Source organism: Natator depressus, chromosome 6 (assembly GCF_965152275.1).
Source record: "Natator depressus isolate rNatDep1 chromosome 6, rNatDep2.hap1, whole genome shotgun sequence".
Classification (NCBI taxonomy): domain Eukaryota; kingdom Metazoa; phylum Chordata; order Testudines; family Cheloniidae; genus Natator; species Natator depressus.
In genome coordinates, this window is record NC_134239.1 from 33,248,406 (window position 1) to 33,392,584 (window position 144,179).

The window sequence follows — 144,179 nt, forward strand, 5'->3', positions numbered from 1 at the left end:
GCTATGGTCCAGATCCTTCGCTGGTGTAAAGCAGCACGTAGGTCTTTGGAGCCATAGTGATTTACACCCGCTTAAGTCCTGGGAAGACAGAGAATGGGAGAGACAGCGTGAGAAAACTGGATTATTCATGGGTTGTATTGCACCTTTTAGGCACTCCCTGGTGTTGGAGAAGGTGCAGAGCCACACTTGCCACAGCATAGGCTCTGGGAGGTGAGTAGCGTATGCTCTTCTACAAAGCCAACCATTGCTACTTGCCAACACAGAGTGGGCCCAAAAACATGACTTTGCCTCCTTCCTGTCTCCTTTGGGGTGGCCATCTTTTATTGCCTACATTTTACAGCACTGCACTGTGCATAACCATTCACATAGAGCTGTATATCACCTCGCTGCACTGCGTGCTCAAGGAGTGAGCCATCGAGAACACATGCATGCTGCCATTTACAGCAGACATCATAAACGGCACCAGTTCAATCAGAAAGTCCTTTTAGGCCTCGTCTACACTGGGGAAATTTATCAAACAATTCAAACTGTTTCTACAAGGGGAGCGTCAGAGAGTGGAGGTAAAGCTGCAGGCACAGCTGACGGTGGAAGACAGGGGACGGACTGTCAACGTTTGGGGATACTTTGCCTTGGATGAGCATTAGGCCTTATGATGTTATAGTAAATGGACAGCTTACATGAAGGAATTTATCCATGACCTTGTCTGAAGGAGACTGGCCAAGGACAGGGCCAGAGACAAAATGGATGCAAATCACGAACATCTACCAAAAGGGTGCCCTTAGTCCGGCACCTGGGATCTGGACTCCATGCTCCACCAACAGGGAAGGCCAGTCAGGCAGATGCCAGCAGGTGAATGCACCTGTGGCCCAGAGGTAGAATAGACAGACCTCCTTGTCTGGCCCCTAACCTGTATCCCTTCCCACTTATTTAAAGTCACCTGTGCAGGCGACACAATTAAAACAGATGGCACAGGATTGAAGATGAGCAAATGAAAGTTTCATAAAATAATAGCATGAGACAAAACCAGCACAAAAATCTGAGTGAACCACAGCAGGGTACTCCAGACAAATCAGAGAGGAAAGATTTAGTGTCAGATTATATATGTGATGTATATCCCTAACAAGGGATGGAGAAAAGTAACCCTTTCAAACAGAAGACTCAATGTGGAGCAGCTGCTCCACTGCAACTGCTTCAGCCTAAGGTTTGTAGTAGCAACTGGAGCTCCAGTATATTCCTTATGTGGGGCATGGTGTCTATCCCTGCTACCCTTCCCCTGCCCATACGCTCATCATCGTCATGATACTGAGCAAAGAAGCATCACTGAACAAAGCACTGTGGCATGGAAGGGGAACAGAGTGCCACTGCAAATTCCGTCCATGCTCTTCCACGAGCATTGATCCTTCCCTTCCCTCCCTGAGAAAACTGGTCAAAATGGCTTCTGCTGATCTTCCTGATCACGTGAGGCAGGCTTTGCCAGTCAGAGAAGGAAGAAATATCATAAGACTTTAGCCCTGCTGTCATGGAAGCCAGGCAACCAACCGAGCTCAAAACTCAAAAATGCACTGTGAAAAGTTGTTGCACTGAAGTTTTTGCAGATGTCCAACAGATGAAATGCTTGCTGCCATGGTATTTCATTGGAAGGGTGAAAATGTGGAGTGATTCTGGTTTTGTCAAGAATATTTTTCAAAGCTCCGATAAAGATTCTAGTACTGAAACCCAAATTCAGAAGTATTTTTATTTATTCATTTACTGTAAATGTCTTACACAATGGACCTGTGCAAGATTCACAGTTCTTTTTCAGCAGAATCTCACATAACATTTTTGCTGTTTCAATTCATTTGACTTTGCACAATTTCACTTTAGTCATTTAATTGAAATGTGTATATCAAAAACATCAATGTTCTCCACTTTCACTCAAATGGGCCCATCTAGACAGGATAACAAGCACATCTTGATCACAAAATTAGTGACCATTAGCCTCTTTTTTGACAACATGCAACCACAATCACCCCCCAAAAAACCCTTAAAAGGCACGTAGCTTTGGATCTTGACTATTATGTGCAGCTGTGTTATAGGCCATAGGATCTGTAGATCAAAATCCGCCATTTATAAGAAATGTCATTCTTGAGCTAGAAATAAACTCTGTTAGTTAGCGTTTCCCAATTTAAACAGCCCACTCGTTTTGCCTTGTGTTTGAGATGGCACTGGGATTCATTGTGCTGTCAGGTGGGGTTCCAGTGCATTGCAGATGTCACCCTTTAGGACCCCCTACTGACAGTGATGAGCAGCTGGTCACAGCAATAGTACCATTCACTCCAAGGGGATGACTCAGGTGAGCAGCTGCTCAGCAATGTGACTCTTTGGGTATACAAAGGGATGTGGTGGTAGCGGTGCACTTTTGGCTCGGGCTGGGGGCAGGAGGGTAACAGAGATGCACCTTCTGCACAGTGACTCACACCATGACATTAAAAGATGAAGAAAAGTCTAATTAATTCAAGTGTCCCAGGTATTCAGGAAAAGGTTTTATTGACTGACAGTAAGACAATGTTTGCATAATTGCCCAAACATGTAGCCTTTGAATAATAATAACAACATCACTGTTCTGAGAGATACACTATTTATTTTCAGAAGTGACCTGATAACCGCAGAAGCAAAACACTCAATTTCAAAGTTACATTGAAACAAAAATAATTACAGAATGCACGCAGAAATTAAAATCTATTACAGGTAATTTGTATTAGGAAACTGAAGCATTTCCTAAAGCTAGAAAGTATCAACCACTTTATTGTGGTTTTGTAGTGACTTGTACCCCCAGGGTACAAGGGCTATACTTCACATTTGACCCAATCCCATTCTTTTGCAGTCTGTCATTTCGTTAGTTAGAAATACTCCAACTATTGGACAAAGAGGATGTTCAACTTTCTGACACGCTCCAAGTCTGTAATTAAAATACACTAGTAGTGTATTGTCTTCCATCCTGGGCAGTATGAGGATATACAAAGTAGATCCTAAGAATTTATAAACAATACATATACTCGCCTATGGGCCGGATCTAAAGTCTACTGAAGTCAACCAGAGTCTTTCCACTGACTTCAGTGAACTTTGGATCAGCCTGATAAAGCGTTCATTAGAACAACTCTTAAAGATCACAAAGAGGTAACACTCTGTTTTTATTATAACTACACAATCCTGGGAACACTGGGGAACATACCCACCAGCCTTCACTATTTCCCCTCTGTACTTAGACCAATAAATAGGAGTCTCCACATTCTTTCAAACTATACTACAGACTATCCATCAGACTATCATAATGGATGAGAAGTTGTGATTGAGCCAGACTTTTGGATCTCATTTTCATAGGCTTCCTAGGTTCTTTTAATTCATCCTCTAAACTTTACTTAGGGCCTCAATCTGCTCCAGTTAAGTCAATGGGAGTTTTGCCACTGATGTCAAAAGGTGCAAGTCTCACTACTTTTGGTGCTTTGTCCTGTGTCACTGGATTATAATTCTTCAAAAGAAAGTGCCCCACGGAACAAAATAGTCTCAGTTCTGGCACCCAACATGGGGAGATCATCATACTATTGAAAGACACCAATGTGTTGCATCTCCCCTCCTCCTCCTCCTCCTCTCTTAACAAACGGCTAATACACCAAGATTCACAGTTCCATCAAGAATTAAAGATCTTGGAGCAGGTAGCACTGGCTGATTTCCATCCAAACTATCTGCCAGCCAGCTGTGAAGATGGTTGAAGACTTTGACACGAATTAGAATTAAAGGGATGGGTGGTGGGAGAGAACATCTAGCTCAAGCACTGAACCCATCATGGAAGAGATCTATTGTCACTAGTGACACTACAGATAGACACTCTTGGTCAAGTTCTGCCCTAGTTACACTGGTGCAGCTCCACTGCAGTCAATTGCTACTGGAAAACAGAATTTGGGCCTTCTCTTTTTTTATGAAATAACTGTAGGGGAGCTTGTCCTCACCCCCCAGTTAGCAAAGACAATCTATGCCACCAACATCCCATTTGTGGACAGTTGTTCTAGGTGCGTGGTCCTGCTAAACACAAAACACATTACATGTCAGTTGTTTGACTTGGTTGGGTTGAGAAAAGAATCAATTTTGGCAGTGGGGAGAGAGAGAAGCTGTAACTGCAGGTAGAACTAGCATTTTTTAGTCTTCACTGAACTTTTTTCCCCCATTCGATAGCTTTGTTGCCCAATGCTGGTGAGAAGGAGGAAAAAACACTTGGTGCAACACCAAATAGTCACTCGTGGTTAATTCCCAGTCCATACTTTTCCAGATACCAGGTGGCTTGATTTTCTCCAATACATCATTACTTATAGGTACCCAGTGGTTCCTCTCCTGGCAGGTTGGATATTTAAATACCTGACCATTTCTATTTATAAGTATTCATATCTGCGGTTTCAGATGGAATTATGCCAGTCATGTAGGCCATCTCACTAAATTCACTGTTAGGAAGCCACAAATAAGGATGACATGGTGTCACTTAATGGAAAGCATGGACATTTCATCCATAGTTTATTACAAGCCTCTGGTTCCAACTGAAGTGAGTGTTTGGTGTCAGCTCAGTTTTTAGTGAACAAACTGTTTCTGTCACTGTAACATATCCATATGCTGCAGACAACTGGCAATTTTTATAGGCCAAACACTGTGGTCCTTAACCTAGCAAAACTTCCATTGACTTCATTACGAGATTCACCTTCACACACCTGAATCTAGAAAGGACCATAAAAATTCACTTTACAAACCACACCATACATGGAGCGAGGACAGAATCCTGGTCCAAAATGGCTTCTCCTACCAGAGCTAAAGGAAAACGCCCTTTGCTAATAGCAGTAGTACATCACATATCCACTCTGTGCTATGCCTCTACAGAGCTACATTAGTGACACACACAGTATATTCCACTACCTCATGGCAAAAAAGAGCTATTTTGGTTCAGATAAATGCTCAGAGCTGCTGTAACAGTCTGATTTGTTCATTTCTCCTGGAAAATATATACTACCTCTGGTCTCCAAAAATGGATGCACCTTTGTGGCCAAAGCCATGGTTTCCAAGGGAAGAAAAAACTGCCTGAGGATTTATTAGTATAATTTGAAGATCCATCTCTTCTCTGCACTAGTCTTAGTCTCTGTGTGTATGTCTCTCACAGCTACCAATTCACTGTCTACTGGTCTCTGAGACCTTCCAGTATGCTCCACTGAAAGCTGCAACTGGATTATGCTGGTTCTTCTGTATGTGAAGTCAGCTGAGAGAACAGAAGAGGAGAATCCAGGCTCATGTTGGAGAAACATGGAAAAGACCTACAATATAGATTTCAGTGATGGCATGTGATCCACATGTAACCCCTGGGTCACCTAGTGAAATCTGGGGGCTTGGTTAGCGTTCAAAGTAGAGCACATCCCTGGGTGTGCCTGTGTGTGTCTAGCTGACACTGTAACAGCTGGTAGTACAACCAGCCTGAGGGTCATCTGGAAAATTCAGTGGTCTCTTAACCTTCATAAACAAATAAGCAGCAACATCCAATAATTAAAAACTAATAAGCTGAAAGTAACATGGATAACAGCTGATTGAGTCTGGAAGTAAAAACAAACAGCACATGTAAAACAAAATAATCAGGACACCATTAAAGTGAGACAAAATCCACATGAATTGATAGCTGCTACAGTCATGATCATACATCTGAGAATGTTACAAAAAAATAGTGTCCCTTTAAAGGAGATGAAAATATCCACTCACCTCAAGAACAAACATATTTTAAAGTAGAATAGTCCTGTAAGACTTTTTAACACTTGTTCATTGATTATATTAATGCCAGAATATATTAAAGAAGGGCAATATAAATTTGATTTTAATTGTTTTGTACACACGCCAGTGAAAAGGAACTGATTGGATACAGTTCACAGGCAGTATGTTAATACGTTATTTTCATATGATGATAGCTTTGCATAATCTTTCTTTTTCCAAGATTTAGAAGAACCTGTTGTTAACCAAAGCACAGGAGAGAGGAAGAATACAATTTACATAAAATCGGCTACCCTACACATTAATTAGTTATGTGGCTGAGCGGAAGGTGTGCTCACTTAGTAGAAAGTACACTTTATAATTTATACACCAGCTGTTTCAGTGCTTTCTAGTCCATTTTCCTCCCTGCCTGCCTCTAATGAAATCGTGTTACTGGAGAATTGACTGGGGTGAATTGAGATTTTAATCCCATTGACGCTCCTCTATGGAAAGGCACACTGGTGGGAACTTTTAATGGAAGGTCTGTAATCAGAAGACACTTGTATTCAGTCCCCCACTATAATGACTCTCATCAAATGTTAAAGCCCAGGCAGTGTGCAGAAGGCTAGAATTTCAAGGTTTTTGACCAACCCCATTTGAGGCATTCCTCTGGGAGTGTGTGATTACTCAAGTTTAGCAGTTTATTGCCTCATCTTTCAATATCCAGTGAAGCACAAAATTCTCATCTCGGTTGCTCTTTTTACTTAAAGAACAGGCCAAAATAGACTGCAGAGCTACTAGCACTGTCATTGAGGTTAATTCTTGCTTTTCTGTTAACAGGAGAGCAATGGAAAAGCTTTAAAATACTGGAAAACAAATGCTGCTTAGCCTCTACTAAAAGTGATCAGTATATTCAGTAAAAAAATTTGGTTCAGAACACCGCTTTCCAAAAATATATATACTTTTTTTTTTTTTTTACACTAAGCGTTCCTTTAAGGCTTAATAGTGGCATTAATTGAAAGGTGGTGCTGTTCCGCAAAGTGGAATGAGTTAGTGGGATGTAAACGTGTATTAAAATCCAGCAGAACGAACAGTTTTCCTATTCCCCAAACTTTGCAGTCAAGAAAAGTACAGTCATTAAGAGAGAGGTGGTCAAAAAGCAAGCTGAATTGGGAGTTAATGGGACTCATTACATCGACTGTATGTTAGTAAGGTCTCCCTTCTCTAGCAGAAAAACACACAGAAATAGACCTAGAAAAGCAAAATCCACTTAAACAAATGCCTGTTAAAAATCCTGTGAAAAGAATGCATTTGCTGTGAACAGACACATCAATTAATACAATAGAAGCCACTTAAACAAATATGTTAAAGAAATAAAATGAAGGAATTTCTTCTGACAAAAGATGCCAAGTGCTGTTAAAAGGAATAAATCTATTTAAAAGACAACATTTTTTCAAATGCACCCAGTCAAAATAGATGGAAGAATAGAAAGAAAGCCTCTTAAGAATAAATGCTAAACAAAAACGAATAAATAAATAAATTAATAAATCAAGATGAGAATCCCCCCCCCAATGTATGAACATTTCTCGGGTGACCATTTAACAAATATTTGTTTAAATGACTTTCCTTATCCTCTATTCTTTTCGCATTGCATTTATCAGACAAAGGGCTAATTTGGCAGTGTTTTGCCTAAGGGAGTTCTTTCTCTCTGCAACTTCTCTCAGAGCAAGCAAGGGTTCAAGATTATTCCCAACCTATGAAATTCAATCCAGTGTTCCTTTTTGTATTTTATTTACTTAGAACACTCTTATGGGATCCACTTGTCATTGGCGGTCATCTTATTGTGGCTTCCAGCTTGAATAGGCACTTACCTATTCAAGCTGGAAGCCATATAATTTACCTACATATTTTTTATATATTACACTAAATCTATGCATATATAGTTCACCTACTGAAGGTTGCAAAAAATTGTACAGCATAGTATGTGTGTGTATTTTAGGTGTAAATGACATATTCATGTAATATGCATGTTTGTTTATATTCAGTACATAATGTATTAAAGATGGACCTTGTTTCAGATTTCTACCCGTCCAAGTTTTGGTTAAAACAGAACAGCCACATCTCAGATTTCTGGAAAGCTCTCTGTCCCCCTTTTTCCTCACTGATGTCCCTTCACTGCATCAACCTTACAATATCCATCTTCAGTTCCACATTTCTCCTACGCAAGAGACTCTGGCTCACTTTTTCCACCATGCCATCCGCTTTTTGGATGCCTCCTTCAGCATCTGTCTTGACAACTCAATGTCTTTCCCCAACAAGCTCTCTGTCAGTGTCCCACAAGAGGTTATTTATGTGACCCCCACTCTGAATGCCTCACAAACATTAATTAATCTATCTTCTTAACACCTGTAAAGTTGGGAAGAGATATTATCCCAATCCCACAGAGCTGAGGCACTGAGAGATAAGTGACTTGCCCAAGGTCACACAAAAAGGCTGTGGCAGAGCCAGGAATTTAACCTAGATGTACTGAATCCTAGTCCAGTGCTTTCCTTATCAATACAAAATAATCACAGGTCCAGTTTCTATTGATTAGTGCCACATAAATACTAACACTAATATACATGTATAAGGAGTAGAATGCACAAATGTATGTGATCGATCTCTACCACTTGAGCTAAAAGATAAGCCTCTTTAGCAACTAGAAGGTGAGGCCATTACAAACTGATAAAACTTGAGCAAACCTGGCAGATTCTAACCATAAAGAGCAAGGAGACTCATGCACACAGGCCATCACCACAATAAATAATACCCACCCTCCTGGGCTCATTTTTACAGTACATGGACACTGTGATGGTCAGATAACTATACTGGGCCAGATTCACTTTGGGCTTTGCTCACATTAAGTACAATCTCATTCCATGAGTAAACCCATTCATTGCAATGGTACCAGTCAGGGAGCAAGGCATTATACCATATGAGTAAGGATGGCAGAATCTGGTCCACGTGAGGTATCAATACAGAAAATAGCAAACGAGTATATCCGATCATTCTGCTGTTCACAATACCTCTTTTCTAGAATGTTTAAATGACTTCTTCCCCTTAACTATTCAAAGTGGCATGTAATAGTTATAGGCCTTTTGCATCCAATGACACTAAAACATTGAAGAGAGGAAATTAATTTGTTTTCTTATTAGAAACAATTATAGACAACTCTTGATTTCCACTATACCTACAGTGCCTTCTACATAATTAAATCACAGATTCATTTGACCCTGCATTGAATTTGATCAAAACATCTGGAACCAAATCATTTGGATTAAAAATAACATATCTTCTATATTTTGTTTTGATCTGTTTTTATTTCTTCAGGCAAGTATTACTGGAAAATGCCATCAAGACCTATAGGAAGGAAGTTGTCACTGTAATAAAGAATGCCAAATTTCAGAATGAGACTGGAGGAGGGCAGAGGAAGAGGAGGAAAGGCAAAATGGGATTTACATGATAAAAAGTGATTGAACCTAAAAGTTGAGCTGTTCTGACTGTTATTGACATAAATACTCTTATATTCTGTGAAAGCTGTGAAATTAAGCCGGGGGGGGGGGGGTCAGAAGAATAAGACCACCAGTGGCTTATTTCAATCAGTGATAAGAATTAGCTTGATTTCTATAACAAAAAGAAACCATATGCATTTTAAAATGTAGTTTAAAAAAACCAATGGAGGTTAGTTACACCCAAATCAATGTATACATTGATGCATGATATGTATATGCAAACATAATCCCTACCATACATATAAACTGACGTGGTCTAAATTAGTGGTTACCACTCAAGAAAGACATCTTGCAGTTATTGTGGATAGTTCTCTGAAAATATCTGCTCAAGGTGCAGCAGCAATCAAAAAAGCTAACAGAATGTTAGGAACCAACAGGAAAATATCATAATGCCACTATATAAATCTGTGGGAATCGCACACCTTGAATACAACATGCAGTTCTGTTCACCCCACCTCAAAAAAGATGTTAGAATTGGAAAAAGTACAGAGAAGGGCAACAAAAATGAGTAGGGATATGGAACAGCTCCATATTAGGAGAGATTAAAAAGACTGGGACTGTTCAATCTAGAAAAAAGACAACTAAGGGGAGGATATGATAGAAGTCTATAAAATCATGAATGGTGTGGAGAAAGTGACTAAGGAAGAATTACTTATGCCTTCACATAACAAAAGAACCAGGGGTCACCCAATGAAATTAACAGGCAGCAGGTTTAAAACAAACAAAAAGTAGTACTTCTTCACACAACACAAACTCAGCCTGCAGACCTCATTGCCAGGAGATGTTGTGAAGGCCAAAAATATAACTGGGTTCAAAAAAGAACTAGATAAATTCATGGAGGACAATGGCTTTTAGCCAAGACAGGAAGGGATGCAAAGCCTATGCTCTGGGTGTCCCTAAGGATAGAAGTGAAATCAAAGATGTAGCATAAGGCAGATGGAGCATGCCTGCTGTGGTTTATCTGTTCAGTGCCACCCTTTTCTTTCTGCATTGAGAGAGAAAGGAAATGATCGTGACTATGTTTTGGCCACTGTAACAAAGCAAACACTTACTGAGGTCCCCCTGCAGCAACCTCCCTCTGTTCTCCATCTTCAAAGTACTTGATAAGCTCTATACAGTTTCTCTTATGAATAGTACATGTACCACCCTCCATTTGAGGCTGATTTGATGACCACAAAGAGTTTCACATTATGTCTTCATGTTCCATATTCCATATAATGTCTAAAAAAAAAGTTTAGCATGCAACCCAAGAGTTCACACTTGTATCAGTTCTTCTGCTGCCCACCCGGAGCTCTTCTCTTACCGGCATCTGTCTTTCACAGGGCCACCACTGCTAACCATTTCTATCTGGAGCTCAGCCATCCAGCTCTAGGTTTCTTCTCCTACCAGTATCTTCCCTGCTCTGGGAGAAAAGGTTATATTCTGTCTTCCTCCAGAGAGCTCATCTCAATTGGCTAGAGGAGAGGGGAGCCCCACCCCACCCTACACTACATGATTCCTGGTCCCGAGGCTTAAAAAGACAGTGTCCTGTTTTTCCCCCCACATCCAACTACTGGTTCCCTGGGACACTTTCTCTTTTCCGCTCCATGGCCATTTCCTGGGCCTTTGTTCATTCCAACTCTCGGGAGTCTTCTGGCCCCCTTTGCTCTTTAAAGGCCAGTGTACCGCATTACATCCACCTATAAATAATTATGCAAAATTCTGAAGGCCGAAAGTGGAAGTCCCATCACTATGGACACTGGACTAATATATTTAGAAAAGTGTAAACCCATCCATACTCACTGTAGTGGTACCATTGTTATGGGGGTACTTTTGTTCTGTGAAACTTTTTGTTCTGTAAAAAGTCAAATTAAGTATTGAAAAATGTACTGTGGGAAACAATTCTGCATAAACCCCAAGGGATGGGCCAGCTAGTCTAATTTAAGGCTATGATTTTGGCACAGCCATTTTTAGTAAATTGCATGGCAGAGGTGTGGGGGGGAGGGGGAAGAAAAGTCACGGAAAGGATACCAAATTATGTAGTTTTTGCTACATCAACATACGCAACCACTTTTAAGCAGTAAAAGCATCTGTTATTAACACGATGATCAATGCTAATTTATGTAGAGCCCACAGTTCTTCACAAGGAAAAGCTATACTTTTCCCCACTTTTAAACAAATTGAATCAAATTTATCAAAAATTACATGTAAATCCTTGCTACTACTGTGAAATACTTTCCCACAAAAATCATTTAAATAGTAACTTTTGCTGTTGGTAGGATATTTGGTTATAAAAATATAAAAAAAGAATTGACACCAAAAAAGTGTACTGTTGGGCGGGGTAAATAGAAGAGTGGATTATAATAGTGGGGGTGCTGAAAAGTGAGGCCCGGGGCAAAGGAGTGTTGGAGAGAGAGCCCACCACGCACTTGCCCTGCAGCAGTAGCTCTTGTCCTATGGGGCTGGGCCCAGCTTCCCATTTCAGGCACTGTGATCCCGCACACAGGGCCACAGCACCACTCTTGTTTGTCACCCCCACCCCTCAGTCACCATCTTGGTCACAACTTCCAGAGCGGGGAGCCAGGCCTTCGCACTCTGAGGACTGAAAAAGGGTGGCGGGGGCAAGCCTCTCCATACCACCAGCCTGATCCTTCCGGAGCCCTATCTTCTGGCCCCCCCCTTCCCCACTCCTTACCTTACCGGCTGGCAAGCCTGTGGCCCTCGAGGGACAGGTCCACCTCGCTTCCTGGACCCAGCTGCTCCCCAGCAGTGAGAGGAGCTGCCACTGCAGTTTAGGCATCTGGCAGGGGAGGGCCCAGCTGCTGGCATGTGACACGATACTACACAGGACCTGGCTAGCACACTACATGACACAGAGTGGGATCCAGGTGCTGGCCAGCCCAGGTCAGGTCACACTGCCTCCCAGCCAGGTATTAAAAAGTGTGAGGCATGGCCCTCCCCATTTAAAAAAGTTGGAGGGCAATGGCTCTTCCCCACCCCACCACTCTCTACCACCTATGGAGCTAGGCCCAGCCCCACAGCACGGGAGCTGCTGCTGCAGGGTGACTTTGTCACGGACTTTATTCAAATTCATGATTGCCATGAACATCATGACATCTGTGGCAAATCACAGCCTTACTAATAATGTATGTCTTTTCCATGTCCAACCTAAGGATAGATGCTCCATGGAAGGAGCATGAGCTTGTCCAGCCATTGCTCATACGTAGCAGCTGTACTCTGTTTTAACGCAGCACAGTTCTCCTTCTGGATAAAAGAGTTCCCCCCTATAAAATGGTCCAGAGAAAAATCAACATTTCCTGTCTGTATTCAGACATAACTGAAAAGACAGCTCAGCAAACACAGAGTGAAAGTGAAATGTTGTTGTGTTACATCACTCAAATGAGATTATAAGCGCCTATAAGGTACTGATTTTTGTTTCCTAGGAAGACTCCATTTAAATGAAAAAAGGTACAGTAAGTGGGTGTATACCTAAAAGGAACAAAGTGCTGCATACTGCTTGTGGGCATTATTTAACACTAAGCGTTATTTTCCATATAAAGATTCAGTTGTATGCCAGTAACTTCATGAGCATAACTTTGTTACATTCACAGGGTATAACAAGGCCATGCAAGTCATACCTCTCTAATTTGCAGCAAGTTCTTCTGGAAATTACTATGACCCTACTTAAAAAACCCCACATTTGTAAATGTGTATCTTCTGTGGATTGATTTAACTTCCCTTAATATTTTATGACCACTGCATGTTTAACAGGGACAATACATTTGGTGACACTGGTTTGTCTTCTGTTCTCTGTAATTACATGGTAATTATCCAATATGCAGTTCCCATAATATTCACTAGAAACTTAAGTGGCTATTTCTGTCTTTAGAAACAATCAGTATGATATACTTAATGTAAACATTATACTGTATGGTAATTTTATATCATCATTCACATCTATAAACTTCAGGGCATGTAATTACTATATCAGTACATAAAAAGAAAAGGAGGACTTGTGGCACCTTAGAGACTAACAAATTTATTTGAGCATAAGCTTTCGTGAGCTACAGCTCATTTCATCGGATGCATTCAGTGGAAAATACAGTGGGGAGATTTATATACACAGAGAACATGAAACAATGGGTGTTACCATACACACTGTAACGAGAGTGATCTTTTAAGGTGAGCTATTACCAGCAGGAGAGCTGGGGGGGTGGGGGTGGGGAACCTTTTGTAGTGATAATCAAGGTGGGCCATTTCCAGCAGTTGACAAGAACGTCTGAGGAACAGTGGAGGGTAGGAGGGGGGAATAAACATGGGGAAATAGTTTTACTTTGTGTAATGACCCATCCACTCCCAGTCTCTATTCAAGCCTAAGTTAATTGTATCCAGTTTGCAAATTAATTCCAATTCAGCAGTCTCTCCTTGGAGTCTGTTTTTGAAGTTTTTTTGTTGAACAATTGCCACTTTTAGGTCTGTAATCGAGTGACCAAAGAGATTGAAGTGTTCTCCAACTGGTTTTTGAATGTTATAATTCTTGACGTCTGATTCGAGCAGTCCCAGCTATCTTCAAGACACCACTGACTTCCTGAGGAAACTATAATCCATCGGTGATCTTCCTGAAAACACCATCCTAGCCACGATGGATGTAGAAGCCCTCTACACCAACATTCCACACAAAGATGGACTACAAGCCATCAGGAACAGTATCCCCGATAATGTCACGGCAAATCTGGTGGCTGAACTTTGTGACTTTGTCCTCACCCATAACTATTTCACATTTGGGGACAATGTATACCTTCAAATCAGCAGCACTGCTATGGGTACCCGCATGGCCCCACAGTATGCCAACATTTTTATGGCTGACTTAGAACAACGCTTCCTCAGCTCTCGTCCCCTAATGCCCCTACTCTACTTGCGCTACATTGATGACATCTTCATCATCTGGACCCATGGAAAAGAAGCCCTTGAGGAATTCCACCATGATTTCTACAATTTCCATCCCACCATCAACCTCAGCCAGGACCAGTCCACACAAGAGATCTACTTCCTGGACACTACGGTGCTAATAAGCGATGGTCACATAAACACCACCCTATACTGGAAACCTACTGACCGTTATTCCTACCTACATGCCTCCAGCTTTCATCCAGACCACACCACATGATCCATCGTCTACAGCCAAGCGCTACGATACAACCGCATTTGCTCCAACGCCTCAGACAGAGACAAACACCTATAAGATCTCTATCAAGCATTTTTACAACTACAATACCCACCTGCTGAAGTGAAGAAACGGATTGACAGAGCCAGAAGAGTACCCAGAAGTCACCTACTACAGGACAGGCCCAACAAAGAAAATAACAGAACACCACTAGCCATCACCTTCAGCCACCAAATAAAACCTCTCCAACGTATCATCAAGGATCTACAACCTATCCTGAAGGATGACCCATCACTCTCACAGATCTTGGGAGACAGGCCAGTCCATGTTTACAGACAGCCCCCCAACCTGGGAGACAGGCCAGTCCTTGCTTACAGACAGCCCCCCAACCTGAAGCAAATACTCACCAGCAACCACACACCACACAACAGAACCACTAACCCAGGAACCTATCCTTGCAACAAAGCCCGTTGCCAACTGTGTCCACATATCTATTCAGGGGACACCATCATAGGGCCTAATCACATCAGCCACATTATCAGAGGCTCGTTCACCTGCACATCTACCAATGTGATATATGCCATTATGTGCCAGCAATGCCCCTCTGCCATTGGTCAAACTGGACAGTGTCTCTGTAAAAAAATAAATGGACACAAATCAGACGTCAAGAATTATAACATTCAAAAACCAGTTGGAGAACACTTCAATCTCTTTGGTCACTCGATTACAGACCTAAAAGTGGCAATTGTTCAACAAAAAAACTTCAAAAACAGACTCCAAGGAGAGACTGCTGAATTGGAATTAATTTGCAAACTGGATACAATTAACTTAGGCTTGAATAGAGACTGGGAGTGGATGGGTCATTACACAAAGTAAAACTATTTCCCCATGTTTATTCCCCCCTCCTACCCTCCACTGTTCCTCAGACATTCTTGTCAACTGCTGGAAATGGCCCACCTTGATTATCACTACAAAAGGTTCCCCACCCCCACCCCCCCAGCTCTCCTGCTGGTAATAGCTCACCTTAAAAGATCACTCTCGTTACAGTGTGTATGGTAACACCCATTGTTTCATGTTCTCTATGTATATAAATCTCCCCACTGTATTTTCCACTGAATGCATCCGATGAAATGAGCTGTAGCTCATGAAAGCTTATGCTCAAATAAATTGGTTAGTCTCTAAGGTGCCACAAGTACTCCTTTTCTTTTTGCAAATACAGACTAACACGGCTGCTACTCTGAAATAGATCAGTACATGGTCATTATAGTGGTAGTTACAGATATTGAATGAAGCAATGGAATGGTTTATTCATGCCCTATATATGGCTGAAAAATAGACAGCATATAGAAAGAACAGTGATCGTTGTATTTTCAATTAATACATCTGTACAATGTAATTCAAAGGTAGAAGCCCTCTACTGTATACTTTCATGCAGCATGCATACATACAGCATACTGTAGCCTCTGTATAAAGCTCTCTGCCATTATGTTTAGCTGAATACTTGATTTCTCTATCCACTGCAGTATAGTGAGTTATCCTTACAAACTACCTTTTATAGCAGATTCACAGCCTTAAAATATCCCTTTTCTTCACTAGCTTCAGTCAACAGCCTCATGGAGTGGTCTGTTGTCTGTTCCAGGTAACCACTTAACTTAGCAGGCCACCCAAAGAAGTAAAAGATTCCAGTGTTTTTATTTTCTACATGAATCACCAAAATGGCATCTCAATTTTCAAGGGGGGGGGAACTCTATAGGATTGATGTAAATCTGGCAACAATCATCATCTTCACAGTCGTGATCTCTGCAAATTTGCATCTCTTCATGAATTTCTAAGTTCCAGTGACAACCCTCATTGAATATAAAACAGCTGGGAAGTCACAGCTCCATCTCCTTGTTTGGCAAAGAGATATGAATTTGCAAAGAACTGGTGTACAGCTCTTCTGTGGATAAATATTAACAATGGGAGAAATATCTGATGGCTAATGTTTTGGGCCTAATGATCTACTACCAAGAATTCAGATTATGAATTTCTCTGGAGATTTTCGCTACACTAAACTGATTGACTTCAAGGACAAAGAGCTTGATGAAAGGTGTACTCTAACCATACCCTTCACCCCCCCAAAAAGAGTTTTGTACTGCATAAGATGTAGAATTGGTCCATTTAAGAAAAATAGATATGGGGACACTTTGGATAACTTCAGACCACTAAAACTGCTGTTAAGTGGAACTCTCTCCTCACTCCCCAATAAGAAATGAAAATTGAATTAAGAGATATGTACCTTTGAATCCAAAAGTATTATACATAGTGACTGTTCTAAGAAACAGATGCATAGACAGGTTTCAGAGTAGCAGCTGTGTTAGTCTGTATTCGCAAAAAGAAAAGGAGTGCTAGTGGCACCTTAGAGACTAACCAATTTATTTGAGCATAAGCTTTCGTGAGCTACAGCTCACTTCATCGGATGCATTCAGTGGAAAATACAGTGAGGAGATTTATATACACACAGAACATGAAAAAATGGGTGTTATCATACACACTGTAAGGAGAGGGATCACTTAAGGTGAGCTATTACCAGCAGGAGTGGCTCCGATCATCATCTGGTATAAACACACTTCACCACTTCATTTCAGCCAAGGATCTGGTCCAATAGTCACAGTGGCTTTGGGATTTAGGCCACAGTGTAATACCTGACATACTAATGTCCACGTAAAGAATGGGTGCCGCAGTATGTGGTGAGAAATCTGCATATGTTGTGGCTGTGAACAGTCTGCATCTCAGATATGGCCGTCTGGTGCTCTGGGGGAATACGCCTAAGCTGACTGACAAGAAGCAACAGCAGCTCAGCTTCAGTGGGAAAGATTTTTGTGCCCAGAGACCTCTGCTGTAGCTCAATCCCTCTTATTGTCCCAGTTTTCTCCCTTCTCAAACAAGTGATCAGCTAGGAGTGCCTACTCCCGTGAGACAACAGAAAAGGAGGGCAAAAAGTGGCCACACTGTGGGGGTCCATTCAAGTCAGTGACAGCAGGCTCCATCTGTCTACTGCATACTGAATCTACTACTCACCCTTTAGGGGGATGTGGCACAGACTGGTGCTGGGACAGCTCCCCTCTCACTTGTATGGGCTATGCAAGGGTAGGCCTGAAGATACTCAAGAAGGCTCCCCTATGGCTTGTACTGCTGCATTCTCAGTAGTAGCATAAGCTGAGTTGTTGTAGGAATTTCAGAGTGTCAAAAACCTTGCATATTTTTAGTGCTGCTTCCTGCAAATTGACTCAGGCAGAGTGCAGCTGTCAGTCCTTGATTGTGATACTGAGTGGGCAGGGTCACAGTCCTCCAGAAAGACGAGCTCTCAGGCCCCAATTCAGCAAAGCACTTAAGGCACATGCATTAAAGTCATTTGCTGAATGTGGATGGACTTAACCTGGGCTTTAAGTTATGCTCCTGCCCTAATGCATAATGTGTTTCTGTGGGCTCAGCAAGGTCGAAGGTACTGCACAATGAGAAGAAAGTCTGGCCAATAAACAGCACCCACTGCTCTGTTAATCAAACAAGGACTTCACCGCAGCCCTACTGGGAACAAGTTGTAGCAAAGGATCTTGGGACCAATTCTCTCCCACCTTACTCCAGTTTCACACTGGTGCAACTCTATTCTCAGTAGAAGTGCACTGGCATAAAACTGGAGTTAAACACACTGGAGAATCAAGTCACTTATTTACACATAACTAAATAAAAGAACGTGAACACACTACTCATTGTCAGCTTGGCTCAGGCATGTGTGAAATAACTAAAGTGTGTGTAGGGGGCAATCTGCACAAGTAATGCAGAATATTTTCTGCACATGCTTGCTCAGTTTTTTAAATGAACTTGCTTTGGCCAAGCTTCCTCTCCTTTTAAATTTACTTTCTGTGAACACTCAAGTGATCAAGTTTTACTAACACAGGAGTGAGCGTGGGCAAGACACTTCATCTTGCTGTGTCTCTATTTCCTTTTTTGTCTATCTTATCTATTCGGATTGTAAACTGTGGGGAAGGGACTGCCTCTCACTTTGGGCATGTACTTAGTACAAAGGGGCCCCAATCCTGGTTGGGACCAGTAGGCACAACTATAATACAAATGCTGGCAATAACAAATTGTACAAAGTGAATTTCCAAAGTCACATAAGTGGTGAGCATCAATGGGAAGCACATTTTAAATTCACATATGATTATTATTAGACGTGCTTGCTTGTTTGCTCATCCGCTAAGGAATTCGTCTGACCAATCATAACTAAGCCACACAGCTCAAATTTTGACTATTGAGTGTCGGATACTCATTTAGAATTGCTTGTCCATGAAGTTAAAAGTAAAATCATAAAAAACGCTGTTGAGTGAATTTGAAGAGCCAATAAGGGGTGGAAATTTAGATCTGTTCAGGGAAATTCCAGACAGAGAGTTAACTAATAAGACTAAGTCCTGCCCTCTGTGCTTTTTAAGAGTGAGGAGAGTGAGTATACAGAGCCTCTCCCTTCTTCCCACCCCCAGCAACAGGACATGATCTGTTCAAGTGGGTCTCAGTAGTCAGCTTTGGAGAAATACTTGGCAAATATGCCAGCCTGTGCACTATGTACTGGAGGCAACCAGGTCTATGGGCCAGGGTGTGTCATATGTATCTCGCCCCCTCCCCGCACCTGATTTGCACATGCACTGCAGTCACAACTAGCTCAGGGTGTACTTCAATCCCCTCTCAGAGCACCAACAATTTGTACTCCATAGCTCATCTCTGGCCTCCTCTAGGGAATCCTGCCCAGGCTCTCAGGAATTCTTTTGCAGAGGATGCACTGGGTAGTGACGAGGGCAAGATCCGTCCTACAATATATGGGTTAATATGCCCCAAATCTTCAAAGAGAGCAAAGCCAATACCTCCAATATCTCTTCCTCAGCAAAGAACAAACAAACAACCCAGCACTTGAAAAAAACATATGGAACAGAAAAGTATCTTAAGCCTCACTCTGAACGATGCTAAAGATGTGCTCTGGAGTATCTCAAGGGGAAGAGCATTCCTGAGCTTCATCCTCCGAACAGAGAAGCCCCCACCATTGCAAATGTATTCCTGGTGAGAGTCAGCAACTCCTGCCTTCCAACCTCACTAATCTCAGTTGCTGAGATGGAACAAGCTCCCTCAGGAAAGCTGATCTTATATTATTTAAGCCCTTAAATACGGAGGGCTCGATCCTTGGCTGCTGTAAATCAGCACAGCTTCAGTGAATTCAGTGGAGCAATGCCAATTTACACCATCTGAGGATCTGGTTCAGACAATATAATCTCCAAGTGCATTCGCTGAATAATGGAAAAGAAAAAGAGAATAATATACTCCATTCTTGGGGAAACTGGGCTTGTATTTCTGGGGTTTTTTTGTTTTGTTTTTTTGCCTTCTCACCTAGGAGATCTTGAGATGTAGCTAGGAGGTGATGCAAAAGAATACATTAATAAATGGAGGTTGCCAAATGAAACATTTGTTTCTGTGGACGGAGAAATCTAAATCTAATATTCAAGTTACTTCAACTTCTTCCATCGCTCAAGACAAAATTGTTGCCAAAATCAAAAAACCCTGACATTGCATAAAGTGTTCATGTGCAGTTATCTGTACTATCCAAATGTAAAGAAATGGATCCAAATTTCCAACACAGAAAATATGGCCAAAGGTTTCATTATGGGTTGGGGGGATGGCGGGGAAGGAAACACTCTGTCTGGACTTCAGCTGCAACACAACCTTAAAACTTCTCTCAGGGTTTCCCTGTGTAGTCGTGTATTTTTCCGACATTCCTTCCTGGAGGCTTCATGCCACATCAAACTCAACAAGAAAGATGTTGCCTTGCCATACACCCCCTGAGGTCAAAGAGATTGCAAGGGATGTCAGTGCAGGATTTGACCCATTGCACTAAATTTATAATTGGTATAACTCCCCTGACTTCAGAGAGTTAAGCCAGGAGTGAACAGGGCTCAGTATATCACAAACTAAACATCTTGTGTTCTGAGCTTTCCCTTTTACTCACTTCCTCTCTTACTAACACCACTGCTACGAGAGACTGCTGAATTGGAATTAATTTGCAAACTGGACACCATTACATTAGGCTTGAATAAAGACTGGAAGTGGATGTGTCATTACACAAAGTAAAACTATTTCCCCACGTTTATCCCCCCCCCCCACCCCACCACGGTTCCTCACATATTCTTGTCAACTGCTGGAAATGGCCCACCTTGAGTATCACTACAAAAGGTTTTTTTCTCTCCTGCTGGTAATAGCTCACCTTACCTGATCACCCCTCTACAGTGTGTTTGGTAACACCCATTGTTTCATGTTCTCTATGTATATAAAATCTCCCCACTGTATTTTCCACTGCATGCATCCGATGAAGTGAGCTGTAGCTCATGAAAGCTTATGCTCAAATAAATTTGTTAGTCTCTAAGGTGCCACAAGTCCTCCTTTTCTTTTTGCGGATACAGACTAACACAGCTGCTACTCTAAAACCTGCTCTGGTTTTGACTCCTCTCCTTCCTTCTCCCCTCATTTCCAGACTTTTCCAAGATCCTACTGCTTGTTCCTACACTCTCTCTCTAAATTTTTCCCCTTCTTCACTATCAGCAAAACACTAGCCAGTGCCCTAGAGAGCTCCCATCTTCATAACATATATCTCTGCCTGTGCCTTCCACACTAGCATTGAGCGAGCACTGCTCTAGTCTTTAAAAAAACAAATACCATCACCACGATGGTATTTGCTTGTCTCTTGGGCCTCTTACTCTCCTATCTTACTGAATTTTATTTGATCCAAAGAGTAACAGAAAAATCCCTGTCCCTCCACTCTGATCAGGTCTCTGCCCCTTTCTTATATTTCTACACTGGTTTCCTCTTACCTTCTGCACCAAGCTCTCTTCTTCCCATTCAAGGCCCTTCACTGGTGCATACACCTCAGACCTCCTCTCTGCTTACAAAAACTCTGCACTATTCATACTCACGAGTTTTTTCTTGGCAATTTAAGTCATGCCCTGGTCTACACTATGGGGTTAGGTCGAATTTAGCCACGTTAGGTCGATTTTAAAATGAATGAGTCTACACAACCAGCCCCGTTCCATCGACCTAAAGGGATCTTAAAATCGACTTCTGTACTGCTCCCCAGCGAGGGGAGTAGCGCTAAAATCAACCTTGCTGGGTCGAATTTGGGGCAGTGCAGACGCAAATCAACGGTACTGGCCTCTGGGAGCTATCCCAGAGTGCTCCAATGTGACCGCTCTGGACAGTACTTTGAACTCTGATGCACTAGCCAGGTACACAGGAAAAGCCCCAGGAAATTTTGAATTTCATTTCCTGTTTGGTCAGCGTGGCGAGCTCAGCAGCATAGGTGATCATGCAGTCCCCCCAGAATCGCAAACGAGCTCCAGCATGGACTGAAAGGGAGACACTGGATCTGATTGCTGTATGGGGAGAAGCATCTGTGCAGGCAGAACTCCGATCAAAAAGAAGAAATGCCAATATATTTGCCAAAATCGCACAGGGCATGGTGGAGAGAGGCTACAACAGGGTCACACAGCAGTACCATATGAAAGTCAAGCCTACCAAAAGACAAAGGAGGCAAACGGTCGCTCCGGGTCAGAGCCCCATGCATGCCGCTTCTATGATCAGCTGCATGGGATTCTGGGTGGGGGGGATCCTACCACTACCCCACAACTGTCCGTGGATACCTACAAGGGGGGAGTCTCATGCAACAGGGAGGAGGATTTTGTGGATGAGGCAGGAGGAGGAGAATGCGCAGCAGGCAAGCGGTGAATCCATTCTCCCCGGCAGCCAGGAGCCAATATCCTCCCAAGGCGGGATCCCCGAACCTGAAGCCAGAGAAGGCAGCTCTGGTGAGTGCACATTTGTAACTACAGTACAGGGTTTAAAAGCAATAGTGTTTAATGTTTGATTTGCCCTGAAGAATTGGGATGCATTCGCAGCCAGTGCAGCTACTGGAAAAGTCTGTTAACGTGTCTGGAGATGGAGCAGGAATCCTCCAGGGACATCTCCATGAAGCTCTCCTGGAGGTACTCTGAAAGCCTTTGCAGAAGGTTTCTGGGGAGGGCTGCCTTATTTCGTCCTCCACGGTAGGACACTTTACCACACCAAGCCAGTAGCAAGTATTCTGGAATCATTGCAGCACAAAGCATGGCAGAGAAAGGTCCTGGGTTTTGGTCGCATTCAAGCAACATTCGGTCTTTATCTTTCTGTGTTAGCCTCAGGAGAGTGATATCATTCATGGTCACCTGGTTGAAATAGGGGAATTTTTGTAAGGGAACAGTAAAAGGACCCCGTTCATGCTGCGTTGTTTGCACTTGGCTAAAAGAATAGCCACGCGGCGGAGTGGGGGGAGGGGTGAAGGGATCATCCCAGAGAATAGCCACGCAGTGGGGTGGGGGGAGGTGTGTGCTGCACATCCACCAGAAAACCGCAGCCCCTCCTTTTAAATGTGAAACCCAACCGGCATTGCTTGCTATGGGAAAGGATGGCACTGCAGTTTGAAACCATTCCCACATGTTATGAAGGCGTACGAAGCCAACCCCACATACCAAAAGGCTTACCATGGCTGCCTGGAAACTGAATTCTGTTGCCCAGCCGTTTGTGATGTGTCACCGTACCAGCAGGCACTCAATATAAAAGGCAAAATGTGACCTTGTACCTAAAGCACATGTGCTGTTTGCCGTGAATTGCTTGATTCACTGTGAAAGAGTCTCCCTTTTGTACTCAGAAATGTATCATCTTAAATTTTACTCTCCCTTTTTACCTCCCCCCAGGTACAAATGTTTCTATGCTCCCCCTATCATCTCCGTCCCTGAGGTTATCGCAGATTAGAAGGCGGAAAAAAAGCACTCGTGATAACATGTTTTCCAAGCTCATGCAGTCCTCCCACACTGATAGGGCACAGCTTAATGCATGGAGGCATTCAATGTTAGAGGCCAGGAAAGCATTAAGTGAGCGTGAAGAGCAGAGGCAGGAGGTGATGCTGAGGCTAATGGGGGAGCAAACGGACATGATGAAGCATCTGTTGGAGCTGCAGGAAAGCCAACAGGAGCACAGACTTCCGCTGCATCCATTGTATAACCGCCTGTCCTCTTCCCCAAGTTCCATATCCTCCTCACCCAGACGCCCAAGAACGAGGGTAGGGGGAGGCTCCGGGCACCCAGCCACTCCACTCCAGAGGATGGGCCAAGCAACAGAAGGCTGTCATTCAAACAGTTTGGATTTGTAGTGTGGCTACAATAAGCAATGTGGCCTTGTCCTTCCCTCCTCCCGCACCGCACCCCACCCAGGCTACCTTTTCAGTTATCTCACTTTTTTTTAATTAATAAAGAAGGAATGCATGGTTTCAAAACAATAGTTACTTTATTTCCTTTTCCAGCTGTGATCGAAGGGTGGAGGGTGGTAGGCTTACAGGGAATTAAAATCAACAAAGGGGGTGGGTTTGCAGCAAGGAGAAACACACACAACTGTCACACCAAAGCCTGGCCAGTCATGAAACTGGTTTTCAAAGCCTTGCTGTGCTCTTGCTGTGCTCTTCTAATCGCTCTGGTGTCTGGCTGCTCAAAATCGGCCTCCAGGCGATTTGCCTCAACCTCCCACCCTGCCATAATCGTCTCCCCCTTACTCTCACAGATATTATGGAGCACACAGCAAGCAGCAATAACAATGGGAACATTGGCTTTGCTTAGGTCTAACCGAGTCAGTAAACTGCGCCAGCGTGCTTTTAAATGTCCAAATGCACATTCTACCACCATTCTGCACTTGCTCAGCCTATAGTTGAACTTCTCCTGACTACTGTCCAGGCTGCCTGTGTATGGCTTCATGAGCCATGGGAGCAAGGGATAGGCTGGGTCCCCAAGGATAACTATTGGCATTTCAACATCCCCAACAGTTATTTTCTGGTCTAGGAAGTAAGTCCCTTCTTGCAACTGGTCAAACAGCCCGGAGTTCCTAAAGATGCGAGCATCATGCACCTTTCCCGGCCATCCCACTTTGATGTAGATGAAATGTCCCTTGTGATCCACCAGTGCTTACAGCACCATTGAGAAGTACCCCTTGTGGTTTATGTACTGGTTGGCAAGGTGGTCCAGTGCCAAGATAGGGATATGCGTTCCGTCTATTTCCCCACCACAGTTAGGGAACCCCATTGCAGCAAAGCCATCCAGTATGACTTGCACATTTCCCAGAGTCACTACCCTTGACAGCAGAATGTTTGTGATTGCACTGGCTACTTGGATCACAGCAGTCCCCATAGTAGACTTGCCCACTCCAAATTGATTCTCGACCGACCGGTAGCAGTTAGGCGTTGCAAGCTTCCACAGGGCTATCGCCACTCACTTCTCAACTGTGAGGGCAGCTCTCATCTTGGTATTCTTGCGCTTCAAGGCGGGGGAAAGCAACTCACAAAGTTCAAGGAAAGTGCCCTTACGCATGCGAAGGTTTCGCAGCCACTGTGAATCATCCCATACCTGCAACACTATGCGGTCCCACCAGTCTGTGCTTGTTTGCCAGGCCCAGAATCGGCGTTCCACTGTATCAACCAGCTGCACTGCCGCCATGATGTCCCAATTGCCATAGCCCGCGCTTTCAGGAACGTCTGTGTCCATGTCCTCATCACAATTATCCTCGTGCTGGCATCTCTGAGCCCGGTTCTGCATATACTCCAGGATAATGCGCGAGGTGTTTACAATGCTCACAACAGCAGCGGTGACGGTGAGCTGAGCGGGCTCCATGCTTGCCGTGGTATGGTGTCTGCACGGGTAATCCAGGAAAAAAGGCGTGAAACAATGGTCTGCCATTGCTTTCACAGAGGGAGGGAAGGAGGAAGGGTTGACTGATGACGTGTACCCCAAACCATCCTCCACAATGTTTTTGCCCCATCAGGCATTGGCAGCTTAACCCAGAATTCCAATGGGCAGCGGAAACTGCAGGAACTGTGGGAGAACCGCTCCATAAGTCGATGCTAGCCACGGTATTGAGGACATACTCTGCCGACTTAATGCGCTTAGTGGGGACATACACAATCGACTGTATAAAATCGATTTCTAAAAATCGACTTCTATAAAATCGACCTAATTTCGTAGTGTAGACATACCCTAGAGTTTAAGGCTAGAAGGGACTAACAGGCCATCTATTCTAGTCTCACCTTCTGTATATCACAGGCCACTAAATACCATATAGCCAGCCTCCTTCCCCCACTGCACATAGCCCAACAGCCAGAATCAGAGTAAAGTGTTACCGCCCGCAACTAATATTGTTACTTAAAAATTGTGACAAGACAATTCTCAGAGAATCTGGCTGCCCCAGGTGTTTTTGACCCTTGTCAGTTTGAGGACAAACCTAAATAAGTCACAAAGATTGCACTGGTAAGTGATCTGCTCCTGGCGATAGATGGAAATCAGTCACCCATGCTGATATTGTTATATCTGTAAGTCAGTGGCTCTCAACCTTTCCAGACTACTGTACCCCTTTCAGGAGGCTGCTTTGTCTGGCATACCCCAAGTTTCACCTCACTTAAAAACTACTTGCTTACAAAATCAGACATAAAAATACAAAAGTCACAGCACACTATCACTGAAAAATTGCTTACTTTCTCATTTTTACCACAAAATTATAAATCAATTGGAATATAAATATTGTACTAACATTTCAGTGACTAGTATATAGAGCAGTATAAACAAGTCATCATCTGTATGAAATTTTAGTTTGTACTGACTTCGCTAGTGCTTTTTATGTAGCCTGCTGTAAAACTAGGCAAATATCTAGATGAGCTGATGTACCCCCGGAAGACCTCTGTGTTCTACCAGGGGTACACGTAACCCTGGTTGAGAACCACTGCTGTAGTTACCTTTGGAGGATGGGGGGAGGTTTCTTTAGGGTTTCATCTCCCTCCCACCCGCTTGATCAATGTGCATATGGGGCTGTTTGGAGGATTAGTGAGGGTGGAAGGGCTTCAGTATTTTCAGTACGCTGACAACAACCAGCTGTATTTCTTAATCTCTTTTGATCCTTGTAATGCTGTTGAATACCTTCTGCAGTGTTAGGTACACATGGGTAAGGGCTAGCTGGCTGAAGCTCAGTCCACAGAAGACGGAGGTGCTGTTAATAGGTTGTGGAGAAGCATCCAGGAGCTGTGGTGAAGGTATCTCCCTCTTGCATTGACGGTGAGAGACCATCCTTTGTCACTAGTGTTTGCACGCTGACCATATCCCAGCAGTTGGAAGGAAGGGTTTTTAATCTTTGTTTGGAAATTGTGATAGCTTCTTTTGGGATGCAACTCTTGCTACTATAGCCTACTGCAATGCACTCTATATGAGACTACATCATGAACCAGCTTAGAAGATAAAGAGGGTGCAAAACACAGAGGTTCACTTCCTTAACATTATAACTTGCCTGGAGCACATGATAGGAATGCACCGAGATATGCACCACATGGAGTTTAAGGTCATGGGTTCGACCTAAAAAGCTCTATGCGGCTTGGAACTCGTCTATCTGAGAGATGGTCTCTACCTCCATGTCATACTGTAGAGCTGTGATCAGCATCATCACTTAAATTGGATCTTTTCAGACGATGGCTAGACTTAAAACGTGACAGTGGCACCGCTTCAGTGTAAACACTCACTTCAGTGATGGGAGCATTGCTGTAGGTAGTCCCCCTCCTCAAGAGGCAGCAGCTAGGTCAACAGCAGAATTCTTCTGTCGACTGAGCGCTGTCTACACCACAACTTAGGTTGGCTTAACTACGTTTCTCGGGGGGGTGGGAGTGGCTTTTTCACACACATAGCTATGCGGGTGTCAGCCATTAGCTTGGGAATGCACTCCTCACTTTAATCAGAAATGGCATAAATCTGTTGACCCTCAGGGCATGTCGCAAAGGCCATCTCTTTACCCCTTACTCTTTGCGGAGGGGAGCAACAAGGACTAGCATTTGTTGTCAGGATGCAGGACTCGTATGATTTGACTGTTGCCTATTGTTGGCTATATCCTAATTTGGGGGGAAGCTACTGGGTTTTTTTATATTGCCATATTTTTAAAATTATGTAAGAAGTGCCTGGAACCCTGAGCTTTCTTTTTTATGTTTATTGTGACTCTAAATAAATAATCACACATCACCTCTCCAACGGGATGAGCCCAAATTAACATAAGCAAATCTCCCCCATTCTCCTCTCTGCACCGTTTGATAACACATTCGAGGTCTGGCCATGCACAGCCATATCTCCCTGTTGGATTGGTCTCTCTTCTCCTGAAGTGTACCGTTGTGCCTGTATGTAAGCCCCTTGGGCTGAGCTCTTTCACTTTACAGTACTATATAGAACCTGGAAATTTTGATCCCTTTTCATTATTTTTCCACTAGCATATTACTAAGATACTACATTTTATTTATGTCTGTGGGCTTTTGCTAGGTGGTGTCACAAACTAACCTGTATTTTAACAGAGTGAAGTATTTGGGGCTGCTCAGGAAAAGAAATAAGCAGAGTCAGGGAGTGCCACAGTGCAATGCTCACAGTTTCAGCATATTCCCACTCTATAGTGTCATCAATTTAGGCTGAAGTTGAGCATTGACATTACTAACATTTGGCTTGTGTGTAATGGGGAAGGCAGTCTATTCTTTGGTGGTAAGCAAGGTTGCCCCTCTGGGAAATATAATGTGGAGCCAGGAACAGTATTAAAGCTAAAGGTACTGATCTCTACATTGATTATTCAAGAGCATAGACAGTACCATGCTAACAAAAGTAGAGAAAGGGAAGCCATTGCCGTTTTTCCCAATAGCACATTTTTTGCACTAATGCCGTTAGTGAAATGCTATCCTTAAAAAAACCCCAAATAGATGGAAGAAACAGACAAGGGGAAATAAAAAGAGAGAGAGAGAACAAGACAAATAGGGATTGTAGAAATGTACAGGAATGGTGGAATTAAGAACAACATTCTGCCTTTTTTCAATGTAAGCAATGAAAATACTGTAAAAATTAGCATTCCATGCCTGTGTCTTCATTGTCCCATTTACAATCCTTGACAACACCTTCCACAACACTAAGGGCTCTGAGTTCATGGGATACAGTAGCACTAGATCTTTCAAACTGGCCGGCTACTGAATGACTTTGTAAAAGTTTTGTGGTGTTTGTATTGGCAAAGAATTATAGGGATACCTTTCCAAAGCTTAGCAGTAGCTCATTCATTGTCCACTGATGCAGCGAAAGGGAGGCAGAGAACCTAAGTAGTACTTTAAAACTTTTTTTGGAGGGCAAGCGGGGGGAGGGTGGGCAGTTTCAAATGAACAGCCCCACTTTATAATATGAAATGATAAAGGAAAATGATTTAAAAGCTACTTGATCAGTATTGTCTCCATTCAAAAAGAATCTAAACTGATTTATTGTTCCTCAAATGGCTGAAACACTACTTTGCTGGATGTCATTAAAAATCTAAGATCGGCACCCGGCCTTAATAAAAGTATGGAGAACATTGTAGTAACCTAACTGGAGAGGGAAAATGAAGCTGTCATTTTTCAATATAATTAAACTTGGTTTCAAAAATCCAAAAGGTCTGTAATATGAATTACACTAATTACTCTGTGTGGTTTAAACATTGATTTCAATGTTAAATTTAATGGACTTAATGGATGTTGCTTTTCGCATCAGACTAGTGGCTGGTGTTTGTCTTGTTTCTTGACCACTTATAGATTTCTGCTGACCCTTTAAACATATTACAATCAGCAGCCTGCTCATTTTTGTGCATGAGACTATTACTGTTTTACATGGATAATCCTGACTTCCATACAACATGTCTCAGAGTTATTTTTGGCAGACAAAAGCAAACAGGGGCCAGAAAAAAAAATTGGACTAGATTTTCAAAATGTGCAGGCAATTAATTTTGCCTGGGCAGTATTTGAAATCCAGACAAATGTTATGGAACTAGCAAAACATGTGTTAAACTTCATAGGCCAGTCACACTGTTTACTGCATGCCCTCTGCTTTCCTGAATTTGTACATTAGCATCGCACATGTAAATTATAAAATCTATAGAGCAGGGATTCAAGGCCTAATTCTGATATTTCCTCCTTTGCTGTAAATCCGAAACCAATGGTGTTACACTCACATAAAACATGTTGGAGATGCGAATCAGGCGCCTGGATTTCTTGCCTGTCTATAACACACCAAGTACAGTACTGGTGTTGTACAAATAAGAAATAGATGATAAAACAATATATCTTGGGCTCACTGTTGATGTTAGTGACAAAACTCCCATTGATTTCAGTGAGAGAAGGATCAGACCCAATGTGTGAGGTCCAGAAAAATGATCATTTCTGAATTTGACTTTGAATCCATGAGATATTACCTTCTGATTCTAAATGCTTGACTTATCATACACAACACTCCCATTTAAATCAATAGGAGTTTTATCCTGGCTGGACAAGATAGGTCTCACTGCTACAAAAAGCCCTCTAGAGCAGGAATCATGTCTTTGTGCAACATCTAGCACCAAGGGACCGTAATCCTGATGCTCCTAATGAAATCAGTGGGAGCGGGTGGGTGCTTAGCACTTTTGAAAATCAGGCCACTTATATATAGGTGCCTAAATATAAACGGCAATGCTGTAAATCTTGTTCTATGCCTATGCCACTGTTGGTGGAGGTGCTGTAGGCTAAGGTTAAAACAACAGTTTAAAGACTGTTTTCCCACCAAACTGTTTTTACATTTGTTGTCCAGTGACAAGGGAACATTGATACCACAGAAAATCAATACCTTGAGATATTTGTGCCATCTCTTTTTCTGCAGCAGGAATGCTAGATGCTGGACAGAAGGATAATTGCTAGGGATGGAGGAGAAGCCTGCAAATATTTATTAATTCAGTCTATCAGGGAATCTGCAATTCTCCTGAAGTCAAATGGGAAAGGGCTCACTGTGACTGCAAGGCTGTCAGGGATGGCTCCAAGAGTAATTCTGGTAAATTGCATTATTATAGCAATGGAGGACATGTCACAGTGGTGGTAGTAAGTTGGAGTTGTCATTTAGCAAAATGGTTTACCTCTTCATCTGGGTTTGTGATATCTTCCTGGGAACACTTATGCTGCAGTATATGTCACTGGCTGCTGCTAAAACAGTTACTGGTATGACCTTTAAAAGAATAATGTTACGACAGAAGAGTCTGCCAGCACCAAATTGACTCTTTCTGTCCAGGGCCTAAAACAGCTGTGAACGCATTAAAAATATATATCATCCATACACTGATTGAATGATTTAACAGAAAGAGTCAAACACACAGTGCTGGAAAGGTCTTTTAAATAGGAAGGGCCAAATCACCAGCTGATGTAAATCAGCACAACTCCATTGACTTCAGAGGACCTATACTGATTTCCACCAGTGGAGCATCAGCTCCTCAAGTGAGCTGTAGCTCACGAAAGCTTATGCTCAAATAAATTGGTTAGTCTCTAAGGTGCCACAAGTACTCCTTTTCTTTTTGCGAATACAGACTAACACGGCTGTTACTCTGAAACCAGCCCTTAAGAAGTATGTTTTCCTCAGTGTATGGAAGTTCAAACAGCACAGGATTCATAAGTGCCACTGTGCTTCTCAAAGAAGAGCACAAAAGATTTGGAAAGGAAAGGCTATTCTTTCAGTTTGGAAATGTCAGTCAAATTGGAGACTAGGGAAGTGGTGTGGATCGCTGTATTAGGGTCCTGTTTCAGGGGGAAATATCCCTAAAATGGTGGGATTTGGTCGGTCAGCAGGCCTAGTGGTCTGGGCCTCTAACCTCAGTCTTGCTTTCAGTTCAATATGTCCCAGACCCTCTGGATAAGGTTCCTTTTGGCCTGGCTCTTTTGCCATACCCCTTCCTCCTTCCCTTCTTGGAACCAGGAGTTGTCTGGGGTAGGGTGGGAGGACCCAAGCCCTCCTGTTCCACCAGGTCCTGACCCGGAGTCCTGAAAGTATAGTGACATGGAATGGCCTGGATTAATCCAGCCCCCTGCTCACTTTCCTTTGGGCACTTCCTACCACACCCAGTGTCTCAGTTTGGAATGTGGCCACAGTTGTGTTAAAGTGCTTGCTTTAAACTCCTACAGTCTAGGGCCTATGTTTATGACCCTCTGGTGCTCTCGCCCCTACTTCTATCTCCCTCAGGGGCGGGGGCAAGACCCCCCTTGGTAACAGTTTCTCCTCCTGCTGCTGCTGCCGAGCAGTGGTCATCCAGGAAATAGCTCCTCTCTTCTCTCCCTGCTGGGGCTGTTGGAGCTACCTTTATACTGTGGTTTTCCCCAGGAGCATGCTCGGCAGTGCCTGAGGGACAGAGCCATCTGGTCCTAGTACTGCTCCAGCCCTTCCCCTATCTCGGCCTTAGTGTGGAATCTGGCACCCCATCACAATCCCATGGGTAGTTTCCAGTACTGTTGTGGTTTTTTAAACCACTGTATGATCTGTCGCTGGCTGATACCTAACAGACTGTGGTGAACACATGCTGCATGGGCCAATGTGAATGCAGGGTTTATTTGCATAGAAAGTTCTGGTGGAGATGGACTTGCATGTAAGGGTCTTACGTAAATTTTGCATTTTGAAAATTATGTAAATACTTAAAGTTCACATCTACCCACACCTTTCTAGGCTAGGTAACTGTGAACTTTCATGACCGTACTATAGTACAAAGGATTAAGCTGTGAAGGTGACATGTATTCATAAATATGTATCCTTGGAAAAGGAAACATTTTAGTGAGAATTGTTAGGCAATGAAAGAAGTTGGGAACTCAGCATCACTAGCTATATTCAAAACCAGACTAGATGCCCAAACAGTAACAATTACATCAATTATGCCATGGTACCGGGTGGAGTGGGAAGGCTAGACTAGATAACCCACTAGTCTAATCTTCCCTTTAGTCTCTCTCTCCCCCTTCCTTCTCTCAGCCATCGTAGTCCATTCTGGTGATATGTCTCTTTGCACATTTTCCAGGATCCAGCCACCAGTCCAGAGACTGAAATACTGCTGCAGGTACACAAGTTAGCATGTCCAGAGAATGCCTGGATGATTGAAACACCAAATGGAGCCAGGCCTGAAGATGGCAAAGATGAAGTCTGATGTGCAGAATTCTGTACATGCACAAGGCCATGTGGCCCAAAAGCTGTAGACAGGAATGCACTGTTGTGGTTGGGTTGGACTTCAGGAGTTCAGACAGAGTGACTATGGACTGAAACCTATCTATTGGAAGGTAGGCTATCGCTGTTGGGGCGTCGAGGTCTGCTCCTATTAATGTTATTTGCTGCATCAGCTGTAACTTTGATTTGTCTAAAACTTAGGCTCAGGTCCACAAGAGAACAGTTGATTATGATGATGCTGTTCTGGACATGGACATTTGAGGCTCTGCTCACTAGCTAATCATCCAGGTAAGGGAAAATTTGGATGCCTATGCAGTGCAAGTGGGCCACTACCACCACCATTAATTTTGTGCAGACACGTGCAGCTGACAACAAGCCAAAGGGATGCTGGTAGTGGGTGTCTCCTGTTCTGAAGTGAAGGTACTTCTGGTGGCCTGGATGTATTTCCATGAGGAAGTAGGCATCTTGCAATTGAGGGCAGCAATCTCTACTCTCCAGGGAAGTGACAGCAGAAGTTAGGATAACCATCTTGAACTTGATTTTCTTGATGAAGCATTTCAACCTCCTGAGGTCTAAAATGGGACAAAGGCCACCAGATTTCTTGGGAATTAGGAAATAATGGCAACAGAATCCTCTCCCTCTGTGATGGCAAGGAACCTCCTCTATCGCTCCCAATTCTAGAAGGGACCATTCTTCTTGAAGTAATATGGCCTCATGAGATGGGTCCATGACAAGAGATGGGGAAGATGGCTTGAGGAAAGGGCAGCAGGTGAACTGGATAACATAGTTCTCCTTTACAGAGCCGAGCACCTATTTGTCTGATGTTATGTCCTTCCAAGAGCTGTAAAAGAATGGTCATTATATGGCATAGGTGCTGAGATTGGTATGCTGTTCTTGAGCAAGCAGTCAAAATGATGCTTAGCAGCTGTCAATGTCTGGTAAGAAAGGCCTGATGCAGAGGAAGCTGTCTGGCAACATCAAGAAGGGCTGGACCATCTCTTAGCAGAGTCCTGGAATTTCTGTTGGAGATATGATCTGTAGTAAGGCTGAAGTCTAAACTGTTTCCTCTTTGTGCTTGGGGTATAAACCCCTAGTGATAGCAAAGTCGCCTGGAAGTTTTTCAAAGTATGCATAGCATCAGCAGTCCTTTGAGAGAACAGCATAGACCCCTCAAACAACAAGTCCTCGATTGTATTCTGCTGCTCCTCCAGAATTCCAGACATCTGGAGCCAAGAGAAACATCCCATGGCAATGGCAACAGCCATGGATCATGAGGCTGTATCAGCTCCATCAATAGCTGCCTGGATTGATGTTTTTGCTGTGAGGTGCCCCTGGAAAACAAGAGCCATAAACTGTTCCCTATACTTGTATGGCAGATTCTCTGCAAACTTGGCTCTTGTTGAAAAAGGAATAAATCTATGTTTGGACAAGAGTGCATTTGAAGAGTGGCTGTGGAGTAAACTTTCCTGCCATGTATATCTAGTCTCTTGAGCCCCCTGTCTTTAGGAGTAGCTTTGGAATGAAACTGGTGGGAGCATTCAGTGGCAGCCTTGAGCACCAATGAGTTGGGGACCTGGAGAGTGAAGAAATAATCCAAGTCCTTCAGAGGGACTTGATATCTGTCTGCTCTTGTGGCTATAGGTGGTACAGAGTCCTGGGTCTGCCGGAGGGTTTTTGCCAGTTCTGGCAGGGCTTCGTTAACGGGAAGGACAACCCTTCCTGGAGCAGGAGGTTGTAAAATATTGAGAAGACAGTGCAGATTTTTGTGAATGAGCTCCACCTGTACTCCTATAGAAGTGGTCACTGGTCTCATTAAGTTCTGGAAAAAAGTGCAGATTTTTGTGAATGAGCTCCACCTGTACTCCTATAGAAGTGGTCACTGGTCTCATTAAGTTCTGGAAAAAACTAACTCCTCTGGAGATAGAGAAGTGGACTGTGGGGTGACAGCCTCATCTGGAGGTAATAAAGGCATATGGGCAGGGACATCCAGAGGTTCCTCCATTATCTCACCCTTGTCAGTAGGGTCCAAAGCAGTGGGAGGAGGGATGGTGGGAGGAACCTGCTCAGAGGTTTCTTGGACTGGAGAAGGGGACCTCCTTCGAGTGAGAGAATCTGATGAGGGTCTTGGAACAGGCCATGACCAGTATGGCCTAAGGGAGTGGGAGGACTCCACAGGTGAAGTCACACATGATAGAGAGCACCACATAAGGCCTTCATTCTAGGAAGACCATTCTTAGAACCTGTGTCCCTTTCACAGTATCTAAGTGATCTGAAAAATTGGGATGGTTATATGCGCCTCTCCAGTTCAGCGTGTGAGGAAAAAACAGAGGATTCCTCAGGAAATGGTGGGGCTGTCCCTATTGGAGGTCACAGTTGTCATGATATCGCAGGCACACAGTAGATAATACGGGACGAGATGGTCACAATGCCAATGAGATCCTCGGTGCTGGCGTGAGAGAATGGTAATAAGAAAGGGGTGGCAAAGGGGAGCTGTGAAGAGTGGCAGAAAGCCTGAATTAGTCAGGTGTGGAGACAGATGCTAGAAGAAGGGAAACATATGAAGTCGATTACATTGATGACCCCAGCGGTGCTGACTGTGCTAGCAGAGCTGACCGGATCGGCAGTGTCAGTGGTGCTGACCGCACTGGTAGCATTGATTGCATCGATGATGACCATGAGCACAGATTGTACTGACCGAGCTAGTGTCGCAAATGGTGCTGGACGTGCTGAGAGTGGTGGTAGTGCTGGGGCCAAAGGCACCTTAGATGTCATTGCCAGACCCAAGTGCTGCAATAATGGAGAGTCTGGTAAAGAAAACACAGATGATCCCTCACAGACAGGAGTAGAAGGCACCAAGACAGGTAGGTGCTCTATCATCCATGCTTCCAATCAAGTGGGATGCATCACCTCTTTTATCAAGTGAACGTATAGGCGGAAGTCCCTCTGTCTAATGGGGAAGGAGCTACAAACTGGACATTTGTCCCTCACATGTTCTTCATCTAGGTAGATCTAAGCAGCTTTTGTGCTTGTTTGTGACCAGGCTAATGGCCCTGCAGGTGGCAAACTGCTTGAAACCTGCGGATTTTTTCATATCATCTTTTACTGGACTAACTTCTGTTTGTGAAAGAGACACGCTTTCAAGCTATGCAGAGCTCTCCTGCAGGTTTGTAAAGCATTTTGGGGATACAGCTCTTATAAAAGACAAATTACAAAAATAAGGCCATGATTCAGGAAACTACTTATGCATGTACTAAATTCCACCTCTACTATGGGCAACACATAAGTGCTGTCCTGAATAGGGATGTTTTCCTGACCAGGGACTAACGTTATACTACGCTGGAAGCCACTGGGGAAGCAGTGGCAACAGAATGGATTGTATGAAATGCAGCTTAGCTGGGACACCCGTTTCTTTAAATGGGAATCCCCAACAGGGAAATAATGATTAAGAATACAATTTTGTTCAGTAAAATTTGAAGAAAAAAAAAATCCTGGGCTCCTTTGGATGAATTAGCCCATAGAGTCAGAAATGCCAAAAAAAAAAAACCCAAACCCTCAAGACAGCCACGATCCACACTTAGCTGAGCTTTGACATCTCTTCCATTAGGTAATTTTCTAGTCATGTTGATTTAGCCATTCCAGTTTCATTCAAAAGAGTCTAAACAACGTTAGAAGTTAAAGTCTTCATTTCAGGTTTGCTTTGCAATTCACTGTAGCTCTTTCTACTCCAAGACTGGTCCCAAATAACCAGTTATATATTTCTTATTAAAAAATGTACAATGTTTCAGAAAATTGAAATAGTTTCTAAAATTGTCCCCCACTGGTAATTCTGCATTTGATTGTCAAAAATGTTAATCTTTTCTCAGGCCTGAAATTATGATCCAGCTTTATTGGTCAAAGGCCATAATAATTTGAGGTCTTATTTTATAAACTCATTTCTGCAGAGTGATATCCTGATAGGAGCAAGAATAATAAATCACAAACATGTCCCCCAAGATTGCATTGTAAATGTCAAACTAGACAGGAAATTGTAATTAAAGGAAGGAAATTGCTACAAAGAAGCACTTGATTTTAAAATGAGCTAAGCATAGAATTTTCTAAGCATTTAATTATAGACCAATTTCAACTGACTGCTTTGCTTTTGCAGTCATATTTCTTATTATAACTTCTTCTACATAATAACCAAATCTCTCTGCTTACACTGGTCAGAAGTATTACTACATAACACTGCATAAGCAGAAGGATTACTAACTTTACAGGAACTATAATCATGTTTTAGTGTAATGGATAGAGATATCCAAATTTTACATCAGTGATTATCTAATTTAAAATCAGTGATTGAGCATATACCTGCTCTGAACACTACCTGCACCTTTTCTAAACTGGCTCTTAAACAAGTGCAAAGTGGTATTTATTGGTGCACCATTTCTGAAACATTTGATCTGATCACCAACACCTGGGCTAAGTCAATAATTCTGTGCCAGTCAGCTATGAAAATTCAGGACCGTATCCTCAGACACCCAAGGGGATCCCTTTGCACCACTCTGGTGGGACAGAGTGCTGCCTTATGAGGACTGCTGAACCTCCCTTTGATGTAAGGGAATCACTGGGTGGTACACAGCTGGCTCTATACCACTCGCTCTCCCCCTGAGGCATAACGAGTAGAGAGGGAGTGAGTTAGAGAATGGTGTGCTCTGGTAATCCTCTGCCAGCACAGTAATCACATAGGAGGTTGCTCTAGATAGAGTAATTCAAATAGTCCCTACAGTCCTCTGGGCCCTTTTGCCCTTAGCATCTCCAGAATCAAGAAATATTAAGAACCACCTTCCTCCCTACTCCACAGGTCCTGCTATGAGCACACCTCAGCCAGACCCAAGTATCAGGCTTTCAAATTGCCCTAACAGCTTTTTAAAATGTCTTACTTGTAGTGAGGTGATGGAGATGTTTGTGATTGGACTAAAATGGGAAGGAAAACTCCTAAAGAGGTTTTTTTACATAGCCTAAAAAGTTCACTCGGCATAAAAGAATACCCTGTATGCTCTATGTTCTTAATATATCAAGAAACAGAAACAGAAACACTTTTCTACATCAATACTGAAGCCAGAGCTAATCAAGTTGTACCAAGTATTCATCAGGTTATAGCAAAATTCACTGGATTTGTCACAGGGTATACCTCCAACCAGCAGAGAACAAATCAAGCTGCAGATATAATCCTTTGCACCCATGATCTGACTACAACCGAAACATTATGCTGCTGTAGGCACTGCATGGAAAGGGATAAAGTCTAGTCAATTGGCAGGTACTTTCCAACCAAGATATTGATCTGTTACCTTGCAAATCAATATATCAATTTTAAATTCCACCACTCAAACATTTGGATGAGATAAATTAATAGAAGTATCCAGATCTTTCACTCATGCTTACATCAGTAGCAGGAAGGAAGAGTTGATACAGTACTGCTAATTAAGTTATTTGGGTATAACTTGTGGGTAGAAGAGAAGAGCTATGGAGAGAGTTAGAGAAGAATGGAGTGGAAGATCATATAGAAAGTAGAATATTGGTATTTAAAGGGGAGTGGGCTAAGAGGTGGTGAATGGTAATAAGAAAGGGGTGGCAAAGGGGAGCTGTGAAGAGTGGCAGAAAGCCTGAATTAGTCAGGTGTGGAGACAGATGCTAGAAGAAGGGAAACATATAAAGGGGGCTTGAGAAGGGTGAAGGAGAACGAGTCAGGTGCAATTTGAGATGATCCTACATTGATAGGAATATTGAGGAGAAGAGCAAAGAAGCTGAGTAAGATGTCGGGTTTTTGAGAGAGAAATTTCACAGATGAGGGACAAGGAAGTGGAAGGGAAAAGGCACATAGCAATAGTGGAGTCTGGGGTCAACAGAAGATGCCTGGGAGAGAACAGGAGAATAGGCCTAACTCTGAGGGTAGCACCAGAATAAATTGCCTAGGGAGGTTGTGGCATTTCCGTCACTGGAGGTTTTTAAGAACCGGTCAGACAAACATCTGTCAGGAATGGTCTAGTTATTACGTAGTCCTGCCTTGAGTGCAAGAGACTGGACTAGATGACCTCTCAAGGTCCCTTCCAGTGCTACACTTCTGTGATTCTATGTCTAACTACAGCCCCATCCAGCATGGCTGAGGAGCTCCAGATAAAACTGCATGATCAACAAGGGTAGTGGCTCAAGCTGAACTGAAATAAAGAATAATGGAGATGGGATCGCTGAATAGGTATTTAGCACATGACAGTCATCATGTCTAATACAGCAGACACTTTTTCAATGCTCCTAAAAGGTTTTTCTTTAAACAATCTTCTTGTTATCTCTCTGACTCTTTCCTTCATGGTTGTGTGTTCACTTCAGAGTTCACTTGACTTACCTACACTTGAGTTGGTTGGCTGGAGTGGGTCTTTTACTCAGTGGTCCTAATCCAGTCATTCTGCATGGTATTCTGATCCCTGTGCAGCTCGACTGATATTTCGCAGTGTGCCTCCTTCCTCTCACTTGAGAGACATTAACTCAAGTTGAAAGCATTATCCCACATGAGTTAAGGGGATGTGTGTGTGTGGACATGACTCGAGTTAACTGTGCAGTGAGGACAAGGCCCATGTCTTTCAAAGGCTCTTTCCAACACCTTTGTTTCCTCATCTGTCATGGTTTCATTTTTTGCATCTTTGTTTCCCTCCTGTCCTCCAACAATTGCTCATTTGCTGCTGGGTTACAATACGTAAGTCGATTTAAATTCTGTTATAATTCCTCCAGTGGTAATTTTTGCCAATGCTTTATTCAAGCATTGAATGCACGAGTTTACTCGTGTCCTCTACTACTGGTTAAAAAGTAGACCAAGTTTCTGTAAGCGTAAAGTAGAGTCAGGTTGTTCACATGGCTTTTAGAGAGGCAGGTTGGCCTTGTGGTCAAGTCACTAGCTAAGGAGCCAGGCAATCCAAGTTATGTTCCTGGCTTTGCAACAGACTTCCCCTATGGTCTTGGGAAAGCCATTTAATCTCTGAGCGGCCTCAGTTACTAACCTATAAAATGGAGATAATAATCCTTCTTGTCTCTTTAAATTGTAAATTCTTAGGGGCAGGGAATGTCTGTGTTTTTAAAGGGCCTAGAACAATAGGGCCTCTCGGTTTGACTGTAATACAAACACATAATAGGTTCAAAGCTATTTATTAGAATTCCAATTAATTTTTCCCACAGCACTTGTTAAGTTGCGTTATGCTGTTACTTATGTTAGTAACATGCTGTGAGACTGTCAGCTGTTAATAGTAGAGAAACAAGGTGGGTGAGGTAATATCTTTTATTTGACCAACTTCTATGGGGGAGAGAGACAAGTTTCCGAGCTCACACAGAGCTCTTCTTCAGGTTGTCAATATTTTGAGTTACACCTTGATAGTAATTAAAATCTTGAGAGAGAGACCTCTAGTGTTGACTGTGTTGCACTGCAAAAGGAATTCAGCTAGCTGTTACCTCAGTGCAGCTTGTCACTGAGACTCAGGTTACTAGAGAAGTTTATTTGGATCATCATATAACTTGAAATATAAAAATAATGTTTAACAAAAGAGCTTTGAGGACTTTTCAGTCTAGTGCAGTTGCTGCTCTATGTATGTGTGCTCACAAGGGAAGGATCCTAAACTGGCTGGCAGATATCACAAACAAGCACAGGGAAACATTAGTACCAGCAGGTTGTTGTGAATAAGCAGAATCAAGTCAGCCACAGTAACATATAGAGTATAAAGAAGCAACAGGGTGTATTTAAAACCAATGTGACAGTAATGTAGAGAAAAGGGAAGCGCACTGCTTACAGTTATTACCATCTGTCTCTGTTTGGTAATCGCCATCATTAGAGCTGCTCCAAACACAGAATTTCTGTTCCACGGGAAATTATGACATTTTAAAATTTTGTTTTGTCCCAAATTGAATCAAAATTTTCTACAAAAAACTGAAAAAAAATTAATTTTGAAAATACCAAAATTACCTTATTGAAGCACTTTGATTGGACAAGGCCAAAAAGCTTCATTTCGACTTTATGTGACATGAAAACACTTCAACTTTATCAAAATGAAACATTTTGATTATTTTTCATTACAAATTTTGACAAAATAGATACCATGAAACGTTTTGATTTACTTAAATCAGCATTTTTTAAAATAGACAACTGTTCTGTCAGAAACTTTTCAACCAGCTCTACCCCTCAAAATGGGATTTGCCTCCCACATATTTAAAATTAGAAATAATTGTCTATCACACTTTCTTCCTAGCTTGTAGTAGAAGTAGCTTGGTTAGTTAACAGGGTCTTTGTATGTGTGATAGCTACCATCACGGTTGACACCAAGCATCTCTACAGCTAAAATTAGTAGCTCAAGCTGTAGAGAATCAAGAGCCAAGCTCTCAAGTCAAGAACTGTAACAGACTCATATATTCTGTGGATTGGACACAGAGCGTGATGAGTCATGTGATGACCAGTGAGCAACACAGGTGTAGGATTTATTGTGTGAAAGCTAAGTTGAAGAAGTTAGTTTTGTATTTAGCTCTGAAAATAGCAAGATCCATGGCCATTTTTATCTCTACAGGAGTGGGTTCCAGCATCAAGGTCGGGCTAGAATATGTAGTCTATCTCCTGTATTCACAAGCCTTCCCACTGGAGGATGGTTTGTTCTGGTGGAACGTAGCCATGGTTAAAGAGGGAGAGGTGACCTCTCAGGCAGATTCATTGGGGAGCCACCGTGTGGAGAGTAGAGCACCAAGATGATGTGTTAAAGGGAACCGTGTTGCTAAACAGATGACGCCGCTACATTCCATACAAGTAGCAGCTTTGTCTGAATGTAGCTTCATTCTGCATTGTGACAGAGTGCTGAGGCCTGACGGGTGGGTCAGCACTCCAACCACTATACCCTCCATTAGTTCCCCCAATGACAGCTGATTGAGCAATTAGCTAATCAGAAGGAGAGGCTGGGGGAGGTAAGGAATTAATTAGCCCTCAGCTGACTAACCGGATAAAAACCAGGAAGGAAGCATTACAAAAGGGTTAGGGTGGCCACAGCTGTGGCCATCACTGCCACCCAGCCTGAAAGAGCTCCCAAGACAGAGAGATCTCTATTCCTCCTAGGGCTTTAGTAAAGAGGGCCTGAAAGATGTAGGGACTAAAACCTGTGATGCTGCACTGTACTGGTGTTGGTGGAATAAAATTGCCCTATTACATGCATTATGAGTTACAATGCAGTGGCTCTCAATCTTTCCAGACTACTGTATACCTTTCAGGCATCTAATTTGTCTTGCGTACCCCCCAAGTTTCACCTCACTTAAAAACGACTTGCTTACAAAATCAGACATAAAAATACAAAAAGTCTCACCGCACACTATTACTGAAAAATTGCTTACTCTCTCATTTTTTCCATATAATTACAAAATAAATCAATTGGAATACCAATATTATACTTACATTTCAGTGTATAATATATAGAGCAGTATAAACGAGTCATTGTCTATATGAAATTTTAGTTTGTACTGACTTTGCTAATGCTTTTTATGTAGCCTGTTGCATAACACTTCTATCTAGATGTGTTGATGTACCCCCTGGAAGACCTCTGTGTACCCCCAGTGGTAGTGTACCCCTGGTTGAGAACCACTGAGTTACAACCATCAGGTATAGAAGTCACAAATGCATGGATCACCCTGGCCAGATCTGTATCCGATGAGAGAGCATCATCTTCTGGCTAGTCACAAATGGCAACAGCTTTTGGGGCGGGGGTTGTTTTGTTTGTTTGGGGGACGGGGGAGGTTTGTGTGTGTTTTTTTATTTTTTGCTACCATGGCTATTTGAACATGCAATAGCAATGAAGTGTCCAAATGGATCACCAGGTTGCAGGCCAAATTAACAATGTGAGGACAGATACTTTCAGTTGTGGGCACTGAGATACAGGAAGCCCGTTCTACAAAGTGCTTCTCTTTTCCTACAAACATCAGCTCTGTCTTGACTAGGTTCAGCTTTTGCATGTTACTGAGAATCCAAGTATGGCTCAATTAGACATGAATAAAACCTGGGAAATGGTGGTATTGATGTTTGCCATAAACAGATACAAAGAAGGAGGTTATTCACATGCCTCTGGCATTTTAAAACTGAATAGAGATGAGACATGCAAACAAATAACAAAACATAAAATTTTTCACTCAGAAATATCTAATTACAGAGCTCAAACTGCTGGGTAATAAAAGTTATTTTAAGTTGTTTACATGCAGATTGCACTTTGGTTGCAGGAATTGCTGTCTGCAGCATAGTCTCCATTAGATTGCATGTAATAATGCAACCTGGATCCATCACACCTTGTGGTATGATATGGCCCAATTCTAAACCATCCAGTTATAAGTCTTACATACACACATTTGGGCTGGATTTCAGCCACAATGAATCTGCCCAATTACAAACCAGTTTCACAGTACTAACCTCCCCAGAATACAAGGAGGCTGAGCATGAGGAGGAAGGGAAGCAGAAGAGAATTATTTGGGTAAGAAAGAACCCCATGTCTTACTGCAACTGCTTTCTGCAAGGAGTGAAGGGGAACCAAGTTCATCTTGCAACACCTGTTCCAGACAGATGGAGAAGACAGGGCCTTTCCAAAGCTCCTCACACAGCTGCCAGCATCCCTTGCATTCAGAGGGGACAAAGAGAGGCCTTGCTGGCATGACAACCCTTCCCGCCCCTGCTCACACGCAGGTTATCAGCAGGCTGTGAACACAGGACTTTCAGCACCAAAGCACAGACCTCTGTCACTTCATCTGAAGGAGTAAAGATTAGCTGGCAGCAGAAGCCTTATCCTCTGTGTTCTAGTCAATGGAAGGGTGTCACTGCATAAACATGTTACATCATTATTCCTGAGCTGAGGAGGCAGCATCTTACCAGGCAAGCACCATAGTGTAAGTGGAATATTTTGTGACTGTAAAACAAACGTCTCACCATCAGAGTGGGCCACCATATTCATGTCAATACATTGAAGAAGAGGCATGCCCTGCCTTGTGCTGGGGTCCCCACTCAGCAGTAGCTGAAATGCAAGCAGCTCTTGTACAAAGTCATGATATTGGTTTCTGGTTGCAGTTCCCTGGTGCATCATCACAGTGAGGTTTGCTATAGTGCTTAGTTACTGTTGCTTTTTAAAGAAATGCACAACACGATGTCAGGCATAATTTTTGTGCTGAATTTTATGGTATTGAGATAAGTTTCCCAATTAACATGGGAAAATTGTAACAAGTGTAGGGCTCAGTGATAGCAGTTGTGGCACAGCTTGGGGGAAGAAGAAAGGGGGAAAAGCAGCTTTATGACTCTAGGGGCAGCCTGGGGAGTCCTCCTTTATCTCTGTAAGGCACTCAAGTGGCACACACAGGACTGAGGACTTGTCTTCACTACCAGGGTAAGTCGACCTAAGTTACGCTACTCTAGCTGTCCAGTTATGTGAATAGCGTAGCTGGAGTCGACGTAGCTTGGGTCGACTTACTGCGGTGTCTTCACTACACTGCGTCGACCGGAGATGCTCTCCGGTTGACTTTCCTTACTCTTTTCGGAGAGATGGAGTACCGGAGTCAACCGGAGAGCGTTCTGCTGTCGATTTAGTAGGTCTTCACTAGACCCACTAAATCGACACTCACTGCATCGATTGCAGCAGCGCCGGTAGTGAAGACAAGCCCATAGAAAGGACCAGAACCTAGAGCTGTGCAGGAACTGGAATTTCCATTCCACAGAAAATTTGCATTTCTGAAAAAAATTTCAGTCCAAGTCTGAACAAGAAGTTGGAAATTGAAATTTTCCATGGAACAGAAAAGTTTTTGAACCTGGGCAGACAGCAAGTCAGCCAGGCAGCCAGCCAGCCCGGGGAGCACTGCCGTCCACTAGGGGATTCTGAGAAACGTGGCAGCCTAGGGATCCAGCAAGTTGGCCAGCCCACTAGCCTGGAGAGTACAGGGAGCCCTGCAGCCCAATGGGTAGGCTGTTATGGGTCCCAGGGAACTAGTCAGCTCGGGAAGCACCCCCACTCACCCAGCCACCACTGGCTGGCAACCAGGCAGACAACAAGCCTGCCAGCCTAGTTTCCGCTGAAAAATGTGACAGAATTGACACATTGCTGCCGAATGTTTAGATTCCATTGAATCAGCATTTTTCAATGGAAGATTGTTTGACCAGTTCTACCAGGATCTACTCTCTTAGGCCCTAAATCCTGCAAACTGCTCTACTTTCATAATTGGCCACCCCTTGCAATTCTGCATTTGATTGTCAAAAATGTTAATCTTTTCTTATACCTAAAATTACAGGTCAGCTTTAAAAGTCTCAGTGAGGCTTCTTTGAAATACAGGGTTCTACCTGCCCAGAGCAGCTGGCAGGAGCAGTGCCTTCATTTTATTTATCTCCTGTTTAATAATATTAGGAACACTTATTATGCAAAAAGGAGTATCCTACTATATTTGGGAAAGAGGCCTACATAGAGGGAACACTTGTATAGTGACCATGAGAGACATACACATGAACAGCAATGTTGATAAATACAAAGTAATGCTCACTGGAAAACATAATTGCAACTATACATTCAAAATGATGAGATCTAAATTAGCTGTTACCCCTTAACCCGTAGATCTTGGACCCAACATGAATAGTTCTCTGAAAACATCTGCTCAATGTGCAGCGGCAGTCAAAAAAAGCTAAAAGAGTGCTAGGAACCATTAGAGAAGAAGACAGTAAATATAATGCCACTATATAAATCCATGGTATGGCCACACCTTGAATACAGCTTACAGTTCTGGTTACCCCATCTCAAAAAAGATATCTTAGAATCAGAAAAAGTACAGAGAAGGGCAACAAAAATGATTAAGGATAAGGGACAGTTTCCATCTGAGGACAGATTAAAAAGACTGGGATTGTTCAGCTTGGAAAAGGGACACCTAACTGGGGATGTGATAGAGGCCTATAAAATCATGGATGGTGTGGAGAAAATTAATAAGGAAGTGTTATTTACCCCTTCACATAACACAAGAACCACTGGTCATCCAATTAAATTAATAGGCAGCAGGCTTAAAACTATAAGAAAGTACTTCTTCACACAATGCACTCTCAACCTCTAGAACTTGTTGCTGGGGTGTTGTGAAGGTCAAAATTATTTTTAAAAAAAGTGTTAAAAATAATTAGATAAGTTCATGGAGTATAGGTCCATCAATGGCGATTAGCCAAGATGGCCAGGGATGCAACCCCATGTTCAAGTGGCTGCCTAGACTCTGACTACTAGAGGCTGGGAGCGGATGACAGGACATGGATCACTCAATAACTGCCCTGTTCTGTTCATTCCCTCTGAAGTGGCCTGAATTTGGCCACTATCGGAAGACAGGATACAGGGCTAGATGAACCATTGGTTTGATCCAGTAGGGCCATTCTTATGTTCTAAAGTTTATGTTCATTCTGTTTGTGCAATAGAAGGTCGTCATCTTTGCCACCATTGTTTATGCTCTAGGGAGAAAACAAAATAGTAGCTCCAAGTTTTTATGTGCCCCCATCAACCATATAGGCCTCATTTTCCCACGATTGGTGGATGTACCACTGAAGTCATCTGGCACAGTCAGGCCACAGAAGTTGATCCTGATCACAAAGTCTTTCAGATGGTTTAAAAAAAAAATCCAAATATTCACATCTAATCTACATGCAAAATAAAACCCACCATGTCAGCGCCAGTAGCATCCATATCACTGCACAAAATCCTGACAATTCCTACAATTAACAAACTTGGAAAGTTACAGGTAAAAGAAAAACGACTGTGGGAAGATGATCTTGAAAGGCCTGAAACAGAGACTGGTTTTTTCCATGTTTTATTTCTCTTTTTTCCCCTTCCTTCCCTACAATTGTGTGCATAATTGTTTTGTCACTTTGTTCTTCTCTGAAACTTCTACTGAAATGGATTAGGTAATCCATGCTCTGAAACAATTTGAAAATGGAAAATAATATGTAAATGTATAACGTGGAACTTAAAAAAGGTTATGTGTGTGTGTGTGTACGTGGGTGCTAGAATAAAAAAGCTACTCTGTTACTTGCTGGTAGAACAACATATCAACAACTGTTAGAGCTGACTTGAAGGTTAAATATGAGGAAGGAATCCAATTTCTCTTGTCTATTCAGCTCAGCGGTGTGTTAGATTGCGGCTGGAGTGTGCTTATGGAGTGTGGGATATGAAGTAGGCTAATCAATCCCTGCTGCTTCATTCTCAGGTTCTTCTTCTATCAGGTCCCTGCCCTCAGGCAGCCTTCAGCTTTCCAAAAGCCAATTCCATACAAATAAAAATTGCGACCTGCAGCTAGAGGGTGAAGCTGAGTTTTCCCCTTGTGATTAATCTCTTCTTGGGTGGCTTTCAGGGAAAAAAAAGAAAAGAAGAAAAAACATGCATACTGCAGGCTTGCAAAAGAGTTTTCCTATTGAATGAGCCTAGTGCTCTGGAGCCAGCTTATCAAATGAAAGAATTCTTTTTTTTTTTTAGCGGTGCCTTGTGTTGACATTGAGAAAATGAGCTATCAAACACTATGATTAAACTTCAGCTGCCATAATTGTCGTTCGAACAACTGCATGGTGGAACTGAAAAGCAGGTTTTTTAAACCCAGCTCTATATGGTTCACCAGTAATACTCAGTTTAAAAGGTTGTTGCTGCTAGCAAGAGAAACAAGGCTTGAAATTAACTTTTTCCAATCCATAGACAAAATTAAACGTAGGTATTTGAGTCACACAAACAACAGGTAAATCAGATGTGCTCTAAAATTTCATTTTAGTCATTTTGATTGCCAAAAGGTAGCTCTGGGGTATTAAAATATCTGAGCATTTCCTTGTTTCACTGCATTTGACTAGATGTGTCCTGCTTTTATATATCTTTAAGAGATAGGTATGCAAGGAGGACGCTTAAATCCTCATTTTGGAAGAAAAAAACAAGAAGAAAGAAAAATCTAGGAATTAAAGATTTTATACAAGCAGAGGACGATCTAAAATGCAATTGCCATACTGCCTGCAATTATTACTCAGTGTCCTTGATGGCCTACGCTAATGCACTCATTCAGATAAGGCTTACATAGATGCAAAGTATTTGATATTAATTCTTGGCAACCATTTTATAAGTGTTCTCTAGAGATTGTGGTTCAGTAAAGAGGCAAAAAAGTCCTTCAGGAAATGTGGCTAGAGGCATGCTGTCTTGAAAATGCATCAGCACCTCCAATCACAGCAACCCTCCGGCCAAATGTGGTTCTTTGTGAAATGAGCTGTTGCACAATTAAATCCCTGCGTAAGATTGTTTAAGGAATGCAAACGCTACAGACAAATGAGGGCACAGAAATCAAGAACACAATAAGGAGGGCAAATTACTGAGGATCAAGTTACATATTTTTTTAAAATTGGAATATTTTCCCACCTCTTTCCCAACCTTGCTTTACATTAACTCATTCATTCTTGGCAAACTAAAGCTGGTGTAATATAGTCATCATTCAGGGCCATCTCTTCAGATGGTGTAAATCAGTATGCTGATGAAGCTGCAGCTATTGACACCAATGAGTGAATTTGGCCTGTTTCTTAAGAACTGTGAACATTATGCAGGCAGTTGTAGTTACCACTAAACACCACTAGGTGTCTATGAGGAATTTTAATACTGTAGTATATTGAATTACAGTCCCATATCATAACAGCTTCCCTTCAGAAGTCTATTTTTAATCTGTCTTCCCACCAAATTAATGCCCCTTTTTTTAGCCTGTTTTTTTTCCATTTTCCACTTACTTTACCTGTCCGAGCAGGTGTTTTTGCTAAATCAATTATCTGATAAACTTTACATTCCATGAACATATGGAAATAAAATTTTTGAATTAACAATAACATTTTCATCGTTTTTAGAGCCTGTGAGACTCTGAGCTTCACTTCCTTTCCAAGAGTAAAGCTTATAATGTCTAGAGATTATCTAGGCTATTCGGAGATCTAGGGTATTCTTAATGAATGGATTTCTCTATTTAAGAACAAGAGTCATTGATTGAGATATTTGATTCCTAGGAGTGATTTCTAGGTACAATGAGCCAGATCTTCGCTGGGGTACATGGCTATATAGTTGGAATGGAAAAAAAGCAATTTTAGCTGCAAAATTATGCATGAGTCAGAAGATACAGTGATTAGGATGGGAGACAGACAAGACCTGGAAGAGGTTAGCAGTTGGGCTGGAGAGGAAAGGACAGATTCAAGAGAAAGAGCTGACAATATTGGGAAGTAGGCTGGAGTCTGAGGATTTTTGCATATACAAAACTAATAAGAAAACTCTTAAGCCTATTCCTTACTGAAATGTATTACTTCCATCACACAGTCAATTCTAGGTTTTATGTAACAGTTTAATTCCTAGGATTCCTCCTGCATGCTTGGCTGTACACACTGACTTATTATTGTAGGGTAGCTTATGCCTACTGGGCTGCACTCACATGTTTATTACTGCAGCGTTACTCAGGCCTGCTGGACTCCACTTAGTGCTAGGTTATATTAGGATTTTTTTCCATGCATCCTGGCTGCTAGAAATTATTTGTTTATTGGAAGAAAGAACAAAGTTAGTTGTGTGTGAAACAATTATATGAACAAAGATACTGTAAGCCAGATTTTGGATTGAGCCATTAAAGCACTTGACAAAATATTATTGACTCATCATAAGCTTTGCAATAAGGGAATGACAAATATATAGCCAATTAAGAAAACAGAGTCTGACAATGCAATGCTCTTAGCTTAAGGAAACCAAATAAAATATCACAGCTTGTTCAAAAAGCTTAATTTGAAATTTCAGAGTAAGTAGAGTGGTATAAACACATTCTTTCAGCAAGGTTTCAGGGGAACAATATGTTAAAATGCTGCTTCTGTGTAGAAGATTAAATTAACTTTTAAGCTGCATCTTTTATTAAAGGCCTTTTCCTTATTCTTTGTCTCCTTCACTTGAAAAATGCTGAATTAAAGAACCTAGTCTTGTTGTTACTGTAATAAATTAAACATTTTGAAAGAGATGAGCCTAATAAGGTCACCTTTGGAAAAGGGCACAACTCTGATTTCCTTTACAGGAGATTTTATTGGGCGCCATTGCAAATTAAGACCAGATAGGATCAGAGAGCTGGGGAAACATGCAGAAAATAAATCTGCGGTATTTTCGCTAGAGTCAAAAAGTAAGTCAAGAGGGTAAAAGGAGCCCCCCAACTTCTCTGTATCTTGGAACTGTTCTTCAGGACACCAGGCTACCATCCCCTTTCTCTGAGTCATAGACATCTGGTGCTTTAACGTGTACACAAGTTTACAAAGTGACAAAAGTGGGTCAATTCACAGCTTATGTTGACTCTGCTTTTTCAGCTCATATTGTTCAATTACCAGTCAAATTTCAGATACAGAAGAGGAAAGAAAAAGAAAAAGGCAGTCGTGAGAAATACTGAGGGTCTAACATGGCAATCAAGTCTTATCAGAGTGCAGGAAAGTCCTGCCTAGTCTAGTCTATATAAGTTCTTCCACCGGGCTCAACACTGTAGCATCTGAGTACCTTCCAGAGATGAATTAAGTGATGTGACTAACAGCTATTGCATGTGATTTTCCCTCTGTCTTCTCCCCATGCCTATGCACTTTCCCACCCAGCCACATCCCCCACACTGGTAGCTAGGAGATGAAATTAGGGTAACAGCTGCAATCCTAGCAGGCTCTATGGACAACTGTGCTGGCTTATTGGCTGCTTTGCAACAGTTCCCAAGTATCTGCAAGATGCCCATGAAATTCAGCGGGTTTTGGATCAGGCCCAGTGGCTGCAGCGCTGAATCTGGGCCAACATTTGTTGTTGTTTGACTTCATTTCTTTTCCATGTAGTTGTTTACAGTTCAAACTTTTAAAAATTAATTTGTACAATAAAAGCCACAGGTAATGACATACCCATGATGCAAATGATTACCAGTGACTGAAAACCTTTTTCACAGTATGCGTCCCTGATTCACTGCATATAACACAATGTAAGAGGATCCAAACAGGAGATTACCCTGATGTGGAATAGAAAAGGAAAGTCACAATATAGGAGAGAAAAGCAAACAAGGATGGGGTACTGACCCTCCCCCTGAAAATATGTCTACATGTCAGTTATAGGCTGATCAAAGCAGGGTGGGATTCGGCACCCAGAGGCAGGATGTAAAGACCTTTCTGGAATACTCTAAGAATATTTCCACCTTCATCTGCATGTTTTTGGGCATCTCATTTAGTTACTAACCTCCCTACATTCCCTCCCTTCCATATGTACAATACAGCCTCCCTGAGCTCATCCCCCCTATATTGTCCACACGAAAATCCCTGTTAAAGACCCATTTCTACCATGCTGCCTACACTGAATTAAATCAGCTTTTCTTTTTCTTTTCATCTCATTTCCCCCCTTTCTCCAACCTCTGTGTTCAGGTGTGACTGTCCTTAGACTATGAGCTCCTCTTCTGGAATGACAAACAATCAGCAGCACAGTGTGGGTGCTACCATAAATAATTTAGCAACAACAAGTAACTCCAAGAAATACTCTGACTCTTCAGGGGGAAATACAGCAGGACTTCCCCCAGCCAAACAACTGCTAGAGTGTGCGGTGGCTCACTTCAGTCAAGTAAGGGCCTGAAGTGTAGCTCACTTCAGCCAAGATTCAGGGAAGAGGAGCTCAACCCAACTCTCCCCCAGATCTCTCATACTTTTTCAGTCGTCATCCTGGAGATCCTTCCTCCGTGACTCACACTGTCAAACGCACCCACCTCTTTCATAGTATTAATTATTCCCCACACTGGCCCAATCCTGTTACCCCCACAAATGTCTTCATTCAAAGCAACATTAGTTTTCTCTAACTAGTGGGAGAGGGTAATTAACCCACATCCCGGCCAGCCTCTGGGTGGCTTATATACATCTCCAACACAGCGCCAGGCAACATTCTCCTTATCATTGTGTAACAGAGGAATTAAGCAGCACAGTTAATCAGCAATAGGCTCTTCCCTATGACAACTTCATTCTGTTCAGAAAAGCTGAGGCCAAGTACCCACATTCTATGGTAGAGTTCCAGAAAGCATGCAATCAGTGGTACTTGCAGAATATGTGGGATAAAATGGATAGTGTGTGCTCATAATGTCAGTGTATAATACTTGCTGTCACCCAGGACCTTCTGGAGCTTGAGGAGCCTGGCAAAGGGTGAGTAACTGATGGGCACATTATTCACACAGGTGTTTTTCCACATATGTAAGAGAAATTACGATGATGCTGACAGTGAGAACCTGATGGACAATTGCTTTGTTTGATTCAGTAATGTTTACTCTGAGTTTTGGGGCTGAATTGTGATTCCCTTAGCAGTAGTGCTAGAACCCTTTTAATAGTGGGGGTGCTGAAAGCCAGCCCCTTTACCCCTGTCCGAGCCCCCCCACCAGCTGGGGCTGGGAGCAGTGTTGTGTCTCCGGGACAGGGGGACCCGGACAGGGGTAAAGGGGCACAGGCTGGGGGTGGGCATGGGGCCAGGAATGGGCCCGGAGCCGGGACCCTGCATGCGGGGCCAGTAGCAGAGCCCCAGCCGGAGGTCCAGCAGCCAGGACCCTGGGAGCAGAGCCCCGAGAGCAGAGGGCCAGGTGCAGGGCACCAGGCACAGGGCCAGTGGCCAGGGAGCGAGGCCAATGCCCCAAGAGCAGAGCCCCAGGCACGGGACTGAGAGTGGGCCTGGGCACAGGTCCAGGAGCCAGGACCTGAGCCCCAGGGTCAGGGAGCAGAGCTCTGGGCATGGGGCTCCGGGTGCAGGACCAGCGGCCGGGGAGTGGGCACGGGGCCAGTGGCCGGGACCTGAGCCCCAGACACAGGGCCGGGCAGTGGAGTCCCGGGTAAGGGCCCCGGGATTTGTGGCCAGGAGCAGGGCCCTGGCACAGAGCCCCAGGCACGGGGCCAGTGGCCGGGGAGCAGAGTTGCCAACAGAAGTTAGTTACCAAAAGAAGAATATAAGAATGCAGTCTAAACTCTCAACCCTATTAGACTGGGCAGCAACTAGATTAAGCAGTTTTCCTCACCCCACTGGATACTGGAGTCCTTAATATACAGGTTTGTTCCTTAAACCTGGGCCAACCTCCTCCGTTGGATTCTTATCTTCTTCTCAGTGTCTTGGTTGCTTGCAGCATAGGTGGGGGCAGGAGAAGGGCCCAGTATGTGTCTATTTTATGCCCTCAGTCCATGCGCTTGGAAAACACAAGTGTAGGAGTCTCTGGGGGCATTGCTGAGTCTCCCAGCAAGGTTGAGCAATTCCCCTAGTGTGGCCTCATGCAGGTGAGTCATTGCATTGTAGCTCCATTGCTGGACAATGGCTGTTGATGGGTTGTTTCATACTCCACCTGGGCATTGGTTACTTTCCTTGCTGTTGCCCCTGGGGAGTGAATATCTGGCTTATTCCCCAATTTACAGCATGTTTTAGTGACAACCATACAACACAATTCTCATAACTTCATATGCATTAAGGATACACATATATGGATAGAGAAATGACTTTCAGCAGATGGTAACCTTTCCCCTGTCCAAACGAAAACAAATAGCTTTCACCAAGTCTCCTTGAGCTAAACAGTTGTTTTCCCCTCAGTGCAGAACCAGCCAGCGCACCCATCTAGGAGGTACCACAGTGTGATCCAGGCCCTCTCTCTACTACAAGCATCAGCCTTAGCACTCCAAGTTGAGGGCAGTACCCAAGACTGCCCTGCTCCACTGCTTCCCAGGTCCACTTCCTGTCATGCCTGTTGCTAGTCAAGTCTGGGTTTTTCGGTAGCTCATCTCTGACTTCTTTCACACATCCTTCCTAGACTCCTTCACCAGCTCCCTCTCAGCCACTGCCGCCATCAATCCTCCCCAAGTTCCCTGAAAAGTCTCACAGCAGGGCACTATTCCTTATCAGCTCTCCCGCTACTGATGATTGGCTGCCTCTTTCCCATCAGGCCAAGCTTTCAATCACCCTCCCAGTCACATGATCTGGAGGGAGAAACCTAGAGATAAGTCAGAGCTGGGATAGGAACCCCTTAAAAGTCCAGCTTGTCCTCTGACAGAGACTAGTTGCGAAGGAAAGTACTATTCAGCATGATGAAGGCGGTCTGTAAATCAGCCATCAGTAAATTATTAATTGCATATTATTTGCTGAGCACTAGTGATCACCAAAAATGAAAATAAATCATCATCTCTATTATTTTTAGCTGGGAGTATTTTCCTGATTTTGTGAAAATGTTCCCACTTCTTAATTTATTTAATTTATTCTTGAGTTCATCTTCAGGGAGGCAAAAAGCACAATTTTCTAAAGCATTTCATTATGAATTATTGTTATATAAAATAAGTAGTGGTATTATTAGAGATCGTGATTACCTTGTGATTCTATCTGGAGACATTTTAATTATTTTAGTATGAGTGCCACTCTGACAGGGTTATGTAAATTCCCTTTATTGTGGAGCTGCCCAGCATAATGACCACCTCAAGCCTGGATTCTAAACATATTCACTATCCACATACACTCACCTACAAAGGAATGTGAACAGCTTTTTACTTTGGATCAGATCTTCAACTGGTATAAAGCAGGATAGGTCCACTGACTATATGTTTCAGTTAGATTTGAAAACAAAAGGCTGGCTCCAGACTACTGGCTACACTGGAATTATGCTGATTTACACCAGTGGAGGTTGTGGCTCTTTGTTTTTAAACATACCTGAAACTTTCCAGGAAATATTTTCCTTTTCCTTTATCTTTATTTTTTCAAGGGATAAAATTGGGACTTCAAACAAGGAGCATATTTCCTTAAACACAAGAGTTGCGGGAAATGTGATTTAATTTAGTGATATTAGAGATAGACGTAGGGATAAAAAAAATTCAAAAATGCTTGAGTGGAATTTAAGATAAATACATTAATTAAGATATAGTTAACATAATAACCTAAAATTTCCTGGAAACTTAATGAGTCTGGAGCCAATAAAGCTTCACTGAGGACAGGAGGCATAATCAGAATCAGAGCTGACACATAGCTCAAAATCATTTCAATTATCTCCTTCACTTACATTAGCCAGAAAACCAGTAAACAGTCGATGGAGTATGAGAAGCCTAGACAGCCAACATCAATGGGCAATAGACAAAGACTAGGTCATACAGTATAGTGAAGAGAGAGCTTGAGGTTTGACCTTTGGAATTGAAATATAGACATTTTAAGCTCCAGTGGAATGTATCTGAAGGGCCTTTTTTGACTTAAATACATAAAAGATCAGGAGGAGGTCACATTTGGCTTTGGGTTCATCAGAGCAGAACAGATCACAGCCCCTTCTTTATTCATCCTCATTTTGAAAAAAGAATCTCAAACTTTTCTGGCATAGCATAAATATTCATTTTAGAAGATCAGCTCTTCAGATGGTGTAAAGTGATGAACTGCCACTGAAGTCAATGGAGCTGGACTGATTTACACCAGGAAAGGATCTTGCCTCTAGCTCATGTTCTGCTTCTACTATGGATACAGAAATGGTACTTTTGAAACTTCTTGCGCTGATGCCTTTTTCCTGGGGATTTTACATCAACAATATTTTCAGCAATGACCCAAGCTAACATTTGAGAAATGTAATTGCAGACTAATTCCACTTGCCTTTGAAAGGTAGGGCAGGAGGTACACTATAGAGGCCAGTAGTGAATTAATATGACAGTGTTACAGTTTACCACTTCTTTATGTCCGTCTCCTTCAACCCCTGGTTTTGTCTTTTTCAATAGTTCTGCGCTTCTTTTTAGAAAAGAAAGAACTTTTCTGCTTCCTTGACAAACTTCTTCAGAAATGAAGAAAAAAATTAGGTGACTTGCTGACTGATCCCTGATACTGAATTCCTGACTTCTTACTGCTTTCAGGTTGTGTCTGCTGGTGGATAGTGAAAGTGGTTCTCTTTTTTGGAGAGACTAAAAACTATTTAAAGGGATAAAATATCAGCCCCAAGGAATCTGTATACCTGCTGATATACCTGTATATATACCCTGTCCCACAGGGAGAGTGAACAGGAATTTTTCCTGTTTGCTTCCACACATTTTCAGCCTATCTGTTAATTTTCATAGAATCATGGAAAAAAACTTCCAGTCCATCTTCGCAACAATTTTGAATACTCTAGTCTTTTGTCCATTTAGATGTCTTAATTTCTGTCTCCTAACGTAAAAGAAAATGAACATCAACCAGTCCTTACTTCTCTATATTTACATTGGCTTCCAAGGAGGAGAACCTAGTTTTTGTCTTTAATATGCTTATCCTTAATGAACACTTTAGACACAGATTCCAAATTATGTATTCATTGGAAAGATTAACTCTGATTAACAAATACATGCTAAAGAGCTCTGTTTAATTGGATTTTTGTAAGTAGCTAAATGTGGATGCTTAGTGCAGCATGTTGTATGTGCAAAATCCAAAAAACTTACAATTTTTAAACATTTCACAGGAAACAAACTCTGTGCAGCTGAGCGATTTTTCCTGATGATGTACCTGCACTTTCCCCTGCATTTAAAGTTTCCATGATCTAGTTCTAATAATGGTTAAAGTTATCCGTCTAATCAGACTAATTAGCACTGGTGAACAGAGACATAATCATAATAGAATGCAAATGCCAGTTTTACAAAATGAAAACGCCATATGTGCAGTAATTAGTGAACCACAGGCACTTTTTATAAATCATATTTATTAGTTTGTAAACAAATCAAGGCCTAAATGAAATAAAAGAGACCGTTAACGCCACCGACCAGCAAATCGATACGGTGGCTAGACCTTCCCAGGTACATTTTATGGCGAGTTGGATAATGCACTTTAGATATATAAACAGATAAATGCCCCACTTCTTCTGAGTATTCCTGGAGATGCTGGGGGTTTGATTGAGTTTGTGGGTGTCATCCTTTCAAAGCCACAGGATGGATATATTAGCTGATTTAGCGAAGCTGCATTTTGATCACAGGGGCTGTTCTTGTCTAGAGACCAGATGGTCATAAATTAGAATATGTGGGTTGTGTCCATGATGAAAAATGTACTATTGATAAGAACGCTAATGGCGTTTCACAGCAGACTAAGACTCACCAGAAACTTAACATGGATTGTGTTTTCGTATATAAATGATCCTATAATGCAAAGTGTGATGATGGCATCAAAACAGAAAATTATTAGAATGTGAGATCCTCAGCTTGGCTTTTGAATCCAATTCCTCCTCTTCGCTGATATTTCTCAGTTAGTTCTTAAATAGAGAACAGAAGACAATACAAAGGGCATGTAATGAGGATATTTTAATTGTAATGAGGATAGTTGTAAATTCCCCTAAAAAAACCCTCAAGCTAGAACAGCTTCAATTACACGTTGATCACTTCCTTCCTTATTAAGGTGCTCACTATCTTATTGACAAAACCCCTCCAGTAGGGACACATTTTCAGCTAGCCTCAGATCAGCCTGCAAAACTGCATTTGAACATACAAGCAGTTATTTTCCATCCCAGGCATACAACTATCATGTGCAATTCTGAAGGCCAGAGTTGAAAATCTGACCCATGACATATGCAGTGCTGGGGAAGGCTCAATTAATATGAAAAAGATGTGATATTACACTTGTATTATTATCACATGGCAGATCACAGTCCTCTACAGCCATTTTTTCCCCCACAGGAAACAGAGGCAACACGAAAATGATGCACATCAATGCCTTTTGGGATGCAAAGCTGCTTCTTGCCTCTGGCTTTTAGAGTACTCCAAAGGTTGGGTCCTTTTCTCCACACTATACATTTTGGCTTTGTTAATGCCATGCTGTCCAACCTCAGATCCTTGGAGCAAGGGCTGGCTTTCCACTCCACTGTTTCAAGAGAAGATCTACAAGGCCTTTTGACTTTCTGGAATGCTTGTGCTGTACTTGATAAAATGAAGTTAGAATCTTCTGCAGTTTTTTCAGACAATGTTAACATTTCATTTTCTAATGTTTAAGCTGGTATTCTGTTGTGAAGCAAAGATGTACCTGACCTATGATGCTGGCAGATGAAATCAGATCAAAAATACAAATTTTCCCTAGGTTTGTGGAGGTTCAGTTCCAAAGTCCTGGTTTGAGCCCATCCTTTTTTAAGCTGATTGTAAAACTCTGTGAGGTAATTTTTGTAAATGGTGGTATGTACATTTTTATTGTCTTGTACGAAGGTGCAGGTATTGTATATGCCTAAATCCCTACAATTCAAGCTGAGAGTATATCACAAACTGAGAAAGCATAAATCATAGACCAACTTTTCAGTGAGTGGTAAATCATGAATTCACGTAAGCCTATGAATACCTGTGTGTTTTTCCAGATGAGGGATTGCCAACCCCAATTGTTCAAAAATGATGAGTTAAGCCCCACAAAAATCACAAGATTGGTTAAAAAACGAGATTTAAAAAAAAATAAATTTAGGGTTCTTTTGCTTTCACTTTCTGAGCCCTTCGGGTGCACTTATTACACATTTTCAAGCCTTTCTTTGCAACCACAAAGGATAGAAATGGACTTTTTATTTTTAATGACCGTGGAGATTTTCATAAGATATTTGGATTTCAGCAGCTGGGGCTTCAGGGGAAACCCCGAATATCATCAGACTCATGATCAGATCAGGAGAGATGGCAACATGGTAAAGTGCACAAAACCTGCCAACCTTTTACGTTTTCCCTATCATTCATAAAAATAGTGTGTGAGGCAGCAAGGTGGGCCTAATATTTATTGTCTCTGTAGGGTGGGATTTTCAACAGAGTTCAGCACTGGCCTAACCCTTCTCCCACTGAAATCAATGTAAAACTCACATTGACTTCAATGGGAGCTGAGTAAGACCAGCACTGAATGCTTCTGAAAATGTCACCCTTATTTTTTATCCTGTTATCTCTTCAACAGCTGTGTTCAGTCTCTTAGCTGTTGAGTGGAGAGAAGCAGAGGGAGAAAACAGGCAAAGTTTATGTTATGCCATTGAAGTAGAGTTGATGTTATTCAAGAGAACTTTCAGTCAGTAATGGCACAAATGATGGACAAATCATACAAACATTCATAGGCTTGATTCAGTTCCATCTGTCCCCTAAGGTCATTTCTATAATTTTCAAACTGTGTTAATCAGAACAGTGTTTAAATATAAAGTGCTATTTTTTTAAAAAAAGGTTTTAATTTAGAATGTGTCTTTAATTTAGAAGGTTTTAATTTAGAATTTTATAATGTTGCAGATTGAGGGAGGTGCTGAGCAACCTCATCTCCCACTGAAGGTGCATTTCCACAGCTGTGCAAAGAGCGCTTGCTCAGTATCTGACCCTACACTGGGACCAGTCCTGCTTCCATTGAAGTCAAAGGGTCATTGACATTAATAGGAACAGGATCAGGCCCTGTACCTGATCCTATTTGGGAGTATAATGGCCTGATACAATGTCCATCAAAGTCAGTGGAAAGACCCACCCACCCCCATTGACTTCAGTGAACGTTAACTGGCTAGCTAAATTGGGTTTGCATTGCATTGCAGCTAGTGTGTATCTGTGAATCTGGCCCCAACATTGTAAACAACAAGAAAATACTTTAATTTGCTCATTCTTTGAAGCTTGGCCTTTTAGCATTCTAATAAGGTGGAATTCTAATCTATACAGGATAAACTACAGTACTCTTTAAATAATTAACTGACATGGTTAAATAGTCATTACTGCATAAGAATGAGGACCAAAAAGATTAGATCATACTTAACATTTCTGTTAAATGATGTTGTTTTCCCCTAATTTGGTTTCCTTACAACAAACTTTGCCTCCACAATTATTCCCTCAATTATTATAAGCAGCCCAACATAATTTAGTATTTGGTGCTGCTACACAGAGTCAGGCAAAAACCTGACTTCAGCAAGTTTTGCTGCAGAATGGAGATTTGGCTTAGTGCACAGAAAGCACTTTTCTACACAGAAAACTATTAAAATATATGAAGAGTAATTAAAAGCATCAACTGAGGATGTGAAATACAAGTAATTTTATATTAGCCAGAAAACTCATTCTGACATCTTGAAATAGATACTAAAAGAAATTGAGAAAGTGGCCTCCAGCTTATTGATTGCATTCTAAAACATTGCCTACTAGTGTCAAATTGCATCATTTTGTGCAGTATTTACAGCAAAAATTATTATTACTGGTTAAATTACAGTCTAATACATTATCAGTGCACTCATTTGCATACAAATACCCAGAATCCTATTGCAGCGTCTACAGCGGAATTTAATTCTACAAGCAAATGGGAAGATTTTTTTGTGCATGTGTGTAGGAAGCATACACGTCAGCCCAGTATGTTGTGGTTCTGTTTTGCCAGTGAAATGGTGAGAAGCTCTCATAGTTTTGTAGCCACCACACCTTACTTGTGTCATACTTGGCTAAAAACATTCATTTTCGGTGTGAAATAGGATCAGTTTAACTGGTATTTCATCTTAAAATTAATCTGTTAGCATTCTGAATATATTTAATGGCCCTATGATAGTAGTTCCCTGTTATACATGCAGCTGTATATCGGTTCCTATGGAGTTTCAATGTGGCAGGAAGGATTATTTGGTTCTGCAGTACTATGACCAAAGAACAGCAAAAACATGCAGCTCCACACTTGCCTCTGGCAAAATTTGGAAATGTACATAGCAATCTGCCACCTAGAACCCAGCTACACAACAAGGCAGTGCCAGGCATGGCTCGCTTTGATGGGAAATGAGAGTTAAAACTAACTTAACACAATCTAATCATGTTGAAGCTCTTGAGGTTGCCACTTCTGATCTTTAAAGAGAGAGTGCTGCTATCTCCACATCAACACACTCTTGGGAAATGGGATGTGCAAAACAACACTCTAGAGCTCTCCATGCTACCCAGTCGGGGGATGATCTGCCCCAGTATATATACAGTAAACACACACACACCCTACACCCCTATTGGAACAATAAACACTACTAGTTGCTTTCTGGCACTGATCCATTGCTAAGGTGTTAATGTTTTCCTCTGTCTAAATTATTTTTATTTAAATGAAAGAAAAACCACACAAATATAAAGTCTGTACAAAAGAGAAGGAACGGTGACTCATTCTGCAATGCCTTGCATATGAAATGTGGTATCAGTCTTCTAAAAGATAGATGTGAGTGGTTAGTTCAGTACTAGGTCACATGCCTGAGATAGTTTAAAGACACACAAACTCAAGTTACATTTTTTTTAAAGGTTGTGATAATTTCCTAGCACTGTCCACAAAGCCTACTTTTATTCTGAATAGAAGTACTAATGTAATGCATGTTAGGTTCGTTTTGGCGAAAGCCCTTTTGGCCCTCAGCACTGAAAACATGGTTCAAGAAGTGTTCCTTCAGGTGCAGATGTGGCCCCAGTTATACTGCAAATGTCGAGGACATGAGTTCTCAGTGCACAGGGGTCTTGACCACCCTACCCTTGCAAATATTGCTGAATGACACAGAGGGTCCCAGGACAATTCCCAGTATAGAAAAAAAATTGAGACCCACTCAAGGAAGTTGGGTTGCCAAATTGGGAGTGGGGAAGAAAATGGATACCGTCCTTGTCATGAAAACATTTTATGCAAAATCATGTAGGGCCAAAGTATGGGCCAGCTACTGTGGCAGTACAGAGGCATAAGGGGCACCACTGAGGCACACATTTGTGGTAAAGTGTGGGGACATTTACAGTAATAGTGTGTGTGCTGTACTGTTTTGTGGATAACTAGAAGACTTCAGACTCAAAAGTACATCTGTCAGGCTCCTTTCCACAACACTATATCCAAAGAAAGAGGAGAATGAAGCCAAAACAAGGTTTTTCCCTTTATATTTGTTGATGGGAGAGAAAGATACTTCGCTTCATCTGCCATAACCCCGCCCCCCACCTTCAAGGGCAAGATTATGATATTTACCCAATGGCCCAAACTGGGAGCTGTGTGAAACTACCTCATCCTAGGAGGAGTGTAAGGGACCAGGGCATAAGCAGTCTGGCCATGAGACAGTAGTCAGCGAATAGGTTTCAGAGTAACAGCCGTGTTAGTCTGTATTCGCAAAAAGAAAAGGAGTACTTGTGGCACCTTAGAGACTAACCAATTTATTTGAGCATGAGCTTTCGTGAGCTACAGCTCACTTCATCGGATGCATACTGTGGAAACTGCAGAAGACATTATATACACACAGAGACCATGAAACAATACCTCCTCCCACCCCACTCTCCTGCTGGTAATAGCTTATCTAAAGTGATCACCCTCCGCCCCCCCCCCCCCACACACACACAAACTCACTCTCCTGCTGGTAATAGCCCATCCAAAGTGACCACTCTCTTCACAATGTGTATGATAATCAAGGTGGACCATTTCCTGCACAAATCCAGGTTCTCTCACCCCCCTCCAAAAACCACACACACAAACTCACTCTCCTGCTGGTAATAGCCTATCCAAAGTGACCACTCTCCTTACAACGTGCATGAAAATCAAGGTGGGACATTTCCAGCACAAATACAGGTTTTCTCAACCCCCCCCTTTTTTCCCAAAAAACACACACACACAAACTCACTCTCCTGCTGGTAATAGCCTATCCAAAGTGACCACTCTCCTTACAACGTGCATGAAAATCAAGGTGGGACATTTCCAGCACAAATACAGGTTTTCTCACCCCCCCCCCTTTTTTCCCAAAAAACACACACACACAAACTCACTCTCCTGCTGGTAATAGTTTATCCAAAGTGACCACTCTCCCTGCAATGTGCATGATAATCAAGGTGGGCCATTTCCAGCACAAATCCAGGTTTTCTCACCCCCCCACCCCCATACACATACAAACTCACTCTCCTACTGGTAATAGCTCATCCAAAGTGACCACTCTCTTCACAATGTGTATGATAATCAAGGTGGGCCATTTCCTGCACAAATCCAGGTTCTCTCACCCCCTCACCCCCCTCCAAAAACCACACACACAAACTCACTCTCCTGCTGGTAATAGTTTATCCAAAGTGACCACTCTCCCTGCAATGTGCATGATAATCAAGGTGGGCCATTTCCAGCACAAATCCAGGTTTTCTCACCCCCCCCACCCCCAACACACACACAAACTCACTCTCCTGCTGGCAATAGCTCATCCAAACTGACCACTCTCCCCACAATGTGCATGACAATCAAGGTGGGCCATTTCCAGCATAAATGCAAGTTTAACCAGAACGTCTGTGGCGGGGGGGGGGGGGGTAGGAAAAAACAAGGGGAAATAGGCTACCTTGCATAATGACTTAGGGATCAGAGCAATCATTACAGACAGGATCAACAGGAAAGAGTCAGGCAGGGTCAGAGACCAGAGGTAGTCACCAGGCTGGAATCAGAAGTCAAGAGTTAGGGTCAGAGTCAGGCTGGGGACAGAGAGCAGACATCAGAAAGTGAAGTGAGGTCTGGAGTCTCAACAAGCCAGAAGGGGGTGGCCCAAACAATTTCCTGGAGCACCCTCCAGGGTTAAATAGAGAGCATGGGCCAATCAGAAGGCCACAGAGTGGTATCACTTGGGACCCTTTGGATGGTACTTCCTCTGTTACCAAATATCTACAGTGCTCCTTGGGTGTGGCTTTGTATGGCCTCCTGGGGATGTTGCAGGAATATCAGCTGCCACAGACTCTGCAGACCTAGTTTCTAGACTCACAGATTCTTACAGGGAGTTAGGAGTGGGACTGTGCTTCAAGAAACACAAGGCCTCTCCACACATCTTCTGTGCAGGGGAACACACATGCTGCCTGTAAGCGAGTTCGGCCGGGGCTCGTCACTCTCCGGGGTGGCGGGGAACCAGACCGCCTCGCTACTTCTGTCAGATGTGTCAGGGAATTAGCCTAGCTACAGGGCCAACAGTTAGTAGCTCAGGCCCTCAGGTGGGGGCTGAGCAAAGGCAGAGTTCAATAGCAAAGCCCAGACTCCTGGCTCCAAGCAGCCTGAGAAAGGGGGAGATTGCCATCGGCGAGATGGGTGGCAGGGGGGACGCAGGCCCACCCACTCCACTGCTGAAGACCCGCTGCTGTGTCAGTGGGGTTCCTGGCTGCAATACACTGACATTGGCTCTGGCAGTGTTGCAGCCTGACTAGGATCAGCTGTCCCCAGGCTACTTCCTACCTCCCCCTCTAGAGGTACCTGGGTCTGGCTGGCATCCTCCAAGAGGTCACACACCATGGGATCCTTGGGGTAACTGGCGAACGGCAAGCTTGGCAGCATCTCTGGGCTCGGGCTAGCATCAGGCATTGGCTGGTCTAGCCAGTCCTCGGGTCGGCCGCCAATCACCATGGTCTCCCGGCTGGGAACTCCGCCACATGTGTCTGGCCTCTCCGGTGGCTGTGTTTCAACTGAGCTCTGGGGTTGGGCTTTTATACTTCCTGTCCTGCGCCTTGACCTCTGAGGGGCAGGTGCAGAGTTTGCTGGCTCTACCCACTTTGGTATCCAGAGAGGCTCGTCCCTCTCCGGGCGGCAGAGAACCAGACTGCCTCACTACACTGCCCCATACAGAATGCTTCCCTCTCTCCCTGGGTCAGCTCTAAGGCTCTATGTAGGGTCAGAAGACCATGGCAGTTTGTCTATGGGACAATCTGATTCCTAGTATGTAAGGTTAAACCAACACAGAGGAGGAAGAGAACCAGGCATCCATCCTTCATTGACATATTACAGACAAGATATTGGCTATGGATAGAAAAAGAAAACAGGGAAAGAGTGGAGTGTAAAAGGACTATATACTGTTGCAACTCCAACCCCATGCAAGCAGACTTGAACACTGTCTCACCCTATATTTAAGAAAGGATGATATATTAGGCAGCAGTCTTCACATGCGCTACAGATATGTGTAAATGTGAGAAATCAATCACACAACAGATTGCCAGTTGACACTTCAGATATTATTTTTGTGGTCCAGAGGACTATTAGGTGTTCATCAAACAAAAGAAATATTTAATTATATTTACAGCCAGATCAACAATTTCAGGTTAGCTAAGGCGAATGCATCCATAAGAGACAGTAGGATACATTCTGCCGAAAGATCTGACAGCATACTTCTTGCCACGTAGGGCTCCCTCTTATGCTTTCCCCGCAGGATTGTGTGATCATATGACTCCTCCACTCAGAACTTATTCTCACTTGCAGAATTTACCCTTCTGATCTTCAGCTCCCACTGTGGCTGAGGCACAACATTTTGTTTCCAAATAATGATGAAAGTGGGTGAAACTATGGCAAAGAATCATTTGTTATCAGTTTATTCGGGGACTGAGCCAAAGCCCACCGAAGTCAATGACAGTCTTTCTACTGCCTTCAATGGGCTTTGGACCAGGTCCTAAGTTGCCCCAGACCTCAAAATTTGGTAATTATGGACATCCTTGGTCCAGCTCCAATGCCAACCACAGGCCACTGTGCATTGGAAATATATCCAGACTGGATGATTTAGACAGCATCAATCTCAATTCACTTGTGTCCTTAAGACAGACATGAACCCAAGTCTTCAGAGCTGAAAGAGTAACATCTTAACCCTCTGTACCACAATTCCTCTGCTTTTTCATTTAGATTAGACAAAATAATTTAACTTTTAAAACTGTCTGTGCTGGTGCCTACGCGCCTCACTTTAATCGATATTAGCTGTTAAAGATATTCATTTTAACAGTGACATTTACAGCATTACCCAGTCTATCAGAGTACAAGTGCATCACTGAGTACTGTTTTAAACAACTCTACTTGCTTTACCACAAGTGTTTTAGCTCCTGTTGAATTTGGTCACTTTAACTCTTTGATTCTTGTAGGTACAGAGAGATATTTCAGATTCTAGTTTAATAAAATATTTGTTTGAAAAATCAGGACATATAATAATATTTTGCATTTATGTTGCTCCTTCCATCCAAATATCTTTGCTTTACAAATATCACTTAACCCTCACAACATCCCTACAAGGAATGTAAGTATTATCCGCATTTGGGGATGGGGACCATTCAGTGGAACAACTCCCATTGCTTTGAATCAATCAGGCCCAGAAATTAGACTGATCCAGACCTCTTTGAAGTTAAGGGGAAAAAATACTCCCATTGATTTCAAAGGCAGCTGAGTCAAGTCCCAGGTGACTTGCCCAAAATCAGACAAGAAGCCCATTAGTAGAATCCAGATCTTGTGACTCCCTGTTCTGCGGCTTAGGCACAATCCCATGTTTCTGCTGGAAGAAAACAGACCATGGAATGCATGAACATACCCTGTAAATTCAGAGCAATACGGTTTTCCATTATAGCAGAACTTACCAAACACGCTGTGTCCTTGCATTCCACTCACCATTCAGATTTTGTCTGCATGTGTGCATTGTCTAGGACTAGTGAGAAAAGATTTTCTATAGTCTTTACTATTAGGGGATGGCAATCTTAACAGTTACATTCACAGTACAAATCATAAAGCAAATATGGTGAAATGATTATTATATTACATGTGATCATGCATCCCAGTAGCAAGTAATTTGGCTGTAATGTTTTACAGAAGTTATTTTTTGGATAGTGGGTAAGTAAAGTAGCATCATTTTTTATGGAAAATATTAAAGCTGTTATTATTATTCTTTTTCATTGTCAATTTCAACAAGTACAACTGCCTCTTTCTCCACTGTTAGATGACCATATCTGAACCATGCCTTAAGGAGCACAGCAGAGATATAGCGATTTACACATAGGCGGTGAAGAAGACTTAGGTAAATAGTTACATTGAGACTTCCATTGGTCTTTTCTGACCTATTCTAGTTTGTTCAGGGGTTATCGTACATCTTCAGGAGAGCCACTGAAAGTAAGCAGAACCATGCTGTGAACTAGAGACATTACAGCTTAGTCACTAGGGGTTAATAAAGCCATTTTCCAGACAACGTTTGCGATGCGAATAAAAATTCATCATCCTCTCCTGTAAATTATGTGGCTCTGCAAAATACAGGGGTCTGACATAAGGGTACAACATTGACAAATAGGCCACTTTTAGGCTCTGATTCAGTAAAAACATCCCTACTTAGGAAAGCACTTAAGCCCATGCTTAAAATTAAGCATGAGCTTAAGTGTTTACTGAACTGGGGACCCTCAGGCTAAATCATGACTGTCAAGTAAATTAAATACATTGGGTCTAAACCTGCCCCTCAGTTACACCAATGACTCCAATTTGCTCGCACAATAAATTAAATCTTGTACATTAGCAGTATAGAGTTCTGGCCTGTATTTTTCCTTCAATACACCATGCAAAAGTGTGCAGGACCTGCACCAAGATCTCCCTTGGAAAGCAAGACACAGTAACTAACTAATGCACTCAGCAATATTTCACAGCTCCAAGAGTCTGGGACCAGTCTTGCCTGCAACCTTACTGCCTTCTGCCTTGGGTGTTTGGCAGTGAGGGGTCTACGCTGATGGGTAAGTAGGACTTAATTGATGCTCTAGCCTTCCGCCGGCCATTTACCGAGAGCTGAATTTCACTCTTGGTGAATTTGCATTCATGAATCAATACTGATGTTATTTTAACCTTGCTTCTTTCTTTTTTTTTTTAATATTGATCAACAGTCTAAACTAGTGGGTCAACCGTGAAGAAGGCAAATTCTCCCCAATGTACATTCCACTCTACCACTTCAATTACATTTCAGTTATCCTGGCTAAGTGAAATAACATTTGACTTTTAAGAGTAATGGGGAAAAAAATCCACCATGCCCTCCAAACACATGAAATGGGGATGTTAGATAAAAATTGACCTTTTGGGGTCAATAGCAGAAGAACAAACAATCTGCTGCAAATAACCTCCTGTGTTCTCTACTTCTCCTTGCCACCTGCCAGAGACCAGGACATGGACAGTCCTGCCCAATGGTTAGAGCCAAGGGCCAGAACCAAAGTCAGGAATTGGAGCTGCAGGTCAGAGCCGAGTAAGACAAGGCAAGGCAAGGCAAGGCAGGAGCCAGGCTGGTTCCAAGGCAGGAGCAGGGCTGGAACCATGCTGGGAACAAGCAGGTTCAGCAGCTGTCATAGCCATGGGTGAATGCTTTGAGCAGCCACCAAACTACTGTCCTGCTGTTGGCTTTAAGAGCTGGTCCAGTGAGTCTTCCCACCATGCAGGTGGTGTAATCAGTCAAGCATCCTGCACTGCAGGATGCACTCATTAGATTGCCTGAATACTGGCTATGCTGCAGGCCCAGATTCCTGACACCACCTTTCAGTATCAATGGGCCAAATACCAAGGTCCTTACTCAGTTTTACTCAGAAAAAAATCCCACTGGCTTCAGTGCTTTAACTCATCTCAGCTGTAACATGTCACCACATGAATAAACCCTATCAGGTGTACCACAGCACTTTGTTACTAAGCCAGTTTCTCTTCAAGTGATCCAGCATAGATTTCTGAATATTTAAGGGGAACTATGGGAAAGTTATTTATTTTTCTTCTGTCATTTTGCGAAATCACTCCCCAAATTAATATAGTTGCCTCATCTCATTGAGGGGGAAAATATCATTTTCCAAATGATGAAGCATATGGGCTACTAAACTTACTCAGCAAGAACTGATTTCACCTCTCTTTTTTGAGACAGATGTATGCAATGGACCACAAAGAAATAAAACACAAACAAATGCCTAAAAAATTAAAACAGTATATATCTCATATTATCTATATGTCTGTATAGTAATATCTCATACACACATTGAGTATCTTTGTTATCTTTGTATATGTTCTTTATAACTAAACAGATCAATACACATTGCATATGCCATACATACACACGTGATATAAGTAACAAAGGATTTTGCAGCACTGGGGAAGCAGCTGGACCCCATATGATTGTGCATTTCCAGAGTTTCTAATGCTTGGGTTCTTTTTTTCATTCTTTTTTCAAGTGTAGAATTTTGGTATGGATCTCAGTATGTCTCCACTGAAACACATTTTCAACCATAAGCCCTTTTTAACCAAGAGTTTTGTTTGTGAATATATATCCAAGCATTTTGACAGCTACTAATGAAAAAGTGCCATAAAGAGGTAGGTCGGATTATATTATTATTAATTATTATTATATACATATATGCCTCTGCCTATTGGAAAAACCTAGTACTAAGGTCATGAGGTCAAGCCCTGAATGCTTACAACATTGCAAGCGGTGTTGTCTTTGCTGACCTACAGCTAGATTTTTTCAAACCAAGCAAAGGCACTAGTCCATAGGGAGGGTTATGTGCATGCTAAGTTTCAAGTGTCTTATTTCAGCTGTTTTGCTGGAATCCTGTCTAAAAGAGAGTGTTGGGTGGTGGTTTTTAAAAATGAAAATGTGTATTTACTTCTCCATCAAACTTAAAATCAGGTCAAGAAATTACTCTAATGCTCCAGAAAAATTTTGGTTTTGAGTAGAAACCAAGCATGGAAAATTTCAGTAAAAAAGGGGAATGATTCAGAAAGCTATAAGCATGTGAAAACAGGAATTACAACTGAAACAGTTTTGCAGTATTAACAATAGTGGGTGCTATCACAGTGACTGGCTCTATAGTACTGCATTTACACGGAACTCAGGAAATGATCTGACAACTTGCTGCATTAAACACTAGTTATTAGGTGAACCATATTTCCTCTAATTTAATTATGCTGCTTACTGAGTATGGTGGGTGATATTTTAATCCACTTCCTCCCAATGAACTGATAGCAGGTATTATGATCTGAATTCTAGTGGTTTACATCATACAGCATAAACTGATGTGAAAATCTAAAGCAAATCCCAACAGTGATATCTCATAATACGACTACAGCTGAAAGTGAGTTTAAAGAGTCTTAATTTTCAGATTATATGGCCCCTGTCAACTCAAGTAAGGAGTGCCCAATGTGCATAACTCACAAACTGAATGTTCTCAGCATTCTATAATAGGCTAGAAAGAAAAGAGAAGATTTGAGGTTGTCAAGAAACATGGTTTAAACACTAGTTTTGCTTCCAGGCTGATCTTATAGTAAAATGGACAAAAGCAAAGAAGCTGGCAATCACACATATGTATTACACTTCCTTGTACATCAGGGAGCAGGGAGGTAGTGCAATCTTTTGGATAGGGCATTGCACTGGGCATTTGGTGACCTGGGTTCTATTCCTTACCCTGCCACTGAGCTGCTGGATTACCTGAGGCAAGTCACTTCCTCTCCCACCCTACAATACAAATTACCATCAGGGGGATGCACTCCAAAGACTGGCAGGTGATATTGCCCCTGCCATCTTCCCAATTTAGAGATTTTTGCCCGAGGGAACTTCAGTTTGAGGAGATATGTTATATGCCCACTGAATGCCCTGGTCATTCCCAACCAGGATATCCTTTGTTTTTGTTTATTTTGTAACCCTCCCCCTGTAAAAAGGAAGATTGCAGCTGCAGCTTTCCTAGCTCAGAGGCCGTGTTGGGGTTTATGTTTTCAGAATTCACCATAAACCAGGTATGAATCTGGCACAAGGAATTCTAAAATTCATGATTTTAGCATCCATTCTGCTGTTTATTTGAGTCGTCCCCCCAGTTAGGACACTGAGGTTGTTACTGTGGTCATTCCCACAGAACTCATATCACGTTAGCTGAAAGAACAGATATGCTGCTTCTAAAATTTGCATTTCCCATTTCCACCTGTGAGAATAATACCATCAGCTCACCAATTACTCATGGAGATCCGGGTTTGAACTCCAGACCCAAATCTTTTTACAAGGAGTAAGTTTAACAAATCAGCAGAGCACTCTGCAAAAAATGTAACTAAACTAGAGTTGGAGAAAACATCTGTCTCTGACATGTGCCATTGTGATGCTTTATGTCAGTTTGCATCAGTCAAGCTTGCAGTTTAAAACTCTGTTTCAGGGTTTTTTTTACATGCATCAAAAGGTTTGTCATTTCTCTGCGATTTAGGTAAAGGTAGGAAGGGTAATATAATTCTGTGGGCTGGCAAGCATTGAAGCAAACTTCGGCTTTTAGCTTTATGTTCCCAGTTGCCTGAATTTCCAGTGGGTAGTGTGTCATATGTCTAGAGAAAATGAATGCTAATGAAATAGAAAGTGGTGAAAACCTGCTATAATGGTAGAAAGTTACTCAGCTAATAGAACAGGTGCTGATGGAGGAAAATGATCCAGTTTTCCCAGAGCTTTCAAAAATCTTTTAATATTTATAGGAGCAAGAGAGTAGAGTATGGGCAGGGGTGGGGGGAGAGAAAGTTCACTGTGGGTGGCTTCTGTAAGCACTATTGTAGAGACTAATGCAAGAGTATTCCTACTGCCATGTAGTCTACAGGGAATAACAGTGGGCTATTCCCTTGCTCAGTAACTAGACTGCTTCTGAGAGGTTCTTTCCTATTTTGGGGGAAGGGGAGACAGGAGCTGTGAGTGTGCACTGAGTATCTTCACAGAGATCCTCCTTCCCCTTAGGCTGCAAAGAGGTAGCATAGTCGTGACTTCCTCCCAGAACGGTCATAGAATATCAGGGTTGGAAGGGACCTCAGGAGGTCATCTAGTCCAACCCCCTGCTCAAAGCAGGACCGATCCCCAATTAAATCATCCCAGCCAGGGCTTTGTCAAGCCTGACCTTAAAAACTTCTAAGGAAGGAGATTCCACCACCTCCCTAAGTAACTCATTCCAGTGTTTCACCACCCTCCTCGTGAAAAAGTTTTTCCTAATATCCAACCTAAATCTCCCCCCCTGCAACTTGAGATCATTACTCCTTGTTCTGTCATCTGCTACCACTGAGAACAGTCTAGAGCCATCCTCTTTGGAACCCCCTTTCAGGTAGTTGAAAGCAGCTATCAAATCTCCCCTCATTCTTCTCTTCCGCAGACTAAACATCTCCAGTTCCCTCAGCCTCTCCTCATAACTCATGTGTTCCAGTCCCCTAATCATTTTTGTTGCCCTCCGCTGGACTCTTTCCAATTTTTCCACATCCTTCTTCTAGTGTGGGGCCCAAAACTGGACACAGTACTCCAGATGAGGCCTCACCAATGTCGAATAGAGGGGAACAATCACGTCCCTCGATCTGCTGGCAATGCCCCTACTTATACATCCCAAAATGCCATTGGCCTTCTTGGCAACAAGGGCACACTGTTGACTCATATCCAGCTTCTTGTCCATGATGTCATGATGCATCGTTACCCTGTGACACTTCATCCGTGCTGCAATGCTAGCATCTTCTGAACCCAACTTTCCATGCTTAAACCAGCCCCAGTTCTTTTCCAGTATCTTTGCCCTGCCCTCATTTTCATTCTGAATAGCTGTTGGAATCAGATGCAAAAACTAGCCTGCAGATGCTGCTCCTGATCTGCTCTAATGGTAAGTGAGCATTAGAACGGTCATACTGGGTCAGACCAATGGTCCACCTAGCCCAGTGTCCTGTCTCCCGACAGTGGCCAATTCCAGGTGCTACAGAGGGAATGAACAGAACAGGCACTCATCAAGTGACCCATCCCCTGTCATCCACTCCCAGCTTCTAGCAAACGGTGCCCCTAGCCTCTCAGAGCATGGTGTTGCACCACTGCCCATCCTGGCCAAAAGCCGCCAAGTGCTCCTGTCCTTTAAGATACTTATTTGTGAATAACCGAAGCTTGTTGTCAAGACAGATCAATGCCTCATTTTAATGCCCAGCTGACTTCCTCTTTGGTGAACACATGGGACTAGATAAGCGAGAACAATTGGGAATTTTGCTATAGATTTCATTGCCAGTGAACAAATTCCTTGTTTTCCCAGGGCAGTGTGTTACATAAAAGGCCAAGGGTTGTGATGGTCTGTGCGCAGGCAGCAGCACACCATATTTATCAATCACCAGGAAGGGCAAGTTCTAACAGAAAGTGACCCTTTAAACACTTGTATCTTAATTTGCCTTAAACTGATCGCCTGGTATTTCCTCTACAGCACTAACTAAAACGATGGACTAGAACGGAGATGCACTTTCTGTTGATAATTGACTTGTGTCAGCTGCCTTAAATGTTAGTGTGTGTCTTCACACTCAAAAACCAATTCACACAAACACTAGATTGTTCACTGATAGCAAAGATGCATTTCATGAACGTAGAAAGCAAAGACAGAGCTTCGGGTTTGAATCCAGGTCCAAAATGTATTACATTTTGGGTGTATCAGAGTGCAGGGGTGTTTTACCAGTCCTAATGGAAAAGCACTGATGACATTCTAGTTAGCTTTGATTTAAAACTTAATTTAGGTCTTGAAAAGGGTTAGTGCATCTTTACAGCCATATTGTAATTCTCAAAGAGTCCTGCCATGAAGTTAGCCAAGTCCACATTTCAACACCACAGGGTCACTTTCAGATCAAAGAGGTACTCAAACAATGACTAAAATTCAAAGAGGAAAGGTTTATACCAGAAATCCAACAAAATGGATGCTGACAATTCACACTACTATTCAAGCACCTTCAAAAGAAAATGTACTGAAAATAATGCTTTCAGATATACACAGTCACTTACGGATGTTTAATGAACACTGAAATCCTAGTTTAGAAGTCGGGTAAATATTTAAGACCAAGTATTAGAGCAGAGAGAATAAGTGGTAGCAAATAATTTACCTGATGCATTTTAGACTTTTTTTTTCTGCTAATGCAATGTCTGCAAACAGATTGCCACTTCCTCATATTTGTTTATTTTGAATGAGTCCTAATTTTAGCATGTAATTTTTACTATGGGTTGACTGTGAAGAGTTTTTGTGCCTATTCGATACCCAGTGTCTGAAATTTGAGCTGTGTAGGTTAACTTGTGAATGGTTACAGGATATTGCTGCCGATGCATTATTGGATGAGCATGTCTGGTGTGAAGGATTGAGTGTGCCACCTTACCACTCCAAGGAAGGTGATAGCTAAAATGCTAGCTGAAAGTGAACATAAGGGGTGCCAGCATGGCTAAAGCAAATTCAGTAAAATCTGAGCAAATCCTCATAGAGAATGTTTTATGGAGGTTTCTCAGATCTACCAAGTATAAACACTTAGGGCTTGTCTACACTACCAGCCTGATCGACGGGCAGCGATCAATCCAGCAGGGGTTGATTTATCGTGTCTAGTACAGACACGATAAATCAATCGCCAATTGCTCTAGTGTCGACTCCGGTACTGCACCTCAATGAGAAGCGCAAGGGGAATCGACAGGAGACGCTCTCCCACTGACATACCACAGTGAAGACATTGCAGTAAGTAGATCTACGTATGTTGACTTCAGCTACGTTATTCACATAGCTGAAGTTGAGTAACTTAGACTGAACACCCCCTCCCCCCCAGAGTGTAGACCAGCCCTTACTAATTGTGTCTATTAATTAGATAAAACAAAAGGATTATGGTGTAGTTGGAGTCAATGCAACCCCCTCCGAAACAAACAGATATAATTCATAGGAATGTTATTGCACATAAATTACAGTATCCTCCTCAAACTGTTGTTCATGAACCCATATCCCTCACCTCCAGCAGCTGAAGCAGAACTGGAGGGAAGCCATCACAGCTTCAAGAGCCAAAGTGAAGCTGCTGTCATCTTTTCAGTTTGGAGAGGAAGGAGTTAATAACACTTAGCACTTATACAGCACTTTTAAGTATTAAGAGCTTGATCCAAAATGATTCAAGTCAATTGGAGTCTTTCAATTGATTTCAGTGGGCACTAGATAGATCTGAGTGAATAAAGGATGTTTATTGTTACTGGCAATTCTGAAAAATCAAAAATGTTTTGGGTTGAACCAAAAAATGAAGTTTTTCAATGGATCCAAAAGTAAAAAAAAAAATACTCATTTTGATCTCAAGCAGTTTTTAAAATGTTTTTAAATTTAAAATAACTTTGAAGGAAATTGCAAAATGAAAAATCCTTTCAAATTGAAAAAAACCCCAACATTTCCTTTAGATAATGCCAAAATGAAATGTTTCCACTGACATGAACAATTCAGCAAAACCAACACAGATTCATGAAATGTTTTGGTGTTGCTGAATCTTGGTTTTCACCAAAACCTGGTTTTGGTCAAAAAATTTCACCCATCTGTAGCCCTGTCTATTCAACCCTCTCATCCTTCATCTCAAAAGTATGTTGACAATGCCATGTAAACCTAGGCTCAGACTCAGGCTTGAGTCCAACCCCCCTTTCAATCTATACACAAATCTGTCCGAATTGGCCAAGCAAGCACCAAGGACTTGGGCCCTGGAACCCAGGCCCTGGGACCCAGGTCCTAGGACCCAGCAGAGGGGATGTGTCCAAGCCTGAGTCCCTGTGGGACTCAGGTCCAAACTCCATCATTTTGCAGCTTGGGCTCAGGAACCCAGACTCATGTCCTGAGAGTCCACCAAGGCTATCCCACAATTCCATGGACCAGTGTTCCATGTCCTTTTTATCTCAAGACTAGCCAAATGACTCTCAGAAAATGGAAGCAAACCCCTGGATTGAGTACAGCTGCTCAGCATTTAACCCTTCCATTTTATTCTGATCACTGAGCTGCAAACAGCTAATACATCTCCTGCATGACCTATAGTCACCGACAAGAAGTCCTTTCCAAGTGCGCTGCTACCTGGTCACGGGACCACGGTCCAATTCTGGCAAATCTCTGGTGCGAGGCGAGCAAGATGTTCGATTTCAGTAAGAATACCAGAAATGACCATATGTACCCAGAAATAACGAACAAGCTGGCATCGTTGGGGATTAAACGGACCAGTGACCAGTGCAAGAGCTCAAGAAGATTAAGAAGCTCAGGAGTTACTACTGGAAAGTTTGGAATGACAGCTGCACCTCTGGGAACTCCCCGTCATCCTGCCTCTTTTGCAAGTACTTTGACTAGGTGCTGGGTAACTGCACCAAGCACTGAGACAACAGCATTTCACTATAGCCTGATCAGCTGGGAAGGAGACCTTCTAACCTCCTGAATCTAATAGAGAGGGGAGTCAGCAATCGCTGGATCAGGCTAGCCAAGTGAATCTGGTGCTCATGCCAGTGCCCAAAGATGTTTTGCTGCCAGACCAGCTGCAGCATATGCCAGGTGCATACTCGGAGGAGGGAAACTGAGACAAACAGAGGCTACATGACTTGCCCAAAGTCACACAGCTAATTAGTGGCAGTGATGGGATCAGAGCACAGGAAATGTTCACCTCAGTCTTATTCTCAGCCCACTGGCTCATGCTCCCTGTCATGAGATGAGAAGAGAAAAGGACAGATGAGTGGGCGGGAAGGGGAATACAACAGGGACAGGATTGAAAGGAGTAGGAGAAATTTTTACAGGTATGTGTATCCCTGTATTATAATAAATAAAAATAGGCAAATAGGATTAAGCAGATGTTTCTAGTGATGTGGCCACCAAATATTAGATATTAAAAACTGGTCCAGGAATGAATATATTGAAGTCCTTGAAGTAGGGCTAGAGGATTTCTAAATCCATGTTCTATATTTGGGAAAGCTAGAAAGATTTTTGTGGTAGCTTCTTTCTGATAAAAATGGTTGTGCTTTTGAACGCTAGAAATTATGCCATTGGAGTTGAATTTAGTTCTCAGAATGGAAGTGAAAAGGTGAAAGGTGCCAAATTCCGTAAGGATCAGATTCTCAGCTTGTGTGTACTTACATAGCTCCATTAACTTAAATACAAGTACATAAGCCGAGCATCTGGCCCTAAATTCTAAGACTGCAGAAATAAAATAATTTGTTCCGTAGCTAACATAACCACACACTCACACAGAGATATAAGAACTATCTATCTAAAACACCCAGAACAGCTGTCATTTTAGGTATTCTACAACAGAAAGCACCTAACTGAACCCCTCATGGGTCTCTGGCTTGCAGTATCATTGTGCCTGATGCAGAATTAGTTGGTACTGGAGCAAACTTCAGCTTTTAATGACTAAATGACATGCAAGTGGATGTTACACTTGAAAGCCAGTAGAAAAGCCCTGGGCTATTTCAGAATTCAGATTAAAATTATTCAGTTATCTGTACTTGTTAGATATTTATAAATATCGGCACTCCACGGGGTGCTCATGCAATTTCTGATGGTTTACCAGACTGAAGCCACCTCTTCAACTGTAGGTTAGAGTTGTAACTCCTTGATATCTATGAAAAGGCAAGGGACTCAGTTATGAAGGTTATTTATCAATTGAACAGTTAACAGGAGGGCACCATGGAATGTGTTTAGCTGTATTTTGTCTCACAAATTTTGCATTCAAAGAAAATAAACATGAATGTAGCTGTATACGAGTGTACTCATTGCCAAATGCTCTAGAAAAAAATTAGCTAAACTTAAGTAAAAAAAGAAAACATTTTGATTATCATAAAGTGTTCTTTTTAATTAGGATTTTGCAAACTAAGGCTCCTAATGAATTGTAGAATGGAACTATCAAATAATTTGAATTGCTTAATTTTTTTCCTTTTTGAGAACAAATGTAACTTTTGCAGAATAAATGTAGTTGTTAATTGGAGACTTTCGAATGAACTACTTCATAGATTGCGTTTTCATGGGCCTATAAAAATGACTCTCTATGAAACTGCTTTTCTCCTAAATAATCTCAAAAATTCCAAGTGTTCTCTGGAAAAATGGTGCTAACTTTTCAAAGAAACCTGTCTGTGTTTAAAGCTATGGCTGCCTAAAAGCAGGACTTTCCCAGAAAAACCAAAGCAGAAAAAGTGAAAGCATATATGCAATGCACTAGCTTATGTGTTTATACAACACTGTCCTCCACTGAGTGGAATACGTCAGACCTACTTACATATATAAGCCTGTTAGCGGTGAGTTAGTGGAGCTGCTTTGGTTAACTAGGTAGAGGCCTGTGGTTTTGGAATCCTTGACACCTATGCAAATTTAGCGTAAAATATTACCAAATCAGAATTCTCCCCTCCTTACACTGGTATAGCATTGGAACAAAAAGTTGAAGTCTCAAAGATTGTCATGAATCAATAAAAGAAAAAGAAAAAAGTCAGACTGACTCAGTTGAAACATTTCCTTTTGATAATTTCAAAATCTGTCAATTAATTTTGACTTTTTTTAACTTTTTCCTAGAGTGTAAATTAACTACAGTTTCATAACAAAAACTTGTTTTGAACCAGAAAATGAATTTTTTTCATTTTGAAAAATGTCAAAAAATTCAACAATTCTTAATAAAAGCAAACAAGTTAAGGATTTGGAATAGGTCTACAAGATTTTAATAACATGAATGCTCTCCCATAAGAACAGTTGAGGAGATAATGTCTGGACAGCAAAAGAGTATTTTCATGCAGATTTAAAACAGAGGAATTGGAGACCCAACGCTCGTCTCCTTTGTTAATTTTTTTTAATGTCTGCTGGTATTTCTTCAAGAAAGTTGTTGTATTTGAGTGGTGAGGAATATGTGTAATCACTTACTGCCATCGGCAACAGCGTTCTTATTTATTTAGTCAGGAACAGGAAAACTATAGATGAACTGCCCGCTAGCTAGGATGAAGCCGAACTGAACCCCCCCAGTGAATCTTTTCTTCTCTGGGCAACAATTTGTGCGTACTAACATGTGAGAACATAAAACTACAGCGCCCCTTCACCCATACATATGTACTGAAAGTAAAACTCCTTTGCCAGTTGTGTTCACTGGGTTGATACGGACCACTGGTTTGATAGTAGAAGCATATGGCAGAAGCATTCTGTGGCATCTCAGACAAATTTACCTCTAATTGTCTTATCCTTCTCTTCACCAGAAGAAATAAACTTCAAAAGTAGCTGAGGACCATAGTGCAAAATCTCAACATGCACAGGATGTAGTCCCAAGCCCAGGTGCTCTTCAAACCCAGGAGAAAAAGCCTTAGCCATTATATTAGGCTTCAAACTACAAATGAGCCAATCAACCAACCAACCCACAACATCAATTCAGTCTGTTTCAAGTGTAGAGGCCAAAAGAGCTGCTGCTGAGAGCAGAAGTTTTGCCACTGAAATTTAAAGGGCCAGATGCCCCTCTGGTTTAAACTGATTTCAGTGGTGCTGCACTGATTTATACCAGCTGAAGATCTGGTCCAATGAGCGTATTGTCACTGGGTTAATCTGGAACAGGATCTGATCCTGTATGTTCAAGGTGTACACATCTGTGACTTACAAGAAAGAAAAGGGTAAGAAAGCTTATTCAATCATTATTTTGTGTGTATTTTCAGGGCAAATCTTATTAAGATTTGTCTTCTCTCGCTTTGTCTTTCGTCTGCTTTTATACATGGGCTAATGCCTGGGTGCATTTCAAAAACATAAATACCGGACACCAGATAACACACATTCAGCAGTGCAACGCAGGCTGCATAACCCTTTTGGTATTCCCTGTGCACGGGATAGGGTTTTTTTCATTTCACGCATCATCCATAACTTGCTGCAGATTCTAAAAAATCTCTCCCCCACTCACATGAATACAAATAATTTAAATTCATGGTTTTGGAATTTTATCATTGTGGAAGTTGGGACTGTAAAGTGATTATATTGGTAGTTGTGATATTTCTTACAGATTAATCAAGTGGTGGGGCTGCCCGACAAAATATTGTAATACTACTTGTGTTGCCCAGGTCCTCTGGGCTGTGATTTCATTTCACTAGGAGGTCAGTTATCAAGATGTCTGTCATCAGCTTCCACATTTCTTTTTCTGTGAGGCCTCCTCACCAAAGTCCAATGTAGTAGGTTATTTAAGAACACAGGAACTGCCATACAACAGCTAGTGACGTATCTTGTCTCTGACAGTGGCCCGTACTAGATAATTTGGAGGAAGTTACATTAAATACTGAAGTGGACAATTATGGAATTAAAATTGCCCAGAGGGGAAGTTTGTTCTAAACCTCCCTCAGTGGTTGGCGTATGCATTAAAATGTATATCCCTGTGACAAAGTTCCTGCTCTACCGTGGTGGGTCTTGCGCTTATTAGTGGATTTGCTCGCCTTGGAGCTTCACGGCAGCCCTCAGCTGCCAATTCACAGTCCAGGTCGACTCCTCCTGTGTCTGACCAGGAGTTGGGAGGATTTGGGGGGAACCCGGGACCGCCCTCTACTTCGGGTTCCAGCCCAGGGCCCTGTGGAATGCAGCTGTCTAGAGTGCCTCCTGGAACAGCTGTGCGACAGCTACAACTCCCTGGGCTACTTCCCCATGGCCTCCACCCAACACCTTCTTTATCCTCACCATAGGACTTTCCTCCTGGTGTCTGATAATGCTTGTACACCTCAGTCCTCCAACAGTCCACGTTCTCACTCTCGGCTCCTAGTGCCTCTTGCTCCCAGCTCCTCACATGCACACCACAAACTGAAGTGAGCTCCTTTTTAAAACCCAGGTTCCCTGATTAGCCTGCCTTAATTGATTCTAGCAGCTTCTTGATTGGCTGCAGGTGTTCTAATCAGCCTGTCTTAATTGTCTTCAGAATGTTCCTGATTGTTCTGGAACCTTCCGTGTTACCTTACCCAGGGAAAAGGGACCTACTTAGCTTGGGGCTAATATATCTGCCTTCTATTACTCTCCTACAGCCATCTGGTCTGACCCTGTCACATATTCCACCACCCACTCTGCTCAACACTACGGGGCTGGGCAACTTGGGATATCAGTCAATGTACTCGTGACAAGCCATCTGCATTGCCATGGTGGCTTCCGGCCAGGTGTTGTATGGTGAATTGGAAAGGTTGTAGGGACAGGAACCATCTGGTCACCCTTGCGTTCTTCTCTTTATTTCGCTGCATCCACTGGAGGGGTGCATGGTCAGTCACAAGGGTAAACCGTCATCCCAGAAGGTAATAACATAGTGTTTCCATGGCCCATTTCACAACTAGGCACTCTCTTTCAACCACGGCATACTTCTGCTCTCTCGGGAGGAGTTTCCTGCTGAGGTAGAGGATTGGGTGTTCTTCATCTCCGACCATCTGCCTTGATCTCCTCCCTTTTTGCTGCTGGGACCTGATAGGGCCTTAAAGTTACCTTTGCCCCAGGGTCTGTGATAATGTAGTGATATGCTTCGGTGGTCCAGCCTGGTTTGGTTGAAAACACGTCCTGGTATCAGTTGATCATCTCAGTTACCTCCTTCTTCTGGTTTGGTGTCAGATCAGTGGATATCCTGATCTGCTCCTGCATATTATTTCCCTGGATCGGGGTCTCTTGGGCCACTACACACACCTCTCGTCGGTGCCAAGGCTTTAAGAGGTTAATGTGATAAATTTGTTCTTGTTTCCGGCATCCTGGCTGCCGCACCTTGTAGGTTACTTCCCCCACGGGTTCAACCACCTCATAGGGCCCCTGCCATTGGGTCAAAAGCTTGCTTTCTACCGTGGGTACAAACACCATCACCCGATTCCCTGCTTGGAACTGTCGGACTTTTGTCTGGCGATTGTAATGGGTTCACTGGGCCTCCTGCGCCTTTTACAAATGTTCCCGTACAATAGGGGTGACCCGGGCTATCTGTTCTCGCATCTGCAACACATGATCAATTATATTTCTCCCCTCATTGGGTTCCTCTTCCCAGATTTCTTTTGCAATATCTAGTATGCCACAAGTGTGGCGTCCGTATAGTAATTCAAAGGGGGAAAACGCAGTTGAGGCCTGAGGTACCTCCCGGATTGTAAACATAAGGTAGGGTAGTAGGGTGTCCCAATCCTTCCTGTCTCGACTTACCACTTTCCTTGTCATTGCCTTGAGGGTTCAGTTAAACCTTTCTACCAGCCCATCGGTCTGCAGATGATAGACTAAAGTTCTCAGGATATGTATATGGAGCAGCGTACAGAGGTCCTTCATTAGCTTCGACATAAATGGGGTACCTTGGTCTGTTAATATCTCCTTTGGTAGCTGCACTCGGGCAAAGATCCCCACCAACTCTTTAGCTATCGTTTTAGAGGCCGTGTTCCGCAGGGGGACGGCTTCTGGGTAGCGAGTAGCATAATCCAGAACGACCAGTATATATTGGTGGCCCTGGGCTGTCTTCTCCAGGGGTCCCACTAGATCCATGGCTATTCGCTCGAAGGGGACCTCTATGATGGGAAGGGGTACTAAAGGTGCCCTCAAGTGGGGACGGGGACTGTGCAGCTGACATTCCGGGCAGGACACACAGTACCTCCGCACTTCTTCATATACTCTGGGCCAGAAGAATCGTCGCAGGACCCGTGCCAGGGTCTTCTCTACCCCCAAATGCCCCCCCAGAAAGATGACTATGGGCCAGACTTAATATAGCATTCTGGTGTTTTTGAGGTCCTAGGATCTGCTGTACCTTCTGCCCCTGTACTGGTGCAACCCGGTATAAGAGATTCTTCTTCATTATGAAGTAGGGTCCTGGTCCCTGGGTTTTCCCTTCCACGGGGACCCCATCTATTTCGGTCACCTCCTTCCTAATGTTGTCGTACCTTGGGTCTTCAGCCTGGTCCCGTCCAAAATTTCCTCTCCCGGGGCCAATCTGCCCGAGATCTAGGGTGCCAGTCTCTGTTGCCTCTACTGGTTCAGAGGCGTTAGGGTGTGGGTCAGACTCAGGTGCTTCTCCCTCTTGGGTGGCCTCCTTTTCAGCTGCTCAGGTCTGTCTACCTACAAGAGTGACCCTCTGACTTTGGGCCAGCATTCGGGTTCCCAAGGCCTTAGCTGCCCTTCTTTCCCTTTTCGTCTTTCTACGCTGTCTGGGAGTGGAGAACAAATCTGGGGATATTTCAGAGAAGGTTGGGGGTTGACAGTCTACTGTGGATGCCTCCCTACTTTCAGGGCTTCCCCCTTTCTCCAATTCCCCTACCGGTAAGTGTCCAAACCCTGGGAAGTCCCTGAGCACTGGGTATGGGAGTTTAGGGATTACACCTGCTGCTACCTCAGTAGTGTTCCCCTGAATCTCGACTTTTACTGGGATGGTGGGGTAATAACCAACTGTCCCATGGACGCATGTTATCCCCGTACGCTTAGCCCACAACAGCTGACTACGCTTCACAAGCTTCCCCGAGACAAGCGTGATAGCACTCCCCGAATCAACCAGTGCTGTGGTCTCTACCCCATTTAGTTTCACTGGTCTAGTGTACATATGTGGGGTTAGTGAGACCCCCACAAGGTGGATTAGGGAGCATGGGTCTGCCCAATTCCCAGGTTACATTGCACACCACAAAGGCTCCTCGGCACTGGGACACTGTGCAGCTATGTGTCCCCACACCCCGCAGGCGTAACATCTGTATGGAGCCCTAGGCATTCCCCGGTCTCTTGGTTTGGGTAGTCTAACATCACGATCCTCTTCCCCCTCAGTGCTCCGACACTTTGTGGCTTCTGCAGCATGATCTGCGTCCCATAAATGTTGAACCCTTGGAAGAGGAGCTGGAGGAACTGAATTTGACTGAATTGTATGGAAGCTTGAGGCTGTCTATAAAAATGGCTACTGGTGAACAATTCATTTCAAAGCCAGGCCAAAGTAAAGAAAAGAAGCCTCATGCAGACCCCACCTTTTGTACCCCCAAAGTCAAGAATTGCCTAATCAAAACTGGCACTAAAAAGAGAGAGGTGCTCTCAGGGGTACCTGGCTCCAAATTACTTTAATAGGAGTTGCACGGCTAAAATCCAGTGCAAAGCTTTGACAGTTTACCCCTTAGTCTTTCTAAGCATCTACTGCCACCAGGTGGCAAATGCAAAGCAGCAGGAGGGACGGAGAGATTTGTTTTTGCATTGACCGGTGCCAGATTGTGTCTATGAATTTGCACTGCTTGCAACACAAGTGTCAGTTATTGGAAAGAGAGTGAACACTTAACACTTACCATGCCTGTGTGCTCATATGAGCCTATGTCTGGTGTCCAAAGCACTTGGACTAATCCAATCAGCCACAGTGTTCATTACCTAAAAATAAACTAGAACTTTTCAGGTAATGCTCTGATTGGTCTCTCCCACCCCCAAATTGTGCTCAACCACTTAATAGAAAAGCTCCAAGGGATTTAAGGTTTTAAATCAAATAAAGAAGCACACAAACGGGGGAAAAAATCCAATCAGGGCAGAAAGGGATGGCTTCAATAAGAACTGATTTTCTTTCTACTTTCACCAGCATCAAACTCTACAGGAGCAGCAGCAGGAGATGGAAGAGGATAAGAAGAGTTTCTATCTTCTGTATATCTTGATATGAGGAGAGGTAGCGTCATGCAGTTAAGAGGATACTGGTCTGGGAGGGAGGAGATTGGTTCTATTCCCAGCTCTGCCACCAACCTGCTGTGGGCCCTGAAACAAGTCACTTCACTTCCCTGTGACTCTGTTTCCCTTCTCATTCTATCTCACTTTTGTTTATTTAGAGCAGGGACTTTCTCTCACTATGCATTTGCGCAATATGCAGCACAATGGGGCCCAATCTTGGCGGCATATTTTAGGTGCTACTGTAACACACATCATAAATAAATGTCAACAACCGAGTTTTAAAAGGAAGCTGAAAATTACCAAAAGGAAGGAAAACAAATGCAAAGTAAACAAAAACTAAGAGCAGAGACCTCAGTGAAGAACCACACTGAAATAGGAAATAGCAAAAACCTGAGCAAAGCCCAGCCTGGCAAGCCCCACAAAAGTCAATGGGGCAAGCGTCCATCTATCTGCTCAGATGGAGCAACTTGTAGGACATGGTAAATGGGTAAAGATTAGACTAAAAAGTTGGATGCTGGTTACAAGAAAGAGAGTGGGAAAACCCTCACTCAAAGATATGACATGTGCTTAGGGATCTGCAAAACTAGAAAATTCTTCTTGTAACATTTAACCCCCAAAATTGCAATTGTGGTGAAATGTTCCTGCAATGGCATTTTTGCCACGAAACATGCAAGCATTTGATATTTTGCATGGTTTTGATTCAAAAATTTTTCTTAGCTGGAGCAAAAAATTTGAATTGTGAAAATGCTGAGGTTTCTCTGATGACTTATTTTAAAGTGCACTGTCAGAATATTGTCCAGCTTTTTCATTAAATTTGTCCAATTTCTAGACAGACAGGAAGACGGATTCTGAGGTTTCCAAATTTTGTTGTGAAAATTTCACACAGCTCTTGTGATAACGCAGGCACCCCACAGAATTCAGGATATTGTACTGTTGAAATGACCTGTTTACTTCTGAATTATGAGAGTCATCCACTAGTGACATTCATTCTGCATATAAGTGCCCCATTACTCTACTTGTTCTTTCTTCCAGTCAAGGATTTTACAACACAACTACATATTTAGGCCAAAATTTTCAGAAGAAAAGGAACCCAAAATTAGATGCCTAAACACATATTTGGAACCTAATTTTAGGCCCCTATTATTGAAAATGTTGGCCCATGATGCCACAACTGCGGAGATTCCATTGTGATGGGAGCCTTAGAAATGTGGTAGATAGGCCCGAATCCTCAAAGTTATTTAGGTGCCATTTGATATCAGGTATTTTTAAATCAATGGTAGTTTAGGTGCCTAAACAGCTCTGAGGATCTGTGCTATAGTGTCTGTGGGTCTGATCCAAAGTCCACCAAAATTAAAGCCTCCCACTGACTTCAGCGAGCTTTGACTCAGATCTTAAGTGGGGGGATGGCCTGAGGGCTACTGACTTTTGTTGTGAGTGCTAGTGTTACACTAGTTCCTGAAAAGTCACTTTCTACACAGAAATTAGACCCATACCTCAAAAACTCTGTCCCCCGAGCTGAGGTGGATTGGCACTTCAGAAATCGCAGGGCATGTGGAAGGTTAACATTCTGACACACTGAGCAGGCAGAGCAGCCTGGAGTTCAGCAACTGTCTAAATATATGCACAAGAAAGGATATGAAGTAAAGGTGGAAGAGAAAGAGAAACAGAAGGTAACGGAAAGGAAGAGAAAAGTGAAAAGAAGGAGGCGTAGCAGAGGGAAAGAAAAAGGGGCATGGAGGGGATGAGAAGCAGAGAAAGAAAATAAAAGGAATTGAAGGAAAGGGACAGAATTAAAAAGAGAGAGGACAGAAGGGGAATAAGAAAATGAGCAAAGAAAAATTAAAGGGAAGAGGTGAACTATAGGATGATAAAAGGAAGTGGTGATGCAGAAAGCAAGAGAGAAAAAAGGAGGGGGAAAGGGTGTGAAGAACAGAAAATGAGTAGACACGGGAGAGAAAACAGAAGGCAGAGGAAAAGGAAGGTAAAGAGAAGGAACTGAGCTGAGGAAGGACTGAAATGAAAACAATGCTAGGGGGTCTGCTGTGGTAGGTCACTAAGGGGTTCACAAACACATGCACTTCAGCTTCTGTTTTTGATTCTGTGCCATTGGTAGGCCTCAAACTGCGGCTGCAAAATGTTTGTCTGGCAGTTCTGGTAGGTTTGATTCAATAACTCCTATAAGACAGCAGGCAGGATATCAGTGCTGCTTTATTGCCTTTTTCTCTGCCTATACTAGCAATCCTCCAGTCATACAGTATTATGAAGTGTCATCACTGGGGGTCTGTATCTCAAAATAATCAAGTCTCATCTCCCCAGACCACTGTGATAAACTAGTAAGGCTATTAGTCTGTAACTATGTTCATTTTGAAAAATGATAAATATTAGGGGGCTGATTGGCAAAGGGCCAGGAGCAGAGTCTAGATGCTCAGATGCCACCGTGATGGGGTTTAAGAACATATATGAGAGAGAGAGAGAAACACCACAAAGACCCCAGTTAAAATCCAGTTTGGATTGATAATGACCCCTGTCAGCTCCACCTGAGGACTACTTGGTGCCTTTGTGAAGTCTCCTTCCAACTGCTATTGGACAGAGCATTCACATCACAAAAAGCTCCCCTGTAACCGTTACTGGGAAACATAAAATAGGTTGCTCAGTCAGATTTCAGTTGGATAACTTTGCATGCAGCTTTCTTAAGCCTTTGGATCTGAGCTCTTCAAAAATAAATGTGCATTACTATGATTATAAATCAAAAAGTATCTAATATTTGACCTAATTAGCCTGAGACTCATATTAAGAGACCAAGGACTGATTTAGATTAAACTACCCTTCTTACTTCCTGAAGGGAGCTGTCCCTTCAGGTCAGGATGGATGTGCCTTAGCAAGGGAGCATGGGGAAGCTTCCCTACCCTTGACTGTGATAATTAGAGATCTTGCAATTACCCAATGCTGTCAAATCATCATCTTGCACAAATACTAAATCCAAGTTAAAATTGTCACACACACTGAAACAAGAAAATCATGATCAAGAAAATTGCCCATAAGACATTTTACTAGCATTTGATTAAAAAACCCTCTTGTAGGTTCTTCTGGTTAAACACCCTACTAGAAACAGTACGCTAGTATGTCTGGTGTGGGCCAGGTTATTAAGTGAGTGGCTGCTCAGCAAGAGAGTTTATCTGCTCAAACTTTATCTCCCTTGGATGTCTTACAGAATCTATTTCAAAATCATTGTAGCTTTACTCTGCAGTGTATTCCATATATTTTCAATTCTTTGAATCATATTCTTAGGCCTCCAACTTATTTTTAATAGATTAATTTGCAATTGCTCCATTAACATTTGAACTGTTCATGACCATTTGCAACTCATCTCATTTCACTCGTCAAGCCCCTACACAATAATGAAAGTTCTATCAGGTCACCTCTATTTGTCTTCTTTCCATGCCTTCCCTCTTGACAAGCCTTCTTAAACCTTGAGTCACCTGGGTTTTCATCGGATGCACCCTCTTTAGGACAAAAATAAAATTCCTCTTGAAAGGTGACTGCAAATTAATTCATACTCCATCAGTTCTACAGAAAAGTTGATCACAGTCATGTGATTTCAATTCTCTGACTCCTTTAAAGTAACCTAATATCCTGTTTTCTTTTTTTTAGAGCAGCCACACACACTGAGCTGCTGCGATTTTTCTGTAATACCTCCAGGTCTCTTTCTTGTTTGGTACATTGCATAATATCAACACTGTTGTGGCTTAGTGGCTCCAGACATATTGGTCTAGTCAACTAAATCCAAATCTCTCAGTTCAGTGATACTGGTTCTTTATGGTTTGCTTAACCTTTGGATTTGGTATAAGTAAATGAACAAAGTTTGATATTTTAATTGTGATAGTCATTCAAATAATGTTGATGGGCCAGATCCTCAGCTGGTGTAAATTGGCATAGCTGCATTGACTTCACTGATCTGACCACATGTATCATAAAAAATAAATGCTCTAAAATCAGCCTTGAGGGCCACCTGCTAGTGAGCAGATTTCAGTTGATGTTTATACCCACTGGTTGTTTCATGTGTTGGGATCAAATTTGCTCCCCATTTAAATGCTGAGGTCTACTTCGTCCAGCCCCATCTATCATGGCCAGGCAAGCTCCCTGGCTGGAGAATTGGTGCAGTTCCATTGTGCAAGGCAGGGCTGGGCAGAATGTTGGGACATGGGCAGTCCAGGGGCTCATTTGCACTGCAAGGTGGCCCTATTCTCAAGTAAAAGCACTCTTTTTAAAATGGGAATTTTCCTCAAAGACCAGTTTTCAAATGGAAACGTAGAGATATACCAATGTTTCTATCCTCTGGTGCAAAACTGACTGTTCCATAAAAATGTTATGGGAAACATTCATTTCTGGGCCTCAAAATAGCACTGAACAAAACAACAACAATTTCTCATACACCAAGATTCTGCAGAGACTGCAAACAGGGGAAACAATTAGTGCTGTATGGGGTGTGTATGGGGAGGAGGTGCTATTTCCACTCCCTCTAAGAGTGGAAGTGAGACCAGAAACTCATTTCAAATAAGCACTAAGCAGCCACTAGATAGTAACACCTTTCAGTCTCTTGAAACCTGAGATTGATTTGAACTGGTCTACCACTTCAATGAAGAAAAGCTATCATTCCATTACTAATCTCTTGAGCCATTCAGTCCAACTTGAACCAATTTGTTTTTTTACTCAACAAGCTATTTTACATATTTCACTCATTACCTTAGCTCATAATCTTTATGGAGGAAACTTATCGGATGATTTGTGAAAATCTAAGTACAACTCTGCCCCCCCATTGTATTTCAGTTGTGTCGTGCATTATTAGGAATATGACTGAAGAACTCCAGAACTGTCAAGCAAGACCATCCCAAGCACATTCTGTCATGAACCTACGTTGCTTTCCTTTTAAAAGAATAATGACTTTCATGTTACCAATGGCCAAATAAGAAAAAAATGTTTCTAGTAATTTATGCATGCATGATATTACTATAATCACTCTACAATTAGCTGTTTTATGGCCTTTTGTGAATAAACAATTTTGTTTGCTACTATGCTGTTCTCAAGGGAAATAATATTTATTATATGTATATAAAATGTACGTCTTTAAAGTGCATTCTGAGAACAGCCCTTCAAGACAGAGAAATATCATTATCCCCAGTTTATATTTGGGAGACAGAGGCACCAAGGAGTTAAGGATCATATTTTCTAAAGTGGCCTTTTAATTTTGGGTGCCTCCGTTTTTGGGCATCGAACCTGAGACACCTAGAGCCTCATCTCAGAGAAGCCTAGGTGCCTAAAATCACAACGGAAGTCAGCAGGAGCTGTGAGTACTAAGCAGTGCATGCCTGAAAAATCAGGCCCTAGGCATCTAGTGCTGGGCGCACAAAAGTTCAGGCACCCCAAATTAGAGCTTCCCTCTATTGGGCCCCACATGACTAGCCCCAGGCCTCACAGCAAGTCAGGGGCAGAACTAAGATTAGTACTCAGGAGTTTCTGGCTCTCAGACCTGGATTTAGCCAATTAGGTCACACTGGAAGTACTCTGTCAGTTAAGAGAGGTAAGAAGTATTCTAATACGAATCTCCTTATTTTTCTTACCATCCTTCTGAAGTCACATGGACTACTTTTCCTACCTCCACTCTGCACATTTTTCATAACAGCTACTCCGGCTGTTAAGAACATAAGAATGGCCATACTGGGTTCAATCAACGGTCCGTCTAGCCCAGTATCCTCTATCCAACTGTGGCCAGTACCAGATGTTTCTGTGAGAATGAGCTGAACAGGGCAATTTATCAAGTGATCCATCCCCTGTCATCCAGTCCCAGCTTCTGCCAGTCAGAGGTTTAGGGACACAAACACTTATTCCTTGGTCTATCACCCCCAGAAATAAAATCCAGGTCTTAGAAAAATGTGTAACCTCCTGATTTCAGCCATTCATGCCCCTGATAAGTTATATTGCCAAAATGACACTACTCCGATACCATTCCTATGACAGCTATTAGAGTTTGCACACTTTATGAAAAGGGATGCAGCTATAATGACACAATCAATTCTTTGAAAACATTGTCGTTATTTATCAAGTGATTAAAGTATAGTAACTTACTCTGGTTTTACTAACCTATTTTCCATTGGATCTTAAATGATTTTACTGCCTCAAGTATGGCACTCCGATTCCTTATAATTCAGATTTTATTACATTATCATATTTTTTAGATTTATTTCTAGGTTTTGCATAAGATTCAAATTGTTATCCAGTTTATAAAATAAGATATATTTATCTTGGTCAAAAATCACATTAAGATAATTATCTTGCCCTTTTGGCAGATACTTTTGTTTATAATATATTGAAAATACTTATTTTGTAGCCACTCATTCTTGTTAAGGTGGCTATATTTTTGCAATCCAAGGAACATTTTTTCCCCCTCTCTCCCCTTGTCAACAGCTGGGTCCCCACCCATTTTCCCCTTCCCAGGGGGGAAAAAACCACGTGTCCGCTACTAGCTGACTAGCAAATATCCAGTGAAACACCTGTGAGCCAGACACATACATGAATAGCATATATGCCACTGCTGATTAATCTGTGGTTCATGATACATTTTACTTAGGAGCAGTTCAGGAGGAGATTCATTAAGGCAATTCCACATCATGATAAAGGTAACATTTGTCAGACTTGAGTGTCATTTTAATGTGTGCGCTAAAGGATGCTGTCACAAGCTTTCTACCAGTACTGTTGTACCATCCTTTGCACACAGCTCAAATCCAGTTCCTATATGGTAACTAGGATGCTGAAAGTATATTATGGGCAGAAGGCTATTAGTTCCTGATACAGACATAGATTACAGAAAATAATATTTTCTCAGGAAAAGAACTTAGATCACTATTATTGTCTTCGTCCATCTCTACTTTCTCAGCAAACCTTGGTATACTTGACACTGCTGTGCTATTACCATTTTTCCTCATAGAGCTGTATTTTCCTCTTCATGTTGTAAGCAGTGGCATGCTTCAGACAATCCTGTTTCCAGCCCACGCTACTAATTCTGAAGTGATTTATTCAGGTTCCAAGTACCATCAGAGCTTTCAAAATAAAGATGTGCTGTGGCACCAGCAACATGGGCTACCACAAGCAAATCACACCTGCCCGCTGTTCTTGGCACTGGCCTCCACAGAGAACTGGATCAAATTCAAGATCTCGGGCTTCACGCCACAGCTCTCAGTGGCTTGGGCCCAGCATATTTAAAAGACCACTTACATCTCCAGGATGAAGACTGGGGTCAACCGCTCTGCTCTTCGGGCACAATGGAACTGTCCATAATAATAGTAGAGCTCATCTGTGCAGGTGGCAGCTTTCTTAGGGACCAGTCTGAACAAACTCCCACAGGTACTAAGGATCATCACAAACCTGGCCGCATGTGGAGGGTAGAAAGGAGATATCCCCACTTCCACTAAACCAAAACAGAGGGGACAGTTATGATTATTATTTACTATTTGTACTGCAGTGGTGCCTAGAGCCCTACGCTGGGTTCAAGACCCCATTGTATTAGCACTTTACATACACAGAACAATAAGACTGCCTCTGCCTTTACAATCTAACCATAAGATCAGAGACAACAGGTGGTACAACAAAGAGATGGCAGGAACACAAGGTAACCATGAAGGTAACAACTTCTGTGCTGGTGGAAATGGGTGCTGCTCCATTGTTTTCAATGCAGTCACACGGTAACGATAGAACACACCGCCATCTATTTAAAGCATATTCCAAAAAGAGTACAACAAAATAAGCTTGGCAACAAAGTGGCAACAAAATAAGCTTGCTTTGTGTATTCCCGTATTATGAACACTCACACTCTCTCTTCTAATGCCAATGCAGCCCATGTTGAGAAAGTTGCTGATCATAAACATGGACTGTAACATGCTACATCCAGGCCTTAAACTTCCTCCTCCTTGCCTCTGCAACACAACACCACAAGCATCTCAAAGATGTTAAATATGTGACAATCAGTTCGTGTTTTTCAGGTTGTCAAAATCCTGACAGACAACGATGTAGGGAAATCACCTGTCAAAACACACTGAGGAAAAGTTATGCTGTCACTGAAACACCATTTATTTTAATATATGAATTTTAAAAAAAAAACCCTGAAAGTACAGTATATCAGTATGTAAGGAAACCCAATGCTCCTGGCCAATGCTATTGCTCTGTGCACCTTCATTTTCATTCCTTAGTCTGCAGGGAAATAAATATTTCTCACAAGCCATATGTATTAATTGGAGTGCACTCCTGTAACAACACAAGTTATTTGATAACAAACCTCAGTGGTGTTACTACAGTACTGCAGGATGGTTACTTTGCAGTGGCCATTATTTGAAATGGAGTTACTCTGCAGTTACCACAAAATAGCACATAGCATTATGCAGTAACCCATGTCATCTCTATCGCTATACCTTTTGCTGGGACAAATACCAACCCAATCTAAAAACAAATCTCAGAGTGCTATAATAATACGGGAATGACATGCCTCTTAAGCTGTTTACAGCTGACAGACTAAGTGAAATGGTTTGACAAGGAAGAACACAGTATATGTTGACAGCCTTGCTTAGTTCACATTTGAAAGGCAAAATTAAAGTCATACTTTTACAAGGTGCAGAATTCCTCTCCCTTGAAGGACATTCTGTTAAGCAAAGCACAATATTAAGACGATGTCACTCTCCTCCTCGTCTCCTGTTTTTATGAGAAGGCCACTAAGTGGTACACCTAAAAAATACCCCAAACAAAACAGTCCTCTGACTCCAAATCTCAGTAATTGCCTGTGAAAACATATCATTTAGGAGAGTCTGAGGAAAGAGCAAGAGTGAGAGGAGCCCTAAGTGTTCACCCTCCATAATTTCAGGGAGCACTGAAACATATGGGCAAATTCGGCTTTTCTTGCAGCGGGCAACACCATTAAGAAAGAGCAAACCTCAAACAAAGGATGAGTACAAATCCTCTAGATCCATGGGAACACCTTTCACTTGATTGCAGGATATGGGAGAAAAATCTAAAACCCCTGAGAATAAAAAGATAATGTGCTTTGGCAGAGGAGAGTCGTGGAGAAACAGTCATATGAAAAAATAAACCCATTCTAGGGCACTTACAAAATACTACTAAGGTAATGGGGTAGCTCAAAAAGTGTTAGTGATATAACAGTGGAGGCTTTCACCTTGAGCCCATAATCCCAAACGCAACTGAAAGATGTTACCACCTGATTATTGTTTGGTGGCCAGGGTGAAATGAGCTTGGGGGGTCTCGGTCCAGTTTCTGCTGGACAGCTCTTTGCATTGCAAAAATCCTTGCTGTTATTTGTCACCATTGTTAGAAGATGTAGTAGAGATCATGGAGACTGAACTGCTCTTTACCTTCTACAGGTGGTGGCCAAGGCACGGTGGCAGGGCAGTTCAGGGGAAGGCTGAATGGGTTGCTATACCTTTTCTGTGGATAAACACAGGAATTCACTCTTTAGGGCTGTCAAGCAATCTCACTCTTTTCACAAGTACTGAAATTCACCTAAAAATATGAGCCCAGAGTTTCCTATTCACATTTTTTCATTGTGAAGAATTATCAAGAGCGCATTGGGAGTGACCCTATATAGAAAAGTATAGGACCTGATACTAATTTCATTTACACTGGTCTAACACTGGTGTAACTCCACGGAACCCAGATGACCCTGATGTAAGACTAGAATGACATCCACAGTGTTCAGAAGGACCTCGGTTGTGGTAGTGCCAGCTCTACAATTAAACAGGGGGGAGCTGGTTCAAGTGATTACCTTATTATAGGCATGAAAGCTTAAAATGCAACATTTCCCAGTTGCTTTAATTGGCTCCATGTCAATAGCTTGCTGGCAGCTCTCTCATGGGAATTGTGCAAAACTTTGGGTGATAGCTGCAGTTCACGAATCAGAACAATGCTGAGTGGAAGCATTTTTTCTAACTAATGGAAGTTTTGCCTACATATTTCTTCCCACACATGAAGGTCATCAAATGTTTGTGTGCCAAATGTTAGAATTGATGCCATCCTAATGAACTCTGAAAACATTTTCCTGTCAAAGTGAATAGAACAAGTTGACATCACTGATCCCGGCATCGACCAAAGAGAAAAAACAAACAAACCATCAGTTCAAAAATCAAAGGGTTTTTTTGTGCTCTTAAGTTCAAGGATGTGAGTCCAGCAGTGCAATGACAGAGGGAGGCTTGGTGCAGATGACAAAAGGATTACACTCATTTGAAATGAAATGGGCCCAAAGGAAAAGGGATTGCCTGAGTGCTGAGGTTAGAACACTATGGGGCTCTGCCAACTCCTACTGGTAGCCACAGGTGAGAACTCTTGTGTCTAAAATGTGCTGGGTGTTGTCCATATCATAATGTACTACAGGCGAGGATCTTAGCAGAGGACAAAACCTGTTAATAAATTTTGTCAGAAGTGACAAACTAATGCAGTTGTTGGTACAGAACCAGTGGTTCTCAAAGTTTTCCATACTGTGACTACCATGACACACCCATTTCCATCTAGATAGACACCCCCTTCCAATTTAGCAATATGGAAAGGACAAGGCAGTCATGAGACTCAGGATGAACACCCTTGATGTGAATATTAGGGGAAAACAAGAAGAAAATAAGCCCTTTGGTTAAGGTACTGGACAGGGACTCAGGAGAGCTGGACTAATTTCCTGGCTCTGCCACAGACTTCCTGTGTGACCCTGGGCAAGTCACCTCATCTCTCTACATCTCAATTCCTCATGTGGAAAATGGGAATAATAATACTTCCTTTCTTCTATCTTTTGTCTGTCTTGGCAATTTTGAATGCAAGGGATGGGCAGTTCTGTTACCATACGTTTGTACAACAGTTAGCACAATGGGGCCATCATCTGGGTTGAGGCCTCTACATGCTTCTGTAATACTAATACAAATAAAAAGCACTATTTATATCATAACTGGGAAGTGACAAAGGTCCAGGTTTCAAAGGTATTTAGGTGCCTTAAGCTGCAGAGAAGTGCCTAGGGATATTTTCAAAAGTGCTTAAGAAATTTAAGAGCCTAATTCCCATGGAGCTCCCAGCAAGCGTTTCTTCATTGTGTGGCTGCAAACATTCTGCTGATGACAACTGCCAGAAGAAAATTAATCTAGGTGGGAGCTATAGTTGAGAAGCAGAGTGGCAGAAGTGGGACTTGTGACAAGGGATCTGGAGCAAAAAGAGAGGATGACAACTCTCCTCTTCACTTTCCACTTCAAACACAGTTTTCTTATCCTCATCTTTTTATTTCCTGCTATTTTCGAGATCTGCTCTGCTCCCCTGTGCCACTTTCCAGTCCATGCCTCCTGTTTTTTGGCTGAGCTGTTACCCCAGTTTTCACTTCCTCCAATAGCAGTTCTAACCATCAGTCATTCTCCACTGCTGCAGTTTTCCTTCTCCTTGCCAGTTCTGACCACTTCAGAAAACTTTCATCTTCACCCACTTCTATTTTTGCTCCATCTCATTTCTTCCCCTTCCTCCTGCTTTCCAATATTTGCATTGCCACAATACATCTCTGCCAGTACATAGACCATGCAGAAATAGACCTAGAAATCCCAAATAGGTGAAAAGATGATGATAGGTGAAAGAATGCCAAAAGAGGGAAAGGGTAGATTGCATAAAAACCCTTGCTTGCTTTACCAGAGTGAGTTGTGCTTTCATATATCATGACGGATGCAAGTTATGGGTCACTCTCTCACTTATGAAAATAAATGTACCATATCACTGCCAGTTGTTATATTGTATATGATAAATTCTATCTCAAGTTTTATACACTTAGCAAACACACACACAATACAGGTATGGCTCAGATGTATGTATGACCTATGAACTATTACCCCTTTTAATATTGAGAGAAACAGCTGCAAAATACTCCAGTGCAGTATACTGGTATTGGGTTATACAGAGTGGTCCAGCTCTTAATGGAAAATGGAAAAACAGTTCAGCACATCTCTAGTTTGCCTCAACTGTAAGGGATATAAGAAAGACCACCTGCTTACGTGATTTGCTGAACTGGGGCCTATGAGCACTGTGCTCAGACCCCACGTCAGGCAACAATAGATCTATCTTTTCTACTACCTAGGGTTTTGGTACCATATATATTACCATAGTTTCTGAGAACCTAACTGCAGATATGAGGAGAGGCTATAATAAAATTATAAATGCTCTAGAGAACTGGCACTCCTATTCACAACCAACAGGAATAGCATGCTTGGCTAATTGAAAAGGCAAGAATTTCAAACCAATAAAAGAAAGCTGTCATGAGGTATAGTTATCTTGTCCTGAGGTCAACCATGAAGGGGTTTGTCAAGGTTCCTTCCCCACTCTGAACTCTAGGATACAGATGTGGGGACCTGCATGAAAGACCCCCTAAGCTTATTCTTGCCAGCTTAGGTTAAAAACTTCCTCAAGGTACAAACTTTGCCTTGTCCTTGAACCCTATGCTGCCACCACCAAGCGTGTTAAACAAAGAACAGGGAAAGAGCCCACTTGGAGATGTCTTCCTGCCAAAATATTCCCCCAATCCCTACACCCCCTTTCCTGGGTAAGGCTTGATAAAAATCCTCACCAATTTGCATAGGTGAACACAGACCCAAACCCTTGGATCTTAAGAACAATGAAAAAACAATCAGGATCTTAAAAGAAAAATTTTAATTAAAGAAAAAGTAAAAGAATCACCTCTGTAAAATCAGGATGGTAAATACCTTACAGGGTAATCAGATTCAAAACATAGAGAATCCCTCTAGGCAAAAGCTTAAGTTACAAAAAGACACAAAAACAGGAATATACATTCCATTCAGCACAACCTATTTTACCAGCCATTTAACAAAAGGAAATCAAACGCATTTCTAGCTAGATTATTTACTAACTTAACAGAAGTTCTGAAGAGCATTCCTGACCTGGTCCCGGCAAAAGCATCACACAGACAGACAGACCCTTTTGGGTTCCCCCTCCAGCTTTGAAAGTATCTTGTCTCCTCATTGGTCATTTTGGTCAGGTGCCAGCGAGGTTATCTTAGATTCTTAACCCTTTACAGATGAAAGGGTTTTGCCTCTGGCCAGGAGGGATTTTATAGTTCTGTATAGAGAAAGGTGATTACCCTTCCCTTTGTATTTATGACAGGGTTAGACCCCTTGGCTTAGCTGAGAAGAATACCCCACCCTTTAGGGCCCACCTTAGGTGTGAGATCTGATGAGAGCGGCTAATAGCTGTGGTATGGCAAACAGTTGAAGGACAGAGCCAACAGCTGGGCCTTTTCGACAGGGAAGTCATAAAAACCAAAGGTTTCCAGTGAGATGGGGAGGTGGCCCTGCGAAGGATGTGGAGAGCTTGGATTAACTTTTTCGTCCTTCCAAACAAAGAGGAAAAGACTGATGCTTGCGGAATGTTCTCTCCTTTATCCTCCTTTCCCTGACACTGGGGAGGACCATGTGGGCCCCCTTACCAAGAGAGGACTCTATTGTTTGTTTGCTGTGTAGTTAGGCCACTCTAACAAAAAACAAACAAAAAAAAGAACAGTGAGAAACTAATCGCCTCCCAGGAGGAAAACAGCCTAAACAAGCTGTTTTGCTATTTGCTTTAGTTTGTTCTTCCATCCTAGCTTAAAAGGGTCAGCAACCCCAAACCCAAGAGCCCTATTACACAAGTACTTTTGTATGCAACATATAATTAACCTCGGGAACTCCCTGTAGCAGGATACGATTGGGGGAAACATAGGAGTAAGATTTTTATTTAATAAAAGGATTAGATATTTATAGCCATAAGAATATTGTCTGCATTTCTTCAAGCTAGGATACAAGCTAGCAGCCATTGTTCTTCAGGTCAGAAACCAACAGCAGCTAGGTTTGAGAAGCAAATTCCTCCCCATGGAACAGTAGTACAATTAGGTGAATTCTGGGGTTGTGAAAATTCCTATGAGGCCTCCAGAAATGGCCACATACACAGACAGGAAAATAAGATACAGTATATGGCTCTTTGACCTATTCAAACATAGCAATCCTTTTGTCTAACCTCAAAGCTGCAGGACCACCCACCTGCAAGATCCCAGGTGTTAGACCTCTGATTTTAAAGCCATAGAAGGACTAACCAAAAAGAATGTAACTACTGGGTTGATTCTGAGGCTTATCTGGCAAAGTGAAACCTATGAACATGCTGTAGCAAATGCAAGAATCAGGGACCACATGGGAACTTTTGATTTTATACACTCAAGTGGCTTCTGAAAAGAAAAGCCTCGTTGGCAAACAAGCAAGAGAGTGACAATCCTTGAAGTGACTCAAGCTATTTTTGCAGAAAGGTAAAATTGCTATAGCTAGATGGACAGGGCAGCAGACAGGAAACTTGCACTGTTTGGAAGCTGCTGGCGTTTGGAGTATTTTGAAAAGTATGACTTGCAAATAGGGTTCAAGAGGGAAAAGTGACATCCTTTCTCAGCATCAGTTTTGTTCTTGTGCACAGGGAATCCCATAAGCTATCATGGTTTTTACCAGTGGTATGAAAAAGAAGTAACCTTCCCCTAACAGCGTGTAACATTAACAGAGATGTAGATTTTGAATTGCTTCAGAATTGGGAGCCTTCCTGGGTGCAAAAGATAATGCAAACCACAAACACCTCAATCCATTGTATCTATTGTGCCACACAAATATTTGTGCTCTTTGGGGCCAGATCCTTGCCCGGTGTAAGTCTCCATAATTCCAATTACTTCTATGAAGCTACACCAATTTCTACCAGTTGAGGATCCAGCCCTTGGATTTTATCTGAAGGATCTCCACAAGCGATGGGGAAAAAAACACCCAACCATTTCAGGTTTAACACTTCTCTGTACAAAACTGAAATGTCATTGCATGTAGTGGTGTGAAGGCAAAAACAAACAAACAAAACCCCCTGCAGCCTTGTGAAACACAGACAGGAAAACTATAGCTGTGAGTTCTGACAGTAATAAAAACATCCCTGGATTGATTCCAGAGAATTTATTGAACAGAATTTAGTTAGTTGGGTTCTTTGGGGTTAGTTTGTTTGTTTTTGCTTTTTAAAAAAGATTGCACGTCACTTAATTTTTGTGAGCTCAATTATGCCTTTAAGGCTCAGCCCCGCATAGGGGGTGATGTGGAAACAAACCTCTCTCTCAAGAGCACAGCAAGACAGAATGCCTGGTGGGTGCACACAGGCCGAATATGTACTGCTGCAACCCTTTATGGGCTTGCATTTTGTATTATCTATTGCAAGTCACTGGCTCCTGAGTGGAAAGCCAGATCTACAGGCCAGTGAATAGGAGAGTGGAGCCACGGCTCTGCCTTCTTTTCACCCCTTCCTGCCCCCTTTGGAGCTCTGTGCATGCTAACGGAGTAAGGAAGGAGGAGTCTCTGAACTCCCTCAAGCACAGAGGCTGCAGAACCTGACCCTCACCAAGCCCGACAAGGTTGGGAAATGTTCCATACACACACACAGTTGAGAGATGCTCCCTTCACTCATACATATATCCTCCCACTCTGTACGGTCCATCCACAATCTAGCCCTATCTAACTACAGCGAGAGGTTTGATTGGAAGGACATGGGATGTATCTCATGTGTTGTAAGACAAGTGCTGCTTGTGATTTATTTATTTATTTAGAATAATCCACCCCTGCTCTGGGCATTTTTTGCGTAATTTAAAACATTCACAATATTACAACCAAATACAAAACATCAGAGAATAAATCGCTCATCTCACCTGCCCCACAGGCCAAGCAGAAGCTAATACCGAGGGCCACGCTGTCCTTCGGCCCATCCCCTTCCCAAAGGTCAGAGAAATCAATGGCTCTTGCAAGCACGTCTGGAAGGTTAACAAGTCTGAGCTCTGGCAGGCCAACAGGGGAAGCAAAACTAGAGCTAGAAATCAAGATATTCACAAACAGCGAAAGTATCTGTAAGAAACGCACCCATCCTTGTTATCAGCCTTTGCAAACCTAGCAACATGGACTAGGGAAATGACCAGTGCTGACTGCATTCCCACATTCAGCGTCCTGCAAATCCCGAGTCCACAGCACTCCACACAGCCAATTCACAGCTCATGGCAAAGTTCCTGATCCAAGCTGCTTGTGGCCTCACAGCACTGCCTCCCAGGAGGGCTCCTCCAAGGTGAGTGTTAAAGGAGCAGCGGGACTGATACTGTATCTAATGTGGCACAAGGTTCCTCCAGCACAAGCACCCAGACTAATGAATGGCAGTGCCCCGGAGTGCAAACAAACAGGGAAAGGTTCTATTTTCAAAGTAATCACATTGCACTTCAATGAAGATTCCCTCCCCCCACCCCCCACAAAAAAAGTTTTAATATACACACTAAATTAAGCTTGAAAAAAGGGGACATTTCATCTTTAATCTATTTACTTCTGAATATTTAACATACAATTCTGGCACCAATCACTAGATTTAACTGGAAAATTACTTACTAATCTGTTTGCTTATTTGGAATAATTGGGTAGGCTGCCAGGGAAGAGGATTTCCTACCCTGTTTAATATCTCAGTTAGTAGTCCAATTTCAGCTTGGCGCCATAATTACTCTGACAGAGCTGTAGCCACAGGGCCTGTGAGTGGGGCTGCTTTTTAAACCGTAAATTATGGAGGATTAGCATTTATGAATTTTAAATCAGGGCTGTGGTAGGAGACACTAAAGCTGCTTAGAGCTTGCAAACCACTGCATTCAATCACCAGTCATTAACACTTCCCTTCCCAGAGCTTTTTGTAACCATACTAATAAAAATACATTTGCAATCTTTTTGGGGTGACCTGTCACAGTATCTGCGGCACAGTGTTGGGATCCACATTCTAGCAAAGGGTGTCACGATCCCGGCTAACCAAGATTTGCCTCCCAAACATAACACTCAGACACTCTCTCCCTTGTTTAGTTTCTGCTGCTGCTTCTAACAGATGGGGAACTGTGTCATTTGATCCCGAGGATATCAGTGTTAATATATTTAAACAATTACAAATATTAAAAACACGGCTGAAATCAGAGCTGCAATGTGGCTGTTCTGCAGAGATGTGAACTCTGCCATGCTCCTAGCTCAGGCGCTTTACTTTGTGAGCTTATTGCTGTTGTGTTTGCCCGTCATGCTCATGATGAATCGTTATGGGGTAAATCCTTCCTTTGATGTATGCGTGTAACTTCTTTTAAAGCCAATGAGAGTCATGTACATGCACTGAGGGTAGAATATTCTGTGGCCTGAAGAGTAAGCCTTAAAGAAACCTGACAAAAATTGCACCACTTTGAAATTACGAGTCACTCCACTCAGGAGTCCAAAGATATACATCCAAATGAAAGTGTTATGCCCTTATTCCTTTATGAACATGCGTCTGTCTCTCTCTCATTGAGGGTCCAATTCAGCAAGGTACTTCAGAAAGTAGTGCAATAGTGAGTGCCTGGTGTTACCATCTGGGAGGCCAGAGATGCACACAGGAATCCAGAATTGTTAGTGTAAGCTCCCACAAAGAAAATTTATTTATAACAGCTCCTGCGTGACTGAATGTAAAGGCAAAAATATGTACAGTGCATTAAATTATATACATAAGAACATAAGAGCTGCCATGCTCGGTCAGATAATGGTCCATCTTGCCCAGTATCCTGTCTCTGACAGTGGCCCATACCAGACCTTCAGGGGCACTGTACAGAACAAGGCAAGGATGGAGTGATCCACCTGGCTTCCATACATGACTTCTGATAGTTAGAGGTTTAGGGGCCCCTCGAACAAAGGGTTGCATCCCTGACCATCTTGGCTAATAGCCATTGATGGGCCTACCTCTATGAATTTATCCAGTCCTTTTCTGAACCCAGTTTAAGTTTGGTCTTCACAACCTCCCATGGCAACAAGTTCCACAGGTTAGTTGTGCACTGTGTGAAAAAGTACTTCCTCTTGTTTGTATTAAACCTGCTGCCTATTAATTTCACTGGAGGACCTCTGGTTTCTGTATTGTGTGAAAAGGTAAACAGTTCTCTATTCATTTTTTCTGTACCCTTCATGATTTGCAAGACCTCTATCAGATCCTCCCTTAGTCATTTCTTTTCTAAGCTTTTTAGTCTCTCCTCATATGGAAGCTGTTCCACACCCTTGATCATCTTTGTTGACCTTCTCTGAACCTTTTCCAGTTCCATCATATCATTTTGAGATGAAACATTCAGAATTGGACACAGTATTAAAGGAGCAGGTGCACCAAGGGTTAATATAGTAGCATTATGATATTTTCTGTCTTTTTTTTTTAATCGTTTTGCTAATAGTTACTACCATGCTGTTAGCCTTTTGACTACTTCTGTGCATTGAGCAGAAGTTTTCAGAGAATGATCCATGGTGATACCAAGCTTTATTTTTTGGGTGGGAACAACTAATTTAGAACCCATGATTGTATATGCATAATTGGGATTATTTTTCCAATGTGCATTACTTTGTCTAGTCATCCAGTTTTGTGAGTTCCAGCTGTAACTCCTCACAGTCTGCTTTGGGCGTAACTGTCCTGAATAATTTTGTATTGCCTACAAACTTTGCCATTTCATGGTTTGCCCCTTTTCTAGATCATTAATTAAGATGTTGAACAGCAAGATCCAAAACCAGATCCTTGGGGGACCCTACTGTTCACCTCTCTCCATTGTGAAAACTGACCATTTATTCCTACCCTTTCTTTCCTGTCTTTCAACCACTTGCTGATCTATGAGAGGACCTTCCCTCTTTCCCCATGGCTTCTTAGTTTCCTTAACAGCCTTTTGCAAGGGACCCTGTCAACGGCCTTCTGAAAGTCCAAGTACACTATACCGACTGGATCACCTTTATCCACATGCTTGTTGACTCACTCAAATAATTTGAATAGATTGGAGAGCATGATTTCCCTTTATAAAGGCCATGTTGACTCTTCCCCGGCAGAGAGGTAAATCACTGTGGGGCAGGGGGCGGGACTAGGAAAGACCCGGCTAGTGGCTCCTACCCTGCGCCACGCTCAGCTGCTAGTCCTGGCTGGGCTGGGAAGACATCCAGGGGTGGGTGTGACATTCTATACCTCGGGGAAGCGTACTGTAACCCCCATGTTCCTCACTTTCATATAATTGTGATCTTTCATATAAAGCATGCCTTCTATGGTATCAAGGAAAAGGTTATGATCTGCGGAAAGTCATTTCTCTATCCTTATATGTACACCATTAATGCATATGAAGTTATGAGAATTGTGTAGTATGGTTGTCACTAAAACATGCTTACGTTGGGGGAATCAGCCAGATGATAGCTCCCCAGAGGCAACAGCAAGGAAAGTAGCCAACACCTGGGCGGGGTGTCAATCAAACCATCAACAGCCATTGTCCAGCAAGGGACCTACAATGTGATGACTCACCTGCATGAGGCCACTCCAGGGAAATTGCTCAACCTTGCTTGGAGAGACTCAGTAATGCTCACCTGATTCTGAAGGGGTGGGGGAAAAGCCACGAGGAAAGAAAGGACATGATAAAAGGGACAGACATTTGCCATGCTGTCTCTCTCTCTTCCACCTATATCTACAGACACCACCACCACCAAGAGACTGAAGCGCTGATCAAAGGAGAGAGCCTGATTGAAAAGTAAGCAGCCAACCTGTGGTGAGAAGCATCTAAGTTTGTAAGGACACTGAAAATGTTAAGATCAGCTTAGTATGCGTTTTGCTTTTATTTCATTTGACCAAATCCAATTTGTTATGCTTTGACTTATAAGCACTCAAAATCTATCTTTATAGTTAATAAATCTGTTTGTTTCTTCTACCTGAATCAGTGTGTTTGATTTGAAGCGTGTCAGACACTTTCCTTCGGTTAACAAGCCTGGTACATATCAATTTCTTCGTTAAATTGACAACCCATATAAGCTTGCAGCGTCCAGCGCACATAACTGGATACTGCAAGATGGAGGTTCCTAGGGTTGTGGCTGGGACTGGGGGTATTGGCTAGTGTCATTCGCTTGCAAGTAGCTGGGAGCAGCTTATATGCCAGAGGCTGTGCGTGAACAGCCCAGGAGTGGGGGTTCTCACAGCAGAGCAGGGTAAGACTGGCTCTCAAGGAGGCCTAGCAGATCACCGGTCTGGATAACACCAGAGGGGAACGTAACAACGGTCACTACATTTAGTCTGAGCCTCTATTATGATGTTTTTAATTAGCCTCCATGTTGCTTGCAGGCATTTTACCCTTGTGATGCTCTTTTTAATTTCTGTCTAACAAACATCACCATTCTTGTGTATTTCCCCTTTTTGAAATTAAATACTACTGTGCTGGGTTTTTTTGTGTGTGGGTATTTTTCCCCCTACCACGATGCTAAATTTAGTTACATTATGGACACTATTACCAAATGATTCAGCTATAATTACTTCTTGGATCAGATCCTGTGCTCCATTTAGGACTAAATCAAGAATTGCCTCTCCCCTTGTTGGTTCCAGAAATAGCAGGAGCAGACATTTATGGTTAGAAATTTTATCTCTGGATCACATCCTGAGGTGACATTTACCCAGTCAATACGGTAATAGTTGAAATCCCCCATTATTATCGTGTATTCTGATTTTGTAGCCTCTCAATCTCCCTTAGCATTTCACAATCACTGTCAGCATCCTGGTCAGATGGAAGGTGGTATATTCCTACTGCTATACTCTTTATTATTCAAGCATGGAATTTCTATCTGTAGAGATTCTATGTACAGTTTGATTCATTTAAGATTTTTACAATATTTGACTCTATGCTTTCTTTCACATATAGTGCCAATCCCCAGCCAACATTACCTACTCTGTCATTCCTATATATTTTGTACCCCGGTATTACCATGTCCCATGAACTATTCTCATTCCACCAAGTTTCCACAATTCCCATTATATCAATATCCTCATTTAATGCCTGGCACTCTAGTTCACTGGAGTATTTAGACTTCTAGCATTTGTCAATACTCAGTTGCTTGCCTTCATGTGTTATGTTTAAATGAGACTCTTTTGTGTTTGACTGTCCCACACTCACTCCTACCTATACTTAACTAACTTCTTCCCTATCTTGTATAGTAGAATAAATAAATGTACAGAGTGCAAGAAAAGTATTAGGCGATAAAGAAAGAACTGATACTTATCTAAAAGCCTGAAGAAAAGCTGGACATTTTTTTTCAGGTTCTCTGAAGATAAGAATAACTATTCTCCCCTCCCCCACTCCTAAATATTATTTTTCACTTAAATTTGCAAGGACTGTGGCCCATCAAGGTTACATCCAGCTGGACTCAAGAAGAAATTATCTTCCATTGCAAAGTATTGCACCATTAGGTGGGTTTTATATGCTTTTCCCCAAAGCATCCAGCACTGACCACTGACAGACAGGACACTGGATTACATGGAGCTATGCTGATGTCAGTGGGACTAGTCATTTGCTTAAAGTTAGGGCATGTGGTAAAATTTTCAAAAGCACCTATATTCCATTTTCAAAAGTTCTGATGTGACTTAAGAACCTAAGTCTCATTGAAAGTCAATGGGACTTAGGTGCTTAGAAGCCTAAGTCAAAGAGACTTAGGCTACTAAGTCACTTAAGCACTTTTGAATATTTTACCCATGCTAAAGTTCTTGTGTGATGTGCATCATCCTGGAATGTATCAAGAAACAAATAGACTTTTAACTTAGCAAGCAACAAGCAAGTTTTAGACCACTGAGATCATGTACAGACAGACTATACTGTTCATAGAATCATAGAATATCAGGGTTGGAAGGGACCTCAGGAGGTCATCTAGTCCAACCCCTTGCTCAAAGCAGGACCGATCCCCAATTAAATCATCCCAACCAGGGCTTTGTCAAGCCTGACCTTAAAAACTTCTAAGGAAGGAGATTCCACCACTTCCCTAGGTAACGCATTCCAGTGTTTCACCACCCTCTTCGTGAAAAAGTTTTTCCTAATATCCAACCTAAATCTCCCCCATTGCAACTTGAGACCATTACACCTTGTTCTGTCATCAGCTACCACTGAGAACAGTCTAGAGCCATCCTCTTTGGAACCCCCTTTCAGGTAGTTGAAAGCAGCTATCAAATCCCCCCATATTCTTCTCTTCCATAGTCTAAACATCCCCAGTTCCCTCAGCCTCTCCTCACTGTTGTTTTCAGACATGTTATAGAACAAAGTGTGGTGTGGCAAGCACCTCTTCTGGTAAATTTTATAGATTTTCAGAAGGCTTTTGACAGGATCCACAAAGATGTTGTTTGGAAAATTATGACAGAATACCAGCAAAAATCATTAGAATCAAGGATCTATAGGATAATGCCAAATGTGCAATCAGAGATGGTGACCACATCACTCAGGGTGGTTAAGCACTGGAATAAATTGCCCAGGGAGGTTGTGGAATCTCCATCATTAGAGATTTTTAAGAACAGGTTAGACAAATACTGTCAGGGATGATCTAGATAATACTTAGTCCTGCCCATGCGTGCAGGGGACTGGACTAGATGTCCTCTCAAGGTCCCTTCCAGTCCTATGATTCTATCAGGCAATGGCTTGTAGTGACAACTGTATTATGTCCCCACTATTGCTTGCACTAGTCATTGACTATCTCATGAGGAAAGTAATTGAAGGTAGCCAAGGAATTTTATGGATAAATGATATATCCAATTGGATGACCTCATTTTCGCTGATGATGTTGTCCGGCTTAGTTCAACACACTGCTTAATGGAAGAAAAGAACCAGCTTTTGGCACATGCAGCAAAACAAGTTGGTTTGTTCATCAACATGAGGAAGACAAAATATACAGCTATCCATTTCCCAAAAGTAACCATTAGCACGGATGAAGATACACTAAAAGAAGTCATTATGCCTATCTAGGAAATGAGATGTGCAGTGATGATGACACCAAGCTAGATGTCAAGGAACAAATGTTAAAAGCAGCAAACAACTTTCATAAACCTGAAAAGATTTGAAAAAGTAGCATGATTGGCATTGACACAAAAATATGAATGTTTAACATATCTGTCCTCCTTTATGGAAATCTACAGCAGAAATTGATAAGATCAATCCATTCCAAAGTAATTGCCTGTGAAAGATCTTCAGTGTTCTTTGGAAAGAGTTTTTTGCAACATCAGAAATTCTAAGTAGAGCAAACCAATCGAAAGCATCAACATGATATGACGGCAACGATGGATATATTTAAGGATGCCACCAACACGGCTTCCATGGCAAATGAGAATATAGACACCATCTGGAAAGAAAAAAAGAAAGGTACCTTGCTGAATCAGGGCCTAAATTCCTACCCATACCAGTGAAACCTAAACTAGTGGAGGCTAAGGAAGAACGGTTTATATGGAACCCTGCATAGCTCTTCTCTTTCCTCCATCTTTCTAGCACCAGGCTCTGGAGGAAAATTGAACTCTTGGCAATGCTATCCTTCTATCAGGAACTCCACTGATAGGGTGGCAGGTCCCCAGAACCTATTGAGAGATGTAAAAATAAACCTCAGCCAGATTTAGAGTCCAATTAAGGGACCACCCTGAGAGTGGATTTTCTTCCCCATTGAAGCCAGATAAATAAGACTCTTTGTAGCTGACCTCCTCTTTTCCCTGAAGGCCAGGTGAGTCAGAGATGTCACGTATAATCCCACCTCTGCAAGAAACACCCAAACCAGACTGGAACAAGTGTTCTCCATTGTGCATGCAGCAATTAGGGAACATACCTATAGGGCTCTGACAATCAGACCTGGATGTTCCTGAAGCGTAGGGTCTGGGCAGAAGGGCAGGCATGGAAGAAATGTCCATCTTCCTCTTTTTCTCCCCATCTCTTCCACCGTTTTTAGGCCTTTCCTCATTACAGTTATTAATTACTCAAGGTTCCTTCAGTGATGGATTACACTGTGTATATGGTACATGTGTGAGATGAAGCCAAGTGTCGAGGGAAAGAAGAAGTGGATGTTCAGCACAGAAATGAGTGAAAAGTTGCCTTCAAGTGCTCCCCTCCTCACTCTTTAACATCAGAGAATGAATGAGAAAAGCAGAGAAAGGTGAAGCCTGGACTGACACCCTAAAGAATATATAGTTTTGTATTAAGTGCTGTTAGGCTGGAGAACCAGCAAGACTGAGGGAGGAGGTGGGCCACATGGCCACCAAAAGATGAGGCCTCAATTCTGAGCTGTGCCAGGAGACTGAGCATGGTGCAGGGGAATGAAATATGGCTTTACACCACTTTTGCAGACACCTAGTTTCTGGGGCCAGCTGGGAGCCAATCTGGTCCTCCTCAGAAAGTAGAGCAGGGTCTGAGCTATGCTGATTTACATTCAGCCACAACAGCCCCTAAGGGACACTCTTGTAGTTCAGAATGGCTGGAGTACAGCGTGATTCAGCCATGTCCCCCTCCAAACACCTTCTGTTCACACCACTTCTCACTCCTATTGCAATGGGGAGGAGGGAGAAAATGAGGGGTGGTGACGGACAGCTATTTCAGCATCTTTACATGGCTCGTGAAACCTCTTAACCCCAAAGGGCTGGTTATGCTGGATATGCGGTCCTTTGATTTGGGCAGAGACGATATAAAGATTGCAGTGGAGATCAGAATCAAAACCTGACTCCTTAGATTTTCCTTGACCATCAGAGACTGAAAGGAGAAGGAAAGAAAAGAACTTGGACTGAACCCCAACACAACACTCCTACGTGTGTTAGATTCCTTAGCATTTTGGTGATATGCACCTATCCCAGTGGTATTGCATATTCACTTCAAAAATACTGATGGAAGCTACAGAATACAGTTTAATCCTTGTGCCTCAAAACAAGATGATGTTCCTTTACATTTAATTTTTATAGCACAGTATTTCTGAGTGCAGTCAAATCTACTCTCTTTTTACAGAGTTTCCCTATGTAGCTTTGAAAGCATCGCAAAACTTGTGGAGAAAAAAGGTTTTTTCAACAGTGTACAAGATGAAGGTGCAGCACCAGATATAACTTTGACTTGGAAATCTTGCCTCAGAAGGTTTAATATGATTCCTCTGCCTGAGACATGTATAATGTATGAAGCAATCCTGTCCAGTTTCCTCTCAAAGCCAGCTGAACAATCTCCTTTCATTGGCCATGGTGCCTTAGAAGCAACTCCTCCACACAACCAGGTGGCTAGTTGCACAGCCTTGGATTTTTATCCTCTAAAACTAGATACATTTCAAATATAAATAACACTACTTCTCCCAAAAGTTGGTTACTTACAAACTGAGAAAGACACTGCCATTTCCTCTGACATGGATTATACAATATTATTTGGATTCTTTCCAGCCTTGTATGGAAAAAATAATCTTTCTCCAGTCACTTGTCCAGATGGAGACTTGGCTTTGCAGGACATCATCAACAGTGTGTGTGGGACAGCTTCTTTTGGAGAAATACTTGTCCACTTCTGAATAATGAAGCAGAAAGTGTTTCTGTGAAAAGCTACTTGCCTGGAACCCTTCCTAATTTCTCTGCTCCTGCAGACCCTCACCATCAAATGAAATGCTGTAAAGTTAGAAAGCTAGAAATGGTTACAGCCTTCTTGTAACTTTTTTTTGGGGGGGCGGGGGGGGAAGGGGGAAATGGCAGGCAGGGGGGGATAGGAGGGATTATATAACAAAATTATTGTACATCACCAAATAGACTTCAAGGACTTGATTTGAATCTCATGTATAGCAACATAAATTGGGGTCATTAAACTGAGGTTGAGACCAGAAGCAGAAGTATAAACTTCTCACAGTCGTCGTGCTGTGACCAAAATAAGGAAGTACTAGAAAGCAGATAGCATGGGGATGGGCATGAGCTACATAGAAAACTTGGCCTTGCAAGATTTCCAGATAAAAAAAGAGCATCAGATACAATTGAGATAAGTACCCCATTTGCTAAATCAAGACTAGTTATACTACACACATAGTGTAACTTGTAAGGTAGGAGACAATCTTACATCTTTCTAGAACTATTTACAGGTGTGCCAGGTGAGTGTGAAGTGAGTGTACACTGCTACCACCAGTGAGTGGAAATTCCTGGTTGCATTTTATATCCAATTTGCACAGGTGCAGAATGACTACATAAGGAGCAAGGCAGTGGAAGCCCCCCCACTTTGTTCTCCATGGGCAGGATTTCAACTGGAAGCACAATGCTGAGCGTAAGCGGTGCCACTCTAGGAGCAACCCTGGGAGGCACTGTGACTCTGGGACACACCTCTAAATCACAGCACCTCCCCTGCTTCTTCCTGAGATAGTGATTACTGCTGCCCTGCACCAGCTAGCAGAGAGGTGAAGCCAAGGCTCTGCCCATTACCCACACCCCTGCTCAAGGAAGGGAGTGAGCAGGTGCACAGCAGCCACTTGTTCTTACATGCCCAGACCCAAGATCCAGGTTGTCTGCATAAGGCAGGTTCTTATTCCCTCTTACTGCCTCGCACAGGAACTAATCCAAGGGTACACTGCACACTCCCTATGGCAGTGCATGGAGTACATACACTGCACCCCCCAGCAGTGCAGATGGTGAGGCACTGCTTAGGCGAACAGAGTGAAGATACACCTGAACCCTGTGGATCTGTACCTGGGCATGTACCCTATATGGCTCTCTCTTACCCAAGTTCTGCCTTCCCTGGGTACACCGCTATTTTTAGCAGTGCGGACAGTGTCTGCTTTCCACTGTGATACGTAGCTGCACGTACCTTACTCACCATGGCAAGAAATGTGCAGTGTGGATGTAGCCCAAGTCAAATGTAACCCAACTTATTCTATCACTACCAGTTTTTCAGAACATTCAGCACTGCTATTCTCAACTGTGCAACCAGTTATTTGGCATTAGTTTTGTGCATTTGGTTTTATGGCACATAGAGAAGCTGCTGTGTCAAGATGATGCAGTGTGCCTAATAAGTTGTCATAATCTTTTAAATATGTATATATACACACAAAAGTGTGGAATCGAGTGTGCAGTGAATGAGATCTGAAATTGTATTTTCATTAGAGCTTAGGGGGCAGCTAAAGAGTCAAGGTGTATGAGTCATTTCCCTTCCATATCTTGAAATGTATTCAGCTGAACTCTTACATAAAGCGTGGAGCTGGATCCCATAAAGGCCTTGCTTAAAAATAATTCTCTCCTTGAAAAACATGAGTTACTCATCCACCGAAAAATATATTGTTTAAGACCATGGATCTGTTGGAAGTTACTCAAAGGACATCTACGGGCAAGGTTCAACTAACTTCTGTTGGTGAGAGAGAGAAGCTTTTGAGCCACACGGAGCTCTTCTTCATGTTTGGGAAAGATACACCACACATCACAGCTAAATGCAAGATGGAACATATTGCATAGCACAGTGGTTTTCAACCTTTTTTCATTTGCGGACCCCTAAAAATTTTCAAATGGAGGTGCACAGATCAAAGGTTGAAAACCACTGGTTTAGCATGACACACTGGGTTTATGGCTTAAAACACAACCATCTGTAACCCACTAACCCCCACCCGCCCCTTCTTGTCCTATGACTGCAGAGGTGTTAATGGGCCACTCTGTCATGAACAATCCTTTAGAATATGTGCTAAGAGTAATTTTCCCAGCCCAGAAGAAGAGCTCTGTCTCTCACCAACAGAAGATAGTTGAATGAAAAATATTACCTCACCCACCTTATCTCTATAATGAGCAGACACAGACATCTGCAAAACTTTTCCCCTGACTCCATCTCTACAGGGACAATGTGCGGGCTTTCCCCATAGACTATCCAGAGTGAGACTAGTTGAACCTTGCTCATGGATGTCCTGAGTAAATTCCAACAGATGCATGGTCCTAACCAACATATTTTTTGATAGATGAGTCCGTCATGTTTTTCAAGGAGAGGCAAAGAGGGGAGATAAGTGAAAGAAATACAGCACCTTTTAATGAATCATAAGAACGGCCCTACTGGGTCAGACCAAAGGTCCATCTAGCCCAGTATCCTGTCTTCTGACAGTGGCCAATGCCAGGTGCCCCAGAGGGAATGAACAGAACAGGTAATCAAGTGATCCATGCCCGTCACCCAATCCTAGCTTCTGGCAAACAGAGGCTAGGGATACCATCCCTGCCCATCCTGGCTAATAGCCATTGGTGGACCTATTCTCCATGAACTTATCTAGTTCATTTTGAACCCTGTTATAGTCTTGGCCTTCACAACATCCTCTGGCAAGGAGTTCCACCAGTTGACTGTGCACTGTGTGAAAAAATACTTCCTTTTGTTAGTTTTAAACCTGATGTCTATTAATTTCATTTGGTGACCCCTAGTTCTTGTGTTATGAGAAGCAGTAAATAACACTTCCTTATTTACTTTCTTCATACCAGTCATGATGTTATAGACCTCTATCATATCCCTCCCTTTAGTTGTCTTTTTTCCAAGCTGAAAAGCCCCAGTCTTATTAATCTCTCCTCATATGGCAGCCGTTTCATATCCTCAATCATTTTTGTTGCCCTTTTCTGAACCTTTTTCAATTGCAATATATCTTTTTTGAAATGGGGCGACCACATCTGTATGCAGTACTCAAGATGTGGGCGAACCATGAATTTATACAGAGGCAATATGATATTTTCTGTCTTAAATCCTGTTTACAGTGTCAGACCACAAATGTGCTATTTTATTTTATTTTATTTTATTAAGTTCCTGGACACCTGATGGGACACGCTTGCCTTACAGCCCAAATTATTCCCCTTACTTCCTGATCTGGCTTGGGAAATCACTTAGGAAACAATCATTAGTTAAGAGCATCTCATATGGAAAAATGCTGTAGTCTGATATTAATATTCCATGTTCTGTATAGTATTTAGCATGCATATTTAATACAGTGGACAATACAGTGAAGTTGGCCAGTTTGTACTACAACCAGACGATAAAGCATTTCTGATGGAAAATAGTATCTCCCATGCGTGTCACCTTGTACATAATGGACAGATTTTTGTCCCATAAGCAAATCCACAAGAAATATAAATCCTCTCTTTTTGCCAATCTCTCTGAGAAACTTTGGGCTCGATTTTGCCCTGTATTGGGGCCACTTTATCAAAGCAAAACAATCATATGAGAGGATAACTCCTATGTAGCCATGTCCTCAAGGTAAGTGCTGGTGTAACAGCTCCCACACCTCTCTCCATGGTCAGGGCAGGAGCTTCCTGTGTTCCGGGGATCTCCAGCTGCCATCCTAATTGCTTTGGAGGCCATTGGCTCTTGGTGTAATTTAGAACAGCTCCCAGGTTGCTCTAACTTACCCCAGGGGATGACCCAGGTACAAAGCCAGCCAAGCATCAGGGAGTGCAAAGGTGACTTAAAGCCACCTTTGCCACCCTATACCAAAGTGTACTGTGCGCTCCATTGCGGCAGCTGAAGATCTAACCCTATATGCTAAACAGCAAGGGTCTAATTCCTTAGACTCTTCACTGACATTACCCATACATTACCCACCGGAGGCTAAAGGCCTAATGACAAAGGCATATTCCTTCTTCATAATCATCCACCCCATTAAAAGGGTAGCAAAGGGAGTCTGATCCTACCCTCATTGACTGCATGGGAACAGCATTGGCCCATACTGAGGATTAGGAGAGATTATCTGTCAAAAAACAGACTGCCAAAGCATTCTGGCTTACTGCTTTTCAGCATATTTACACTTTTCCATTTGCCCTTTCTCCCTTAGAACTCAATTGTCAGGATGGTTGGATCCCCATATAAGTGCTGTAAAATGGTCAGCCCAAGCTCTGGCCTGTGTTGGAAGAGATGAAAACAACCCAACAGCTTTTTTTAATCATGGTGGGAATGTCCCAAAACTAAAACACTTTTGGGATCAGAACTCAAAGGTTTGCACTGACATTGCTGGTGACCACCATTTTGTGTGGTCTCCACTCTGTGCCCTTTGGGGTTCCAGGTTTAACAGGGAGAAATTAAATCCACTATCTGTTATTAGTTATAGGATTGTGACTGCGGTATCCGACAAACCTCCACTACACTGCTGGCTTTCAGCATGTTGGGAAAGTTCTTGCTATGGAAAAATGACCAGATCTAGAAAGGATTCCTTTACTACCTTCCTGACGGCTGCTTATTAATTACATCAAAGAGATTCAAAGCCAGATCCTCAGCGGCATGTAATTGACTTCAATGGAGCTATACCGACTTATACCACTGGAGGATATGGTCCGCAAGAGTTAGTATTGTCTCCATTTCTTTGTATTAAGCAAAAGGCCCTGCCTGAATGGGATCTATGCAAGAATATATGTAAAAGCCTATAATGTGAAAATTGATTATCTTGTACTTTAGATTGTTTTCTGCTGTGCCCTTTGTTTCTTGTTTCATTTCATTACCCTGAACTGTTTTACTGTCTGAAAACTACAATATGAAACGAACTCATTCATTATCTTAGGGCCAAATCCTCCAGTCCTTCCTAAATCCATATTCCGTCAAAACTCCCTTTGTCTTCAATGGGAGTTTGGACCAAGTTATAACAGAGTAAGGATCTGGATTGTATTACGGCCCAAAGCTGCATCATGACACAAGCCGTGAAGCTTTGTTTCTCTTTTTACTCCTCTGACTTAAAAACAGGTCAATGCGGGTTTTTTTTCCTTTTAATTTACAAAATAAAAAATTGCTCCCAAGCCAAGATCTCATATGTCAAGTTTAAACCTCAGAGAAGTGGTTTATGGCTTAGTCATGAACCAGAGAAATAAGGGTACAGAGTGGAAATGATGACTAACTTTACTTATTGCAGTGCAAGGGGGTGCCACTGAATTAGAGAGATGTCAGCACTCTGAGTTATATTTTATATGACCTAAAAATGATCTAACACTGTTATTTCAATAAATGAATCTTAATTAAGATAAAGCCCTCTCAAAGCCTAACAGAGAGAGAAAAACAAATTTATCCTGAACCACATTTCTTTGCCATGAAATTTAGGATTGTATTGGGGTCATTTTATAAAGAAAATAAGATTCCCGGCCCACCACAATTTGTGACAGTCAGGTTAGAGTCAAAGCAAAATTCCCCATCGTGCAATCAAGATTTCCTGCACTGTTCTTTTGTGAATACGCTAGAATGGGTGATGAATGGGAGTTTGCCCCTTTCTAGAGTTCTTGCTGCGTTTTGTGATAACTCATTATATTTCTTTCTTTACAAATAGCCCCATTAACACTCCAGAATTGAACAGAATCGTAAAGCTTGAAACATCCCACTCCCATTTCAGTAGAGCTAGAAATATTGTTTCATGAATTACAGAGCTGCCAAAACCTGATTTCTCCAAGCAGAGCCTTCAAAGCTGAGTCACAGGGGTGGGGAGGAGGGTGGATTGGAAAATTGGAAAATACTTTTTATTAAGATGAGGATGATATAACCTAGCTACAGCTTTATTTAAATTGAATTGTGTCTCTTTTATGTTTCTCCAACAATATGGTTGATGAAAATATTTTAGCCCTTGTTTTTTTGGCTGAACTAAAAACCCTGTTAAACCGTTTATAGAAAATTTACAAAACAGAAGAGAGTCAAGCTCTTTCAAAGTCTCCGTGGCCTCAATAAAACCTTATATATTCTGAAATTAGATGTCACTCTTAGTCAGATGATTCTAAACAAGACTCCTATAATCCTCTCTGTTATGGAGATATTTATTTTTGTCTGAAAAACTTCAAAGCAGGCCATGAAAGATAATCAAAATCAAAATTACCATTCCAATGAGGATTTTTTTAAATAAAAAAGAATAATTCTTACAGTTCTTCTGCAAAGGAGAACCAAACTGACCTGCTTATCTCTTCCTTTCATCGTTATTCAGTAAAGTTTTTACCTCTGTTGGGCAGAATCATGTCACCAGAAAAAAAACTCACTCCCCCCACCCCCAAGTAAATTAAGTAGCTGAGGACCATCACCCATACACTGAAATACAGTGGCCCTTTTGGGAGAATACTATATAGACATACTGGGCTTTTCTCCCCTGGGGCTAGATTGACACCTTTAGTAACAATTGATGCCAGAGCCCTAAGAACAGCGTTCACCTTCCCGGAGCTTTCCACTTGTTTTATTATAGGTTATTATTTATTATGTGTCTTGCAGTTGTGCTTGGAAGCCCCAGTCATGAACCGGGACCCCACTGTGCTAGGCACTGTACAAACATAGAACAAAATGATGGTCTCTGCCTCAAAGAGCTTTGCGACAATTTCAGATGCTGTGACGTACCAACGCACAATCCAGACCAGTGCGGGGCTGCAATCTTGGGTGCCTTGCAACCCCTGTGCTTCCCTGAGAGCAGGGGCTGCAAGTCTGGCCAGTCCTTACATGGGCTGTACATAGAAGGGAGTAGGCTCCTTCTTCCATCTCCAAATACTGCATGGAAACATAAGCACAGCCTCAGTCTGGCCCTTAGTGATGGCTATAGCAGATGTTTGTTTTTCCATTTAAAGGATTAGTAATTCCCTTCTTCCCAACACCACTAAAGAAAACTGAAGAAACAGTGAACTTGCCACTGTTGGTAAAATAATTCCTGGATTTAATGTCAAAGACTTCTAGGCCCTACAAATGACTATAAAGAAGATATATCGTGCATTGGACTTCCACTATTCTCACCCAGAGTAGGGAATCTGGCATCTCTCAGGGGAACATACACAACTTCAATACACATCCAACATGTGGGGGACTTATGTTTGTAGTTAGCCTGCAGCGGTTTGATTTGGGGGATGAATAAAGATACTGCATTTGGATGATCAGCTTGCTTGATTCCTCATTCAGTACATGACAGGTTCTGTAACCCTTACATCCCACAGAAGAACTACTAAGATCAAGGAGGAGGGCTATTTGGGGGGAGAGCACAGCTGAGCAGAGTGGCCTTGTTATAGGCCACATGATTCAGTATCCCAAAACTCCAGCTCCTATACTCTCAGTGACCCCTAAGCATAAGTAGGGGCTCTAAAAGGTTTGTATTGTAGCCCCATGGCCACCAGTCCCTGGACAGAATATTGGTAATTGCCCCAACCAGTGTTATTCTGGCTTTGAGTATGAGGAGTGAACTTCACCCAGAGGGAGACAGAGAGAAATGAAGGATGGCACAGGAGAGGACGTCTGGAGACCTGCCTTCTCTTCCTGGTGTGACATTTGGTGAAGCAAAACAGCTGTTCATGGTTCCTTGGCATTCTGAAGAGGCACAAACTAGCTGGAGAGTACTAATGAATCTGGCCCTAAATGGCCATGGCATATCTCTATTATACCTGTTGCTACTGGAATTACCAGTTGTAGGTGGGTAAAGGGCTAGTGAGGAGCATAGCCCCCAACATGGATATCAAAGCCTCTGATATTCCGCATGAATCAGTTGTGGACTACACAGTCCATCACCTTGTCACACTCTATGCAAAGCTGATTTTGTGGCTCCTTTGTTATGTAAATGAGCTACTAAAACAGTCCTGATATCCTCTAAAGCAATAGCACCCATCTATAAACTGCAGAAGCTCACTTCTGTGTGGCAAACAGTTCAGCTCCTCCATCCAATCCCTTTTCAATTTGCTGGGGTTATAATTTTTGCATTTCCTTTCTAGACCTCATACAGTCTTACTTGCATTGTTTTACACACCATAGCACAATGGCTTCATCCCTTCTCCCTTTTATTTCATAATTATTTTAAGAAGAGATGCTCTGCAATAACACTGCGTTCAGAAGCAAAACACAGAAGATGGAAACTTTTTAGGCTGCGTGCTACATGGGCTGCTTTGATATTCTGATCTCACCCCACTCAAGTACAGTTCTTGAAAGTGAAGGACGAGCGTGTAAGTCAATCTCTGTTAAATGCTAGTTTGCTCATTTAAAGATACAATGGGCACACTTGGCTGTGTTCACGAAAATCTTGGTTGATACCAATTAAGCCCTAAAAAGATTCTATTAATAGTCTAAACTCTTCTCATATCCACTTTGCAATTTATTCTGGAAAGTCTCAAAGTTAGATGAAACTGCAAAAATCCACCAAAGATTCAATGGAACAGGCAAGTTGGAGCAAATATTACTTTTAATAATAGCAAACCTCCCCATGTCCCCAATTTGGGTTCTAAATCTCACTCTCTCCTCCCTACCCCTTTTATTCTCTTTTATTCTTTGAAATACTTCTTATAACTGACAAAAAGAAAAGGAGTACTTGTGGCACGTTAGAGACTAACAAATTTATTTGAGCATAAGCTTTCGTGCGCTACAGCTCACTTCATCGGATGCATTCTGTGGAAAATACAGTGGGGAGATTTATATACATAGAGAACATGAAACAATGGGTGTTACCATACACACTGTAAAGAGAGTGATCACTTAAGGTGGGCCTAGGCTTGAATAGAGACTGGGAGTGAATGGGTCATTACACAAAGTAAAACTATTTCCCCATGTTTATTTCCCCCCCTTCACTCCCCATTGTTCCTCAGACGTTCTTGTCAACTGCTGGAAATGGCCCACCTTGATTATCACTACAAAACGTTCCCCCCCTCCACCGCTGGTAGTAGCTCACCTTAAGTGAAAAGAAAAGGAGTACTTGTGGCACCTTAGAGACTAACAGATTTATTTGAGCATAAGCTTTCGTGAGCTACAGCTCACTTCATTGGATGCATAAAGTGGAAAATGCAGTGAGGATGTTTTATAAACCCTGGATTTGTGCTGGAAATGGCCCACCTTGATTATCATACACATTGTAAGGAGAGTGATCACTTTAGATAAGCTATTACCAGCAGGAGAGTGGGGTGGGGGGAGAGAAAACCTTTTGAACTGATAAACACCCATTTTTTCATGGTCTGTGTGTATATAAATCTCCTCACTGCATTTTCCACTTTATGCATCTGATGAAGTGAGCTGTAGCTCACAAAAGCTTATGCTCAAATAAATTGGTTAGTCTCTAAGGTGCCACAAGTCCTCCTTTTCTTTTTGCAAATACAGACTAACACGGCTGCTACTCTGAAACCTCACCTTAAGTGATTACTCTCGTTACAGTGTGTACGGTAACATCCATTGTTTCATGTTCTCTATGTATATAAATCTCCCCACTGTATTTTCCACTGAATGCATCTGATGAAGTGAGCTGTAGCTCACGAAAGCTTAATAAATGTGTTAGTCTCTAAGATGCCACAAGTACTCCTTTTCTTTTTGCAAATACAGACTAACACAGCTGCTACTCTGAAACCTGTTCTTATAATTGAGACTTTCATGAAGGGCTGTTTAATGAGAACAAGTTACATTTATAGGTTTCTGAATATAGATTCCTTCTTTGGCCCAATTTTAGATCTTTATTCTGAGGTCTTTTCAGCATTAGCCCTGTGAATAACAATCAAAATATTTGGGCGGGGAGGAGGGGAGAGAAAGAGAGAACGCTACCACCGCACTAGCCAAGGCATAAAAAGTAAATTGATCAGGGAGCTTTAACTTCATGGGCTGCTTAAATAGACTTGAAGTCCATTAGCTCCCTGGATTTTTGATAAGAAGTTTTGATTTTTGTTTGTATTTTAGAAGATAAAGATTTCAGTGACAAAAAGCCAAGCCTGCAGTTTATATTCCTGTCTTGGTGTGCTTTTAAATGGTTTTCCTCCCCATGTTGGGCCCTAGTTCATGTTGCATAAGAGGATTCCCTGCATCTAAATTGTAAAAGGATACCCATGAGAGTTACTTGCTTTATATTATATATATATATATATATATATATATATATATATATATATATATATATATATAAACAAGAACCTTTCCCTGAAAAGAGAAGACATTTCTGATAAGGGATTACATGGTACACCTCCTCAGAGTGAGAGACCCTGAGAGCCAAGGTGACAGGCAGCAAACAGAATGACAATCAGTTTTTTGGAGAGCTGGTCTGACAAAGCCTCAAGTGGCACCATAGTAGCTATTACAGCAGCTCCTCTATTTCTAAGCAAAATGATATCAAACAGACAGAAAAGACATCCCATAATGAGAAACTTGCAGCTGTTCTTGAAGAAAGACTTTTTATATTGTATCCCGATCCAAAATACTTTAAACCAGTTTTATCAATAGCGATAAATCAGTATGACGAAGTGATGTCTCTTTAATCTTTTCTAAAACAAAATTTTTTGAACTTTTGAGCCTGGCCTTCCCAAATGGGTTAGGTCTTCTAAGACAGCATCAAACCTTCTTTTCCTTGCTTCCCATGTCAGCCTGAATCCCGATAGTTATGAAGCATAAAAAAAGTTCAAAGTAAAAAATAAATTACCATCCCCTTCAAACACAACTAGAAGTCTTATTAAGTCTCTAGTGCTTGAATCACGTCCCATGTCTGTTCTTTAGACCTTTCTTCCTTTGTGAGGCATAAATGGACACATCTTATTGATTTTCTTTCAACCTGGATCACCTCGATTGCTGTGAATATGGCAGACAAATCCAACTCATTCTCCCGCAGGGAACGAGGAAGAATGCAGACGAGAAGCAGGGGAAAGTCTTCTCACAGTAGGATACCAAGAGTCATTACGCAAAAACCCAAGTCTAACTGCCTGTAATTCCAAGTCCCTTTTCTTTTCAGCTCCTTCAAAAAAAAATTTGTTTTAAACACTGAGCACTCTTTCTTAAATTTTTGATGAATATCATTTTGACTATGGGCTCAATTGCTCAAAGTGTTTTTGTTTAAAAGGAGTAGGATCAGATAGGCCCTTGAGGGCTACAAAGCCTGATAAACATACATGGTTAATGATTAGTGAATGTGTAAACAGAGACTTGTCAGAAAGAGGAAGTCAGAATCACAGACAGCATTGTCTGAAGTTTGAGAGGGGGAAAAAGCAAGTTTTATCTGCCCCCCACTTGACTACACTTTGTATTTTTTTTATATCATGTGCAGACTTTTTTCTAAGGAAAATTATATGAAATGAAAGGAAGTGTAAAAGTAGAAAGATTTTTGTGCCTTACACCGAACCATTTACTGTACATGAAAAAGGGATTTAGTTATGTAGGTTTTTTTTAAAAATCAGGTGAATGACTTCAGTGAAGTGTAAAAAGGAGGCAACACTATGTAGCACCCCCAGCTCTGCTCCCAAAAAAGGGAGAAGAGACACAAGTGAAATCCAGCGGGATATCTGTGGATGAACTAGATGGACCACAGACAGACATATTCAGTGGCAAGCTGTTCCGAAAAGGGTTGTATTAACTGTACAGTGCACGGCGGCTTGTACATTGAAGACATGATATACAAGGACTAATTTCAAAATACAGTATATTCCTTCTCGTTAAATGAATTACTGAAAGAGCCAGATTTAAAGGACTTAGGTGCCGTTCAAATCCTTTCACACACAGCCATCAGCACAGTGCACAAGCAAGGCAATGCCCCTTTAATAAAACTGCAGCTTTCTAACTTGTCAGCATCCATGTAGTGGCTCATCACAATGGCAATGAATTGCGTTTCTCCAATAGCTCTCAGTGTGGCATGCAAAAGCTTTCAGTCCAGCAATACACAGTCAGTTCCACATAAAATTATCACCAAAGTGTGTTAACATTAAGGGAAGAGACACAGTCTCTTTCAGATGGATTTCACAAAGTTTCAGAGAGCTAGTATTAACTCCGAGGGACCTTTGATGCTTTTTAATGAGGTATTTTGTAACTAAATTTCTTGTTACTTTAGACTCGTATATGAAGAACATAAAATGATGTGATCACAGAAGATGCACTAGGAGCTATAATATTCTTGCTATACAGGCTTTTCTATGCCATCTTGCTACATATTCATCTCATTACGTAAAGTCATACTGATAGCAAGAGCTCGGTGAATATCTCAGAAGAATTTCCACAAACATTTACCCAAGTAAGATACTAAATTGACTCTGGGTGTATACACACTCATTTTTAAATCTTCTTGGATGAAATTCAGCGCTGTGCAGTAGTCCAGCGCAAGACCTGGGCACCGCTGAAGTATCCAAGATAAGACTTAGGAGGGACCTAAGAGGTGTATAGACCCTGTATTCATCCTTTCTGTGAATATTCTAGTAAGTTATGAGGCACTCAGTAATGGGGTCCATATCAATACCTATGACTAATTCATTTCAGGTTTTGCTGTTCAGAAGAATTTGGGCACCTTTTTTCCCTATTTAATTTTTAGTAAATAGAGTGGAAGAGATATAGACAATTTATAAGATCAAGCCATGGAACCTGGTGGAAGAATCCAGATGTTCTTCCAATAACTTCATTAAATGAATGTGAAATATTTATGATGAAGGTGAATCATAGAACACAGACGCGGGATCTAGGGCTCTTTCAACCTCTAGCACCAAGTACAAACATGCAAATGCACTGAACAAACACCACATTGAGAGGAAGAGAAGGAGACCTCCCTGCTGAACCAGCGGCAGGGCTGACCTAGGAGAGAAGGCCTTAAAAGCCAGAGGCTAAGCAACAAGGGGAGCTAGCAAACAGGGGCCACAAAGAGGGGAGTTTGTAGGAGGGACGCATAATATAATTGCTCTGGTTAGGAAGGGAATGTGCCACAAATTTGGAACAAAAATGTGCCCAGCAGATATGGTAAAGAAACTGACCCAAACATACAATAGTTAAATGTACAGTATCGAGAGGCCTCAAAAGCAGAGTGAGGTTCCAAATGACCTATAGCCTATCTGCAGGTACAATACTATTGTGCCATTTATTATCTTTTGTTTTGTATTACTATAGTTTAGACGGCAATCAAAACTGAGACAAAATACAGATGACAAATAAGAAATGGTCCCTGTCCAAAGAGCTTACAATCTAAAAAGACAAAACAGAGAAGGGGTAAGGGACACAGAGACGGCCTTACCATTGGTCAGCAGCAGAACCAGGAGGAGAACCCAAGTGTCCTGAATACCAATCCAATGCCATAGTTACTAGACAACAATATCACTTCACTTCACTTCCAACACCATTTTGACAAGCCTTATTACCAGATAGTCTACTGTGTCTCATCAGTGATATCCAACCAATGTTCCTTTCCTTAAAATACAGTAACCAATTACTTTCGCTGTCACAGTGAATGACAGCTCTCTCAGAATCACCCTGTTTATTAGCAATGATCCTCAGTTGCCTTGCCCTTACAATTCAGGGATTATGCCTGTGGACGGGTGTCCAAAGGAGGGATGCACCCCATTTCCCTACTCTAATCATAGAATCATAGAATCTCAGAGTTGGAAGGGACCTCAGGAGGTCATCTAGTCCAACCCCCTGCTCAAAGCAGGACCAATCCACAACTAAATCATCCTAGCCAGCGCTTTATCAGGCTTAACCTTAAAAACGTCAAAGGAAGGCGATTCCACCACCTCCCTAGGTAACGCATTCCAGTGCTTCACCACCCTCCTAATGAAAAAGTTTTTCCTAATATCCAACATAATAATCCTCCCAACACCAAGAACAATTATCAGTGTGTTTTAAAGATTATGGTGTTGGTTGGCACTAAAGTGCCCCAGCTCTTTCTTTAAGCAAACAAAATCAATCATATCACCTCTGGGATAAAACAATACATAAAATCAACAAAACCTGGGACCCTCTGTGCAGCCAAATTGCAAAGAGAAAGTAAATAAAGCAGTATGATAGCAGTAGGTCTTCTAGAAGCTCCAAGGTGCTTAGACCCTGATTCAATAAAGCACTTAAACACATGCTAAAGCTTCCACACTCGCTTAAATATCATTTGTATCAATGGGACTTAAATATGTGCTTAACTTTATCCATATGCTTTACTGCTTTAATGAATCGGGGACTTAATGCGCAGAAAACCAAACCTTCCACCCCACCATAACAGCCAGACATTAAGAAACCAAACAGGAACTGGATTGAAAATTAAACATTTAGTAAACATTCACTTTCAGTCATAATAGTTGCCTAGGAAACTGTGTGATCCACCCATTTTCAATATACAGTCTTCTTATTCTGATCAGCAGGAAAGCAGAAATGCTGCTCAATGCACAAGCTGATACAGATGAGTCCCAGAAGGTTAAGGAATGCTAATGGTCATGGAATTAGAATTCAGTCTCAATGATAAACCTCAAATTCTGCTCCTTAATAGGTGGTCTAGGAGCACAATGAACAGAGATGCTATCGCTGCTGCCCTTTGGCATCTGTCTCAGCATCAGCTGTCATTTCTGTTTCAACGCCCTCTTCCTCTACTGCTGCATCAGGCACAATTCTCCATATGGCTTGGTCTCTGCCCCTTGACCTTTTACATTTATCATCCTTTTAGCTGTTACTCGTTTTCTCCTTGTGGCAGCTGCCCCTGCCTCTTTTACTGCCAGACACACATTCAGGATCCTGCCTCTTGCGCTTTAATAACGCTGGTAATGTTTTATGTTCCCCTTCATGCAGGACCTAATCCAGCTCCGCTGAAGTCAATGTGGTTTGGTCTTCTACATAGCACCTAATCAGACGTTTTTGCCTTGCATTTAAAACTATAATTATAAACTCATCTGACTTGCAATAATTCGAATGCTAACTCAGTACTTTTAATAAATGGATTCAAAATGAAATATGATAGCGTAACAACAAACATTCCCTACGTATTAGGGTTCACTCTAGCACTTCAGTCAGACTGGCAGGCAAGAAGAAAAATATCATCTCGGCAACTGACCTGACCCATTTTTCATTGGATTTTGCCAATTTGTTAAAGTCTAACTGTTTTGCAGAAACGAGTATCCAGCTTCACTGCACTCCACGAGCAGCCAGAGATCCTGGGGAGCATACTTCATTTCAGAAACACAAAATTTCAGTGCTAAAAGCTAAACATTGCAAAGCTAAACATTGCAGGATTGCAGTTACACAAAAACTGTTGAGGTTTTGGCTTTTTCAACCAGACTCAGGATGGAAAAATATTTCCAAAAACTCAACAATTTTCACCAAACTAAAATTCAGTTTCCCAGCCATCTCCACAGAAAATGTAGCTAGTGCAACGAATATATCATTCCAGACAGAGCCGTGGCTTGTTGTTGATTCTGTGTAGGTGAACAACTGGAGAGGAGGGAAGAGAGCACGGGTACTGTCAGTCCCATCCTCTCCTTTCTCTGTACTCACCGTCTTTTTCCTCACTCAAATTTGATCTTCAGGTTATTTTTTACTTCCTCCTATTTTCTCTTCACATCCCTTCACTCTCCCCCAAAACATGCTGGTTTCCCCTCTGTAACGCTTCTCAAAATCCACCCCTTTCTCTCCTGTCCGCTGCCAAATTCATGCCCTGGCACTCTATCATCCTGACAATAGTAATATCTCTGCCTTGCTGCCCTCTAAAGCCAAAGGCAAGGCCCAAAAGATTGTCAGGAGTGGTGCTAAAAATAGAGCTCTGCAATGAGTTCACTTCAGCCCCTCTCGGAGAACAGTCATGGCAATATGAGGCCTGCGTAGAGTGAATGGGAGGAAAATTACATAATGGAATTAAGGTAAAGATTTAACTTTATTCCAAACCTTCTGCCTCTTCCCCCTCCCCTCATCTGCTACCCCAGCCCACTCAATTCTGTGACATAATCAAATTCCTTTAATCTGTCAGGATTCTATCCTGAGGGGAGATATACTGCTATATAGCAATTTGATCACAGAAGGCCTCCTCTACTTCTCTTATATCCTCGTCATTTCTCAATGAGGCGAGGCTACTGTCACCATCTCATCTGGAACTAAGTGCTCGTGTAAAGACTGCTACAATGATTTGTACCAACAGGCCCACTGATTGAACAATATTGAATAGCGCAGCATGCATTTTCGGTCTCTTTGGTTTGGTTTGGATGCCCATGCCTTGTTTTCCCCTCTGCACTGGTACATAGTGTTTGGATTGACATTCTCCAGGAGCAGCAGTTTGTATCACTGGACTCTCTAGAAATTAGGTGTTGTGTGGCTTAGTAGACAAGGAAGCATGAAGAAGTTTTTCCACTCCCTAGGGTAGGTCTATACTAACTCTGTAAGTCAATCAAAGTTACACTACTTCAGTTACATAAATTACGTAACTGAAGTCGCCGTAACTTAGGTCAACTTACAGCAGTGTCTGTATCGTGCTCGCTGTGTTGACAGGAGCTGCTCTCCCGTTGACATAGCTTCCGCCTCTCAGGGAGGTGGAGTACAGACGTCGACGGGAGGGCCTTAGCATATCGTCACCAGACCCACTAAATCGGCACCACTGCCTCGATCACAGCAGTGCCGATTTAGCTGGCAGTGTAGACATGGCCCTTGAGTATTAGAGAAATTATCAGGAGGCTAGCAAGTGAAGACAGCCAGGGTAAAAAGGAGGTAGGGTACACATCTGGAAGCTGAGTCAGAGAGATTGAGATCCAAATATACGAAGCATATTGCCTACGCACTATGTGGAGCTTGCAGCCTCCAGTTCTCTTGGGAGAAATGGCTAGTGCCTCTTTTCAAAGACTGAAGCCCCATTTTAGCTGCACTCATATCACTGGGATTTGGCAAAGGAGCTTGTGTACGCCAGCCAGCTGTACTGCCTCCCCCCAACCTCCCCCCCTACATACACTCACTCTTGCTCTCTCTCTCTTATTGGGGCATCTGCAGCTCAGAGTAGTCTACCCAACTAACTACCACAGATATGTATTTGCATGCTCACAAGAACTTTTGAAAATTTAGCTGCAGGAGTCTCCTCATGTACCGCATGTTGGATAATAACGTGATGATACCACATTTCTAAGACTAACCTCACTTTTAAGAGAGTTGTCTACAGAGATACTGCAACTGCAGCTAAGTCTCCACCCATATGCAAACAAACTAACTTCCTGGTGCCTCCTCCAAACTCTTCCTCCTGCAATCTGTGCTCCTTTCTCCAAGTTCCATACAGGTTAGTGCACAGGAAAAATTGGCCCTTACTTAGCTCCAGCACAAGGCCTATTGTCTACTTAATTCTTATTTAGAGGCTTCAAGTACTACAAGGGGCTCGGACAGGCCCTCTGTATAGGTCTGAATTTCATCCTAAGTAATTTGCCCGAGGCTACAGAACAAGTCAGTGTCAGAGCCAAAACAGGAGTTCCCATCACCTAGTCTTGTGTTCAGACCACTAAACTATGCATGTCTTTGTCTATATAGATAAAATAGATCAAGGGAGCCAAAAACTTCATTCTGAACCCTTGCTTCCTCTCATCTCTAACTCTTGGAGTGTTCCAATTTGCTTTTCTACACCTCTACCTAATTGTTGTACCTACAGTTGTTTTCTATGATCATTTTGATGACAAAACTTGTTAGCGTTCTGGACTATAAACATTTCAGTCCAGAGCGGAAAGATGGCTGTTATCAAACACTTTCTCTACGTGGGGGGGAGGAGAGAGCATGTGCTTGACAAAAACTGTGGGTTCTTTTAAAAAAAAAAAGTGTTTTTCTAGTATTAGGAACCTATAGTTCTAAATCCACTTAACTCTCCTATTATTTTTCCGATTGTAAAGTAGAAAAAGAAATCCCTAGACAAAAAAAGGAATAGACTGTAAAGTTTTAGACTGTAAAATATGTTCCATACCTAAACAATGGCTTAAAAATACAAAAATTAAGCTAACTTATAATAAAGGATAAAACTGTTTTCTATGGAATCTGAAAGAATGAACTGTATAACTTATTTGTGTGAAAATAGCAGCATTTCCAAATGTAAGGCTTACAGTCCTGTTAAAAAAATCTAAAAATTAAACAAAAGAAGCCATATTTTAAACGAGAGAGGGCTCAGTGGGATTTATTAATGCACATCTTTCAGAGATATTCTTACTTGTACAATGCAAGCACTGGGTTAGCATGGACTTCCAAATTATATTTAATTGGACAATTATTCAAAGTGAAAAAACTACACAATAAACTAAGGAGGTCCTTAATAAACACCTTGTCTCTTCAAGAAAAACAGGGAAGTCATTTACTGACCCAAGAGGCACAATTTTGTCTTTGGTAAATTTATTTTAAAGTAATTGCCAACTCCGGGAGTAACAATATTTTAAAGAAAAACTTGGCGCTCTCAGGCAGAATAATAAATTGTTCTCTGCCCTGTATGAAGGCCTAATCACATTAGAAAGATGTACATTTAGCTGGCTGAGGCAAACAGAGGATGTATATCACCTGGTCCACGAGCCCAATGAAACTCATTAAATGACATATAGCTTTCTCCTCTCACCAGATTAGAACTGAATTAGAGAGGGAAGACAAATGATAATATACAGGCCAGCCTGACATCTGTCTCTGTCTCCCTCTCTCCCTTCTCCCCAAAACAAAATCTCCCATTTTTGTTTAAATAAGGTCCTCTGTGGCCTCCAAGAAGGACTTTCAGTGATTTACTTCTCTACCAGCCCAGTCGTTATACAGAAGAGAGAAGGGGACGCCCCCTGTTAATTAGCTTCACCTTTGTTAGGAGTTGGCTGCTCTCTTAGGACTTCATAAGAGGCTATTCAGGCCACCAATGAAAAATTAATAGTAAATTCTATTGTTTAGCACTATATCTGGGACTGAATGGGAGCAGTGGGTCAGATGCTATCCCCACCCCGACTGGAAAGCAAGTTTGGAGCCAGGTAAGTTCTTCATAGCTTTTGGCCTCTCTCAATAATGGGTATACCGTACTCCTGAAGGTGGTCAGATCTGGATCTGAATTCTGTAGCTGAAGGTCATCTCTCTTTAGCACCTACTCCTTAGCTTTTCATCTTTAGAGTGCTTTACAATCACCAACCAATCAATCCTCATGATCAGCTAGGTAAGTAATGCCATTTTACAGACCGGGAAATTAAAGCAGAGATGGTCACAAGGGGTGTTAGCAGTAGAGCTGAGGTGAGAATTCAGGAGATCTTGGCTCCCAGCCCTCATTTTCTTTTCTCTGCCTGCATAAATTTATACGTGTCAGACACAGCTATCTTGGGAATATAACCTTAGGGCTCAGTCCTACAAACACTCTTCCTGTAAGTAGCCCCACTGACTTCAATACAAGTGTGGGCTTCCACTGGACTAGTCATAGGAATAAGCTCTAAGCTCAACAGTAATGTTTGGTTCTTATTTATTTACTTACAATATTTTGCCAGGAAAATTCCAGTCCTGAAGCCTCTTCTCCTCAGCAAGGTCATCCTGAGCTGGGACAGCAATGCTGTATCTACACTCCAACTTAACAAGCATTCATCAAGATGGACTCTCCTTCCTCATTTCAAACAAAATTGCTGGGACTCTCAAGACAGGTTATGATAACAGGTTTATTTTGTGAGGTGGGAGGAGGTATTTTTTAGTCAGCTTAATAAGAAACTTTCCTTTTAGATGCTTTCACTATAAACCCTGATAAATCTTAAGGGTAAAGAGGATATAAGAGTAACGAGGACTTGAAGGGCTCCTCGGCTATGTGGTGATTCTCTCTCTCCCGTACTGCATTGCCGTGGGACATCTGACTTCCAAATTTGTGCCTCTCTTTTGCAGATCTGAAGACCAGCCTACCAATTATACATTCACGTAGGTTGTAATAAATCAACAACAACCAAACTCTGACAAGGTGATTGCTGTTGACAGATAAAAATGATACACGTCGTTGTGCTGTTCTCCAAAAACAAACACATGCTTTTATCAGATTTTTTTCTTTTAATCAAAAAATTGCCTTTTTCAATGTAGTCTCACCTAATTTCACAGAGGACTTGTACTACTCAAGATTCCCCTCTCTCAACCTGAGCTGCATGTAAAAGCAAGTCCTGACACAGGCTCTGGATCCAACTCCTATTGAAGTCAATGAAAAAACTCCAATTCACTCCTTTGGGAGTTAGGTCAAGCCCAAAGAGCACTACCATCTTGCCCCCCCCCTTTTTTTTTTTATTGGGAACATGTTTGGGGCAAATGAAAGGAAAGGAGCAAAGAATCCAGGTGTAAAAGTCCTGGATTTATTCATAAGCTAAGTAGAAGGTGGGCACCACACACGTCCTCCTAGCAAGGTATATCTTATGCCCCAACATTTGGTGTATAGGGCCCAAATCGTGCTGCCCCTGCCTTTAATGGAATGAGAGTCAGACCATTTCACACAGGTAAAATTCCCTTCCTAACCGCCCCAACCAGAGATCCAGAGCAAAGTTGATACATCACTCAACTCCATAAAATAGAATCATAGGGTTAGAAAGGACCACAAGGGTCATCTAATCCAGTGGTTCTCAACCAGGGGCAAACGTACGCCTGAGGGGGTATGCAGAGGTCTTCCGGGGGTACACCAACTCATCTAGCTATTTACCTAGTTTTACAACAGGCTACAAAAAAAGCACTTGTGGAGTCAGTACAAACTAAAACTTCATACAGACAAAGACTTGTTTATACTGTTCTACAATGGTTCTCAAACTGTGGGTGAGTTTGTTTTAATCGGGTTGCCAGGGCCAGAGTTAGACTTGCTGGAATCCAGAACAGAAAACTGAAGCCTGATCCCTGTCATGCGTGGCTGAAGCCCAAAGTATTCAAGCCCAAATTTTTAAGTGAGGTGAAAGTTGGGGCACTCAAGACAAATCAGGTTCCTGAAACTAGTACAGTAGTCTGGAAAGGTTGAGAACCACTGATATAGTCTAACCCCCAACCAAGATGGAGGATTTGCTGGGTCTAAAACCACCCCAAGCAGATGGCTCTCCAGTCTCCTTTTGAAAACCTCCAGTGAAGGAGCTTCCACAACCTCCCTAGGCAGCCTGTTCCATTGTCCTACTGTTCTTACAGTTAGGAAGTTTTTCCTGAGAATTAATCTAATTCTTCTATGCTGTAGTTTGAACCCATTGCCTCCTGCCCTGCTTCTGTGGCAAAAGAGAACAACCTTTCCATCTTTTTTATGGTAGCCTTTCAAATATCTGAAGATCGCTATCATGTCCCCCTTTAATATCCTCTTTTCCAAACTAAACATACCTAATCCCTTCAGCCTTTGCTCCATAATGGCTTGAATTCCATCCCTTTGATCATCTTTGTCACTTGTCTATGGATCCTTTCCAGTTTCTCTGCATCCTTTCTATATATTGGTGACCAAAATTGGACACAGTACTCCAGTTGAGGCCTAATCAGCACCAAGTAGAGCAGTATTATCACCTTCCGTGACTTTGCATGCTCTGCCTCTGTTAATGCAACCTAAAATTACATTTGCTTTTTTTGCAAAAGCATTGCATTGCTGACTCAGGTTGAGATTGTGATCCATCACAACTATCAGATTCTTCTCAGCAGTGCTGCTGCTTTTCTTCTTAATCGGTCTCTCCATGGGACCTTGCCTACTATTTCTTGGAGTAGGTTGAAATCCACCTTTCTGAAGTGTAGTGTCCCTGTTTTGCTGTTTTCATGTCCTCCTTTCCATAGGAACTTGAATTCTATCAGATCATGATCATTTCCTCCCAAGTTCCTGATCACCTTCACGTTTGCAACTAATTAATTCCTGTTGGTCAAAATCGGATCCAAAACAGACAATCCCCCTTTGTTTTCTCAACTTTCTGAATCAGAAAAATGTCCACTACACATGCTAAGAATTTGCAGGACATATTATGTTTTGCTGCAATAGTCTTCCAACAGATATCAGGGAAGTTAAAATCCCCCATTTATACTAGCTCATGTGTGTAAGCTAATCTTGTTACCTGCTTGTAGAATGACTCATCCACTTCCTCTCCCTGATTTGGTGGTCTCTAATAGACTCCCACCATAACACTACTACCGTTCTTTTCCCTTGTTATCCTCACTCAGAGAGACTCAGTAGGTCTGTCGCACACTTCCCTTTGGATCTCAGAGCAAGTGTATATATCCTTGACGCACAGCACAACACTTCCTCCTTTTTTTTTCCATACCTATCCTTTGGAACAAAATCCCTCAATGCTGGTATGCCAATCATGGGAGTTGTCCCACCAAGTCTCTGTGCTGCCAGTTAAGACATAATTTTCTTCATATCCCATGACTTCTGGTTCATCCTCCTTGTTCCCCATACTCCTTGCATTTGTGTACAGGTATTGATGATACTTTGAAGCCTGCCCTGTTACTTTTCTTTTTACCTTTTTAATGCAGTTGTGATTTCTATACACTTCTCCAGAAATTAGCCCCTTCCCCTTGTCTTTGTTACTTAAGCCTAGATGCGGATTGGCCAGATTTTTGTCACCATGCCCCATAGGACCTACTTTAAAGCTCTCCTAATACATCTTAACTGGGATTTAAGTGACACATTAGTCTTGTGCTGGCCATTTGCACAGACATGAATTTCACCCGGAGGGCTCGGTTGTCCATTAAGGCACAATGAATGTGGACAATGTAGGGCTGCCCCATCCTCGCTGGGAGCTATAGGAGGGATTCCCATTCCAGGGGACAGGATTCATCCAAAACTCATTAGCAGATGGGGCAGTGACCCAAATACCATACACCTTCAGAAGAGTCCAGCAGTGTCCTCCCATCAAATTGAGGGAGCAGTCCCTGACTTCCAGAGAGCTCGAGAACTGCAATTGTGCCAAGCTGTTCCACAGGGGCATAAGGGGAGCGGGGGAATCCTTTCCACATGTCCTGAATGATGCACAGGGAAGTGGGTCATAATCGAGCCCACAAAATCTTAAGTCTTTTACCTCCTGCCACATCTCATAGGAAGTCTCATCTCCAATCCATGACAACATTTGAAAGATTCATATATCACACACTATTTATCTAGTGAAGTGACTGGGCCAGAAGGGAGTGGGTTACGCTGTGGATCAGTTTTTACCTCTGTCAATGTTAATACCTGAGAAGCACCCGTCAAATATATCCCTTTGTTTCTTTCTTGCTGGTTTCTCTTCCTGGTAGTCCCCTAACTCCTAGTTAGCATTCAGCTTCAGTACTAAAACTGACAGGTCCTACTGAAAAACCCCCACACACTTTAGGCCTCTGCTCCCTCTCCCCTAAAGGAATCCCACTTTCCTTTTCTCATCTATAATGTTGAATAAACCATTAACTGGAGAAAATCCAGACAGAAAATCAGTCTATATTATAATAAATCCCATTCACCTTTACTAGACCAATTCATAGAATGAGTCACTGAAACTTCAAAGCACGTCCTTTGTCACAACTTCTTATTTCTTTCCTCATTTAAAGTTCAACACTGCAGCGCTCACACCTGTTGTATGTTCCATAGTTGTTCCAATGTAGTCTAATGCCCTGTCTTCATACTCACCTGATCCCTTATTCTTTCAAAAAGTATTCAGACTACTGTAGATAGGTGTGGGTTACACGTACAAATACCTTCCACAAATATGAACCACTGAATAAATATTTCTCTAATTAAGACAACTGCAGAAATGTATATGCTTCAGATTTTAAGCAACAAAAAAGGTACAGGGACATTAAAACATATGTAATGTTCTGGGTAACGTGAGAATAAGAAGCTGAGATTTTCAAAAGGAGTCTAAAGAAGTTGTGCACCCAGTTCCCATTGGAATTTAATTCCCTTGAGCCTTTGAAAATTCCAGCCAAAGTTGTTTTAATTTAAACCTTGTAATGATTTAAACTACTGGTTCCAGCCCAGTTTGGCTTGATTGGGTTTAAGAAGTTCTTGTGGCAAATTTTACTGTCAGCACCACGAGCATTGAAAAAACAAAAACAGCTTCTCCATTGACTTCGGTGGAGTTATTCTGCATTTAAACCAGTGAAAATGAGTGTGGAAATTGGACCATTGTTTTTTAAACTGCATTCAGCTACTGGTGATAAGTTAGAGAATCTCTGAAAAGGATTTTGGGGTTTGAAACACTTAGAAGTGATACTCAGAATTGATACTTTCCACAGTTTCTGAAAGATGATATATGGAGATGCATTGTGACAGATGATTATGATTATTTACACACTGCCATAGGTGTGTATAGTGCCCGAGAGACAAACAAAAATAAGAAAAATTCCCTGTCCCGAGGAACTTACAAACTGAGATCCTGATCCTCAAAACAGTTTGGTCTGCAAGACTAGTTCCTCCCCCAGAGAGTCCCCGTGAAGTGAAATCAATGATTCAATACCTCTCCTGGGTAGCATCTGCTAATAGGGTTGCTAGAGCCATAATTTAAAGCTGTCCACAACCTCCCCCTCCCCCCACTGGAATCCTTATGGGAAAGCAATGGTGACTATCTCCTTTAGCACAGCTACCCCCAGAAGTGCAGGAAGATGCAGATGGCCCCCCCTTGTGCTCATGGGATGAATCTGGCAATAATCTGCCATTAATTATTCACTCCACTGTACTTAGCAGCGTGGCATTAGGTGCTATCTTTAGACTGAGATTTAAAATGAAGCTCCTGACTGAACACTGTCATTAAAGATTCTCAGGCACTTTCCTGAAGAATAAGGCATCAACCCCAGTGTCCTAGCCAAACTCCAACTTGGGTAAACTGTTCCATTGACCTCAATTCTTCCTGCATTTCTAGTAAGCTACGGTAATCCTCTGCATTTCCTGTCCTACCCTACTCTTTGTGAAGTGCTTTGGGATCCTTCAGAATGAAAAACCCAGTACATATGGTTACCGTTAAGATCTTTGAAAATGCCTTTGCAAATAATTAACATTACAACTGTATTTCCTATTATAAGGAATGAAATTAGGCTATGTGTTCCTTGTATGAAGTCTAGGGATTGTTGTAAACACAATGGTAATGTTTTCTATATGCAAAGGCAAAAATGTAAAGATTTCCATGGCAGAAATGTTTATCATTACACACGCTTTTTATAGTTTGTCCAAGTAAGCTCCGCTGAACCCTAGAATAACGTGTGAGATATGCAACACATTTGTCAATTGTTCCAGCTAGGGATTACAAAAATGATCTTGAAAATAACTACTTATATAAAAGGTGTAAGTCCAGAAACCAAGAGATGTTGGGTAAAATGTTAAAAAGCACCTATATGGCTTAGGAGCCCAAATACCATTTCCAAAGAAATAATTTAGATACTTGGGAGCCTAAGTATCATTAAAAGTCAATGGGACCTAGGCTCCTAAGTCACTTTGGTGCTTTTGAACATTTTACCCTGAGGCACCAAGGAGTCTAACTCTCCCTGTAGTGCTTAGTGAAGACACTACCTATGTCAGTGGGAGAGTTTCTCCCATCGGTGTAGGTATTCTATCTCCCTGAGAGGTGATAGCCATGTCGATGGGAGAAGCTCTCCTGTCAACAATGGGGGTTAGGTCGATATATCTGTGTCACTCAGGGGTACGAATCACTTGAACAACTTATTCATTTGATAGTATATTACACAGTACAATTACACTATTTATTTTTGTATAGCACACCAGCTTCTCACTGAGGGCTGGAGGTGACAGGGCAGAGTAAAATGGTACAAATAATGGCTAACTTTGGGGGAGGGCAGGAAATGGGATTCTCTTTTTAAATTAGACAGAAGAACATATAGGGTAGGGAAATAGATAGGATCTGTGTGACGCTCTGTACCTCGGTGGAACACCCAGTACCCCCACGTTCATCCTTGTAAAATGATTGTGTGGTATCCAGTGCAAAGTTTGTCCTGTCGGGTGTCTTCGGAAGGCTCATGATGCACTGAGCATTGTTGTTACAGTAATGTTATAAGTTACTATTTCATGTAGTTATGAGACTGAAAATGTATCCTCATGTCTTAAAATAAGCCCAGGCAAAAACTCTCCAAGAGCAGAGAGGCAGTTCACACCTCATCAGGGCAGGTATGGGACAAACCCAGCGCAGCCTCACAAGAACAAAGGATGCTGGCCTAGGCAGGAACAAAAGGATTTGTTGGACTATGATGTGATTGGAATAACAAAGACTTGGTGGGATAACTCACATGACTGGAGTACTGTCATGGATGGATATAAACTGTTCAGGAAGGACAGGCAGGGCAGAAAAGGTGGGGAAGTTGCATTGTATGTAAGAGAGCAGTATGACTGCTCAGAGCTCCGGTATGAAACGGCAGAAAAACCTGAGAGTCTCTGGATTAAGTTTAGAAGTGTGAGCAACAAGGGTAATGTCATGGTGGGAGTCTGCTATAGACCACCAGACAAGGAGGATGAGGTGGACGAGGCTTTCTTCCGGCAACTAACGGAAGTTACTAGATCGCAGGCCTTGGTTCTCATGGGAGACTTCAATCACCCTGATATCTCCTGGGAGAGCAATACAGCGGTGAACAAACAATCCAAGAAGTTTTTGGAAAGTATAGGGGACAATTTCCTGGTGCAAGTGCTGGAGGAACCAACTAGGGGCAGAGCTCTTCTTGACCTGCTGCTCAGAAACTGTGAAGAATTAGTAGGGGAAGCAAAAGTGGATGGGAACCTGGGAGGCAGTGACCATGAGATGGTTGAGTTCAGGATCCTGACACAAGGAAGAAAGGAGAGCAGCAGAATACAGACCCTGGACTTCAGAAAAGCAGACTTTGACTCCCTCAGGGAACTGATGGGCAGGATCCCCTGGGAGAATAACACTAAGGGGAAAGGAGTCCAGGAGAGCTGGCTGTATTTTAAAGAATCCTTATTGAGGTTACAGGAACAAACCATCCCGATGTGTAGAAAGAACAGTAAATATGGCAGGCGACTAGTGAAATCCTTGCTGATCTTAAACACAAAAAAGAAGCTTACAAGAAGTGGAAGATTGGACAAATGACCAGGGAGGAGTATAAAAATATTGCTCAGGCATGCAGGAGTGAAATCAGGAAGGCCAAATCACATCTGGAGTTGCAGCAAGCACGAGATGTTAAGAGTAACAAGAAGGGTTTCATCAGGTATGTTAGCAACAAGAAGAAAGTCAAGGAAAGTGTGGGCCCCTTACTGAATGAGGGAGGCAATCTAGTGACAGAGGATGTGGAAAAAGCTAATGTACTCAATGCTTTTTTTGCCCTCTGTCTTCACGAACAAAGTCAGCTCCCAGACTACTGCGCAGCACAGCATGGGGAGGAGGTGACCATCCCTCTGTGTAGAAAGAAGACCCCAGTGGCTGACAGGGCATTTAAAATCCTGAAAAGAAAGTTGATGGAAGGCCCGGCTATTTAGAAAAGCTGGACGAGCACAAGTCCATGGGGCCGGAAGCGCTGCATCCGAGAGTGCTAAAGGAGTTGGCGGATGTGATTGCAGAGCCATTGGCCATTATCTTTGAAAACTCATGGCGATTGGGGGAGGTCCCGGACGACTGGAAAAAGGCTAATGTAGTGCCCATCTTTAAAAAAGGGAAGAAGGAGGATCTGGGGAACTAAAGGCTAGTCAGCCTCACCTCAGTCCCTGGAAAAGTCTGGAGCAGGTCCTCAAGGAATCAATTCTGAAGCACTTAGAGGAGAGGAAAGTGATCAGGAACAGTCAGCATGGATTCACCAAGGGCAAGTCATGCCTGACTAATCTAATTGCCTTCTGTGACGAGATAACTGACTGTGGATGAGGGGAAAGCAGTAGACATGCTATTCCTTGATTTTAGCAAAGCTTTTGATCCCCCTTCCTTTGGCCAGTCTGGGACTGCGATGAGATAATTCTCACCTGACTCTGAAGGGGGGGCGAGTCAAGAGGGAAAAAAGAACATGATAAAAGGGTGAGACATTTGCCCTGCTGTCTCTCTCTCTTCCACCTACATCTACAGACACCATACCAAGCAACTGAAGCACTGATCAAAGGGGAGAGCCTGGCTGAAGAGCAACCAGCCAGCCTGTGGTGAGAAGCATCTAAGTTTGTAAGGACACTGAAAGTGTTAAGATATCAGCTTAGAATGCATTTTGTTTTTATTTCATTTGACCAAATCCGACATCTTGTGCTTTGACTTATAAGCATTTAAAATCTATCTTTATAGTTAATAAATCTGTTTGTGTCTTCTACCTGAATCAGTGTTTTTGATCTGAAGCGTGTCAGACTCTCTCCTTGGGTTAACAAGCCTGGTACATATCAATTTCTTTGTTAAATTGACAACCCATATAAGCTTGCAACGTCCAGCGCACATAACTGGATACTGCAAGACGGAGGTTCCTAGGGTTGTGTCTGGGACTGGGGGTATTGGTTAGTGTCATTCGGTTGCACAATCCAAGGAGCAGCTTACATGCCAGAGGCTGTGCATGAATAGTCCAGGAGTGGGGGTTCTCACAGCAGAGCAAGGTAAGCCTGGCTCCCAGAGACAAGGATTGGAGTGACCTAGCAGATCACCGGCCCAGATAACACCAGAGGGGAACGTTACTATCTGAAGGGACGAAAAACAGCCTGGACCCCAATTACAACACAAAGAGGCTCTTTCATGGTGTAGGAAGTACTAGAGAGACAAAGGGAAAAGGAAGAAGGCTGGTGTGAGACTGGTAGACCAGGTGTCAGCTCTTGCCAAGTCTGTAGGTGTCAGCTGAGCACTGACAAAGCTGGAAACCAGACCAGCTCACCTGTATGTTAGTGTTCTTCAAGACAGGTGTTAAATTTGTACGGATGTGTTTAGAGTTGAGACTCTAAACTCTCTGAAATGCTTGCAAGTTGCTACCTGCATTAATCTTACATATTATCTGATAGCATGGGATACATTATAAGTAAGTTTTGCTTTGTACCTGTAGAAATGCCTCCTCTGAATTTGTGAACTCAGGCAGGAAGAGTGATTCCCCTGCCCATCAAGCAGGATTATCAAAACTAAATGGGCCATTGTTAGGGTGACCAGACATCCTGTTTTTAAAGGGACAGTCCCGTATTTAAGCCCTCCTGTAGGTGTCCCAACTTTTTCGTAAAAACAGGCAAATTGTCCCGTATTTTCTGTCTCCCCCTCCCATCAGTACTGGTGGGTCCTGCTGCTGGCCGGATCCCTGCTTGCCAACCGCCTGCCCACCAGTGGTGAGTGGGTGGGGTCCAGTGGCTGACAATGGGGGTGGGTGTACAAGGCTGGTGGCAGGGTGAAGATGCAGCGTGTGGGGCCAACTGCTCCCCGTGCCATAGGCGCCAACTCCGTGGATGCTCTGGGGTTGGAGCACCCACAGGGAAAAAATTGGTGGGTGTGGCGCATCCACTGGCAGCTCCCCGACCCTCCTCCCCCCCGCACCCCAGCTCTCCTCCATTTCCGCTCCACCTCCATCTCCTCCCCTGAGCGGGCCGCTGCATCCTGCTTCTCCCCCCTCCCTCCCAGCGCTTGTGCCGCAAAACAGCTGTTGAGGGAGGGAGGAAGGGAAGAGGAGGAACGCGGTGCACTTGGGGAAGGGTTGGGGCCAGGGTAGGGATTTGGGGAGGGATCCAATAGGGGCAGGGAGGGGGCGGAGTCGGGGCTGGGCCAGGGGCGGGGCCAGGGAGGCGTGAGCACCCACCTGCGCCAACGAAAGTTGGCGTCTGTGCCCCCTGCTGGTCCGTCAGCACAGCCTCCGCTGTGCGCTGGCTATCAGCCAGCAGGGCCCTGCCCCCCCGTCCTGTGTCTAGCCGACACTGTGAGCTGTGGAGGCCAGCGTGTAGGGGCAGGCGCAAGGCAGCGGCCGGTTACGTGTCGCCTCTGCTACCCACCCATAGGCCCTTTACGTGCTCCCCCTCTTGCTGTTCTCTTCCTGCTTTGCCCCTTCAACTCCCCCAGCCCCGCTGCTCCTCCATATGTCCCCCAGCAGGGCATGTCCTGCTCCCAGTGCTGTGGAGAGAGCCAGCCCATGGTCGGAGTGCTCAGCTCACCAATAGCCTGGCCAGCAGGCTCCTTCCTTCTCCCACTGCCTCTGGCTGGGCTGGCGTCCTGGGAAAGCCCAAGACCCTCTGGCCTGGGGCAATGGCTAGGAGGAGCTGAGCCCTGCATGTGCCAAAGCCCTGTTTAGCATTGCCATGGAGAAGCCTCTCTGCCCCTCAACTAAACTCTGGAGTGGCGGCAAGTGGGGGAAATGATTTCCAGCCTGTTCGCGTCCAGACCCTGCAGACTCCACAGCAGCCCCCCAGGCAGGGGCTTAGCACCCTCTTCACTCCCCGCCCTGGGTCCTGCCCCCAGGGAGCACAGGGCTGCTCAGTCCCCTAGGCACCGTCCCCTGATGAGCACCTCTCTGGCCAGGTTCCCTGAAGCCCCTGCAGCCAGGTTCCCTGGGCCCCAGTGCACAATACATCCTTAGGGCTTAATCCCTTCCTGCCCGTGCTGTAGCCAGGAGACAGGAGGCGGCTGGGTTATGTCAGTGGCCGGGTTATGTCGGTGGCCAGCAACAGCCTGGAGGTGTTAGCTGCCTTTCAACACTGTGTGGGAGGGAAGGGACAAGCTGCTTCCAGCTACAGGGGAGGGCGGGAGAAGAGATGAGCTCTGCAAAGACACAGAAGAGGTCATCCCTTTCCCCCCGTCCCCGCTCCTCTCCTGCAGCTGGAAGCAGCTCCTGTCCCTCCCCTTCCACACAGTTCCAAAAGGTTGCTACTGGCCACATTCTGGTGCGAACCCTGACAGAAATCTGGGGGTGTGGGGGGATATGACACCCCCTCACATGTTGCCTCGGGATGACATGGCATCGGGTACCAGGAGAGGCGGGTCCGTCCTGGGGGCCCAGGCAGGCATGGAGGGCGGAGATTGCGGGGCAGGAAGGGTCGGGTCACTCGGTCACCCCCGCTGTGTGAGAGAGGTGTACGGGAGTGTGTGTGTGTCACCTCTCCCTGTGTGTGTGTGTCACCCCTCCCCATGTGAACTCTAAAGCCTTAAAGATAAGAAGGCAAATAAAAAGAATCCAAATATGCAGTATTTCTTTTTAACAGGGGCTCAGTCAACTTGATGTTAATTTAAACACTTGTACTGCATAGTTCTGATTGATTGCCATTTAACTTGCTTGAATACAAGTAATTTTACCAGGTGTCGCATATTAAGCATAGGGAAATACAGTCACCCTAGCCATTGTGAAATATCACAATACAGAGACTGAGCTAGTGGCCCTCTTGCACCTGTAAAGGTGCTACATGCAAGGAAGCTTGTCCCATCAATTTAAACGCTGGAAGAAGGAAATACAGATAGCTGACATGAAAATTCTTCATCTCTTTGCTATTTGGACTCTTAAAGGGCTGAAGCTAGGAAAGAAAAGCGGAGATTCCCCAGGGTCAACCTGGGTTAGCCCTAAAAGACATTCAGTGGACAGATTAATACATCTGTCACCTTTTGGAACTATATACTGTAACTCATTTGTGCATACATGTTGCCTGCTTTAACCTGTAATAACTCCCTCATTTCTTTTTCCTAGTTAATAAATCCTTAGTTAGTTCACTATAGGATTGGCTACAAGTGTTCTCTTTGGAGTGAGATCTGAGATACAAATTGATCTGGGGTAAGTGATGGGTCTCTTGGGATTGGGAGCAACCTGAATATTTTGTGATCTTTGGTGTAAGTGACCATTTATCACTAAATCCAGCTTGCCTGGGTAGCAAGATAGACTGGAGTGTCTGTGACTCCATGGGAAGACTGTTACAGTGCTTCAGGAGTTCACATTTGTTACTGAGTTGGTGAAATCTAATTACAGAACATATCACCAGTTTGGGGGTCTGCCCATAGGCGCCGACTCTGTGGGTGCTCCGGGGCTGAAGCACCCATGGGGGAAAATGGGTGGGTGCTCTGCACCCATCGGCAGCAAAGCTCCCTGCCCCAGCTCACCTCACCTCACTTCCGCCTCCTCCCCTGAGCACGCTGCGTCCCCGCTTCTCCTCCCAGCGCTTGCTGACGCAAAACAGTTGTTTCGCGGCGTAACAAGCTGTGGGAGGGAGGGGGAGGAGCGGGAACATGGCACGCTCAGGGGAGGAGGTGCGGAAGAGGCCGGGGCAGGGATTTGGGAAAGGGGTTGGAATGGGGGAAGGCAGGGGCGGGAGGGGGTGGCAGGGGCGGGTTGAGCTCCCATCAGCGCCAGGAGAAGTTGGTGCCTATGGGTCTGCCCTCCCTTTTGACAGATTGCCCTGAGGTTGGCACTCATGGTTGTGTACTGCTCCAGACAGCGTGACAGCTGGTACAGGAACAGAATGTACAAGGAACAGACTGTACAAGGAACAGAATGGAGAATAGGAAGAGATGGGGTTGGAGAGAGAAAGGAGTGGGGTGGGGCAAATCAACAGAGGATCTCAAAGCTACAAAGACCACTGAACTGGATTCTGAAATGGTCAGGAAGTCAATAAGATGACAAGGGTGGGAGATTTCTGTTCCTATTTCAGGATAGAGTATAGAGATTTGGGATTTAGAGGGACCATGAAGGAGGGAATTAGGGTAATTAAGACAAAAGGGATGAAGGCATTGTGGCAGAAGATTTGTAAGGAGTGGAAGGCTGGCCTTCTGCTTAAGGGCACTGGCTTCGGACTCAGAGGAATGGGGTTCAATTCCTCCTGACACAGAGTTCCTGGGTGACCTTGGGCAAGTCACTAACTCATCATTTAATCACTTCAGTTTGTAAAATGGGGATAACAGCATTCTTTTCTATTTAGATTTAAGCTTTTCTGGGTAGGAACTATCCCTTAATGATGTGTCTGTATCACACCTAGCACAATGGAGTTCTGGCCTCAGGAATAAGAAAATATTACAACTTATTGTAACACAGTAATTATTGTGATAAGAAACACTTCCCTTTGGGATGGCAGCCACTATAGTCCCCGACATCCAACTAGATTAACAGGACTCATCAAGAATTTGGGGAAAATTCTACAGCCTGTGTGATACAGGATGTCAGACTAGAGGATTGCAATGGTACCTTCTGCCCTTGGAATCTCTGATCTACTGAATGAGTGGCTTTATGTCAGAGGCAAATAACATCAGTGAACAGCATCATGCACAGGATAGAGGAAACTTTTGTATAAGGTCATATATCAGAACAGGAACTCAATGAGATGAGTCATGTTGTGACTCAGTTAGCAAAGGTTAAGTTATGTACAGTATGAAGTACAATAGGAGTCCCACAGAGATGTAGTCAAATGGAGCAATTGTGGACCGAGTTGCAGGCTCAAGAGTCTCCTGTGTAGATGTCACTCCAACTACTGATGGCCTTAGATAACAAGTTAGGATACAGTCTATCCAAGATTCTGCCTTGTATAAACTACAGAGTCCCAGCAAGTAATTACTCATCAGTGTATTGCACAGCCATCGATAGACACTCTTCTGCAGAAAACACATGGCTTGGAAGCAGAAACCAGAAGCAGATACAGATGAGAGAACAGAACCTATGTCATTTGTATCTCTTCACTATGAAAACAATGGAGTTTGCTATGGAGATGGAAAGAAAACACGAAAAATATGTCGCAAATATGGAATCAATCCCTATGCAAGCAATGCATTATCATAAGTGAAGTCAAGAATTAATTTATGGCACCAGGAGAGAGAGAAAAAAGTACTCTGAAAATTGCAGTAAGCAAGGAGGACTCTCCAGTGAATTCTTTTAGTCAGATGGACACCTTCTGATGTCAGAACACAAGGGGTTCCAAAAACCGGAATTAACCTATACTGCAAAAAGAAATTATGGGCACACACCTTAGATTCTACAACTACAGAAAACAATTACCTAGTAATTAATTACATGACAGGACATATTCTAATAGGGCATACAAGTCCAGCTGCTTACCTTTTAAGTACCCTGAACCCTTTCATGTCAGTAGTTCCCAAATAACAGGATTATGCACATTGGTTTGATGCTGTGCGCATGAGCCAGTTCCATGGTAGTGATACCCTTCACTTTTACATTCATTGAGGTGAACTCAAAGTCGTTTTTAGATACCTGTCTGCGAAACATGTGGCTGCATCAGAAAGAGGTGAGCCATGAAAGTTCCTGGTTGTAACTGAAACGGTATATCCCTTTTAAAATTACCTATAAGACCCCTATGGTCTTTAGCACAAGTGTTACACATCTGGGGCAGGATTGCATGTTGTGCTTCCAGCCATGTAACAACACTCTAATTATAGTATGCCATGTGACCCTTATAGTCCACAGACTGGCCCAATTGGTCAAGACACTGAGCCATATTCCATATTCTTCAGAGTAACCACAGGTTAACAGGTTTAGGCTGCCAGTGAGCCTACGATACAAATCTAGGTACTGACAGAGGAAACTATCAGATTCCTCATATCAAGCCTTGAGTGGGACTCTGCTCATACTCTCAGGCTGACAATGACTGTGCACCTGTAAGGAACAGAATCTGACTGACTACTTAGGTAGCTCTCTTGAGCTGAGAGTGAATCAGAAAAGGACATTTATCCAGCGGCACAACATATGCAACTTGGCTAGGCCCGGGATTTTTGTGAAAATCAAATATGCAAAAAATATAGATAATTTATTTCAACTTAAGCTCAAACTCATTTACATCATTTTATTTCTCCACAGAAATAACATGCCAGGCCTGAAAAACATATCTCCACTAGAACTAGACTATTTGCTGAATGGTAAGAACAGCACAGTATGTCACCACCTGCCAAGGGTCTTTCCTGATGACTGCTTATGGTTATAGAGGTAAATTATTTGCTTGTGTAAAATAATAGTTAGAAAAGGGAAAGGTCACCCATCCAGATATAAACTTGGCTGCAAAAAATCATCAGCATACAGAGTTAGCAGGCCTATTCATTGCTTTATAAACAGTAGACCAGGATAACATTACATAGTTTGCAATCTGTATTTGTTCTAACTATGTGAATCATAGCTTTGCATAATTTTATCACATTCCTGCCAAGAAAAAGCAAATATTAAATGAAATATTAGAAGCCAGCCAGTTAAATATCCTGGAAGAAGAAAAACATTGAGATTATCTCTATTGCTATGATTGATGAGCATTATTTTATCTGTGTGATTCGGTGGCTTGCTTCTTTTTATATTTTTTGTAATATCACTTTAAAATAATTTCTAAACTGCTATTATTTTATTTTGGTTGGTCTGATATTGTTACATTGTGCTGAAGCATTCATAT